The sequence below is a fragment of the Sturnira hondurensis genome, unplaced genomic scaffold, assembly GCF_014824575.4.
Source record: "Sturnira hondurensis isolate 20B ecotype Veracruz unplaced genomic scaffold, ASM1482457v3 Scaffold0022566, whole genome shotgun sequence".
NCBI lineage: Eukaryota > Metazoa > Chordata > Mammalia > Chiroptera > Phyllostomidae > Sturnira > Sturnira hondurensis.
Window position 1 is genome coordinate 16,402,107 of NW_028095197.1, and position 144,179 is coordinate 16,546,285.

The 144,179-nt window shown below is 43.3% G+C and overlaps 1 protein-coding gene, 1 long non-coding RNA gene, 1 other non-coding gene and 1 pseudogene across 3 annotated transcripts; 2 read left to right on the forward strand and 2 right to left on the reverse strand.

Moving 5' to 3' along the window:
- Positions 1-14,327: 14,327 nt before the first annotated feature.
- LOC118979749 (ras-related protein R-Ras2-like) lies at positions 14,328-15,013 on the forward strand (annotated as a pseudogene).
- A 40,717-nt stretch (positions 15,014-55,730) lies between these two features.
- On the reverse strand, positions 55,731-55,911 carry LOC118979920 (small nucleolar RNA SNORA23). Its single transcript, XR_005065014.1, has one exon. It is a non-coding gene; the product is annotated as a small nucleolar RNA SNORA23 (small nucleolar RNA).
- A 3,712-nt stretch (positions 55,912-59,623) lies between these two features.
- RAD23B (RAD23 nucleotide excision repair protein B) lies at positions 59,624-110,521 on the forward strand. Its single transcript, XM_037035682.1, has 10 exons — positions 59,624-60,094; positions 81,410-81,491; positions 84,043-84,122; positions 87,055-87,323; positions 91,018-91,073; positions 98,733-98,860; positions 103,673-103,805; positions 105,730-105,857; positions 106,558-106,728; positions 109,189-110,521. The coding sequence occupies exons 1-10, from the start codon at positions 60,029-60,031 to the stop codon at positions 109,300-109,302; spliced, it is 1,227 nt and encodes a 408-aa protein (XP_036891577.1). The 5' UTR covers positions 59,624-60,028; the 3' UTR covers positions 109,303-110,521.
- Positions 110,522-111,865: 1,344 nt separating this feature from the next.
- Positions 111,866-112,491, reverse strand: LOC118979579 (uncharacterized). The gene is made up of 2 exons (XR_005064947.1): positions 112,151-112,491; positions 111,866-112,089 (listed from the first exon to the last, which is right to left on the reverse strand). It is a non-coding gene; the product is annotated as an uncharacterized LOC118979579 (long non-coding RNA).
- Positions 112,492-144,179: the final 31,688 nt, after the last annotated feature.

A 144,179-nucleotide genomic window follows, 5' to 3' on the forward strand; every position in this document is an offset into this window, starting at 1 on the left:
TACATGTGCATTCTCTCTGGTTAATCCAGTTACATACATATTCATTTTGTTTCACCGACAGACCAGCTTTAAATGCAATCCTCAAAAAGGCAGGCTGAAACTCAGAAGCAATGCCACTGCTGGTGGAAAAGAAATCCCCTTAAAGAGTGGTCTCCTCGTTTTCCCTCCCTCCTCTCTTCCCTCACCCCCCACCAAAGAGCCAGCACAGAGGCTTGTGTGGTGGCCTATAGCATGAGACCCCCCTGGAGGGTTCTTAAAACCCAGATCACTGGGCCCCACTGCCAGAGGTTCTGATTCAGGAGGGCAGGGTGGGGCCTAAGAATCTGCATTTTTAATAATCTCCCAGATGCTCCTGTTCCTAAATAGATACTTTGATAACTACTGCCCTGGTTCTCAAGCTTGGCTGCACTTGGGGAGATTTTAAAAGGGTCAAGACTTGATCTTATTTAATTATAGGAGTGATACTACAACACATTCACAAGGCCCACTTACATTCAGGGCGGAGGGAATTAACATGAGGTATGTCCACCAGGGGGCAGAAATCTTAGGAGGCATCCGCCTGTAACATCAAGGAACCTAACTGGCGACGAGTTTGTTCATGGTGATCTTTGGCCAAAAGGCATCAACACTTCTCAGCTACCATTTTCTACCAAAACGAGCCTAAGACTTGTGCATAATTAGACAACTTCAAGTCGATTCCTAACGCTAGGATGGGAAAGCACAGGGCAGGTTTGCCAGAAGACTGTTGAGCTCCATCCAAACCTTCCGGGCGAATCTGTCCCCTTTTTCAGTGACCAAGATATTTGTAAGCCTCTCCCACCAAAAGGCAAGTGGAGTTTGATACCCGGAAGAATAAAACACCCATTTATTCAACGATCTGTTCTTCAAATTTGAACTACTTGTTAAATGACCTATTCCCAAATTATACCAACTTTACCCATTTATTAAAATTCATGCTAAAGAATATTCTGCTTGAGTATATTAAAACATTAACATATTCTGTTCTATAGAGAAATTACTAGCATTTCCTCCCTTCTATTAGAAGAAAAGACTACTTGCTAAGTGAGCAAATGAAAGGTATTTCCATTACCTATCATTTTGAGCACCTCCTGCCCCAGGAGTCCAATTTAAATTATCCCTTTGGAAGAAAATATCAGAATAGTTAGGGACCTGGAATTCACACCCAATTGAAATATCTCTATGAACTGTAACAGGTTGATATGCACCCTGAGGAGGTGTCTTTACAACCCCAATTATCTTTTAATTTATGTGGATCTTCCCATTATCTTCTGTTTGGCTTTTACTCGGATTAGCAGCATTATTCGTTCATTCATTTGTTGAATAAATATGTTTTGAGCACCAATTATACGCCAGGTGCTCTATATGGAAAGACAAAAGTGGGCCATAGAAATTTCCTCCTTTGTGGAGTTTTCAATATAGCAGAGACCCAGATGGTCAACAAATAAGCCCAAATTAAAACATAATTGCCAATTCTGACGACTAATAGGAAGGAAAAGTGTAACAGAAAAATAAAGCCACATGGTTATGGTAGTTATAAAGTGGAAATTATGAGTTAGCACATTTTCTATTTCTTTCTCCCTCTACAAAGATTGATTAGGAACAGACATCCAAGGAAACGAAATCTCTGTCTTGAAGAGATGTCTCCATCCCATGTTCACTGCAGCATTATCCACCATCGCCAGGATACAGAAATGACCCAAGTGTCCATCAACTGGCAAATGGATAAAGAAAATGTGACACACACACACACATATATTATTCAGCTACAAAAAGAGCAAATCCTGTCATTTGCAAAACAAGGATGGACCTTGTGCTAAGTGAAATAAGTCAGACAAAGACAAGTACTGTGTGATATTCTTACACCTGGGATCTAAAAGAATTGTACCCAGAAAAAGAGAGAGTAAGTGGTGGCTGCTGGGGGCTGGGTGGTAGTTGAAATGGGGAGGTTCTGGTCAGAGTATACAAACTTCAATTTATATGATGAATATCTTCTGGGAATGTAATGTACAGCATAGTGACAATACTTAAAAATACTGCATTATATGATTGAAAGTGGCTAAAAGAGATTTTAAATGTACTCACCACTCATACATGAAAAAAAATGTAATTATGTGAGGTGGTGGATGCGTTAAGTGACCGATTGCAATAATCACTTTGCAAAACGTGTATCCATGCATCACACTGTATACCTTCCGCAATGTTATATGTCAATTATACCTTGATAAAGCTGGAAAAAAAGAGGAAGAGACACCCACCTTCCTGGGACATGCAAAGGACAATGGGAAATGTGCCTGCTTATCTGAGGAATAAGAGGTCTACTTAATAGAGCTTATTTCAAAGATTGAAAAGAAAGTTAGCTGAGTGGCCATGACCTTCCACTCACCCCATTTCAACTAGAAAAGCTAGAGCCCCACCAGCTCAGTCTCTGCCTCCTGATATTTCTTGCCCCATCAATCCCTGCTGTAAACTCAGCTAAACAAAACTGCTGAAACTGTTATGGATAAAAAGTAAAGATACCTACTCTGAATATATTTAATGCCTATTATAACTGTGTATGAAAATCAAGAATCCCTCATGTTTAAATATTTACCACACACAGATAAATCCTAGGTCTTAAATAGAGCAGTATAATTTAGTTCAATTTCATTCATTCTAAAATAAGGATTCTCCACTGCAATTATCCAGGTAAAGTCAGTTGCTCTCTGAAACCTTCCTCGACTCCCCCAGGCATAGTTATTAATAGTTACGTCCTTCTCCATGCTCCCACAAGACTTCCATTACAGCTCTTTTCTGCATCGTACCATAAATACCCTGAGGCCTTTGAAATTACTTTCCTGGCTCTCTTACTCAACTGAGGCCCTTGAGGAGAACAACTTGGTCTTATTCATTTGGGCATCATTGGTACCCAGCAGAGTGCCAAGTTCATCCTAATAAAACTCAATAAAGTTTGAGTAAGTAAATAAGAGGACTAAATCAAATCTTGCATAAATCAAATCTTTTAACAAATGGAGGAAGGTGACATTTGAATTGGACTTGGGCCCTGAAGGAGGAGACAGACATGCAAAGATCTAACATTCAAGAGAGAGCTGCAAGGGCCAAGGCTGTAAAGGAAGGAAAAAGGATACAGAAAGAAGGTTCCTGGGGAGAGTTAAAGAGCACGGAGAAGACAAGGAGAGTAGAGCACGCAGGGCTTGAGTAAGGGCTCGTTCCAAGGGAGAAAACTGTGCTCTAGAAAAAGGGAGGAAATGTTCACAAAGCAGCTGTCAGTGAAACTGGCCGGGGCAGAAAGAAGGCAATGGGAAAGAACAACAGGTAGGGAGCCTTCAAGGCCACGTTCACAACACTCACGTACTTGGCCCTTGTCCAGTGAGCCATGGGGGCTTTTGACATGGAGGCTAGGGCTGAACTTTAGAAAGAGTACTGTGTTCGGGGTAAATTGAAAAGGATGGAGGGAGAACTCAAAGTCAAGGCTATTGAAATGATCTAGTGAGTGGTTATAAGGCTCCCCTAAGGCAGAGGCTGGGCAAGGAGTGGGGGGAGAGGCACACAGTGAGATGAAAGTATACGATATTTTTCAAAAACAGCATTAAAGACAGGCAAAACTAGGGCTCAAGGTAAATAGTTCTCTTTTGGAACAGAGGCAGCAATAGGTCTACAATGTTTTCATTTAAACCTATATTTCTTAGATGGCAAGGACAGCAGCTGGCCAGCAGTAAGCTGCCCCTTATCTCTAGATCCAGGCTATTTCATTCCTCTGCCCAGAGTCTGACTAATAAATGTTCTATTCTTCAAAAGAAAACAATGTCATTGAATGAGGTGAAAACATCAGAAATAGGACGGTGTGATTTTTATGGACAGAGTTTCATACGATAGATTAGAATTCATCTATTTCTTTCCCAATTGACCCATCAACCCAACTACCTGACCTCGAAAAGTCATTTTCTTCCTCTTTCAGTACAATTTTTAAAACCAAAGTGTTTTTAGAATTGGAAAGACTAACCTAGGATTGAGGCTTGCAGCAAAGAAAGGGAAATCGATCCGTTCAGAGAATCGGTGCTCTCCTGATTAGACGGAAGGGGAATAGCTGGAAGCCTGTCCCATGGAGACTACACATTATGCAGTGATGGGAAGGGGACTAATTTATTGGCATCTGTTACTCTTCAAATACTGAACTTGGTCTTGTGGACTTAACAATGAACAACAGTCATGGCAGGTGTGGCTCAGTGGGTTGAGAGCTGACCTGTGAACCCGAAGGTCACTGGTTCAATCCCCAGTCAGGGCACATGCTTGGGTTGGGAAGCCAGGTCCCCATTCGGGGGTGTGAGAGAGGCAACCGATACATGTTTCTCTCCCTCTCTTTCTCCCTCCCTTCTCCTCTCTAAAAAATTAATAAAATCTTTAAAAAAAATAATGAATAAGACAAGACAATCCCTGCCTTCAAGGTGCTCACGGACATATAGGACACATCCCACACAGTGAGATGAGAGCAACAACATGAATAGCAGGAGTGTGGGGAGCCAGAGAAGGTTCCCAGGGACTTAAGTAAATAGACATCACCCAAGGAGGAAGATACCTCAGGGCTCAGAAATCAGTATCTCCCAAACTTCCATATCACACTTCCTGATTTCAAGGTACAAAATGATAGTGATCAAAACAGTATGTACTGGCATAAAAAATAGATACACAGACCAAGGTTCAGAGCCCAGAAATAAACCTTCACATACATGATCAACTAATATTCGATAAGGGAGCCAAGAATACTCAATGTGGAAAGGACAGTCTCTTCAATAAATGGTGGTGGGAAAACTAGATAATCACACAGAGAATGAAATTGGGCCTCCGTTTCACACCATTCAGAATAATTAACTTGAAATGGATTAAAGACTGAAACACGAGACCTGACACAATAAAACTCCTAGAAGAAAAGAGAGGGAAAAAGCTCTTTGGCATTGGTCTTGGCCATATTTTTTTGGATTTGACTCCAAGAGCAAAGGCAACAAAAGCAAAAACAAACAGGTGGAACTACACCAAACTGAAAAGGAAACAATCCTCAAAAGGAAAAGTGCCCTGGCTGGGTAGCTCAGTTGGTTGGAGTGTTGTCCCGATACACTAGGGTTGCGGGTTTGATCCCCACCCACGGCTCCTGCGAGAGTCAACCAATGGATGCGTGGATAAGTGGAACAACAAAATCGATGTCTCTCTCCCTCTTCCTCTCTCTCTCTAGAATCAACAAATAGACAAAACAAGAAGAAAAAAAGGGAGAGTGTTGTTCCAAAATGGGGTAAACTTCTTGAGAAGATGTGTAACCTCTTATTTACACAGATGTTCAAACACAAACAGGGTGAGCACTGGACAGGGGTGTGACAAAGGGTCTCAAAATGAGAGACAGATGGAATGGGCGGCTGAAAAGCTTCCTTCGAGCCTGACATTCTGGGAGTCTACACTGAAGGTTTATGTGAGGTCTGCTCCAATGCTCTCTATCCCTACAGCGCCCCCTGCCCCAGGAGTGTATACTGAGAAATAGTAGGCAGCACCGCAAACAACCAGGACTTGTGGAATATAATCAGATGGTGATTTTATTTGGGTCACCCACGTTCTCTTCAAATTGCATTCAGTGAGATCAAACATGGGCGATCTCATGATTTTTTGACCACTCTCTGATCAAGAGTCTGATGGTTACTTTAAGCTGCAAACAGTATAAATTCAGCAGTTAAAAATCCAGCCTCCTGCAGTAATAATCAGTTTCCAAGGCCTTTGAAGGTAAGACTCCCTTTCTTCCCAAGGAGGGCGGGCCTGGAGGAAGGGGCAAGGAGTGTGGTAGCTTCTTCCACTGGCCAGTGCTTCCCTCCACCCGCTTGTCAACCGCAGTCTTTGAGGCCCTCAGGCTTGGGGTTGGGCAGGATCGCAGGATCAGGTGCATATAGTTGATAGGAAAGATAAGAACAGCAGAAAATGTTTTACCTATCCTAAACAGGTTGGGAAGATGTTAAAGTTGTTTTCTGGGGCAGTTTGCTGATAGCTCTCACAGGCCATGACCTTGACCCAGGAGAAAGCCTGCTGGTCTAGTATTACTTACTCTCTCTTCTGCCATTAGGAATCCAGAAACACAACTTTGGCTTATCTTCTGTTGAGGCCACTTCTTCCACCTTAATAACTCTAGTGGGAGTGAGGCCAATTCTCTTTTGCTGCCCCATCAGCCAGATAGCCCAGCCTCATCCTTGGATATCCTGGGTGGTGGGGCAGTGGTATGGTGTCAGACAACAGGTTCTGTGTTCCCCTAATTGCTTTCTGTTTCCACTGGAACTCCTCTCACTCAACCAGGCAATGGGGGAAGGTCCCCCGAACTCTCCTCCTTAGATAGAGAACGAGGACTCACAGCACAGCCTCTCTCTCTCCAAAGAAATTCTCATAACTTTTCTTAACTTTCCACTCTCTCAAACTTGTTACATCCTTGATATGACTGAGAGTTTGGTGAGCTGTGATTTCAACTTAACTCCTGCATATGGCCTAGAATCTCCTTTACATTGAAGCCTCCAATATAACATCATGTTTAATTTCAAGTGACTCTCTGGGAAAGAAATCAGAGAGTTTAATAGCTATGTAAGTGCTTGACGCTCCAATGCAAGGCCCTTGTAAGAGAATAAAGAACGCCGGTGAAGGCCTGAAGCCTCTTGCTTCCTACTCGTGAATGTCTGCCTCTTCCACTTCCCAAATGCAATGGTGAGATGTGAGCATTGCAGTGAAAAGACCAAGGTGAAGCGGCCCCTACAGTGACCAGAGGAAGCGAAACCAATTAAACCACTAAAAGACCACATTTGATCCCCAATCTGGTGCTGGGTGTTCCAGGGATCTTACTGTGGGATGAGAACAGTAGACAGGGTCAGGTTGCCATCCAGGAGAAAGGAAAGCCGGTTGGAGATGACCGAGTCTCCACTGACACAGCAGAGAAAGACCTCAGTCTTTCAACAAATGTTTGCAACGGAAGTAAAAGAGGAAGGGGTAAGAGATACCACCGGGCAGAGATTCAAGAAGTGAAAGAGAAAGAGGATGGCTTTGTTCCTGCCACTGAGTAATTCAAAGCTTCCCAAGTGGCCCAGTTGCGTGCCATGAATGGGCGACAGGTGTGCCTCAAAACCTTAAACCCCCAAGCCTTTGAGGCTGCTGGAAACCTCGGGCTGGTCACCTCTGGCCGTATTTGGGGCTCAGCAGAGGGTGGCTCAGGATGAGTGAGATCTGTCTGTACGTCACACCGTCCCTGTAGGCAGGAGTGGAATATGTACCACTGAGTACTGAATCAGTCTCAAGGCACTGGGCAGAGCCAAGGAGAACGCTGCTGCCTGAATAGCCATGCTAGCAGCTGACCATGGCACCCAGACTGCCCCGTGTGGACAAGTGGCCCATGGATCTTCTGGAGGAGTTTGTGTTCCCGGCAGCCAAGGAGCACGGTTCGCAGCAAGGTGCCACCTGTCTGTGTTGAGAAGGAGGAGTGGGAAGGTTAAGCTCCTGCTGGTGGCCTCATATAGTTGGGATTTCTGCCTCTTTGGAATTGATGCGCCCTTTCAACGGGGGCTGTTCTAGTGATATGTGACAGTCTGCACATTAGAGTCACATGAATGTTTTGAAATACTAGATATAAAACAGCTCAATTGGATTTGAAACCATTGAAATGGTTCGCATTATCACAAGAAATGTTAACATTAGTCCATAAAAGAAAAGGATGAGCTGCTACAGTCCCTAAATACAACAACAACTACTAGGAATTTCGGAATAGTCGTAAAACACTGGTTTAAATACTGTTTTCTGCTCTCCTCATGCAAAGTTACTCACTGGTGATGAACGTCCAAAATTTGAAGAGATCATGATTACAACTTTTTTATTAGAACTGCACACAGCCATTTCAAGCATCAAGCTCAAGTTTTAAAAAGTTACATTTTCAGAAGCAAACTTGTTGTCTCGTTTAAAAATGGGAGAACTTGTTGACTCTGGGTGTTTTACGCAAACCTAGTATCTTTATCAAATTTTAATTTTCCCTGTATGGACATGATGTAACAAAGGACTTCTCTTCACTCTGTCTTGCACAGATGCCCCAGAACCCCTGCAGTCTACCCACGGTGTGCTGTGAGAATATCACCATTATCGGTATGAGCCATGACACCGTGGTGATCCTCTGCCTTTGAGTACATGGGGCAATAATCAGTAATAAGGGCTCCTTCCAGCACTATCTTGAGTTGGATGAGAAGCTCAGAGGGAAACTTTTCTGGGAGAAAATCACCTCAGGGTCACATTTGTAAGTTTGCACGCTCCATCAAGAATCTCCCCATTGTGCACACCGTGTCAAGGACGTTTCCTAAAAACCTGGATCCTCAACTGTGGATCTCATTCTCCAGATGCTTGCAAGAATCCCATCTTGGGAGGACTGTGCATGGCCATCCCTCCCTCGGGATCTGACCTCCAGTGGGAAGCCATACAAAAGCCTGGGCCATGCACTCTCCCCAGTGTTTGATATGACCAAGCCATGTTTTATTTGGTCATTTGGCCACTTTGAAAGAAAAAAAAAAACAAAACCACACCAATGCAATCCAGGTAAGGCAGATGCTGCTCCCAGACCACACCTGAGCGAAAATGCACACGTGGTCTCGGCCAGGTGCCTCCAGGTCCGCGGGCATCCCGGAGATGGCCTGGAGAGACCGGTCGAGGTTATCATTTATGCTCATTTTGCCTGCTTTCGCTGACTGGCTTTTGATCAGGGTTCCAATAGGTGGCTAGCAAGAGCTAATTACAATCCCAACTAATACACTGTGTCAGTTGTTATTCATTAACAAATTATGTTCCTGACAAACTGCTCTAGTGTGGTACCCTAAGTACTGTAATTAAAATCTTAGAAAGTTGCATGTGGGCCTAATTGATTTCCTTAATGTATTACTCAGACTAAACAGTCCATTATTTGTCTTGATGGTTATGAAGGGGCAAACTGCTGGTGCCACCCAGGCAGCAGAGGGGCAGTCTGGGTTGGCGGGGGAGCCTGCCAGCGCTGGGGGGCCCACCTCCCCAGCGGTGCCACACGTACATTCCCACGACCGTGGTGGTTATTCTCCACCAGAAATGTTCGCACAGAAAGGGGTGGAGGGTAATTTGATCTGTGTTTATAATTCGTGTGTCCTCCTTGGATTTCCAAACGTGGGGAATGTCAGGATGACCCCCCAGTGGACGGATGGAGAAGAGGAGAGATGGATCCTGAGGCTGTCACAGCCCCATGTCCCACTGACTCTCCCCTTCAGCGCTGAGCACCACAGGGCAGAAAGGGACAGGGAAAGTGCTGGGGACAACGCCTGCACTTTATCTAAAGTCATGTGTGGTGCAGACAAGTCCAAGTGTATTTGGCAAATCTGGAATGACGTGGACGGCCAATATCTCCACTGAAAGCCACTGAATTAGACTGTATCTAGTCATTCCTTCACGGGTTCGACAGCCTCGCAATGAGTACCTTGTATCGGTAAGGCCCAGAGCTTGACTTTAAAAAGGAAAAACATGCAAAATAAGCATAATCATAATAGTAGCAAATGCATATTACATGCCAGGTACTATTCTAGGAAACTTAAACATATTAACTTAGTTAACTCTTGTTCAGTTCCTATAACGCAGGCACACTTATCATCCCTGTTTTACAAATGAGAAAACTGCAGCAACAGAGAAGGTAAGGGGTTTGCCTCAGATCACACAGCCAGGATTTAGATCCAAGCAGCCTGGCTTTGACTCCTTACTTGAACCCTTGTGTTATACTGCCTCTCTTAAGTACAATAATAACTAATGAAGACTTCTCCTGTCTACAACACCTTCATGATGTAGGTACTATCATTATCCCCATTTCACAGCTGAGGAAGCTGAGGCACAGAGACGTTGCTTAACTAACTCAAGGGCTTATGGCTTGTAAGTGGCAGAGTCAGGATTTGAGTCCAGGCCCTGAACCTCCATTTTTAATCTTCATGCACTTTAAATAGAACTAGCAGATATCTGAGAAATCAGACAGGGATCTGGGGCCTACACAGGTCAACCAATGTAAATAATTAAACTCCAGGTGAGCCTGTCCTCATTTCTAACAGATGGAAAGTAAGGTCCAGGTAAAAAGTGCAGAGCTGCGATGTTCCAGCAGATGGTCTGACGCCCAAGGCTGCCCTTGACCTCTGCATCCTCGTGCCTCCTGCACACCCAGAGTTCTCAGACACTGCTTCCCTGCCCTCTGCCCTACTCACCCTACTCAGCGTCCAACAGAACAGGGATGGACCACAGCACCTGAGGGTAAGCTTAACAGGTTAGCAACACATTCCATTATTTGCTACCCACTAAAGAAACTAAAATGTGCTTCATTTTGGAATTTCACTTTCATTTTTTAGGAGGACACACATCAAGTAAAATGTAAATTATAAAAGACATTTCTCACATTTTTCTGATTCTGGGGAAAAAAAGTGTCAGTTGTGAGTTCTTTTGGAAGAATTGGACTATTTTGTTTGGTGAAACAGGCAGCTGGACTTTTTCAACAGGTTCTATCATATCTCACGCTGTACTGAATATACTAAATGAGAACTCTTATTGCCCACTGGCTGCCCCACGCATGAAGGGCTTCCCTGGTGCTTTCGAGCTCTCTCCTTGGTTCTGGAACCGCAACCTGACATGACTCATTCCCACTACCCTCTGAGTCACTTCCTGTGTCACTGGTTCACGGGATCCATCATCACGAAATCACGAATTGCATTATTTCTACTTCTCTCAGACCAGTGCCTTTGCACACACCCCAGCACAGGCCTCCAGATCTCACAAATTCCTTTCCCTTCAGTTTCTGTGGATACAAAATAAAAATGCTGTCTGAAGCCAATCACTGCTCTTGGGTAGTGCTACCTTCACATCAGAGAGTTCTTAAAAACGCCGGACTGAACTCGGTTGCCTATGACAGACTTTTCCCTCTACACATCACTGTGTGCAAGCAGACAGGGAGGCAATGCAGTCATCAGAAAAGCTTCAACCATTCTTTCCGACTTATCGGATACATAGGAAAACACCTGGTGTAGGGTGTGCGTTCTTAATAGACTATTTGTGAGGCAGACATGATGCTGGAACCTAACGAAGACAGAATTTCTTCTTCTCCCTCTCCCTCTCCCCCTCCCCCCTCCCTTCCTCTCCCCCTCCCCCTTCTTCTTTTTCTCTCTCTTCTTCCTGGAACTGCCACTGGGTGGTTGCTGGCAGTTTTTAGTTTTGGGAGGTTGAGAGAGCTCTCAGAATCTTTGGAACAAATAGATTCCTTTGGTTTTTGGAAAAGTATCAGGATTGGCCCTGTAGTTATGTTATATAAGGTGGGACAAAAGTAGGTTTACAGTTATTCATATGGAATATAATACGATAATACATAATAATATAAGAATAATCTGTTTTGCATACTCACAGCTATAAATCTACTTTTGCCCCACCCTGTATAAAGTAAGTACCCACCCAGTGTCCTTGGTGACTGCAGGGAAGTCACCAGAAACCTGAATGACGTTGCAGATTAAGATGCCAAATGTCCTGCCCAATGACGTAAGTGGGGTATCTTTAGCCAGAACCACTTCCAGAAGCACATGTCTGAATGGGAACCTAGAGCAGGACCACTGGTATTTAAATGGTATTTAAAGACTGAATAAGCCCAGCTTTTGAAATGTATTTTCAACTATTAGAGTTTATTCACAACTTTCTTAACATACATTTTTTTAAAAAGGTATTTTAGAGAATGTTTTATATTTTACATAGTATTCCAGTAACCACATGCCAGAAATATCCAACACAAGCAAGTTTCATGAAACACTATTTATCCTTAACACATGTAATGCTAATATTTCTATATATTCCATGTCATTGTTTTTAGTGTTGGTCATGTCCCATGGAATTCATATTATGACTTTTTAACTGGTCATAATTTGTAGTCTGAAAAATATCCAACTACTGTGATTGGTTTATCTGGATCCAGGAGCCAATCTGTGGAACCCAGGAGACTTGGGGCCTCCAGCTTTGAAGTTCCAGGATGTACAACGATGACAGTAGTTGACTTTAAAACTTTCAGAATAGACTGTAAGGTATTATAGATGTGCCCGTTAGTTTCAGCTTTAACTCTGGGGGGCACCTGGGGCGGTCAGTGAGCACCGTCACCTGAAGTCCACCTGCCACTGCTTCTGCCATCTGTGTCTCAGTCAATAGTGAAAGCTTGGCTAATGTGCACTCAGAATGTCAAAAAATGGGTTTTTGTGGTGGAAACGGATACCCTGGGGATCGGCAAAAAAATGTCAGAAATGGGCTCTGATTAGTGATCTTAAAAGTATTCTCTGTCAAGTATATTTCAACTTTTAAAAGTGTTTCTTAAAGAACACTCATAATAAAGATGTTTCTAATGATACTTTTTAAAAGTATCTTTAATATGTAGACTGGCGGAGATACCCCTACCCTGTACAATTAGGGTATCAGAATCCAAGAGAGCATGCAGCCAGCAACACTGGGGAGACCTGACTGTCGCCAGAAGGCTCTGTGTGCACCACCAGGGTGTGGCCATTGGTGTGAAACGTCCTTGTCTGGTAGCGACTGAAAGGGTGACACAACCCTGCCCCTCTAGCCTTTGCTGGTCTCCAGTGAAGGGAAGTTCGTTGGACCACCCAAAGGGCCAGACAGAGGCTGTGACTTCATTAAGCTTCCAGAATAGGCTGCATGGACTGTTTTGCTCCTGCTCGCTGGTGAGTGTGTGTCTAGCACACGTCTGCTTGTGTGGCAGAATCTGGCCGAGACTTGCTTTCATTATAACATGGTAGCAAGGTTATGTGGGAGGGTCAAACAATCACCCACCTCAAACTTCTTTGGGGTGACTACTGTTACATCACATAAAAAAATAAGAGCTGTGATTACCAAATTGATTCCATCCAGTCCACAGGCCCCTTCTGCACGTGCAAATCTCCAGGGAGCGCAAGGAGCGATGGAGAAGCAGGGCACTTTGTGAGTGAGTGGCTGACAAACATGACCAGCGGAACAGACATGTAGAACAGGTCACTGTTCTCTTGACCCTCAGGACTCCCTGGTGAGGAAAGCCCAGCAGAGGAAGGGTCTTCAGGGGACGGGGACTTAGAGTCATTGGTCAATTTACTTTAGAGCATAAAAGGAAATATGACCTTATCTGGTACCCAGAGGCTGTTGAGTCCTGGGAATCCACTTCACACTTGGAATCACAGTACATAACAAGAAGGATCTCCCTGATGTTCCATTCTACCTGAAGGCTGGTGTTTTAGTTACACAGTTTACTTTCTCAGGATAAATACGGTGGAAGAAGAAAAGTGGTAGGAACCCATCTAAGTCTAAGGTATATCCACTGCTGAGATTCAGACCTTCCTGATGAGTCAGACAAGGGGACAGGCCATAACTGCACAACCACGGGGAAGGAACTTTCTGAATTATGGGGCTATAATTCTAAAAGGAAGCTGGCAGGTAAAGTCTGAAAAGTGTCTGAGAAACGGGGAGGACGAGTTTTGGGTCTGCCTTGTATCTCACTCCCCAGCCATGAACTGGGTCCAATCACTCTGGACTACGGGCAGAATAAAAGAAAACAAGCAGATATTGTTCCCAGTGAATTGGACCTGGGGAATTAAGTGTAACCCAGACAGGGAGAGGGAGCTCCTCCTTGTTGTATGGGTCCGACACAGAGAACACTCAAGGGAGTGCAGAGAGTCAGGGTTGGCATCTTGGGTATCGCTTGGAGAGCAGAGACATCAGTGTTGTCACCCCAGACCCTGGCATCAGTGACGGGGTGAGGCATGACCACTGAGGAGCTTCCCAGTGTGGACAGTCACTGTGTAAGCCAGAGAGACAGAACTTGAGATCAGTGTTTGTAGACTCACATGGTTTGGGGCAAAAGCTAAAAACTTTTGGTCATTACCTGCATGCACCGAACTCAATTGTACCTATTTATGCAGGTAAAGGTAAAGGAAACTTAGGTTAAATTTGAGGATCTCATTAGAATTGTGGTATTTTTGGATTCTCCTTCAGAAACAGAGCTTGGGAGGCCTGCAAGGACATGTGAGCGGCTGTTGCCCCTGGCCCCTGCAGTCACCCCACTTTGGGCCTCCAGAGGGTCTCAGCCAACCGGGGTGCCTCACTGCTGTACGCACTGGCTTTCCCGGCAGCTCTGGGCTCCCAGGACCCCCTCCCCGATGCTTGAGCACAAGCTGCTGGCTGCGCATGTTCTAGAGCTGGGCCTAGGGTGGGCAGCTGCTCAGCGTGGCAGGGCTGGGCTCCACAGCGAACCCATGGCCATGGCCAGATGACCAGACGGCTCCAGCCAGAAGTACTGGCTACTGGTGGTCAGTGTGGACAAGTCAGCGCTCACCATCCCCTTCATCCCGTCCTATTTTGTGACGGATTATGGTCCAAGACTACACAGAGCAGTATGTAGTAGACAGATGACAGAGCAACCCAGCGAGATATTCTAGATACAGCAGGACAAGAACAGTCTGGAGCTATGAGAGAACAGTACATGAGAACTGGTGACGGTTTTCCTGTTGGTCTTTTTGGTCGCAAAGGCAGTTGGAAGAAATCTGTAAATTTCAAAGACAGATTCTCAGAGTAAAGGATCGTGATGAGATCATGATGAGTTTCCAAAGATTTTAACTGGTAACCAGGCAGGTCTGGACCGTCAAAGACAGGTAACACAGGAAGGACAGCAGTTAGCACACGACCGAAGGTGACTTATATGGAGGCGTCAGCAAAGATCAGGATGAATGTAGATCACGCCCTCCATGTACCTGTCTGGGTTATACGGGAATTTCAAGAGCAGGAATGTCCTCTTTCACCAGAACCAACATGGAAAGAAAAAGACAAGAAAGGCTGCCATTGCATCATTTTTGAAGAATCCCTTGAGTTTTAGCTACTGCCAGGAAAAGCCCTCATCTTCCTCTCTCCTTAGGGTTTACAGCAGGTTGGTACTTTTCTAGCCTCAGACAAATGGTCACCAGGGAACCAAGAAGTGGGCTAATCCTCTTTGTGAAACTAATCTAATCCGATGGTCACTTCAAGACAGATTTAAAGGAAATACTAAGCCTGCTTCAAAGATTTTCTAACTTTTAAAAAATATGTATCTGTGCACACAGACACATTCTTTTTTAAGGGCTTACATTTTAATAGGGATTAATCAAATTTGGAACCCAAGCTGTTTGCCGAGCTGAAGTCACAGGTTTTGAAATAACTTTTAACATCTAGAATCATACTGCCGACTGTTACTCTGAGCAGAAACATAGGGAGTTTTTTCAATGTGAATTGTTGCCTGTCTCTAAAACATTTGCTGTCAGCTTCAGTGACCTTAAACACACTGATCTGAATTCTCAAAAGTGACACATCTCAGACCTTCTGACTGATGCCGCTGCCTTTGTTTCCCATTGGCCCAAATAACACCTATTGTATTCGCATATTAAAAGCTGCTTTAAAAGCCTTTCTTGTCACTGCTACTCTTAAAGGTGACAATATTCTACATGGCTAAATAGTTGCATCATTCTGGACTTAAAAATCTCAATGTTCTTGGTTTCTGAATTTAACTCTTTTTACAACTGTGTGGACAGTAAAATAAAACATTCATGTGTGTCTTCCTTTTTAAGTATTTCTGGATAAGGGGTTCAAAAAAACTAACACTGCTTTTGCTTATAATATAAAATATGGAATTGATCTTTCCAGGGCCAGAGATGATTAATGGTTTTGCTATATACTTTTATACACCACTTTCTTATCAAACCAGTTAACAAGTACTTTTACATGTTTGTAAGCAACTACGCTTTCACAGCACACATTGTATATGTGAAAAGATAAGTACTGAATTCTCACTATTCACTTTTTTAATTTTTTATTGCATTTATTGGGGTGACACTGGTTAATAAAATTACATAGGTTTCAGGCGTACGATTCTCTAACACATCATCTGTATGTTGTATTGTGTGTTCACCACCCAAGGCAAGTCTCCTTCCACTGCCATTTCTCCTCACGTAACCTTTTCTACTTCCCCGTCCTCCTTTCCCTCTCATAATCCCCACACCGTTGTCTGTGTCTACGAGTTCTCGCTCTCACGCGCACTCTCTCTCTCCCCCTCTCCCCATTCCCTCCTTCCCTTTCTCTCTCTCCTTTTTTTGGGGGGCTTAATCCCTTCATCTTTTTTACCCAGCCCCACAACCCCCCTCCACTCTGACAGCTGTCAGTCTGTTGTCTCTCTACCAGTCTGTTTCTATTTGGCTTGTTTGTTCATTTTGTTCCCTTTTTAAAAAAGATTTTATGTATTTATTTCTAGAGAGAGGGAAGGGAAGGAGGAGAGACACATCAATGTGTGGTTGCCTCTCAAGTGCCCCCTCTTGAAGACCTGGCCCACAACCCAAGCATGTGCTCTGACTGGGAATCAAACTGACAAACCTTTGGATCACAGGACTGAACTCAATCTACTGAGCCACACCAGCCAGGGCCATTTTGTTCTTTAGATTCTACATTTAACTGAAATCATATAGTACTTGACTTTCTCTGACTGGCTTATTTCACTCAGCATAATGCCCTCCAGGTCCATCCATGCTGTTGCAAAGGGTGAGATTTCCTTCTTTTTTTATGGCTGAGTAGTATGCCATTATGTAAATGTACCACAACTTTTTTATCTATTCATCTACTGATGGATACTTGGGCTGCTTCCAAATCTTGGCAATTGTAAATAATGCTGCAATGAACATAGGGGTGCATATATTCTTTCAAATTAGTGTTCCAACTTTCTCTGTATATTTCCCAGAGGTGGAATCACTGGATTATAAGGCAGTTCCATGTTTAATATTTTGAGGCAACTCTGTACTGCTTTCCAAAGTGGCTGCACCAGTCTGCATTCTCATCCACAGTACACAAGGGTTCCCTTTTCTCCACATCCTTGCCAACACTTGTTGTTCGCTACTGTTCACCTTTAACTGACAGAAAAAAAGTGAAAACTACAGAAAATGTGATAGAACTTTACTTGCTGTTCTGGCCCTGGTCCTGCTTGTACCCACCTTTGGCCAGTCACATAGATACTCAGGAAACCTTCCCAATAAGAGTAGAACAGGTGAAGATCTGAAATCACCTTCAACATCCCCACGAGATATTGACTGTTACACCAAGTAGTACATGCAAAACTTTAAATCGATAATTAGTATAACTGTGGGTGGCTTCTGATTTTGTTTTTAATTCCGTGGATTGTGTTTGAACAGTTCAAAAGTATGTCCCTGATTTGGAGATATACTATGTGGTATTGCATAGACGTTACTGTATTGAACATGTACAAGAGTCCCATAAGGTTTATAAAGTATAAATTATAAAGTATAACCTTGTATAGCTTCAGGCAGTAGAATTAAAATTGATCTTTCACACACACACACAAATAGAGCCTGAATAGCATAATCAATAAAATATAGTTTTAAAAAATAGAGCCTGAGATATGAGCTTGGATACAAGGAGTTCATTTAGGAAAGAATCCAGGAAATTCAGGAAAGATGGGGCACAAGAAAATGGCAATATAAGAGTATAACATCAGGACTTCTGGTCAAGATAATGGCATAGGTAAAACAGAACTAGCCTCCTTGCACAACCACACCAAAACTGCAACTAAACTATAAAACAACCAGCATTCAGACCCATCAGAAATTGAGCTGAATGAAACTCCTTACAACTACAGATTTAAAGAAGAAACTGGTAAGGGGGAGGAGACATGGGATGGGCAGGTCCCACACCCATGTGTGGCGGATAAAAATCAGGAGGGGTATCTAAGGAGTGAAGGGTTGCAGTCCCACACCAGGCCCCCCAGCCCGGGTTCCAGTGCCAGGAAGATAAGTCCCCCTTACTTACAGCTGTAAAAACCAGCAGAGATTGAGGTTGTGGAAGATAGAAGCAGCTGCAATCCCAGTACTTCCTCTTAAAGGGCCTGCACATGGATTTACTCAGACTCACTACCACTGAGCTCCAGTGCTGGGGCAGCAGGTTGAAAGGCATCAGAAACATACAGGGAGTAACTGAATCGTCAAGCATCAGGGAGAGAACTGAGGGAGCAGCTTTCTTCCAGACAAAAGTGCTGACAGAGGCCATTGTTCCTCTTCTGAGCTCTGGCCCCTCAGAGCCTCAGGGCTAGAGCCAACAGGCAGGCACCATAGCCAAGATTCCACAAACCTGGCTTGATGATGAGCTTCTGGTCAAGACGACAACATAGGCAGACATGGCTTGCCTCTTTGCACATCAAAATTACAACAAAAATATAAAACAACCATCACTCGGGTACGTCAGAAATCGAGTTGTATGGAAGTCTGACAGCTACAAAATCAAGTTGAATGCAAATCTGACAACTATGGAACTGAAGAAACTACACCCATCCAGACTGGTAGAGGAGGTGTACAGACGCAGAACGGGCAGGCCCCACAGTCACATGGACAAAAATTTGGGAGGGATATATCGGGAGCGAGGAGTCCTAGACCTACACCAGGCTCCCCAGCCCGGGATCCCAGTGCCAGGCAGATAAGTCCGCACAAATTCTGGCTACAAAAACCTGTGGGGATTGAGTCAGTGGAGGAGGCTTCTGGAGACCTCCTCTGGGGGAACCCACACAGGGACTGACCTACTCAGACTTGTTCCCTCTGAGCTCTAGCACTGGGGTGGCAGCTTGAAGGGCACCAGTGGTAGACAGGGAGAGACTGAAGTGCCTGGCATCAGGGTGAGCAGAGGCCTTTGTCCCTCTGCTGAGCCCTCCCCACACACAGCTGGTAGGCTCATGCCATATCTGAGACTCCATCAACCTGGCTAACACAGTGTGACCCACCCTGGAGATCCACGGATGCTCTACATCACCCAACTGATGGGCCCCCTCAGGCTCCTTTTCAGTAAGAATGGCTCTCTTGGCTCCAAAATCCTGTCAAAACAAGCAACAGCTGGCTTCAGTGAGCCCTAGAGGCAGCCAGATTATAGTCACAGCTTGGCTTCACCTAGGAATCTCCAAGCCCAGCACAAGTAGCAGCCATCTCAGATTGCTTTACCATTCATGAGGGTATTCTGGGAAAAACTCGGGTGGGGACTGGTGTTGGTCTGCACCACCCAAGAATCCCCATGGCCAACATACCCAGTGGATCCTACAGACCATGTTGGAGAACCATGACCCTGCCTCCACACAGCTGATCCTCTATGGAGGGTGGGGTTGGTGGTCAATGGTCATAGACAGTCCTTGCAGCTGACTGGAATGGGAAAATCCCTCCCATTGATCTGACAACAGCAAACAAAGCTCAACTACAAGAAGGTGTACAAAGCCCACACAAATCCCTCCTTTTAAAAATTATTTTTATTGTTGTTCAATTACAAAGAGTGCATCTTGAGTACCCAGCTTGGGTGATAAGGGAAGCTGTGCCATTGGACCCTACAGGACACCTGCTATAGTAGGCTACACTACCAAGACACAGAGTCAAAGCAGCTCTACCTAATACATAGAAACAAACACAGGAAGGCTGCCAGAAGGAGGAGACAGAGAAACATGGCCCAAATGAAGGAACAGATCAAAACTCCAGAAAAAGAGATAAATGAAATGGAGATAAGCAATCCATCAGATGCAGAGTTCAAAACACTGTTTATAAGGATGACCAAGGAACTTAGTGAGGACCTCAGCATCATAAAATGAATCCTTAGTGAGGACCTATGCAGGAAAAAGAACGAAAAAAATCAAACACCTAGTTAGAAGTGAAGGATACACTAATTAAAATAGAGAACAATTTACAGGGAAACAACAGTAGAATGGATGAAGCTGGGATTCAAATCAATGATTTGGAACATACAGAACCAAAAAACAACCACGTCAAACAAGAGGAAAAAAGAGTCCCCCCAAAATGAGGATAGGATAAACAGCCTTTGGACAACTTCAGGAGATCCAACATTTGCCTCATAGGGGTGCCAGAAGAACAGAAAGAGCAAGAAATTGGAAATGTATCTGAAAAAATAGTGAAAGAAAACATCCCTAAAATGGTGAAGGAAATAAACATGCAGGTCCAGGAAGTACAAAGAGTCCCAATTACGATGGATGTGAACAGGCCCACTCCAAGACACATTATTAAAAGGACAAAGGTTAAAGATAAAGAGAGACTCTTAAAAGCAAGAGAAAAGAAGTTAAGTTACCTGAAAGCTGCCAGATGGGAGAGGGAAGGGGGAGAATGGGGGAAGAAGTGAGGGCACTAAGAAGTACAAATAGGTAGTTACAGAATAGCCATGGAGATGTAAAGTGCAGTATAGGAAACAGAGTAACCAAAAACTTATACACATGACCCATGGACAGGAACAATGGGCAGGGGGGATTGCCTGAGGGAGTTGGGGGTGCTGGGTGGAAGGGGACAAAGGGGGAAAAATAAGGACACTGTAATAGCATAATCAATGAAATATAATTTAAAAAAAGAAAATTGTGAAAAGAACAAAAACCTGGCTGTCACTGTTTGCCCCATCCTGGTGATTCCCTGAGGCCCTGCCAAACATTCAGGCCCACCCAAGCTCTTTCCATTGGCTCTCCCATATGAGTGGCTTGTATTGGGCCATGCTTCAGATTTTCCTGAATTCCCTCAAGCAAACAGTGTCTATCTTCACTGAGCCCCATACCTCTTGCTAAGTTTCCTTAGGCCCAGCACTAGCAGCAGCTGACTTTGGTTCACAGCTTGGTCTTTCCTGGGCACCTCCAAGCCCAGTAAAAGTAGCAGCTGTCTGCAGATGGCTTTGTAGCTATCTGCATGACCCCAGACAGAACACAAGTGGTGGCTGACCTTGGACATTCCAATATCAATCAAGGCCCAGCCCACTAATTGAAATAAAGAACAATTTTCAGAGAATCAACAGTAGAATGGATGAAGCCAAGAATCAAGTCAGCAATTTGGAACATAAGGAAGCAAAAAACAACCAATCAAAACAACAAGAAGAAAAGAGAATTAAAAAAATGAAGATAGCCTCAGGGACAACTTCAAGCATACCAACATTCACATCATAGGGGTGCTGGATGGGGAAGAGAGACCAGGAAATGGAAAACCTGTTTCAAAAAATAATGGAAGAAAACTTCCCTAATTTGGTAAAGAATATAGACATACAAGTCCAAGAAATACAGAGAGTCCCAAACAAGATGGATGCACAGAGGCCCACCTCAAGATACATCATAATTAAAATTCCAAAGGTTAAATACAAAAAGAGAATCCCAGAAGCATCAAGAAAAAAACAGTTAGTTACCTACAAGTGAGCTCTCATAAGACTGTCAGCTGATTTCTCAGAAGAAACTTTGCAGGCTAGATGGGATTGGCAAGAAATGTTCAAAGTGATGAAAAGCAATGACCTAAAACCAAGATTACTCTACCCAGCAAAACCATTATTTAGAATCGAAGGACAAAGAGCTTCCCAACCAAGAAAAAGCTAAAGGAGTTAATCATCACTAAACCAGTATTATATGAAATGTTGAAGGGTCTTCTTTAAGAAGAAGATAAAAATATGAACAAGAAATGGCAATAAACACATATCTATCAACAATTGAACCTAAAAAACAAAATAAACAAACAAGCAGAACAGAAACAGAATCATAGATACAGAGAACGTGTTGATGGTTGCCATATGGGAGGGGGGTTGGGGTGATGGAAGAAAAAGGTGAAGAGATTAAGAAGTACAAATTGGAGTTACATAATAGACATAGGGATATGAAGTACAGAATAGGAAATGGAGTAGCCAAAGAACATACATCAGGACCCATGAACACAGACAATGGTCTCGGTATTGCCTGAAGGAGTGGGGGGAGCTAAGTCAAGGGGAACAAAGGGGGAAAATTTGAGACAACTGAAATAACACAAACAATAAAATATAATTAAAAATAATAAAATAGTCTTGGGGGGAAGGGTACAGTATCAAGCTGGTCACTGCTGTGTCACTGAGGTTTGACCCACTAAGACCTTCCAAGGAGCCACAGAGAATATACCTCATTTAAGCACCAGCTCTCATCTCCCATTAGAAAAGGGATGCCCCACTGGGCATAACTCCCCACCCTTTCAGGTTACATGTGCCTGAGTGGGTTTCCACAGCCACCTTACAGCAGAGCATGAGAGAAGTCCCAGGGCAGGAAGATGAGATGCAGACGAAGTGAGAATACATTTGCACAAAGCTAGCGATCACCACAGTTGCTGGAGGACAATGTAGGCTAAGAAGACAGTAGGATGTGCACCAACACATACGAAGCATCTGATACGAAACTTCTCTTGTGTTGCTCAGATCTATGCTTGCCCTACATTAAGTCCCATTCATCAGACGGCCTGCAGTGTGGTGGCTTTCCACTGTCCCTACAAAAGACTTAATACAAGAGGCTTCCTGGAAACAGCTACAGTCCTCACTGCTCCAACTGGTGCTGCAGAAAGGGGTATGATATAACCAACCTGCTGCCAGGTAGCCGGCTGATACCTTCCCCACACCATCACAAGAAAGGGAAATTATCAATTATGTGAGTTGCAATCCAATTTCAAGTAATGGATAACTGGCCCAAAGTGATTTAAACTAAAAAGGGAATCTACTGGCTCATGTAACTGAGCAGTCCAGGAGTAGATGTGGATGCAGATAAGGTTTGTTGCGAAAATGCATGTTGTTACTATACAGGGACTGAAAAAATATGATGCATGGCAGTAAAAAACCAGATATGTTATGTCAATATTTTAAATTTTTGCTGATATGATAAATGAAGAAAAATAGCCATTTTATTTTCATTTCCCTAACCACTACTGGCTAGTGGTTGAAGTGGCATTTGAACACACGGCAGTTGACACAGAAATTCCTATAGTTTTCCCAACACCCTACACCGTATCCTTCACATCAGCTCCATTGGGAATCCTGAACTAGAAAAAGGCAAGCAATATAAAAGGAAATGCTGTCTATCAGATCTATGAAGATGGAAAAAAGACCTAGAAAGTCTGTCTAGGGAAATTTACTGGAGATAGGAATTGTTTTTCTCATTGCTAAATTTGTAAAGGCCATGAAATATTGTAAACTCTCAGGAATCTTTAGGGGTTTACCTGTTGCCCTTCATTAAGAATTATGAAAAGATTCTGACCAGCTGGCCGAAGAGGAAAAAGAATGAATTGGAGCCGGAGGGAATTGGCTTAGTCATGACAATTACATTTCTCAACAGAAAAGGTACAACACAGGGATGAGTACAGTAGACATATGTTGTCTGTCTGCCCTGCATCCTCCCTGGTTCATGTGGTCCAGATACATCCGTGAATAAGGATGCCCCCTCCTCTCAACGCCAAAGTGGTCACGTGGCCCAGGCTGACCAGTCCATATGCTTCTCTATGGTCATGGTCAATGGTACAAAGATAGGCCTGTGATAGAAGCAGAGCCATGATCAGTGAAATAGAAATAGAAAACATACATTATATTTAAGGAAATTTAAGAATAAATACCCAGACTGCTAAAGAGAGAAAGGAAAAGCAGGAAAAAAACCACAGAAGTAATATCAGCGACTAAGTGATTTTTGTAGTAAATAATAGAATACGAAGTGCAATAGTGCAATTTTCCCTTGACAGCCCAGCAATGCACAGCTTAGCAGAATCTTCCCTAGGATTTTTCTGCCAGACTAATCAAAATACCTCTTTTCCCTCGGGTCTGCTATCCAGTGGCATCCCAGAATTTCCAAGTCACGTGAGCCAATCAACTTCCTATTTTGCCTGAGCTGATGTGTTCAGAGTTCTGTTTCCCAACAAGAAGTGTTTCACCATCATACCAGCTCACTCTCAAGTGTGCTGTAATTCCTTGTTCTGAGTCTATTTATGTGAGATGCTTCGTGTGCAGGAGATGGCCAGGAGGGTACTTGAGATGGGTCCCTTCTCACCAGGGATCCATGGTGACTGTAATAGAAATAAAAAGAAATGCAGGGCAAGTGTGATTCTCACTGCAGATTCTGGGAAGGGCATTCATGGCCTCAACATTCCTTAAATATGACCCCAGAATTCTTAGTTGAGAGGCATTTAAGTGATTTCCAACGTGTAAAAGATAAAGCCACTGTTGCATGAGAAATGACCTTGGTTCCTATTTACAATCCTTCACACAAGCCAGATCCTGGACCACGTACAGTATCAGCTGTCCTCTGATGGGCTCAAACAGTGCTTTGTAAATAGTCCTTTCTAAAACTCGTCCAGTAGAGCCAATTTATCGATTCAGATGTGAGTTGGAAGCAAGGCTGAGATGAATAAACACTAACTACAGCCAAATTAAAGTCTTTCTGAGAGTCTTTGTAATTGTGGGCTTCAGGGGACTAGAAAAAGGGGCTGAGCCGAGTCTCTAACCCACAGGTGGCAAACACAGCCCACTCGGGCCGAATGCTCCCTCCACCTTGTTTTATCCGGTCCACCACCTGGTTTCTACCCAGCAGCAGCACTGAGCTCTCGCTTAGCTGTTAGGAGCAGTTACATTTATACAGTCCTAAAATTACATTTGGCCCTTCAGAGGCAACCGCAAGGCTGATAGGGCCCCCGGTGAAAAGGAGTTTGACATACCTGCTCTAACTCTCGGCTCCGCGCAGAAGGGGAGTAACATCAAGCCACAGCACACGTGGCCCCTCCCTGTGGGGCTGCACGTTTTATCCCACTCTACCCTCACAACTATTTTGTGCAGGGGGTATTTTTAATTCACGGATGTTCACATTGAGAAACTGAGGCTCACAAAAATCAAGGGCTGCCCAAGGTTGTATACAACTGGCCCCTGGGAGAGCTAGGAGTCACGCTCAGTTCTAGCTTGTCCAAGGCCTGTGGTCTTCCCAAAAGCCCATGGTTTATTCCACAGCACTACACGGCCATTAACGGATTTGCATTTAAGGCATCCCTTCAAGAACTAGACTTCTAGGCAAGACTTCTGAAGAAACCAAATCACACTAATTCTGACAGTATTGTTCGGTCTTCTCTTCTAGAAGGTCACTCTTCTAGAAAAACTGTTTCCTGCCTTGAAATACTCTCTTATAAAATCTCAGTTCAATGGTCGCCTATGCCCCAGTAAACAAACATTTTTTATTCTTTGCCACTAGCTTAACAACACATTACTGCCATTCACAAGAAACTGTACCCAATGCTTTGCCCTAATTATACGTATCCTTAACTAAAACGTTTATATAGTGTGACGGAATCAATTTTATTAATATTGCAGTATCCACAGATTTCCCCTCTCCCCCAGTCTGCCAACGAGATGTGTAATTAATTACCTGCCCAGTTTTCCTCCTTAGGAGACACAAAAACATAAAAGCATTCCTCTAATTATTTGGTGCTTATTTGTGCCTCTATAAATCTGACTCTTCTCCAAGACCAAACCACCTGGGACCAGTCTCCATCGCGCTGCCCAAGAGCAGCTGCGAGAGGCGAGCAGCACCCCAGGCGGCATGGTGGGCGGGTGATTCCTGGGGCCAGAGCATCCCCGGTGTGTTTTCCCACAGTGTCATCAGGGGGATTCCATGAAACAACATACGCAAAATTCTTTCTGAACTACAAAACACTGCACAGAGGTGCGCTGTTATAACCAGGTGGTGTGTGCAATGGAGATAACCTTTTGCCAGGGGGTAAGCATTTCAGTCTACATAACACTTTTCATTGCAGGAGCTCCCAAACCTTGGGAATAGTATCCCAAGAAACAACACTTAAAGTACATGTAAATAAACAGAGACTAGTGAATGAGGGCACCAATTATGATGACAACAATGAAGGTCTTAAATGAGCACATCAACATTTTGACATGTCAGCTCTCAAGAATGTTGCCATGTAAGTCACAACAGCCTTCTGAGGGAAAAACAATTCTCAACATGAGTGTTTCCCATCAGCGTTGGCTGTTTGGGTGAGGAGGGAGGAAGAGGGAAAGGGAAGAGGAAAAATATTTTTAAATATGAATTTTATTTCTTATAGCAGGACATCGGAAAACTCAAATATAGCTGCACAACTCTTTTAAGAGTTTCTTTTTGTTTCCTGATGGTAATGGGTGAAAAAAATGAAGCTGTCATTATGAGAATGATTAAACAGAAAGAAAAGAGGCAGAGGTTAGTAAGAGACCCATTACAGTGCTGCTAATCTGTGTGAGCTGGGCTCCTTCCAAAATGCAGTACAAATGGATTTGAGGAGTTGGGAAAGGGGACCGTGGATGTGAGGAAGAGAGAGCTGCCAAAATTCAAGCCAGGGAGGCCCAGGGAAAGTGCCCCCTGGTGCCGTGGCAGCAGCCCAGTGGGGCGCAGCCCTGACCGTTCCCACGCACCAGCCCCACTGTGGCGTGCACTTACAGATCTGGCTTCTGGCTCACTGCCTTCTTTTGGTAGCTGGGCATGAAAAAGAACCATCCGCCACCAGAGCTCAACTTAATTCCCAGTTCCTCTGTGGAAACCATCTGTTGGCATCGCGAAACAGTCTGTGTAAAGGCTGTGCTGTGGCTGCTCGGAAGAGGAATTTCAGACCCTTCGTTGGGGTCTTTGTGCATAAAAGCTGAGCCAGTCCTTGGAAACTGACAGAAGAGCCTTTGCCTCCACAATAATTTGTGTTGCCCGGCATCTCGCTGCTCCTGCCAACGACAAACAGAAACCCCTGGCAATTTGTCCTCTCTCCTGGCAAATGCAATGATGCCACAGCTGCTTTCTCACTCTAAAAAGACAGTCACTCCTCTCTGTCACTCCAGATTACAGCAAAAGGTCAACTTGCACTAGTGAGGGAACTGCCATGTGCTGCGTGAAGAAGTGCAAACTCCCAGGAGAGGCCCAAGATTCCCAATCGTTCTATCCGTGTGCCAGCACTGACATGTCGGGGGGGCGCTCACTCAATTTTGAGTGAACACAGGACAAGGAATTTGGGTAAAGACTGCATTATGTGCTGTTTTCAGAAACCTTCACACAGAACAATTTTAATTCCTGCCCTTTTCCCCTTTGGGTCAGGAAAGCCACTCTATTACATTACTGTTGGGTTGGCCAAAAACTCTGTTATATGTTTCCATAAAATAAAAGACACATTCTTCATTTTCACCAATAACTTTACTGATTTGGATATTTTGAGCATGTCGACTACCTCCCACTATTGGCATCTAGTGGGTCGAGACCACGGGTGCTGCGAACCACCTTCCAGTGTATAAGACAGCCCCACAGCAGAGAATTATTTGCCCAAAATATCAACAGTACCAAGAATATTCGCAAACTACTTTTGACATGTTTGCTCAGTCACAGCACCTTCTCCATATGCTGCACCAATCTAGTTTTTTGCCTTTTAGTTGCATTTTTACCTTTCATGAAATAATAAAGCCTAATATGCCAAAAATGTTGCGTGTTTTCTTCCATCTTCATTATTGAAATGGCTACGTAGAAATTCACCAATGTTGATTTTTAAAAATTTTTTAAAGATTTTTATTTATCTTTAGAGAAGAAGGGAAGGAGAGAAGGAGAGAAACATCAATGTATGGTTGCCTCTCATGAGTCCCCCGCTGGGAACTGGCCCACAATCCAGGCATGTGCCCTGACTGGGAATGGAACCGCGATCGTGTGGTTCACAGGCCCGCACTCAATCCACTGAGCTACACCAGCCAGGGCCCAATGTTGATTTTTTAAATGCAAGCTGATATGGCAGCTGTCACAATACAATCTAACAAAATTGTTTTGAATAAAGTTAAAGACAAATAAGCGCTACTAGAGACACCAAAAGAAAAAAACCGAACGAACTTTTTGGCCAACCCAATGTACAACTGCTTTGATTTGTACTGAGTACTTACTGGGTTAAGACACATTCGGTGGTGCCCTGAGAAACATGGTAAAAACTGGAAGAGAGAATAAGTGGACTTTCGGTAAACATCAAGAACTACACACATCANGTCACAATACAATCTAACAAAATTGTTTTGAATAAAGTTAAAGACAAATAAGCGCTACTAGAGACACCAAAAGAAAAAAACCGAACGAACTTTTTGGCCAACCCAATGTACAACTGCTTTGATTTGTACTGAGTACTTACTGGGTTAAGACACATTCGGTGGTGCCCTAAGAAACATGGTAAAAACTGGAAGGAGAATAAGTGGACTTTCGGTAAACATCAAGAACTACACACATCAATGTGCCTTTCCAACCCCAAACCCTCTAAAATGACAATAAACATTTTTAAAAGATAAAACATGAACCTACAAAAACGGAGAAAAGGAGATGACAGCCACAACAATTAGGAAATGGAAACCCAAGGAGAAGAAAGAAGGGGGTACGGGAGGGGTCAACCAGAAGCGAACTAGTTCACGCCTCGGAATTCCCAGGAAGTCTTGGAATTCATGCCAGGTGCCTCTACAGGCAGAAATGCTGAGTGGGTTTGGAAACAGGGCGAGTGATTACAAGTCTGTTTAAGAGTAAGCAATTTTCCAGGTCCCATCACCAGCTCTCTGTGGTCAGACAGCCACAATCCCTACCCCAGGGGAATGTTAGAAGTGTCCTGGACTTCAGAACACCAGACACAGCCATAAATGAAGTGAGTCACCACAATCAAATGGGAAGACTTGAGTGAAAAATCACATAATAAACAGCAAGTCCAACCCAACTCCACTCCCTCCTTTATGTTAGTTCTCAGAAATACTGCCATTCAAGTTTAAAACTACAGACAGGAGAGAGAAAACTAGTCACAAAGAATTAGGGATAAGAAGGGCATCCTCTTCTCAACAGCAACACTAACAGCTTGATCTCGATTTTACTCTCCAAATGCTCAGCTGGACAACTTGGACTTCAGACAGAGGCTCCCACAAAATATTGGTAAGTGCTTGGTATGGTGTACCCACCCAGCCCCTTCTCACCCAAACAAAACAAAACAAAACAAAACAAAACAAAACAAGCCTGGGTTATCGCCCTGCAGAGACCCCGAAGAACTGCCTTACAGCGGCCAGTGGGGATTGCTCCTTGGACCCTGTGCTCTTGGGGTCGTACTCTCCACTCCCTGTTCTCCTCTTGGGATTATGACCTCAAGCATAAGCACAGCAGCCAGTCCCAAACACGTTTCTGACTCCTGCAATGGAGCCAAAGACTGATTTCATCACACTGTCCTTTCCTGCTGACGGTGGGAGAAATGACTGGATCGTGGGCTTGCGCGGATGAACAAGTAAGTGGCGTGATGACATCTGCAGCGGCAGCCTTCCAGGTCTGCAATCGCCACGAAACTGCAGACACAAGCACTGAAGCTGGGGTGGGAACGCTGGGTTCAAGGACCATAGATCTGACATTACCTCACCCCTCGAACATCAGCCTTAATTCCCCTTTCTTGGCTGCATTTGGGGGCCAAACGCCAGCTCTCATAGTCTGTATGATGGAGACGAGAAGGTGATGCTCAGAAAATCCACCAGTTTACGGAGCCCGCAGCAGCTAGTATGCTTGACACACACTGTAGTCGTCGTTAGAAGTGTTCTTTTAGTGTAAAAAGAAAAAGGAAGAAAAATACAGGAAAAAAAAACACAATAAAGCTCACCTTTTCAGGTGCCGGATGGAGGAGCTGATCACTTTTGCTGTCAGCAAACCAATGGAGGAGAAAGTCAGTCCTCCTGGTCTGAAAAAGGAAAGTGAGAACCTCATTTCTATATTTGGAAGAATTTAAGAGAACAGTTTCCAGGAACTGGTTCCTGGGTTTTGTGTTTGAACTGGGTCTCTCTGCAATTTGAACCTTCTTCTGGTAAGGCTGTGCCCCCCCTTAACTCATGAGGAGGAAATCTGCACATTTCCAAGGTTCACACGCTGAGTGAATCAGGAAAGATAGTGTTATCAGCTGAAATTTGCAACAGAGGGAAAGAAGATGATAAGTGTGGGGGTTGGTGAATTTGAGATACCTGCAGAACTTTCGGGTTGAAGTTCTTATGAACACCAGAAGCGTCATAATGTAACTAGAAAACTGAGACCTGAACTTGGGAGATCAATCACGTTATCTTCAGTTGATTTGGAATTCCTTTGATTAGAACATCGATTTTCAACTGGTATGCCGCAAGAGGCACACTGATGTGTTGCAAGCATTTTTAAAACATGCAATACCTGATTATTTAGTCAGGGGCACCAACCTCTTTTCCTTTAGATTGTCAAAAAAAAAAAAATTGACAACAGCCATCACAACAATAGCCATTCAGTGCAAATGAATCAAAATTACACCTATTTTTTGGTCTGATTGGCAAAAAATATATTTTTTGGTGTGCTGCAGAATTTTAGTAGTTTCCATGTGCCACAAGATGAAAAAGGTTGAGAATTGCTGGATTAAAGGATAAAGTTAAAGCCATAACCTTGGATTAACTCACCAGGGGACAAAGTGAAGCATTTGTTGTTTTTTTTTTTTTTTAAAGAGGGCACAGAACTAACAACCCCCAAGTCTCGGTGACTTAAAACATCAAAGGTTTCTTTCTCATCCAGTTTATGCCTAGAGTTGACTAGGAGTTCTGCTCAGTGTCGTCTCACCCTGGAATTTGGACTATTGGGCAACCGCTCACTTGGAACACTGTGGGTCTCTCCAGCAGGAGAAAAGAAGGGTCTCAGGCTGGCAATTGAATGCGCTGGCCCAGAAGTGACAGATGTTGCTCCTGCTCATAACTCAAAGGCCAGAACTCATCACTTAGCTCTACCCAACACAAGGACAAGGAAAGCAGGACACGTTGCCCAACCATGCATCAGGAAAGAGAGAAGTGCTGCCTAAGGAGCCACTGTAATGACCACCCCCAGACCCAGGATGGAATTTGTATGAACTTGTTACACCCGAGATGCAAGAACTAAGAGGCAACACGGAAAGAACACAGAGAAGTAACACTTAGACATAGGAGGAGGACCAAGAAACCAAGAATCAGGGATGGCTGACCAGGAAGACGGAGAGAGTGAAGAGAGAAGCAAGTTATCCCCGGAGAGGTTTCTAACAGAATGGTGTACCACGCACAGTGAACAGGGGTATTTAACAAGGCAAACTGGCTGTCACACAAGAGGCACTTCCAGATGGCACTCATTTGCTCGACGAATTTCTCAGTCATGGTTTCTGTTCCTCAGCCTAACCCAAACTTCTCATCTCACCTTAATTATAAGAAGGCATACATAAGGCTGCTTTAGCCTGTTGCTACCGAACATTCTTGCTCTGATTTCATTCTTATTAAGCAGACTTCTGCTTCTGCTTCTGATTTGACTTTGCTTGAAGGTCTATCTTCAGTAAGCGAATGTGTTAATCACAGGAGAACATTTCACACCACACAAAAACTCCATTGCTCATTGGGTAAATTTAAAAGCTGGTATTCTGATCATCGTGACAATGAACTTGGTATACAGCGATCTCTCAACCAGATGTTCCACCCTGGACATGCAGGTAAATATGTGCTCTGTAGACAAACATAATGCACACAGCCTTATGTATAATACCTGATTTTTGTCTACAATGAGCATTTAGAAATAAGAAACATTCCAATGAAAACAAACTCCATGTTGAAAAGAGACAGAGGAAGAAGTAAAAAGAATTCAATAGTGAGGAAAAGCTGGATAAGGAGATTAGGAAGTAACAGAAAGGGGGAAGAGAGAGACTCTGAGCAAAGGCTGCAATTTCAGAAACCTACATGCATGCATACATGCCAAAAGCCAAGTATACACTAGATTTTTCAGTTTCTAAAAATAAACATGCTGGTAATTGTTAAATAAATTATAACAAGACCAGATTATATATTTGGATGTTATATACAATACGAATTACAATATAATAAATTATAACATTATAATATGATGAAATACAATTCAGTCACTAAAACTAGATTGTTGGAGAGTGTTAAATAGCACAGGAAAAAAGACAGGCCCAGTACAATGTTCAGTGGGAAAACAGCAGGATTTTAAAATGTGTCTCCATTATTTATTACACCATGTTCGAAAAACAGAAAAGACTGGAAGATCTCAAGGTTGAGTGTGGAAGAAGCGATGAGATTTAGGCTGGGTTTTTTTCTTAATTTTATTCTTTATAGTTTCCTGTGACTTTCAAATTTTCTATAATGAACTAAGAATTCTTTTAGATAATGTAAATTACTTTTGTACAGAAGCATGCTCCCATCGGCAACTCAGTTTTTCAATTATTTTTGTTAGTTATATTGGAATTAAAAACTCATTAGATACATTAAATGTAACATTTTTAAATGCTCAGAGTATATGTCCTCTCGACTGCTTTTAAAATGGAATTGTAATTAGACAAAACAAGAGAAATGAGACTAGAAGAGCTCTCCGAGGGTAATGGCAGAGACATAAAACGCCCTGTTTCAAATATTGCGAACTACTTAGCATACAAATGGCAATCTTGTCGACAGAGTTTGCAGAATGCAATACACATAAATGACAACTTGATTTTGGATCCTCTCATCGATTTTGATATAAACAGAAAAGTTTTCCAAATTTCAAATAGAGTGAAAAGTTTAATTTCACATTATTTGAAAATCAGGTAAACCAATACTGAAAATAAGATCATGGAGGAACTAGTCCAACTGTCTAAGAGCATATACTACTGTCGAATAGTGGAACCACCCTCTACACACTAACAATATTAGCAACACTAATAATGCAAGTGTTGCATTAGTTAATTAGCAACACTTTTAGTTCTAAGGTACATTCTGGTGGTGCAGAAGACATGAAGACAGTTTCCTCCCATCGGATGGATTCTGCAAAGACTGAGGCAAAATCAGCTGAGAGTAAGGGAGCGTGGTGAAGTCCAAGGATCAAAGAAAGCAGAGAGGCTTAAGATAACTTTGCACAGAATAGGAGACTGCATCCACCAGGAAAGTGAGACACTGCCATGGCTTGAAGGCGGAGACCTAGTTGCGGATCGCGAGTATTTCAGTGACAGTAATTAAATGATCTCCTTGAGCAAGATGGACTCCTAAGGTACAAAGAGAAAACAATTTCATTTTTCATTCTCAACTGCCCATCTTTATGCTTTTGTCCAGACCACCAGGGACGATTCTCTCTGATTTCTTCCTTTGCTACCAGGTGGAGAAAACTCACTGCTCTTGAAGGACTCACCTGAGAAGAGCAGGCCCATGCGTGAAAATCTCCCTTTAGTCATATAATGTACCATAATCAATAAACTGATCTCTCATCATATTTGTATGCTCCACGAACACTCAAAGGGGGAGGGATTATACAAAGGCAAGGATCAGTGGAGGATCAGTGGAGGTGATCTTACAGTTCTACACACCACACTGTCTTAACAGACAGCATGTATGTCTCCTGCACTGCACAAAGTACAGTGGCTACGAAGATTAGATGCCTTTGAGTTGCTCATCCTCTGGTCTCCTACTGTCCAATACAGAGGCCCCTGGTCACACATGGCTATTGAGCGTCCAGAATGTGGCTAATCCAAGTTGTGTTATAAGAGTAAACCGCATACTGGATTTCAAAGAATTAGTTAGTATCCCCCACAAAAAAAAAAACAGTAAAACCTCTCATTAATGTTCATACATGGTTTACATATCAAAATGATATATACTGGTTTCAATAAAATATATTGTTAAAATTAATCCCACCTGTTCCTTTTTCCTTTTTGAAAGTGTCTATTTAGGGAAGCTTAACACCACAAATGTAGCTCACATACTGAGCCGTGCTGGTCTACACCAAGAAAAAGACAAGTGCTTCCAAGTGCACCATGTGTCATTAGAGGAGAAGCGGATTGCGTTTTGGGCACACACACAGGGGGTGAGTGGTCAGCTTAGCTGGGGAAGACAATGTGAACAGGAAAGGCTTCAACTGACTGGTTTCCCATTCACAGCAGAGAAGGCAGAGTGCACTTGCCCACACAACAGCCCTTTTCCAACAGATAGGAATCCTTTATATAAAACTGCCAAGCAATTAGCACTGACGTTTTATTTTATTTTATATTTTATTTATTTATCTTTAGAGGGGAAGGGAAGGAGAGAGGAAGAGAAACATCGATGTATGGTTGCTTCTTGTGCATCCCCTGCTGGGAACTGGCCCCTGCTGGGACCTGGTCTGCAACCCACTGACGTTTTATTTTAGAAGATGCAATTCAGAGTAAGATTTTTTTTTTAAGATTTTATTTATTTATCTTTAGAGGGGAAGGGAAGGAGAGAGGGAGAGAAATATCAATGTATGGTTGCCTTTGGTGTGTCCCCTCCTGGTATCTGGCCTGCAACCCAGGCCTGTGCCCTGACTGGGAATCGAACAGCGATCGTGTGGTTCACAGGCCTGCGCTCAATCCACTGAGCTACACCAGCCAGAGCTTCAGAGTAAGATTTTAAAACAGGGGCTCACTCTAGAGCATCCCCATGCCTTTTCTCCTCAGGCATGCCACCTTTTCTCTCAAGTTCTACGGAGGCTCCACAAGACTTGCAGCCAGGGGAGCAACAGGCAGCGGCAGCTCATCCGAGGCTTACCCCCGAACCCGTCTACAAGGTCCCCTTTTCTCTGACTTTCCAGGGAGCTAAAGCAGCTCTGCTGGGGCTCACTTCTCTCCTGTACCATTTTGGGAGAGCCAAAGCTGAGCACCGCCTAGGCTCTCTCCTGTTGCTTCTCCCACCCCAAACCCTTCGTTCCACTGTCCTCAGCTTTAATAAACATACTCTCAACACTAAAAAATAACAAAACAAATACAAATGCCAAATTCAAGCGAACCCTTCTCTGAAAAACCGTTAACTGTTACCCACCCACCTAGAGCTTTCCCTTCTCTCCTGGACCCTGACAGACTGCCAGCTCTCTCTCTCCAAGCTACGTCATAGGGTCAAAAACTTCAAAGCTGTTATCATTGCGAGCAGCCTGGCTTCAAAAGTCCTTGCAGGCAGTGTTTCTCTGGCTTTTGATCTCTCCTATAGAGGGCAGCCATTACCAGCTTAATTAGAGACTACCTAATTACCTTCTTGGCCCTCCCAATTAGTTCAAAGAACTCTCTTTGGCTTCCTCGACTTACGACAAATCAAAAAAAAGAATGTTGAAATGTGGTCTATAAAATTTTTTTTATAATGGCTTTTTTTTCTCATGGGGACATTCCCTGTCAGTTATCTTTTTAAGACTATATCTCACTTCCCATAATGACCCATGTGAATAATGTTTACTCTTTAGACAAATACTTTTATATGCAAATACTTAATACTTGTTAAGCAAATGCTATGTATTGCTACACTATGTCACACAGCATACACTATGTCATGCTAAGTATCTACTCATATCAGCTCATTTAATTTTTATAATAAAACAGGTAATAATGATGAGGGACTCAAAAGTGGGAAAATTTTAGTTTAAGGAATAGCCAATAAGCTTAGTAATCACTGCATGTAAAAGCTATTGTTCCAGGAACTGAAGGTATGACCCACCCTGACTCCAGGAGACCATACACAGTTCCACCTTTGTGCCCCAGGAGGACGGCAAGCAATTCAAGATGGTATGTGAGCCGCTGTGCTCCAGAGTGAGATGACCACCACCCAGGGCCAGAATGCTGCAGTTTTTCATTCCAATTAACTTCTCCCTGAATTTCAGACCCCTCACCTATACTTTGTTCTCCTTATGAAAAGGACCATTTAAAAATGGTGTTTAAGACAGTCTATCAGGGTACAAACCTGCCATCCTCTCAGACTGCCAGGCATCTGAATAAAGCCCATAAAGATTCAATCCCCGTCTCTGCTTATTGGGTCTGGTAGGTGACAGATGGCCCAAACACCGGCTTCTCCAGTTTCAATAATAATAGAATGCTAACAATTATTCAGTGCTTGCTATGTGCCCGGTACTTTTCTCATCTCTTTTTATTTGAGATAAAGTTAAGGATTAAATGAGAAAAATCATGAGTAGTGCTACGAATAGTGACTAGCTCTGGGAAAAATGTTCAATAAATGTTAACCTACATTTTCAATCCTCACAAAGATCCTGTGTTGTGCCCTGGCTGATGTGGCTCAGTTGGCAGGAGCAGCATCCTGTGTGAACTGTAAAGGATGCAGGTTCGATTCCTGGTCAGAGCACATGCCTAGGTTGTAGGTTCTCTCCCCACAGAGGCTGGAGGGAGGGATGCCCAAGGGAGGGATGCAGGGGGCAACCAATACATGTTTTCCACTCCTGTTTCTCTCTCACATCGATGCTCCCCTCCCTCTCTCTCTCTCTCCCTTCCCCTCTCCTAAGATCAATGAACATGTCCTTGGGTGAGGATTAAAAATTTTAAAAGATCGTTTGTTGTAAATAAGATTATCATTTCTATTTTACAGAGAAGCAAACTGAGGCTTAGAGGGCTTAAATCCCTTGCCCTAGATCAGCTGTTCTCAAACCTGGAGGGCTTGTTAAAATAGCTTGTTGGGCCCTGGCTGCTGTGGCTCAGTGGACTGAGAGCTGGCCTTTGAACCACAGGGTCTCCAGTTCGATCCCCAGTCTTCGGCACATGCCTGGGTTGTAGGCCAGGTCCCCAATAAGGGACGTACATGAGGCAACCACATACTGAGGTTTCTTTCCCTCTCTTTCTCCCTCCCTTCCCTTCTCTAAAAAAAAATTAAATAAATAAAATCTTTTAAAAAAATAGCTTGCTGGGCCCCACCCTTGATTCACCCCCAGCAGGCCACCTCCGGGCCTGCTCTTCACCACGGCTCAGTAGCCCCTCCTGGTCCTGCTAACGCAGCTTACAAGTGTCTAAATATCAAGCTGATGTTAGGACTTAGACAACTTTGAAAAGAGTACAAAATATTTGTAAAAGACAGTATGAAATGACCAATTACACTACATATTGGGAAATCCTGAATGAAACAGGGCATCAATTCTTTTTCTAAGGAGCATGCTGTTCATAAATTCTCACTGGTTAAGGGTCTTTTGCTGATTTTCAGCCGACAAGTAATGCTGGTGAAGACGAGTAACATCTTTTCTAAATATGCACGTGGATGGACTTCCCCAGGCAAACCAGGGCTCGTCCTTATAGAGGAGGGTACACACCACCTTCATGACGGTGATCTGCTCCGAAAGGAAGGGAAAGGAAGGCTGTGGGGCTGGGAGGAATTCACAAAGGTTTTAATTTGAATACCAATCTTTTTGTTTTTTGAAAAAATGTGAACCAATTCTGGCAAAACACTGAGATTCGTTAAAGCTGATTGATAAATACAAAGGTATTCATTATATTATTGCCTCCATTTTTTTAAATCTTTGAACTATTTTGTAAATACATTTTTTAAAGATTTTATTTATTTATCTTTAGAGGGGAAGGGAAGGAGAGAGGGAGAGAAACATCAATGTGTGGTTGCCTCTCATGCGTCCCCTACTGGGAACTGGCCTGCAACCCAGACATGTGCCCTGACTGGGAATCGAACTGCAATCCTTTAGTTCGCAGGCCCACGCTCAATTCATGAAATACTTATTTTTAAAAGGCCCTATGCCTACTAGTTAATAGGAAAAGAACCTGGAGGAACAACAAACACAGTTCCACCTTCCGCAGGTGGTGTAGAAGAGGCGGCCATGAATCAAAGCAACCACAGGCTGGTACAGGGTTACAAACTGCCAACCTTTTCACACAGCTAAGGTTTCGAGTGCAAGGAAATCTTTTAACCCTGGCACCTGACCCAGGCTTGGGAGTTAGGGACTGCTCCCCTGTGGGAGCGGAAATTCAGCTACGAGCTGAAGAACAAGTAAATGTTAACCAGGAGCAGGTGGGTTCGGGCACAGAAAAAAAAAACTGTAAAAAGGCTAATAACTGTAGGGAAGAAGCAAGGGTTTTTAAAGGAATGAAAGCATGTTTGCGGGTCTGAGGAACAGTGAGCCAGTAAAGGGCTGATACATGGCAACACTTAAGAGACGGGCAAAGTTTACCTCCCATAGAATTGTCGGTATCTGGCTGATTTCTTTGAACATGCTGTGACCAGGGTTATGGTTACTTGTGGAGTTGTTAATATGCACCCCCCCGCCCCGTGCCCCAGACTGTAAGCACATAGAGGAGAGTAACCAGTAGGCAAGGGCCAAAACAGGCAGAATCATATTGAGAACACAGACTTGATTAATGCCTTGGCAGAATGTAATGCACCTTCCCGGTTACTTGCAAATAGGTTGAAGCTGTAAGTACTAAACCCTTGACTACGAAGCATCTACAGTATAACAAGCGGTACACAGGCAAACCGGCTCTTCAAATTAAAAAAAAAAACACAAAAACCCTCATGGTTGGAGTGTTTGCCAAATTCTATGGTGTAAACAGTCCCGACGCGTCTGATTTCAGCCACCCAGATGATGTTACAGAGCATGGAGGCGGAAACACAGGTGTGGACAGGCTTACCTTCTGCTCACCGTTGTGTTACAGCTCTATTCTAGACAAACGCGAAATGGATGTGATACCGTGTACTTTGGTGCAAATAAGAAACAAGCAGTTGCTGATGGCAGACAGAATAGAACGCATGTTTTCACTGAGAGTATATGATGCTCTCTTACTTTATGGATGTCACCGGGATGAATTTGAGGTTTTGCCACTATGTCCTCAAATCAGAACAAACCGTGATATCAATCTGACCTTGAGCTTAGAAGCCTCGTTCATCCCCACTCCCCCTATGTGTAAAATGAGGAATCCCTTGAAGGGACAAAATCTGTATCATTTTATGAAACAAGGTCTTTATCATCAAGATCTAATTTATGCCCATTAAGGATTGTAGCTTTCTGGCTTCATTATCAGGGTGTGGGGACCCCCCAAAAGTCAGCCATCTGCTTGCCAGTACTTGCTGACTCTTAAACATCTCCTCTTCTCTCTATATCAGAAGATGACCAGTGGAGCTGGTTAAGAAATTTGACTTTGCATTTTCAACAGGTAGTCCTTAGCCTACTACAAGGAGGCATCTAATAGGCCAAATATCTATATAAGTATGTAAGTATTCTTTATATCCTAAGCTAATTCCACCAGGACTTAAGATTAATTCTACAATTAAAATTTTAGACACCTGCCCTGGCTGGTGCAGCTCAGTGGATTGAGCGCAGGCCTGAGAACCAAACAACCGCGGTTCGATTCCCAGTCAGGGCACATGCCTGGGTTGCAGGCCAGTTCCCAGCAGGGGACGCACCAGAGGCAACCATACATTGATATTTCTCTCCTTCTCTCCTTCCCTTCCCCTCTAAAGATAATTTAAAAATAGAAAAAAATTTTAGACACCTGATTTCCTAGAGCCACACTAGGCGATGGCCTACTGTGTAGTAGGTCCTCAGGCATCTCTGACTTTCTAAAGAAGTTTAAGACAACAACAAAATAAATCACTGTTAGCTCATGAAACCCAATTCAATACAGCAGAGGTGTTTTCAGTATCTGTTATAAACCAGACCACACAGAATGTAGAATTTCTTGATTGCTAATTTTTTTCTTAAAGACTGCTGTGTTTTAAAAGAATGGTCTCCTTGGTAAAGGGTATAAGGCAGAATCCTCCAGTGTCATTGACAAGGGGTTACAATAATTTCCCTTGTAAGATATTCCTATATGATTCATTTACTGCACGAAATAAAAGTGAATGGTGGCACACACTTGCATGGAATATCATTTGAAATCTCTCCAAGGACTTGTTATTACTTTAAAAACATCCCATTACAATAATTTATCATGAAATCTTTATTCATTCATGCTTGCTTCCAGGGCTGTAGTTGGAGCCCCAAAGAGCCACCCAGGGGCATGTGGCCATGAATTAGCCATATTGCTCTGAGAGACATTCTAAATTTTTATTATGGACATGAATTTTCACACATACCCAAATTAGGGAGGATAGTAAAATGAATTACCATGTACCCACCACCTAGCTTCAATAATTATCAATTCACGGCTGATCTTGTTTTATCTTTACTCCTTTCCCCTTCCCATTCATTCATTCCCACGTTGAATTCCTGAGAGCTTTCAGAGGAAGTTATGGAATCTTACCCTGTGGCGATAACAACTACTCACATTTTCTCAAGGAGACTAAACTTTCTTGTAACATTATGGTCTGAGCAGAGCTATCAAAGAAAGAATTAGCATATTTTTCAAGGCATTCTACTTACATGCCCAGGGTTTCTCATCAATCATAGAAAAGACGGTGGCATTTTCGGTTCAAACTAAAGTGACTCACCAAGCCAGAGGGGTGAGTCACTGAGTACATATGGCACCTTCCAGTTTAACCTGCTCTTTGACTGTGAGCACCTGTCACAGCTGGCCATACATCTCTCCCTGGTCTTCTGTAGTGGGAGGCACTGTTTCCGGAATCCTGCACCCTGTACCCTGCTGACATGGTAAGAAATGGTTTCAATAGTTCTGCAGGATCATCACACTCTGGAGAGCTTAAATGTAAATCACATTCAAAAGCAAATTCATGCCTTTACTTTAGAAACAAAGCAAAACACTGGACAAAGCATTGGGGAAGAGAGAGAGATTCTTTCAACCAGCAATTCTGCATCTATCGATTTTTCTTAAAGAAATAATCAAGAAAGTCTGCATATATATATATAGATGTTTGGGTATTTACTGCAATAGATTAAATATTAGTAAAATATTGGAGACAATTACCCGACAATAAAGGATTGTGGGAATGAACTGTGGACCATCTACCCAATGGAATATTACGAAGCCTTAAGAAATGATAAAGACATGTTCGTAATATATTAACTAAAGCAAAGTAATCTTTAATAGAATGTAAAAAAATAGCGAAAGAGCCTATAGCTTGAGACTTAAGAGACATATTAATTAATTACAGTGTATTCACTGTCCCACATCGTCTCAAACTAAATACATCAGTTACAAAGTGACTTTTACCCAGCTGGCCGGGGAGTAACTCATGTCTGAAGCAAGCAAACAGTGAAGCTTTGAAATCCGGGGCTTTCAAGTTTCAACACAAAGGCAGACCATCATCAACAAAACAAGGAAGCAAACTGAACCTCCAGACAGGTGAGTGCAGAGAAGCAAACAAATGCTTACTTTATATAAATGATTCGGACAGTTTATACGATTTCAGGGGTAGTTTTGACTAAATTAGTAAGAAAATGTGACTTGGCCAGGTACCAATTATGCTTTTATTTTATTCAGGTAGCTGGATTTACCTGAGATAGGGAAAAAGGAAGTCAACAAGACATTACACTTTCAAACTCCTAAACAGGCATTTTAGCCTTAAAAGGGCCTTCCAGGAAGTGGCTGTAAGTATATGAAATGAAATTAGGGGGAATTAAAGGACTTAAACTACCAGAATCTCTGTTAATGGGTGTGTTATACTATGTAACTTGTTCCTGCTTAAAAACCCAACCGCACCTCACACATGCAGGAAAGACAAAAATCAGGAAACTGGATTTTTTAAATTCTGCTTGGTGTCCTCCAAGCTCCAACTGTTTGGGTATTTATTGCAATAGATTAAATATTAGTAAAATATTGGAAACAATTACCCAACAATAAAGGATTGTGGGAATGAACTGTGGACCATCTACCCAATGGAATATTACAAAACCTTAAAAAATGATAAAGAAATGCTTTGCCTCTAGCCTTGGCTCCCCCTCCCTGGCCCTCTACAGGCCTAAACCCCATTCCAAGTAAGGTTCTGTCCCACGCTAGCTCCTGAGCCCAAGTTCATCCTCTGTGTAGAATGACTCTTCACCCCACCAGAGACTGGGGCCCAAAATGACTTCTCCTGTAGCCAGATGAGTGTGAGGAGCAGGAGGCTTCTTCCCCGACCAATGGTACCTCAAGAATTCATTTTCATTTCCTGATTGCTCCCTGATCAACGCCCCGGAGAGAAGCCCTGAGTCTAGCCATTTGCCCCCAAGAGTGGCCCTTAATCATCTGGGACCACACTGCCCCCTGGTGGATGCTGTTCTTCCTGCCGGGAGATCCTTGCCGCCTCACTCCACAAGTGGCACCAAAATATCTCTGTAGGTGGGGACGGAACTGTAATTTGCCAATCCTGCGAAAAACACACTTAGGACTGTGGGCTATCCCTCAGTGGTGTGCCAACTGATACATTTTCAGGGTGTTTACAAGTTGGACTGTTAAACACAGCCATCATTGAAATTTAAATGACATAAACTTACAATTGATTTATATTAAAAGCAAAGGTCATAAATACTCAGAACTCATCACTTCTTAATAATCTTATGACATTTCACTATTGTGGATGCCTGTAAGTTATTTTCGCCTATTGTTATCTGGATGGTGGAAATCACTCCACCTGTCAAATCATGGCTGAACTGCAACCAAAGGTTGGCTACGGCTGTAAGTTCAGCAAAACTCAGTGAAAGCATTCAGTCAGAATCAGTGGGCTATAGGGAATTTAAAAGAAAGAATATCTTATATTTTATCAGCACTTATAAACTGGGTGCTACACACCCTTATACACTGAAATGTATAAAGGGGTAGAATTTTTCTGGAGAGCTGTTAAAAATCTTGCAGCACACTCCGGTACCCCTTTCTTCCACGCCAGCCCGTTAAATCCTCCTAATTCTGGTCATCCCCCACTACTGCCTTTGGGCCAGATGGACGTTGGAAGCTCATTCCCGGCTCCCTCTAGATTTATCTGGTCCAGGTGGAAGAATACCCACCCATTAGCATAACGCACCTGGCTTCTTCTGCTCCCTCACATATTCCTCCCCCAGAAAGGTGAACTGACTTACTTGGCTACTAAGTTTAGAAGGAGAAAAAAGTCAGGTATGGCTTAGTTCCTGCCCTGTTCCTTTTCTTAGGAGCTACCCACAAGGAACATCTTTCTCCACATGAGGAACCCTGCCCTGCCCTGGTATTGCCCAAAGGTGGTAAGTGGTCAAATTCTGGAGCCTGTGTTAACAACTCCGCTTGCTCCAAGTCAGAAGCTACACTCTGTAAAGTAGCATTGATGACCTGCTAACTTCTTTGTCTTACTTCTCAATGGCTTAAAAACTGAATGGGGAAAAGGGAGACTACTTATTGGGGCTCTTAGAAATTCCCAAAGCATCCTCCGTCACCAGCCTTTGCTCCTGAGGTCCCAGAATGCCTTGTGGCAGTGCCTATGTACACTGATAAGCTTTAAGCTAAGAAAAACTAGAGAATTTATTTGATTAGAATTCCTATTACCAATATATGTATGTGATAATTATAATGCTTACACAATCGAGCATCTTTCATGTGCCAGATATCGTACAAAGAGAGACCTTGAAAGACAAGTATCATCACTGACCCAGAGTGTTTTAGTGACTTCCCAAGGCCACAGGTAACCAAGCCAGCAGTCGGACTCCAAGGCCCTTGCTCTTTGCATCACACTTCAACTCCTTCCCCTTTTCTTTCTCTTTCCTCCCACCCCATCTCTCTAGTCTTCCCTCCTCTCTCTCTTTCTCCTTTCTTGCACCAGTCCTGCCACTAGCCACCCCCCTCGTTTCCATGTTTTTTAGCCCTCTGACACGTCAGAAAATGAAGACAACATTTGTGACCTCAGTGATTGCAGTACATATATTTTTAAAATTCTACAAATCTTACCCCAACAGCTGGGCCCTCAAGAAACTTGGCAGTAAGCAGTAGGAAAACCATGGCTGTCTTTCAAATATCCTCCTCAGGTTTCTCAGGAGGAATGTTCAGCATCCATTCAAGGTCCTGGGGGAGGAGGTCACAAAGGAACTAGTGTGCATCAACAGAGACCACAGGACTTCACCAGACAGGGGCCTGTCCAGGTTGGACCCGGGGGCTGGGCTCTGAGCAGAAAACGTAGCCTTTCCTCAAACGGAGTGTCTGCTGTTGCCGCTGAATCAAGGTCTCTTTTACTGGTGTCAATGGCTGTATCATAGGTTCAGCAACTGAGCAAACAGTTTAGAAGTTACCTGGGGAATGATTGAGGAGGGAAAGGAAAATGTATATAATTAATATATTATTATTTATATATCATGATTCATATATTTTCATATGATTAATGTCTATAGTAATACATTTGTGTATCATATATAATGCATTCTCGGTGGGGTAATATTGCCTTCAAGGGCATGAAAATTGGTTCTTGGGAAAGAGGGTGCAAACATACCATTTTTTATATAAATATAAGTATTTATACAATATCTACATACATAGAGTACCTAAACAAACACCCGGTACGTCTGTGGTATCAAAATTCCATGGAGGGACTATTAAGAAAAACATGCCTGCAAAGTATTTTTACAGGAGCAATAATTTTTTTTAAATGACTGAAAAATACGGGTGTACATCAAGAGCTTCACAGAATACGTGACACATGGTAGGTATTCAATGCATAAGAGCTGTAGTGGCTACTGTCACGGCTGGTGGTCACCACGGTCCTACAAACTAATGAGAGGACCAGGCCACCCCACCCTTGTTAGGGCAGAGAGAAAGGGGTGTCCTGCGGCAAGTTCCCAGATGCAGGTGCTTAAGGTGGGCCCTGCAGGAACCAGAAGTCAGAACTGCCCGAGGTTCTAGAAAATAACCAGATTCTCGCCCTGGCTGGTGTGGCTCAGGGGACTGAGTGCCGGCCTGTGAGCAGAAGGATCAATGGTTGATTCCCGGCGCGGGTTGCGGGTCATGTTCCCAGTTAGGGGCGTGCGAAAGGCAACTGATGGATGTCTCTCACATTGCTGTTTCTCTCCCTCTCTTTCTCCCTCCCTTCCCCTCTGTAGAAAACAAATAAAATCTGTTTTTTAAAAAAAGAAAGAAAAGCCGCAGATTCTTGCACACGACTGGGATGACCTCTGGGATGCTCAGAAACACTTGTGCACGACGGTATTAAAATCCAAAGAACGAAGCCATGCAGAGATGTTTGCGGGCAGGGCACAGGCTGCCACAACGCCCACGGCAGTCCTCTGGGGAAAGAACAGGCCCCCAGATTCACTCTCCTCCTGGCTGAGAAGTCCTCCATCAAGTCTTGTGCACACGCCTTTGTTTCTCCTTACAGAGCGTCTGGCTTCTGGAAAGCACTCAGTAAGTGCGCTGATACGGGGTTGAGGCAAAGGTTGAGCAACCTGTCATGCGTTGTCTTTTGCATACAATGTGGTTTCGGATGTAATCCCTTATTGAATCATCCTAATAACCCTGTAAGGTCAGTGTGACATCCCCACTGAAAGGATAAAGGAGCTGAGTTTGGCCAGTTCACTTAGTCCCTTGTCCTCTTCGGCCACCCAGTAACACACAACAGAACAAGCCCCCGTTCAACTGCATTGCGGCACCTGTGATATTCTTCTCCCACAGAGGAGGAAGACACGTGAAATGGTAAAGCTGTGGAGAAAAAGTCACACGCTGGGCCTTGGGGGCTCCTTGGGAAGGATACAGTAATGTCTGTAAAGTGACACAATGAAGACAAGCAAGGAGGGATGCTATCTTCATGGGCACGGAGCTGACATGTGGCAGAGGCCGCTGAGGCTGGTCAAAGCTACCAACTGCCAAGTTACAGGGAAATGAAAACCCATTAAAGTGGAGAAGCATCTCAACGTGCTGTGAAATTTGGGACTGAGGGGAAGAAGTGCTGAGAACAAAATATGATATGAATTATTGGACACACATTGGTGTCATTTTTTATTTCAGGGCCAGAGCTTCAAAGGTAGGAATGACAGACATTTGACTAAGACTGGAGAGTGTTTTTACAAAGACTGAAAAGAATGTGTTTAGTCAGAGACCGATGCATCTGGCCAAAAGGGCTGTCAATGGAAAACAGATGGGAAGAGAGAAAAAAACACCTAGATAAAACTGAAAGGGGGAATGTCATTAAGGGAGGCGGGGAAGAATTCAACCGGGAGGGAGGTGCCGATAAGTCAATGAGAAAACAATCGGAAAGGACATCAGAAACGAAATGTACGCAGCAAATATCCAGGTACCGTGAACATGACCAACGCAGTAACCTGGAAATTATAGCTCAGGGTGGCAAACAAGACCTCATAGAAACCACTGCAAGTCGGCGGGATGGAAAGGATCCATGGGAACAAAATGATGGGAGGGTGTGCTGTGCACCAAAGACCTGTTGGGAGGAGGAGGAGCAGCCCTGTAGGCTGCGATAACAATAGATCAGAGGAATCCCAGAACACTTGGACAAAGATGAAAGACAGGAGCAGAAGTGATGCTATTGTGGAAGCAGAGCCGAATCACTTGGAGCAAAGCCACAAAACTGGCAGCGCACAAACAATGGAGATAATGTCCTGGACACTTCATTCAGATAAAAGCACATTCTTTCACTTGCCTTCCCAACAGTTCCATGACCTGGAAAGTAGAGGAAAAAAATAAAAACAACTGCTCTGACTGATTCCAAACACTGGGGAAAAGTCAATTTGTGGGTGTGGACGGGATGAGCTCCTTTCACAAGGAAGAGCAAGGCTAAGCTGGATAAAATGTGTCCAGAGGACTTTAGGAAGCTAGATTTCAAAATATTTGAAGAAAAGACAGGCATAATCCCACAAGTTTCCAAAAGAAGACAGTACCAGGAGGTGCTCAGAAGCATGACTGTGGCAACTCCACTGAAAAGAGGTGAGGAGGTTCTTACAGAAACGGGAGCCATGGCCCACAGCACTTGAAGCTGGGACGTAGGACGGACATTCAAAAGGATGGAGGCGATGACGACTCGATGACGACTCTATGACAGTGACAAGGAACCAGATAGAGAGTATCAGCCCTGTGAAAATCCTCGAAGGATCAAAGCGTGCAAAGACAGTAGGAACCAGAGAAAGTGTCATGGGACTAAAGGAATTGTCATAATAAATGGTAGGAAGGATATATTACTATCTCAAATGACACCATATTCCTTTAGGCTCTGACAAGGACTGTGACTGTAGAGCTGGACAGACAAAAGTAGGCAAGAGTGTGTTGAAATCTAAGGTTGGAAAAGATGTAACTGATGCCTTTTGAAATCTAGCCTGGGGTCAAAGTAGGTGGTCCACGGTCTGTGAATCAAACGGCATACATCTGCCTATCTTCAAACTTTCTTATTGCTAACACTTTGGGTCCTGGGCTCTTCTTCACTAAAATCTAGTATCACAGCTCTGCAAAACACAAGCAGGCCTGCACTGCAAAACCTCAAATAATAAACATGGGTCTATGAAAGAGGAACACACACTTTCAAGTTCAAAAAATATTTTGATATATCTTTTCTTGCATATACATTGTTGAGTGAAATTGGTTTCAGTTTCAGGTTCCCCTTGGTGTTACCAGTTTGTCTCATTTTTTCTTGGGTTTCCTCACTGGCAGTTCCAAATGATTATAAAGCAAAGGTAGCACAATTTCTCCAAGGCCATTGATGTTGTAGCGTGTATCAAAATTTCCTTCCTTTTTAAGGCTTGATTATTATTCATGTGCATACATCCTATGGTATGTATATAACCATACTTTGTTTACCCATTCTCCTGCCTATGGATATTTGGGTTTTCCCACCTTTTGACTAAGGTGAATTACGCTGCTATGAACATGGGTGTACACACATCTGTTTGAACCTCTGCTCTGAATCCTTGTGGGTATATAACCATGAGTGGAATTGCTGGATCGAATGGTCATTTCATGCTTAATTTTTTGTGAAGAACAGCCACAGTGGCTGCAGCATTTACATTCCCACCAGAAATACACCAGGATTTCAGTTTCTCCACATCCTAGTAATCTCCTGTGGGCGGGTTTCAGAGACCCACCCAACACAGGTAGGACCTGGGATATCATCACTTCCCAATGAATATGCAGAAGTAATGATAATAAATGAATTAACAAACATGATGTCAACAAAAAGCCAGCTATGATTTTTATTTTTTAAAGAGTTTATTTATTTATTTTTAGAGAGAAGGGAAAGGAAGAAGAAAGAGAAGGAGAGAAACATTAATGTGCAGTTGCTTTTCTCATGCCCCCCACAGGGGACCTGGCCCACAATCTAGGCACGTACGCTGATTGGGAATTGAACCAGCGACCCTTTGGTTCATAGGCCAGCACTCAATCCACCAAGCCACACCAGCCAGGGCATCAGCTACGATTCTTACTTCAACAAGCCTGGGATACTTGAAATACACATATAAAATCAGCTTTAGCTAGAAATGAAAAATCTGCTGAATGAGAAAAAAAATGTTGAGTTAGGAGAAAAGAAAAAAAAAGAATCCAAACTGTTTAAACACACTGAACTTTAGCAAAAGATGTGTTTCACAATATATTACTAACAATTTTTCTGCTCTGTCTTGCAAAACTAATGAGAAAATCAGGTCAAATGAGAAAAAAGAATATTGGATTTGTAGAAAGGACACTGTTTAAACATAAAACATGTGAATGCCAGGACTTTGCCCCAGTGGATGGCTGACTGCACCATAAAATCAACTTTTTAAATCATAACTAGATAACTATGTGGAGAAAAATACTATTAGGGGTACAAGGGTTGAAATTCTAGAAGTTAAGAGCCACCTATGTGGCTAACTGGCTTTCCAAAAGGTTGGGGGAAAAATTCCAAACTCGCCAGCAAACTATGAAAATGTCTTTCCCATACACTTTTTATAATAATCTTGGGAGTCTTAACTGTCAATTTTAACACATAACAATATCATCTTGTTTCAAAATCCTTGTTTTGGTGGCTAAGTTAATTGAGCTCACCCTCTGTGCCAGGCACTCTTCTTGGTTCTTAAAGAATGTGAATCTTCTAGCAGGAGAGACCAACATGGATTCAGGAACACAAATAAATGATGCAGTGTGTTGGGAGACAGTCAGTTTAGTGGAGGAAGAATGTAAAGCATCAGAAATGTTGGACTGGGAAGTAGGGGGCTTTTGTTGTATTAAATAAGGTGACCAGGGGTCAAGGTAAGTCTTTAAACCTCACTGAGAAAGGGAGATTTGAACAAAGATTGGAGGAAGAGAGGAGGGCAGACATCTAGAGGACATCTCAGGGAGAGAGACAAAAGACCCAAGTGGGGCAAACATGGCCAGTTCAAGGGACACCAAGGAGCTCAGTGTGGGTGAAGCAGAGTCAACTTGGGGAAAGGTGCAGCCGATGAAATCAGAGAAGTAATGGGGAGGCGGGATCAGGGAAGCCACTGTAAGGACGGGATTTTTACCAAGTGAAGTGCGGGGCCGTTCGGGAGTGTGAGCATGAGAGGACTGATCTGTGTTTTAGAAGGATCTGGCCACTGTATTTAGAATAGACAAGAAGGCAAGAGTGAGAACATGACAGGCACATGAATGCAGTGACCATGGTGGCAGAGATGGAGACTGCGCATTGTCCCCTGGCGTGGGGTCTCCCTAAAGCTGATCCAGCTACCATAACCTCTCAATGCCCAGTCTGCCAGAGAGAGAGACCAGTGCTGACATGCAAAAATGGCACTCCTCTCTGAGGGATCAACTGGCCAGTCAATTGCAATGGCCCTTTACGTGCTGGAAGGGCAAATAATTTGTTCTCGCAGGAATCGACATTTAGTCTGAGTATGCGTTCATATTTTCTGACCAGCAGAGCTTTAGCCTGTACCACTCACTGTACAGGAGTTCACACAGTGTCTGACCCACAGACATGGAACTCCACCCACTGTAACATCCAACCAGGAGACCCACTTCACAGTGAAGGAGGTTTGGGAGTTATCTCATGATCAAGGGATGCATTGGTGTTATCACATACCACCATATCTAGAAAAGCCAGTTTAGAGAGCAAGGGATTGGCCCACTGATGGTGCAGCTGAAGCACCATGTTGGAGGCAACAGTGTGCAAGAAAAGGGTCTCGTTCTCCAGGATGCAATGTACACACTGACTGAGAGAATCCTCTAGTGCACTGTGTCCCAGCAGGAAGACCAGTTGGGTCCAGGAACCAAGGCAGGGAAGCAGGAGTGGTCCCACCCACCAATCCCAGTGATACACTGAGGAATATTCTGTCCATACAACCTTGGACCCTGCAGTTAAAACGTTCCGGTCCTCAAAGGGGGAGCCCTTTGTCAGGGGACACAGCAACGGTCTCACTACACTACAAGTTACTGCTGCCACTGTTTATATTGAGGAATCAATAAGCAACAAGACTCATCAACTTGGTAGGGACAACGGATCCTTATTAGCAACAGGAGGTAGGACCACTGTTACACATCAGGGACAGGAAGGAAGCATATGTGCAATTGATCTCAGTGCCTCTTGCTACTCACTCGGCCATCTATGACTGTGAATGAACAGGTGCAGAAACCCTGGCCTGAAAAGAATGTAATCACCAAAGGCTCACTCTGCTCAGGAATAAAGGTCCGGGTCACACCACTAGGTAAACCAAGAGCAGGAGAGCAAGGGAGCTTAGTATGCATAGTGGAGGAGGGAAATGATTACTAGTTGCCCTCAAACCAGCTGCTGGTATGGGCTGTGTAGCTTGTTCCACCATCCTACCTCTTCTAAGTTCCCTTTAGTAAGAGATGCTCAAGGGGTCCCTGGGGCAGCAGCTTCCTGAGTGTGTGTGGATAAGTGGGTTTGCAGGGGGCAAGCAGAGGCCTGCAGCCACCAAAGACACACACCGCTCAGATCACCTTTCAAGAAAAAAACTGACCTGTGAGAAATTCAGTTAGCTGACAGCTCTTCCTAGGCAGTCCCTGGCCACTAAACATGACAGGGACACCACAGTCTGGAAGTTTTGTATGAAAACTGATGGCTGTAATAAGTAATCTTTACTCCAGAGCTGCCTAAGACTGTCGGCTCTGCTCCACAGTCTGAGTTTTTCTCTACCCAATTCTGCTTCCTTCCCTCTTTCCTTTGACAGCAAACACATCAGCATTATGGTCTGAAGGCTTTCCTTGCCAAATCTTGCTTCCTCCCCTGTATTTTTCAGTTGATACCCACCAAAAAAGTTCTTATACTCCTATCTCTATTTCACTGTTTGCTTGTTCCAAGAGACCTAAATCGACAGAGTGACTGAACAGGGATGAGATTCACAGCACCAAGAAACTTGGGGTGGGGGAAGATGATGTTTGAGGAAGACAGAAATTTGAGCAAGAGGCCCAAAGATATTTTTTTAAAGATTTTTACCTATTTTTAGACAGAGGGAAAAGGAAAGAGAAAGAGAGGGAGAGAAACATCAATGTGTGGTTGTGCCTCACAAGCCCCTCACCAGGGACCTGGCCTGCAACCCAGGCATGTGCCCTAGATCGGGAATCAAACTGGCAACCCCTTGGTTCATACATAGGCCTGCGCTCAATCCACTGCGCTACACCAGCCAGGGCCCAAAGCCATTCTTAAAGCTCAATTGTCACGGGCTGAAGTTGTTTTTAAAAGTAAATATATTTAATTGACTGCAGAATGTATTTAGTTGTATGCAGAAATACTCTTAGTAATGAGTCGCACCACTTTACAAATGTCGAGAGCTGTCCTGGCTGGGTGGCTCAGTCGGTGGGAGTGTTGTCCTGTACACCAAAAGGTTGTGGGTTCAATTCCAGATCAGGGCACACACCTAGCTAGCAGGCCCCATCCCTGGTCACAGCAGGTATGGGAGGTAACCAGTCAACGTTTTTCTCTCACATCAATGCTTTTTCTTTCTGTCTCTCTCTCCCATCCTCTCTCTCTAGGATAAATAAACATCCTTGGGTGAGGATAAAAAAAAAGTTTAGAACTTGGAAAGAGGTTCTATCAACACAAAATTTATGTCATAAACTAATAGATTTTTAGAAACAATGGAGATGGAAGGGCTTATGACAAACACTGTGACTTTTATGAATAGAATTCAAAATCAGACATTGTCCGTCACTGTAATTCCAACACAATGCCTGTGCAGAGTAGGTGCCCACAGCACATTTGCTGGATTAGCTTGGTAGCCTGCAGAATGCTATCAGAGAGGGCAGCCACTCTTGAACAAGGAGGACCATTCCAAGAAGTTTCCTAACATGAACATATGTGTGGAGAGCCTTTCTCTTACACCCCCCACCGACTCCTATCAACAAAGCCTGTAAATTCTACAATAAATCTAGAACCCAACAATTTACCACTTGTATGGCCTCCACCCTGATACAAGTCACCGCTCTCTTCTGGATTACTGCAATAACCTCCTAACTTGCGTCTCTACACCTTCTTTGCCCATCCCACCCAGGAAGTTCTCCACACAGCAATCAGAGAAATCCTTTCAAAACACTAAGTCGGATTCTGTCACTTCTCCACCTTAAACCCTCCAGTGATTTTCCATGTTTCTCTGAATAAAAGCCAAAATCCTTGGCTCTGGCTGGTGTAGCTCAGTGGATTGAGCACATGCCTGTGAACTAAAGAGTTGCTAGTTCGGTTCCCAGTCAGGGCACATGCCTGGATTTCAGGCCAGGTCCTCAGTGGGGGGGTGCTTGAGAGGCAACCACACATTGCTGTTTCTCTTTCTTCTTCCCTTCCCCTCTCTCTAAAAATAAACAAACAAAATCTTTTTTAAAAAGTCAAAGTCTGTACAATGGTTTTCTGCCCACTACCCCACTTCTTGACATCTCTACTATCATCAGCTACTCTCTCTCCACCGCTTCCTCATTTCCTTCATCTGATCTCCTGGGTTTTCCTCCAAGGTGCCTAGGAAGCTTCTCCTTCATGGCCTTGCATCTACACGTAAGTGTTATATGAGTACAAACATTTATGGCTTTTAGTACTGTTCCCTCTTTTTCTCCCGGGTGTCTGCTGGCTGGCTGCCTGGCTTGTCTCTACTCTGTCACCTTATCAGGGAGACTTTCCTTGATTAACCCGTATGTCAGAGTCCCAGCAGAAAAACATGCCACATTCCAATTAGTTATTATAATGGGCTGAAGTCCATATAATGGACATATTATATATGTCCACCCCTGCACCCCCCCCAACCCCTCGCAAAAGATATGTTGAGAACCTAACCCTCAGTACTCAGAATGCTGCCTTATGGGTCATGCAGAGGTAATTAGTTAAATTTATACTGGAGTAGGGTGAGTCCTTAATCCAACAAGCTGGTGTGAAGTAAGGTATCAGTCTTATATATAATTAGAATGATATCCATTGGTCTGTGCCCCTGGTTGTTGATAATGTGTGATCTTTTATCCTGGTTTTTGACACAGAATTCCTACATAGCTTGGAATTCCATGGGTGATAAGAGTGCCTTGTTCTGAGGCAGTTCTTGTGGGCTCCTAGGTAGAAGCTGGTCACCAGGAAAACTAAGCCATGATTAGAAGGTTGGAACTTTCAGCCCCCCCCTCATTCTCCAGACAGGGAAGAGAGGCTGGAAATTAAGTTAATAGGTGATCGTGCCTACGTACGGAAACCTCCATTAAAATCCCAAAAGTATGGAGTTCAGAGAGCCTGTGGGTTGGTAAACACACCCACGTGCTGGGAGGGGACGGCACCCAGCCTACACGGGGACTGCGGTTCCTGCACCCGGGACACTTGCCTACGTATCTTCTCATCTGACTGTTTCGCTGTGCCTTTTATCCTGCCTTTATTATGTAATAAACTAGTAAATGTGTTTCCCCAAGTTCTAGGAATAGTTCTAGCAAATGATCAAACCCAAGGAGGGGGCTGTGGGAACTGCAGTTTATAGCCAGCTGGCCTGAAGTACAGGTGACAGGCTGAGACTTGTAACTGACATCTGCAGCGGGGGCAGTCTTGTGGCACTGAGCCCTTTGCTTGTGGGATCTGCTGCTTTCTCAATGGTAGATAGTGTCAGAATTTAGTTGACTCGTAGGACATTCGGCTGGTGTCTGCAGAAAATGGAAGAGTTGCTTGGTGTGGGGGAAAAAACCCACACATCTGGTGACCGGAAGAACTGAGAGTAATAACTGACTGGTGATATAATAAGAGAAACAACCAAGTTTTTCCTACCCCACTGGTACCCTTGTTGGAAGAGACACAGAGTGATGGGCATACAAAGGGAGCCTGTCACATGACGATGGAACCAGAGACGGAGGGGCAGCAGCTGCAGGCCAACGAAGCGGCGACTGCCGGCAAAGCAAGAGAAGCTAGAACAAGGCAAGGATTTTCCTCGACGGGTTTCAAAGGGAGCGTAGCCCTGCCAATGCCTTAATTTTGGACTTCCAGCCTCCAGAACTGCGAGGCAATAAATTCTGATTGTTTTAAGGCACCCAGTTTGTGGTGCTTTGCTATGGCAGCCCTAGGAAACGAACACAGGTGTATTCCAGGAAGGTTCAATAGAGACTCTTTACAATGAAGTACGGGAGAGTACAACACGGGGGAAACCACAGGGAGAATGCAGTACCCTGGAGTGAAAAATAAGGGCTCACTAGGCCTGAAAGGGCAAAGCAGGGAGAAGTTATTGCAACTTAGAAGGAGAATATCAACTGTAAGAAGAGTCACCCAGAGGGCCACCCTACAGAGGCAATCACCTTGTGTCAAGAGCACTGCCAAACACAAAGAGAAGTAAGTTCCCTAACTTCACTCTCCTCCCTCACTCCCATCCCCTGCTAGGACTCCCCCGGAAGCCAACAGCGGCAACCCACACAGATCAGCCTTCCTGGGGTCCATTACTAGGTGAAGAAGAGGGAAGACAGAAGGACGGAGGAAAAAGAATGAAGGGCATCTGGTGTATTGTCTGTACCAATATATTTTTTTCAGAGAATTATTAATTCTCTGTAGGTGCTTTTTAAAAAATAGTACTTATTGCCCTGGCTGATGTGGCTCAGTGGATTAAGTGCTGGCCTGCAAACCAAAGGGTCACCAGTTTGATTCCCAGTCAGGGCACATGCCTGGGTTACAGGCCGGGTCCCCAGTGGCGGGCACGCCAGAAGCAACCACACATTGATGTTTCTCTTCCTCTCTTTCTCCCTCCCTTCCCCTCTCTAAAAATAAATAAAAATAAAACAAAAAAATTTGGCACTTATTAACACCTGATACAGTATAAATATCTGATTTTAATTTACTATTTATCTATTATCCCACTAGAACAGGATTTTCAACCTTTTTCATCTCAGGGCACACAGAGTACTAAAATCCTGCAACACACCAAAACATACATTTTTTGTCGAAAAGTAGATGACCAAAAAGTAGATGTAGTTTTGATGCATTCACACCAGAGGGCTACTGTTGTACTGGCTATTGTCATTTTTTTATTTGATAGTCCACAGGGATATACAACCATTTACCATCTCTGGGCCACACTGGAAAAAGAAGAGTTATCTTGGCCCACACATAAAATACACAAACACCAACAAAAACTGATGAGCGAAAAAAACCAGGTTTAAGTATATTTATGATTTGGGGTTGGGCCTCATGCAGGCTGGACACCCCGACACGGAAGAGAGGTTAGTAGCCCTGACTAAATAGTCAGGTATTACGTTTTAAAAATTCTTGCAACACACCAGCACACCTGCTGTGGTACACCAGCTGGAAAATTGCTGCACTGGAATAAAAACTCCTTGAGGGCAGAGACTTTGCTGTGTTCTCTATTGTATCCCCAGCACCCAGAAACAGCTGCTGGCGAGGAGACAGTCTCGGGAACTATTTGCTGAACGAATGGTTTTAAGTCTAGTATTTTTACCCTGCTATTTTCTAAGTCAGCAGATGCTGCATTCCCTGAAATCATTTTGACTGATTTCCAAAATACACAAGCAAAATTCCCTGGCTTATTACCAAATACTTAGCATGATGACTCCATTTGCTTTTTTTATCTTGGTTTAATAGCTCTTGAAGAAGCCCAAGCTTATCCTACAAGGCCTTGCTCATGGAGTACCCTACCTTTGATGGCCTTTGAATTGGGGGTCGTGGTCCTGTCACCTATCACGTGCACTGTGGGTCTCTGGGCAAAGGCAACTACACCTTATAGGGACACATACAGACTGTCCAAACTGTGCCACTGGGTCAAGAGTAGGTATGTCTGGCAGTTTTTCCAGAAGTTAAAAGAATAGAAAAGCATTTTCTTTTTTTTCCCCTGTGTGGGAATTTGGAGGCTAGCCAATGGTAAATTATGCTCCAAGAGAACACTAGACCAGTACTATGACCCCAACTCACTCTTTGGCTACATGATGTTTGTGTGGATAGCAAGATCTCAGTGCAAAATGGTAACTTCTTATCTTAGCACTGTACTTTCGGAAATGTTCTTGGGTGAATCTGTCAATTAATTGACATTTAAAATCTACTGTTGCCACAACTATTTGGGACAATATATTGTATACATCTAGAAAAATTTTAGAGATACTCAAAACAATGCTTATTTCTAGGAAGGGGGGAAGAGGACTTTTACTTTCAATCACTCCCTTTAAAAAAAAGATACTGTTTATTTGCTTTTAGAGAGGGGAAGAGAGAGAAACACCAGTGCATGGTCCTCTACTGGGGACCTGGCCCACAACCCAGGCATGTGCCCTTCCTGGGAATTGAACCAGCGACCCTTTGATTCTCAGGCTGGCACTCAATCCACTGAGCCAACACCAGCCAGGACACAATCATTCCTTTTCTATGCTGCTGAATATATATACATATATATAGCCATGAGCCGAAGATTAGTTTAAAAAATACTAACTAATACTGCCCTGGATAGTATCTCTCCTTCCCTTCCCCTCTCTCTAAAAATAAATAAATAAAGTTTTTAAAAATTAAAAAATGCATACTAATACACGGAAGGCCATCTCTCACCTCCTCTCTTTTTTCCCCCTGCAGACAATCATAGTTGTGCCAGGAAACTTTTGGGGGGAAACATTTTAATATCCTAATAACTCAATACAGTGAGTATATTCTATCTTTAGAATGTCTCCACATGTTTTCTTACAACTGGTGTCAATTTTAACTAAAATGACTTCACCATTTTTCAATCAATGTATCTGAATATCTACATTGTGCTAGACTCTGACAGTACCATTATGAAGAAGAATGACACACATCTAGCCTCACAGAGCTTACTGCATTGGGAGTCAGTCAACATATGTTTGACTGTGTTTTAGGCACCGTTCTATGTGCTGGGTAAAGAGCCCGAATAAGACAGTGAGCTTCTCTACACAAGGAGCAGACATGGCAAGTGGGGTAGTCATGTGAGACAGACAATATGCAAGTTAAAAAATAATAATTTTAGGCAGATCCATGAAAAAATTTAAATCAGGGCAATGTTACACCTACTTCATGAAGTTCCGTGGGGCTTAAAGGACAGCATCCATGTAAAGTGCCTAGAACAGTGACATAAGGAAGTAAAGTTTAAGTCGGAACCTGAATGATGAAAAGGAGTTAGCTCTTTAAAAGATACCGGAACACCAAGTTTCAAACTGAAGTCATCCCAACTGCAAAGGCCCGGAGACTAGCACCAGCTTAGCACGTTTGAAGGATGCAAGAAACGTAGTGCAGAGCGATGACAGTAAACGGCCAAAGGAATGAGACGAGGCCCGAGAATCTGGCAGCAGTCAGATCTTGCGAGCTGTCCAAGGACAGGTAAAGCGTTTGAATTTTATTCTAAAGCGTAATTAGGTATTACCAGTAGAAATGACATGATTTGATTTATTGATGAAAAAGACCACTCTCGCTGCTGGTGTGGCTGTTGGGAAAAAATGAGTGGAAGTGATCAGTTGGGAGGCGGATAAAGGGTAATAATGATGGATTAGCCTAGGGTGGCAGAAGTAGAAATCATGAGGAATGGCTGAATATTGGGATATAGCATGGAGAATAAAGTTCGCAGAACTTGATAATGGATTAGATGTGGTAGCTGAGGGGGAGGAAGACAGGAAGGAGATCCATCAGGGATGATGGCTAGATTTTTTGGTCTGACCATCCGGGTAAGATGGTGGTATTATGAACTATGATGGGAAATGAATGGTTCCATCTGGCTGAGGTAAATTTCAGAGGCTTGTTATATTTCAAGGGAAGATATTGCATAGGCAATTGGCTAATCCTATCTATAACTAAGGGGAAAGGCCCAGGCTGGAGGCATTTCAAAACAAGGACAAGATTAGATCACATGGGGACTCATAACAGAGATACCAAAAAATGGAAGGCAGAGGGTTAGATATTGAATTACAATGAGTAGATACTTGTTGTGAAGGGGAAATACCTGGTTAGAGAAGAGAGGTTGATCAGGGAAAGTCCCACAGAAGAATATCTGAACTTCTAATATGCATGGAACACCAAGCAATGACATTGTATCCACAAGGACACTGTCCCACCCAAATACTTTGCAACTGATCTCATAGCCAGTGGTCTAACGGTAACTTTGCTTTTTACCAGAACCACAGAAAGTCAGAAGTGCCACAACCCTGGCTGCTGTGGCACAATGGATTGAGTGCTGGCCTGTGAACCAAAGGGTCACTGGTTGGATTCCCAGTCTAGGGCACATGCCTGGGTTGTAGGCCAGGTCCCCAGAAGGGGGCACATGAGAGGCAACCACACACTGATGTTTCTCTCCGTCTCTAAAAATAATACATAAAACCCTTCAAAAAAACGTGCCACAGGGAGTACCTAAATGTTAATGTGCCCTACTAAGAAACAGAATAGCCAGGCACCCAGCAGCAAAGGCCCTGGAGCCATTTTGTTTGGGTTCAAATTCTGGATAAACCACTTTCCAGGAGGGTGTCTCCAGGGGCATTACTCAATATACCCATTGAGTTTTCTTACCTATAAATGGACGTATTATTAATAGCTAACTACTTATGGACTGCTTATTATGTTCCCTGTACTAAGATTTTGAGATTTAACATATTATTCAACACCCCGCCCCCTTTAATCAATAGAGTTGATGCTATTAATATCCTCATCTTACTAATGAGGAACCAAAAGCCCATTCACCCATTCCACAAACATCTGTATGTCTGCTCTGTGCCAGGCATGTGTCTTCGTGCTGTGAGTACATTGGTTAACAATACAAGAGCCTTGCCTTCGTACAGTTTCACTCTGGAGTTTAGAGAAGGGAGAAATACGAAAAACATTATAAAGAAGTGTACTGTAAGGTAACTACAAGATGATAAATGCTATAAAAAAAGACTGAGCAGGATAACGGAGCTATGGAAGTTGCGGTTTTAAGTCGGGTATCCAGGGTAGATCTCACCGAGAAGGTGAGTTTTGAGCAAAGATTCCCAAGATTCCAAGGCGGCGAGACAGCGAGCCACCCAGGTGTCCGGGGACAGAGCACTCAGGAGCGGGAACAGCGAGTGCAAAACCAGGAAGGATCATATGCTTAGCATCCACCACCAACACCAACCAGAGGAAGCAGGTAAGACATGATGAGGCAAGGGCTATGCACCCAGTATAATAATTCTGGCTTTTACTCTGGCTAAGATGAAAAACTAATGGACAGTTCTCTCCAAAGGAACGATATAACTTGATCTCCTGTTATCGACCCTTCTATTTAGGCTCAAGGTCCACACAGGCAATCCGGGCTCCCAAGGTTAAAGAACCAGTCGCCACCACAAAGGCTCAGCTACGCAACAAGCGCCCTGTAAGCGCCCACTCATTACTGTGGTGACCAAGAACCTTTCACTTAAGCCCGGCCCGGACCTACCGCCCTCTAGCTCCCCAGCTCCGGAGCTCAGCATCCACTGAATCCCGTCTCCACGTAGCGCTTTCCTCGCTACCGATTGCGCAATTCGAGCCAGGGCAGACGGGCGGAGTCTCGGTGTGGGCGGAGTCTCGGCGTAGGCGGAGCAACAGCAGGGCGGGGAGAACACCCGGGGCTGCAGACGCAACTAGGTACCGGCTAGAGCCCCGTAGACTTAGGGATTGCGCCTGCGCACACCGGATCCAGGCCGCGGACATTCCAGCGCCGCCTTTACCCCGTCCCAATTCCGGGGCCGAGTTCTTAGTTGCGCCTGCGCACAGGCTCGCCACATTTTACGCCTGCGCGCTTTGCCCGCCCGGCCCCATCCCCCAGGTTTTTCGGAAGGGGGAGGGGGCGCGTCTCGGCGAGTCACGGTGATGGCGGCCACCGGCCTGTGATGAGCTAGCGGATTCTCTACTTGTTTCCAAGAGCTCCTGGAGCTTCCTGCAGACTCAGTGGCTGGCGCCAGAAACTTGACAAAGCACGGCGGCCCGAAGTAGCGGGAAAGGCCGCAGTCGCGGAGGTAGCGACGCGGTCCGAGGCCACGGCTGGGGAAGAGGCCGATCCGCGGGGCGAATGTGACAAACCCCCACCCCCACCGCCTTCCTCCCGAGAGCACGAGGAGCGCGGGCGACCCCGGGGCCCCGCCAGGCCACAGACCCCGCCCAGCGGCCAGCACCCGGAGCAGGCCCGGCAGCGGAGCGGCGCGGCGGCACCATGCAGGTCACCCTGAAGACTCTGCAGCAGCAGACCTTTAAGATCGACATCGACCCCGAGGAGACGGTGCGAGCGACGGGGAGCAGGGGAAGGGGCGGACGGGCACGGGCCGCCGGGCCTAGGCGGAGGAGCGGCGCGACAGTGCGCAGGGTCCCCGCCTCAGCTCTGAGCAGGGCCTGGCGGCGCCTTGAGCGGCGAGAGCCCGGGTGCACCTGGGAGAGCGTGGCGTGGGGCTCCGGCTCCTGGCTTTTGATGAGGCCTGCGGGCTCCGGGCGAGGGCAGGGTCGGGTGTCCTTGGCCCAGTGGTGTGCGGCCGTCTGGACCCTTCGGAGTTGGCCACGGGCTTTGTGGCAGGAGTAAGGGAAGCGGTGGCAAGACGCCGACGGCCTGGTGGCAGATGGCGTGGAGCTAGCGCACGCACGCGGGGTACTTGAGGCCTTGTACTGGGAGCTCTGCTTCGCCGGGCCAGGGGGGGGGTGGTCAAGCCTTCTTTGCGGTGTTGCTGGGCACTGTGCAGTGGGTGCTGGGGTGGGGGGAGATGTAGGCGTCGTCACTACTCCTGCGTGGACCTGGTTGGGTGCTAAGCTCGAAGATAAAGAGCCTTTTAAAAAGGGGTGTCAGGTTCCGCCCGCCTCAGGGTGAGAGGTGAGGCGTGGGGAAAGTGAATTCTGTGCCCTCCACCCCCCAGAACTGGTATATCTTGGCTGCAGTTCTCCCGCCACGGAACCCACCACCTATATGTAGATTGGTCTTTGTGACCTCTTTGGTGGTGAAGATTTTTGCTTTTAGACCCCTTTCCGGTCCTCGGTGTTAAAAGTCTTGAAATTGTAGGAGTTGGAACCCTGCATCCTCCCCTTCCTGCCCCCAGTAATAACACTTTGAGGGAGAAAAACGAAAATGAAAACTTGACTCTTAATGCAGTTAAGCCTTTGAAAACTTAGTAAGTCCACATGGTAAATTCTCAGACCATCTTCTGTATGTTTGACTGCCAAAAGAGCCACTATGTTGAAGTCAGTACAGTTTTATGCCAAGAATCTAAAAATGCCATGGGTATAAATTCACGGCTTATGTTGTGGAATTGTCACATTCTACACCGTTGAAATTGTCATAATGCTAAATTTAAACGAGCAACTTTTTGCCCATCTGTATTTTACAAAAACAGTCGATTCTATTCTTGGCGTTAATTAAATAGATCTGAGTTTCATTGTGGCTTTGTACTTAGTTGCTATGTACCTGACTTGCAGAGATGAGATGATTAGATGTTATTTGATTGGTGATCGCTAAATGGAAGTGATTATTAATCACTGGATAGATAGCTTTGAGTGAGGACGTATGTTTATCTCATTTAATCTAAAGTTTTCTACATCTTTAGTCATTTAAGAAACAGTTCTCAACCTTTTTGGAATTGTGGCACAATGATTTTATTTCAAGATATGTGTAGAAGTATGCTGTGTGATTAAATTCTTAAAGTTGCAGAAAATACCGACTACAGATGAGAAACGTCAGTGTGCTCAGAAGTAATTGACAACACCCTGTGGATTGATGTTACTAATAGAAGTCAGATTAATGAACATTTCTACTGTTTAGTGTGTACTAGTAACTTAGAGGATGAAAGTTAAAATACAGCTGTCTCTAATGTTTTCAGATAAAACTTTTCATAATTGTCTATTTGATTTTGGTTCTTTGTAATATTAAATGTTGGTGCCACAGGAACTTTACCAGCTGATAATATTCAGAATTAATTCCAGAATTATTGAAACATGATTTTTAAAAATATCTGTGTTTATTGAAGCTATTCAGTGACTTTTTTCAGCTCCACTGAAGTACTTATATACTGTAAGATTTTTATAGCTTTTTGGGTACTTTATATTACCGTAGAGCCAATATTACGTTTGTATAGATTTTTAACTATTTGCTATTTTCCATTTTATTTCTGAGGCAATGTATTAGTTATATGAGTTATAAAATATATATAGTTTCAGAAAGCTCATTGTTGCAGGGTGACTTTTTAGCCTTATTTTACTCTTTGTATAAATGTATAAACCCACAGTGTTAGTCTGGGGCAAGAAATGAGAACATTTCATCTGTGATATATAAAACAGTTACATTAAAATGAATCATAGGGTTTCATTTTAGTGAATTTAAATTTCAGAAATGTTTTTCGAGATGGAACTATATTTACTCAACAGTGGTTTTTTAAAATTAATTTTTTTGATACAGAATTTAAGTGAAGAATTCTGGTAAGAAAAATAAAGATTATGTTTATTTATAGAGAGACTAAGTATCTTGCTTCTAATCTTGTGAAAACTAGATAACCAAGGATATTAGAGATAGATCTAAAATAAAGGGGGACGTGGACTTCAGTGAGATTTATGTAAGGAGATCCACATAGAGTGAAAAGATTTTGTTTTCTGAGACCTCTATTTTGGCTGCTCGAAAGTTTGTCCTTGTCTGATATTTGCTTACAATTAAGGAAGTGAAGTAACTTCAAGTTTTCAGTAGAGAAATTTCTTGTGGAGCATGAGCAGGAGCAAAAATGAGTGAAAGAAAGAACTGAGATGAGAATCATAGGAGTGATTCATTTGCTGAATAAGTAAATGTTAAGTGAGCTTTGGCAAGACTGGAGGGTGTGGGGACTTGTGGCACCTGGTGTGGGTCTTCTGGAAGCCTAAGGGACATAGTGGTAACTTTCGGGGCTGTACAGTTGAAGTCGTCTGAAGGGGAAAAAAAACAGGAGGATTTAGGTGGGTGTGTTTGCTTTAGTTTCTGACTGATGAAAATCCTCTCTCCTAGTTTTTAACTAACAAAATTTTCTTGATACTTACTAGCCATTTTGAACCATTGCAAGTCTTTTCTTATTTATAATAGTAATGCCTGTCCTCTTATAAAATATTCAAACTGATATAAACAAAATGGGAAGATGCGATGGGGAAAAACCATCGCTTGAAAGAATATTCTTCATTATGTGGAGAAATTTCATCTGAAAAAGCATTCTGAGATGTCTGATAGACTGATAATCATACACAATTCCTTAAAACTTAAAAATTTAAGATTGGTGGTATGATGGAGATTTAGAGGGAAATTGAGTACAAAAAGATTTTAAGCTCATATCTAAAGTCACTTATTTTTTGTTATTGTTTTGTTTTGCCATTACTTAAACCCTTTAATTGAGAACAGGTGGATTAAAAAACAAAAAATAATATTATTGTAATACTGTGAACATCTTATTGTATCACTGAAAATGAGAAGGAAAAGTATGTGTATGCAGATTGAATCTTTCAATCCGTTAATTCTTGTGACTTTTGTGTACTTTCAATAATTGGACCAAAAACAATGCCCAGCTGGAATGACACTTTAAATGCACATGCCGCAATGTATTTATATTACTGTACTCATATAACTGACGTCAAAGCTGTGTATGTACATTGAAAGTTTTTGCTAAGAGAAGTGTAAAGATACAGTAGTTTTGATTACTATAAATAGCGTAGTGTGCTGTAATCTGCAAATAATTGTTTCACTGTGCTGTTTATCTGTGATGTTGATTATGATATAAAATATTGCTTTAGTACTTCGTATATGGTGTCTGCTAGCCATTTTTATGAGTGAATTTTTCCTACTGTTCTTTATTGCATTTTAATTTAGTTGTGCTGGAGTTGTGCCTTAAGATGTTCCTGGATTATTAAAACATCCGGGAGTAAAGTATTAAAGATCTACATTGCAGAGAAGAAACTACGGTTTCTTTGGCTTATTGGTATGGTTTCTGCTAGACTTTTGCTCTTGCTGACCTGGCATAGCATCTGCATTTAATAAAGATCTTTTGAATGAATTGAATATGTTCTTTTGGTGAACTGTCAAGTCATTGACCCCTTATGTTTGCCTGCTGATTCATTTATTTAATATTTGTTGAGTACTTATTAAATCTCAGGTCCTGCTGTCATAGCGCATACATTAGAGTGGAACTAATTAGTCAAAAAGCACATTTTTAAAACCTGATAATTATGAGAGCTATGAAATAGAGTGGGATAATCTGATAGTGCATGGCTGGGTGGCTACTTTGAAATTGGTCACAAAAAGCCTTTCTGAGCAAGGTGACATTTAAACCGAGATCTGAATAATACTAATAATAAGTATTCAGATGAGGAGAGTATTTTCTATAGGTAAAGTCCTTTAAAAGAGTGTTTTGGGAACCAGAAAGTCTTGTGTTGCTGGGGGAGGGGAGTGCAGATTAGAGATTGGAGTGTTAGGTAGGCACCAGAGCTGTGGGCCTCTGTAATCACCTGGGGGGAGGGGTTCAAGGTAGACTAGGAAGCCTTGGGGGGTTTTAAGCAGAGGAGGAAAATGGTTTTTTGTATGATTTTAAAGAGTTGGGCCACTATATGGAGAATGGTGTAGAAAGAGCAGGAGCAAAAGCAGGGAGACCAGTGAGGAGGCTTGCCGGGTAGTCTTCCACTGGGCAGGCGGTCTCAAGCAGTGGAGGCTTCTACCGGGGAAGTACAGTAGAAGTAGGGATATGAAGAGAAGCGGGTGGATTTGAGATAGTTTGAGAGAGTAGAGTTGAGAGAATTTTTTGGTGGATTAGAGTGGGGAAAACAGAAATGAAAAATTAAACCTAAATTTTGGTTTTATAAATTGTGTGCTTACTTTTTTCCCTGAGATGTAGAGGGCTGGGAAAAGAGTAGGTTTGGGGGTCAGCGTGGGGACTCAAGACCTAAATTTAAAATGCCTGTTAAATAGTCGGGTGGGGAATACAAGGAGATTGGTTAGGAATCACAATTCCAGGGAGAAGTCTCCTAGAGACGGAGACTCACAGTAGGCAGCAGACAGAAGTGTGGTTGGCTTCAGATGAGATCATCCAGTAGTCTTTTTGTAATGCCTAATCCCCTTTGAGCCCTAATGCCTAATGTATTCATTGTTTGTGTTTACTTAGCATCTATGTTACTAGAATTGAGGAACCTTGATGGGAATGTTTCTGGGTATTAGGATGTGGCCTGGGGCTGAATCCTTGGGATGCCCTAGCACGTGAAGACCGAACAGTGATGAGGTCAGTCAAGAGCAACCTTTCAGGTAGAAGAATTTAAAAAAAAAAATGTTTCAAGGGGGAGGAAAAGGTCAGATGTGTCTAATAATTGAGAAATCAAAAGTAAGATTTAAAGCAAGACATGACTTTTGGTTTTGGTAACTTGGAGGCCATATTTTACCCTGATGAATAGTGCGCATGGGCTGGTGAGGCCAGAAGTTGGATTTGAGTGGACTGTGGAATGCTTGAGTGATGACGAAGTGGAGGTAGTACCTACAGACATAGATAATTATTGAGAATTGGTCATTCTCATCCAGTCATCTTTCCTTCTACTATACCTCAGTCCCATTGGTACGTAACTAGCACTTATTACTATTAGCTGTAGCTCTTTCCCTATCCCCACTAACCTGTTTTTGGTATGCCGCTTGACCTTCCCTCTGATTCCAGTTGTAATGAGACCTGTAGTCCATTTTATCCATACTCCTTTTCACTGCCCCCCCCCCTTTTTTACCACTTCCATCCTTGCCCAGCTATGAACAGGGCAGATAATTATAATCACCCCCATGGACAAAGGGTTGGCATAGTCTCTCTCTTGAGCCAAGTTGCCAGAATTTTGATTCTGGCTCTAGCATTTGCTGTGTTATCTTGGTCAAGGTGCCCAGTTATGGGCCTGTTTCCTCATCTGTAAAATGAGAGCATTGGCACTGGAAGTCCTAACCGCATAGGGTTGTTTTGAATGTTATGTGAGTTTGAAATAACATACATAGAGTGCTTAGAGCTTTGTGCCATGGTCCCACTCACACTCTATAGTTCTTGCTTGGAAAACCCCAAATGTGATTAAGTTGAACCTTCTGTGCCTGCACCTGTGCAGCTAGATGATGTGCACACAGCAACATTGACTTGTCTCATTTAAATTCATGAACATTAACCTTCATTATTAGGCCCTTCCTCTGCCTCCTAATCATACATTTCCCCGATCCATTCACAGATTTCATGTCATCTCTACTTATTTTCTGATGACCCTAGATTTCATATTTTATTGAAAAGTTGTATTTTACCGAGAATGCAGAGACTATTGGGACTTTTACAAGGGCCTACCAGAGCTACCTGCCTGCTCACCTTGACTTGTGGATGGCTGTCTATTGAGGATGGTGCTGAGGCCAGTCCCTTCACTTTTCTGCTGTATCCTGTACTGCCGTGTCATCTGTGAAGGGCATGACTCCCATCAGTTCTTCTTTTCTCTTCTGTATCATAGCTTTTTCCATTTGTAGAGTATACATACATTTCCTCGACCTTAAAGAACTCCCCCCGCCTTCCAAGATCCACATCCTCCTTTGGGTACTGCCTCCTTTCCCTCCTTTTCCTTACAGCAAAACTTGGAATCAGCTCTTGAGTCTGTTTACATTTTTCTCTGTCTTACTCTCTTTCACATGTATCATACCATTTCTCAGCTTGAAGAGCTTTCTCCCACTTTGTAGTTGTCCTGTGTCCTTGAGCACAGTACTTAAGTCTCTCTTCTCATTGGTAAAATAGAGTAATAATAATAATGCTTTATCTGTCTTCATTACTATTATACAATAATAATAATTTACCTGTCTTGGTAGACCAGATGTGACAATCAGATGAGATCATGGATCTGAACATTTTTAACGAATTGTGAAATTAGAAATAAATGTATGCAATTTAAAAAATGAATTCTGCTTTCATCAGTTTTCCATTATTGGTGGATGCTTTCACTATGCTTTCTAGAGACATTTGTGTAAATGAGATGGCCTTCTCATTCTCTCAACTTGCTGTAATCAGCAGTGGCAAACAGTTTTGGAAAGAAGTGTTCTTCTTTTGGCTTGAAAGTTATGAGATTATTTGATGGGTAATGTATAAAATTCTTGTCACTTTTGGAAAGAAATGTGCTAAATTTAAGCCTGCTGTAGCACAGTGAATCCTGCCGAAGGACACTACACCATCTGTTCACTATAAGTTTGGATAAATAAATTTCTTGTGTAGTGTGTGTAAGAGCTAATTTTATGACTGAGTGAACTTTATAAACCCTTTAAAGTATTATATAGACCTTTTCTAGCAGAGGGGTAGACTGGCTATGCATGACTCATAATAACATAGGAACAGGTCCTAGGTGCTTCAACAGGTAGAGAAAAATGTATTTGTCACTCCCTCTCCCCTGCCATCCACACTTTTCTGCTTGGATTAGGTAGTTGGCTTTTTTGGTAGTGCATTAGGTCATTCTCTGCCTATATAAAAACTTAAAAGTCACAGGTATCTTGGGAGTTACTGCTTTTCTATTTCCTCGGTCTTCAAACTCTGTGCCTCTTATGATCTTGTTGAAATCATACTTTTAGGAATATGTTTTATAATGAAATAGATTAAATTGGCTGTAATAGGTTGGCTTAGGAACCTAAAATACCATAGTTTCTATGGGAGATATGGATTCTGAATAGTATATATAAAGTGGTAGATTTGGGAATCATAACTCTAAGAATTAATTGCCTTTGTTTACTGTCTGTTTATACATTATTAATATTGTACTCTCAGTTATTGTTTCAGTAAACAATATCACTTCTCTTGTGCTTTCACTCTTTGGCCTGATGGGAACATTTTTCCTGTTGCACTGAAGTCGACTAACATTTTTATAATCAATTTTATTTTAAGAATTAACAAGAACCTACTTTGGGGGAGAAATTCAGGTAATGCTGTGTGGTGCCTGTGCCAGTTTCTCAAATGGAAGGATACCACCCACGGAAACAAAAAGGAAGGAAAAGGCTTTGCCCTTAAGTGTAAATCTGTGAAATACTTTTGTAAACATACTAGGCTTAGGACTCTCTTTCCTATTGCTAATGATTAATTGTCAAAATTTAGTTGCTTTTATTTATTTTTTGTAATTTGCTAGGCTATATATTATTAGAACTACTGCTTCAGACTTTCCCCCCTAGTACAATCTCATGTTGCAATACATTCTTGTGTAATATAGGTAAGAATGACTCGGGGAGTGCAGTGAGGTTTTTTTATTTTTTATTTTTGGTTTTTTATTTATATTTTATTGACTGCTATTATAGTTGTTCTCATTTTCCCCCTTTGCCCCCCTCCAAACAGCACCCCCCCATTCCCTCTGGCATTTCACTCACCATTCTTCATGTCCATGTGTCATGTGTTTAAGTATTTGGCTACTCCATTTCCTATACTGTACTTTACATCCCCATGGCTATTTTGTAACTACCTATTTGTACTTCTTAATCCTGTTACCTCTAACCCATTCCCCCACAACCCCTTCCCATCCAGCAACCATCAAAACATTCTCTATAACCATGATTCTGTCTCTGGGGTTTTTTGGGGAGTAGAGGACAGGTTTGTTTGTTTGTTTGTTTGTTTGTTTTTAGAGAGGGGGGAGGAGAAAGAGGGGGAGAGAAACATCAGTGTGTGGTGGCTTCTCACGTGGTCCTCACTAGGGACCTGGCCCGCAACCCAGGCATATGCCCTGACTGGGAATGGAACCAGTGATCCTTTAGTTATTACTCAGCCCACGCTTAATCCACTGAGCTACAGCAGCCAGGACTCTGTCTCTGTTCTTCTTTGCTTAGTTTGTTTTTAGATTCAGGTGTTGATAAGTATTTTTGTTATTTCATTCGTTTTAGTCATTTCATTATTTTTGTCATTAGTTCATAGTTTTTATCTTTTTCTTAAATAAGTCCCTTTAACATTTCCTATAATAATGGTTTGGTGATGATAAAGTCCTTTATTTTTTTCCTGGCTAGGAAGTTCTTTATCTTCCCAACGATTCTAAATGATAGCTTTACTGGGTAGAGCAGTCTTGGCCTTAGGTCTCTGCTTTTCATGACTTTGAATATTTCTTGCCAGTCTCTTCTTGCCTGCAAAGTTTCTTTTGAGAAATCGGATGACAGTTTATGGGAACTCCCCTGTAGGTAACTCTCTGTTTTTCTCTTGCTGCTTTTAAGAGTCTTTCTTTATCTTTAACCTTTGACATTTTAATTATGATGTGTATTGAAGTGGGCCTCTTTGCATCCCTCTTGTTTGGGACTCTCTTTGGTTCCTGGACTTGGATGTCTATTTTCTTCACCAAGTTAAGGAAGTTTTCTTTCATTTTTTAAAATAAATTTGCAGTTGTTTGCTCTTTATATTCTCACACCCATCTGAAGAAAATGGTGGAATGCTTAATGTTGTCACAGGCTGCTTATACTATCCTCATTTGTTTGTTTTTATTCTTTTTTCTTGTTTTTCTAATTGGTTCTTTTTTGCTTTTTATCTTTCAAATTATTGATTTGATTTGATTTGATTTGATTCTCAGCTTCATCCACTCTACTGTTGTTTCCCTGTAACTTCTTTACTTCAATAAGTGTATCCTTAATTTTTTTTTTAAGATCTTATTCACTTTTAGTGAGAGGGGAGGGCAAAGAGAGAGGGAGAGAAACATCAGTGTGTGGTTGCTTCTCATGCGCCCCTTACTAGGGACCTGGCCCGAAACCCAGGCTGGTAATTGCCCTGACTGGTAATTGAACCGATGACCCTTTGGTTCACAGGTCAGCTCTCTACCCACTGCACCACACTAGCCAGGGCTATCCTTCGTTTCTGACTGGGTCTTTTTTATGCCTTTGAGGTCCTCACTCAGTTTCTTGAGCATCCTTATAACCAGTTTTTTGAGCCCTGCATCTGATAGATTGCTCATCTCCCATCCGTTTAGCTCTTTTTCTGGAGCTTTGATCTGTTCTTTCATTTAGGTTATGGCTCTTTGTCTCCTCGTTTTGGCAGCTTCCCTATGTGTGTTTCTGTGTCTGCAGTAGAGCTACTTTTACTCCGTCTTCATAGGGTGGCCTTGTAGTAGGTGTCCTGTAGTGGCACAGCCTCCCCAATCGCCCATGCTGGGTACTTGAGGTGCACCCTTCGTGTGGGCTGAGTACACCCTCCTCTTGTAGATGAGCCTTGGTTGCTGTTGGCAGATCAATGGGAGGGATTTGCCCAGGCCGGTCAGCTGCACGGACTACCTGTGACCACTGACCACCAACCTCCGCCCTCCATGGAGGATCAGCTGTGCAGGGGCAGGGTGGTGGTGCTCTGATGTGGACTGTAGCTTTCCACTGTGTGCGCCTGCCCTGGGGTTTTGGGGTGATGCAGGTCACGTTCCTCCCCAACCTGTGTTTTGCCTGGGGCCACCCTGCCCTGCTTGTGCTATGAAGCAATCAATCTGAGATGGCTGCTACTTGTGCTGAACTTGGAGATTCCCAGGTGAAGCCAAGTGGATGGGCCTGTGGCTCTCTGAGGCCAACTGCTGCTTGTTTGAGAGGATTTAGGAAGTTGTGAAGCATAAGCCAAGACTAGTCATTTGTATGGAAAAGCAGCCTGGGTGGGGCAGAGTCACTGGGGACCTCCAAGGCGGGTCAAACAGTGTTAGCCGGGTTGATGGAGGCTCCGATATGGCAGCAGCCTGCTGGCTCCATGGCTCTGCAGGGAGAGAGCTCAGAAAAGGGACAATGGCCTCTGCTTACCACAATGCCAGATACTTCATCCTCTGTCCCACTCATGCCCTTCAAGCCGCCATCCTGGTGCTGGAGCTAGCTCAGAGGGAGTGAGTCTGAACAGGTGAGTCTGTGTGCAGGTTCTTCAAGAGGAACTGCTTGGACTCTAGAAGTTTCTTCCANTGAGGCCAACTGCTGCTTGTTTGAGAGGATTTAGGAAGTTGTGAAGCATAAGCCAAGACTAGTCATTTGTATGGAAAAGCAGCCTGGGTGGGGCAGAGTCACTGGGGACCTCCAAGGCGGGTCAAACAGTGTTAGCCGGGTTGATGGAGGCTCCGATATGGCAGCAGCCTGCTGGCTCCATGGCTCTGCAGGGAGAGAGCTCAGAAAAGGGACAATGGCCTCTGCTTACCACAATGCCAGATACTTCATCCTCTGTCCCACTCGTGCCCTTCAAGCCGCCATCCTGGTGCTGGAGCTAGCTCAGAGGGAGTGAGTCTGAACAGGTGAGTCTGTGCAGGTTCTTCAAGAGGAACTGCTTGGACTCTAGAAGTTTCTTCCACGGATTCAATCTCTACTGGTTTTTTGCAGCCAGAAGTTATGGGGACTTATCTTCCTGACACCGGAACCATTGGCTGGGGGACCTGGTGTCTGGCAGGGACTCCTTGCTCCTGAGATACGCCTTCCAGTGTTTACCCACCACACGTAGGTTGGCACCAGCCTACTCCACATTTGTGCCCTTCCTAGCAGTTGAGATGGATGTGGTTTCTTTAATTCCATAGTTGTCAGACTTCCGTTCAACTCAATTTCTGACAGTTCTGAGTGATGGTGCTATATTTTAGTTGTAATTTTGATGTGGTCATGCAAAGAGATGAGCCTTGTCTGGCCTATGCTGCCATCCTGACCGGAGGCCGGCCTGCCGTCCTTCCTTCCTTCCTTTTAAGTTCTAAGTTTTCTCTTAATTTTTAAATATTAAAATAAGGCTTGTTATAGTAAAGAAGGTAAAAAATTGATAGGCTTTGGGCCACTGGTATAAGTAACTACTGGACTTTATGCTACTAGTCACATTTTTATACCTACACTATACCTATTTTTGAAAAAAGAAATTGCTTAGCAACTAGATTTTTTCTTTTAAAGATGATTGCAAATATTCATATATGCATACATATTGCCTTCCTTATATGCCTTTCTTATATCATCATCCTTGTACTGCATAGTATTCAAATGAATGTATGTGCAATAAATGTATTTCATAATTTCACCATTGATGTATTTTACTGTTGTTTTCGGTATTACCTGCAAAAGTGTAGTGCACATATTTTGTTCATGTATCTTGAAGTACTTGTGAGCAGCTCTTCAGGATTGATGTCTAGATAGAGAATTTGTTGGATTGAAGACTGGCAAGTTGCTTCAAAAGTGCCTGCATCGGTGCCCACAGATATTAACAGTATTTGTTTACCAACACCAACTTCCATATGAGTAAGTAGCAGGGATTCAAATAGAGATATAGCACAGATTGAACGAGTCAAATATTGTGAAGTTCTTGGCATGCTGCTTGGCATCTGGTAAGTTCATAGACCTATGAGCTGTCACTCATTTAGCCATGATGTTTCTGGGCAGTTTGCACAGTTCTTTTTCCTGTGTGCAGCTGTGACAGTAATAAGGAACAACATAGTGACACAGTAATATGGACAATACACTGTAACATTGAGGAAGCAGGATTATCAGAAATACTCAGTTGCTGACCTAATCAATAAACCTTGGTCTCAGAAATCTTGTGCAAAAGTTTTATGTAAGAAGACTGACATGCAGAACATCTATGAAGGGGATATAATTTATAAGGTACTATTTTGATACCTGAAACATACTACTTAAATTTCTTAAACAGAAATTACTGTTTTTAAAATGGCTGTTGGCCTGATCTAGGGTAGTGCCATGGGATGCAATGTAGTGTTCAAATTGGGAAGTAGGTGGTGCATTGGCACCGCAGGGAGATGATTTGATGGGAGGCAGATGAGAGAAGCCAGAGAAAAGCACTGCACAGGGGAGCGGGTTAAAAGGGGTGGCCCATCAGCTTTTGCATTCGCATTTGAAAGTAGGCTACAGGCATACCTCAGAGATACTGCTGGTTCAGTTCCAGACCACCACAACAAAGCGAGTATCAGAATAAAGTGGGTTGTATAATATTTGTGCTGGGGTGGGGGGAGTGTGCCTTCAGTTCATTTTTTTTAAAAAGCAGTATCTGTGAAGCACAGTAAAATGAAGCACATTAAAACAAGATATGCCTGGATTATTACGGTTGTCTCCCTTTGGGGGCAAAAAATTAAAGCCATGCCAACTGTTTAGTATGAAATATCGAGTATGCTTTTTTTCAAAGTGCACAATTTCATAAGAGAAGTGTACGTGTCTTGGCTAGAAAAAGTTTGGTTTCTTGAGTGTTTACCATGCTTTGTCTATAGTAGAATTAGTTATAAACTCTATTCTAAATTGCAGCTAAATGACAGTTTAGTCCCTGCTTGTGTGTTAGCCTTGGGTAAAGTAGCCCTGATTATTTCCTGGGACTGGTGAGCTCAGTTTTGGATCCATCCTGTTGAGATGACTTACTGGAACAGGAGCTTTGACACAGGGCTCGGCACAGTTACAGAGCCATAACTGCAGGCATCCCTGGCCATAACCTTCTCAAGAGAAACCGTGCACACTGTTGCTACCTGTTCCTCCTTTGCAACATCTGGAAAGAAGGCCTTTCTATACATAAGCTCTTTCAAAGTACACTCGATTTCATTGGGTTAGGGAAGGTTTAGGCAAAGTACTGTAGAAGCCATCCTTCAACAAATACATTACTGTTGAATTGCCCACGAGACACCCATTAAAGGTATCCAGTAGAGAGTTTGGGTATGCATTACCGAAGAATGTTGGGAGAGAACTGGGATAGAAATACAGATGACATCTGGTTGGTTATTAAGAAACTAAGAGTAGTTTTCCTGTCCTGGAAGAGGAGAAAGGAAGTCTAAAAGGGTTGGCTGAGGAAGATATTACAAAGGAGCGAACAGGGAGATAGATAGGAGGAAAAACCGAAGAGTGTGGCGTTATGGGAGTCAGAGTAAGGCGGTGTGAAAAGGAGACAGATCAGTACTGTCGAATGGGACGGGTCGAGTAAAGTAGCGAAGGACCAAGAAATGTCTGATTATGATGTTGCTGAAATAAGTAATACTGGTGAAAGTCTAAATGGAATTGTGGGAGTAGGCTCTCCTGGAGAAAATGAGCAGCAAAGTGCAAGCGTCTGTTTATCAGCATTGTATTGCACACTTGAGTAACAGGTGTTGGGTTACCAGTGAGTGAGGACAATGTTTAGTTTTTGAAAACCACTTGAGACTGAGAGGAGAGAGGAGCTAGCAGGAGACAAGGAGTTGTGAGTTTTGTTTTGCTTTTTAAAGAAGATGGAGGATTGGATCTGTTTAAATGTGAAGGAAAATGAACTGGCTTTGAGGGAGAAGTTGAAAATAAAGCTGAGGAGGGTAGGAAGTGTAATGACTTGGGCAAGGTACAGGAGAACACTGGAGGGAGCCCCTGGAGGCGGGAGAGAATTAAGTTTAAATGAAAGCGCTACTGTCTTTAATCTTGTAGGTGGGAAGGGGATTAGGTTGATCTGGATGCAAAAAAAAAGTGTCATTTTGGTGGCAGAAAATTGAGGGTGAGTTCCTCTGATGTCTTCTTTGTTTTGAGTGAGATAGAAAATGGACACAGCGGGGGGGGGGGGTAGTGTTGGGAATCAGATTTAGAGGGGAGAGTGCAGGTTTGGAGTGTACCCTCTTGGAGAATGGAGGAGAGGACTAACCAGGAGAATGGAAGGATACAGGATATCATTCATTATCTCCAGTAGCATTTAGAAGACTGGATATAAATGTGGATAGGCAGTCGGTTAGGTAGTTAATGGTGCCATTTGTTAGCTAAATGAGACAAATGAGTGTGGCACCATGGAGTGGTTGGAAGAATTTTATGTTCAGTACTGACGATTTAAGTGTGTCAATCCAAGCCTGAAATTTTGCCTGACAGGAGTGGCAGAAAGACTAGAAGGTTTGTGATACTGGGAAAAAATTGGTAGAAGTAGTGACTCTGCTGTCTAAGCTGAATAGAGCTGACAGTAATGAAATGAAAGTAGAGGATCTATAGGAGCGGAACCGTAGAAATGAACGTCACATGGAGGGTTAGCAACAGGGGAGTGGGAGGAGGAGAAGTGGGGAGAAGGTACAGAGAATGAGTAGCATGACGGTAGGTAGAAAATAGATGGGGGGGGAGGGCAAGAATAGTATGGGAAATACAGAATCCAAAGAACTTAGACACATAGACATAAACTAAAGGGGGGGTGGGGGAGGGGTGTGCAGGATGAAGGGGGGGGAATAGGACAACTGTAATGGCATAATCAATAAAATACATTTAAAAAAATAAAAATAAATAAACTCCCCCCAAAAAGACTTTTGACATACTGCCCTCAAAACGGTTACCCTTTTTACCTTTTTTAAAAATAATTTATTCATTATGCCATTACAGTTTTCCCATCCACCCCTTCATTCCCCTCCACCTGGCACACCCCCTCCCACCCACATTCCCCCCCTTTAGTTCATGTCCATGTGTCATAAGTTCTTTAGCTTCTACATGTCCTACACTACTCTTGCCCTCCCCGTGTCTATTTTCTCCCCATCATCTATGCTGCTTATTCTCTGTACCTTCTCCCCACCCTCCTCCTCCCACTCCCCTGTTGCTAACCCTCCATGTTATCTCCATTTCTGTGGTTCTACTCCTGTTCTAGCTGTCCACTTAGTTTGCTTTTGTTTTAGGTGTGGTTGTTAATAACTGAGTTTGCTGTCCTTTCACTGTTCATATTTTTTATCTTCTTTTTCTTAGATAAGTACCTTTAACATTTCATATAATAAGGGTTTGGTGATGATGAACTCCTTGAATGTGACCTTATCTGAGAAGCACTTTATCTGCCCTTCCATTCTAAATGAAAGCTTTGCCGCATAGAGCAATCTTGGATGTAGGTCCTTGCCTTTCATGACTTGGAATACTCCTTTCCAGCTCCTTCTTGCCTGTAAGGTCTCTTTTGAGAAATCAGCTGACAGTCTGATGGGAACTCCTTTGTAGGTGAGGACTCTTTGGGTCCCCCTTCTTTGGGACTCTCTGAGCTTCCTGGACTTCCTGGAAGTCTATTTCCTTTGTCAGATTGGGGAAGTTCTCCTTTATTATTTGTTCAAGTAAGTTTTTCACTTGTTGCTCTTCCTCTTCCCCTTCTTCTACCCCTATAATTTGGATGTTGGAATGTTTAAAGATGTCCTGGAGGTTCCTACGCCTCTCATTGTTTTGAAATTTTTAGAAGATTTTATTTAGTTTTAGAGGGGAAGGGGGGGGAGAAAGAGAGAAACATCAATGTGTGGTTGCCTCTCACGTGGCCCCCATTGGAGACCTGGCCCACAACCCAGGCATGTGCCTTGACTGGGAATCGAACTGGTGACCCTTTGGTTTGCAGCCCGTGCTCAATCCACTCAGCTACACCAGCTAGGGCCTTTTTTTTTTTTTAAATTCTTGTTTCTTCATTCTTTTCTGTTTGGTTGTTTCTTCCTTCTGGTCTACTCCATTGATTTGAGTCTCAGTATTTTTTCCATCACTATTGGTTCCTTGTGCATTTTCCTTCATTTCACTTAGTGTAGCCTTCATTTGTTCATCTAATTTGCGACCAAAATTAACTAGTTCTGTGAGCATCCTAATCACTAGAGTTTTGAACTGTGCATCTGATAGGTTGGCCATCTCTTGGTTGCTTAAAAGTATTGGCTCTGGCTGGGGCTTTGATCTGTTCTTCCATTTGAGCCATTTTTGTTGGGGGGGGGGGTCTGGTTGTGCCTTTTACATATGAGGGGCAGAGCCTTAGGTGTTCACCAGGATGAGGTAAGACACATTGCTAGGTGGTGATGCTGTATGTGTGGTCAGGGTCAGAGAGGGAACAAATGGAGCTTGCTCCACTCTCTCTTTAATTTCAGTCTCTTCTGCTGCTTCTCACAAGCAAATTAGGCCCCTCTGGTACTGGTTCCTGGGTGGGTGGGCTTGTGTGCATTCTAGGAACATGTAGGTCTCTCCAACGAACTTACCTGTGAGTCTGGGAGTCTCTCCCTGCACCTTTTCAATCAGTGCTTTTAAGCTTTTTTTTCCAGTGTCGGGATTTCGAGGTCTGTCTTGCTGCCCATTTTGCCTGGTTCATCTGTGTGCGAATGTGTGACCGAGGTCAGCCAGCTGCCTTGTGCACCCGGGTCCATCAGCCACTGCTTTTTCCTGCCCCGACCCCTCTCTGCAGGCTGCCAGCTCTGCCCCTCTTACTTACTGGTCTGGATGAATGGTTGTCAGACTTCCATACAGTTCAATTTTCTGTCAGTTCTGGTTGTTTTTTTGTTTCTGAGTCTTTGTTGTCCTTAATATTGGTTGTGTGAGGAGACACAGTGTTTCCACCTACACCTCTATCTTGGCTGGAAGTCCAAAACAATTACCAATTGATATTCTCGATTTGAGAATGTATCTCTTCACCCTACTACCAAGAATTGTATACAGGACAGTCTTTCCCTGTATAACAGTCTGTTGGACTAAGGCTGCCTGACATTAAAATCTGTGCTTCTGGTTACTGAAGACTATTGAACTTTTCTTTTTGACTCAGCTATTGCGAATGCCTGCCCCTGTCATCTTCCATTTTTCTGTTGCCATAAAAACCATATTCTACCAGTTTACTTTCCTTAATTTATTTGAATTTTTCCTTTTGATATTTATTTTGTTATTTCTATTTAAGTTGTGTGCTTAGTTTGTTAATTTTTCCTCTTTGTTTAATAATAAACACTTTTAGTGTTAGTCTGATTCCTTTCGTAGCGAAACCACATAAGTATTGATGTGCATAGTTTTCATTATGTTCTTAATATTCTTTAATTACATTTGTAATTTCTTTGGAGCAAATGTTATGTAGTAGTAAGTGATTGGGGGGCATTTTGGTGTTCTCTTTCGTCCTACTTTATAAGGGTGAGTACCCCCACCCCATTCTTTTTTTATATACAAAGGTAGAAAACAGTTAGTACTTATTTAGACTTTTAAAAATAGTGTAATAGTCATTGTGGCCTAAACTGTTAAAATACATTCTACACAGGTGCTGGAAATAAAAATACAGTTTCTATTGCATAGAAACTGTGTATAGGAATTAAATCTGACTTAGTTGCCTACTCATCCTGACCTGTCAAGGAAAGATTCCTGCTTATTTCTTTGTGTGTGTGTGTGCATGTGTGTGTGTGTGTCATATTTTTTTTTATGTTTTTTTCAGCAGTTGAAAACTGAGCACCACCTATGTACTAAACCACCACATACTGTTCTGAGAACAGGATTTATTCATAGTGACACGTGTAGTCTGTAATTTGTGATTTTCACCAAGCAGTCACAGTTACAAATACTGCATCACTTCCTCTCAAAAAACATGTGGAAAGAAATTTATCATTCACCACAAGAGTGCTATAACCAGGCTCTGCCACCACACAGTTGACTTTGGGCAAGTCAATTAGAATGTAAGATAGCACTTCATCTGTTTTTAATATTCCTTTAAACTTATAAATTATTGAGGACTCAAATAGCTTGTCTATGTGCTTATTTATTGGTATTTGCCATATTAAAAATTAAAACATTTTTAAATTTTTAATTGATTTTGCTATTATGGTTGTCCCAATTTTTCCCCCTTTGACCCCCTGCACCCAGCACCCCCACTCCCTCAGACAGTCCCCACGCCATTGTCCATGTTCATGGGTCATGTGTGTAAGTCCTTTGGCTACTCCATGTCCTATACTGCACTTGATATCCCCATGGCTACTCTAAAACAAATTTTTAGCATGTTTATTTAAAAGTGATAAACCCACTACATGTTGTAATGTATCTATTTTTACATGAATTATGTTCTAAACAACAAAAGGCAGTAGTGAGAAAACTGCCATTGTTTTCCTCTTTTGCAAATTTCTTTAATGTTTGCTTAGTAGAAGATAGATTCTTGTTTGTTTTTGTATTTAGTTTTTGTGATATCACATGCTTTGTAGCCTCTGGAAAACTTAACTGTATACATGGGAGAAAATGAGAGTGAAAAGAGGCAAATAATTTTTCTTCACCTTGCAGACTACCTGATAGGGTCCTATGAACCTTCAGGGCTCCCTGGACCAGGCCTTGAGAATCTCTGCTGTAGGCCTTAGCATCCCATGGCAATATAGGGGTTTAACTAGATTGTCTTGAAAGGTCACTTTATCTCAGATATTTAGATAGTGTTGGGTTAGCCAAGAAGTCCGTTAAGGGTTGTTTTTTTTTTTTCTGTACGATGGCTCTAGGAGTGCTTGGTTGTCTTTAACTTCATTTGAAACAATGTTAAATTATATTGTGACAGCTGTCATATCAGCATGCATTAAAAAAAACTTACCAAAATTGGTGAATTTTGTGCAGCCATTTTAGTATTGAAGATGAAAGAAAATATGCAACATTTCTGGCGTATAATGCCTTATTATTTCAAAAAAGGTAAATGTGTACCTGAAACGCAGAAAAGAATTTGTCAAAAGTGGTTTACAGAGTTTCTTGATACTGTTGACATTTTGGCCAAATAGTTCTTTACTGTGGAGCTGTCTTACGCATTGGAAGGTGGTTAGCAGCACCCTGGCCTTTCTACCCACAAGAAGCCGACATACTCAGAATATCCAGATCAATAAAGTTTTTGGTAAAAATAAAAAAGCAGGAGATAGCCGACATACTCAGAATATCCAGATCAATAAAGTTGTTGGTAAAAATTAAAAAATGTGTCTTTTATTTTATTGAAAAAATGTAATGGACTTTTTGGCCAACCAAATGTCTCTTATTTTTCACTGTTACATAAAATGCTGACTGAATGAATGTATAGCTAGGCAGAAGGCGCAACATCAGTGTTACTTAAAGCAGGGCAGACCATAGAGTTGTTAAACAGGTTGTGGGCTCTCGTACTTTTATTCTGAACCACTCGTAGCATACAGTTTACCATTTAATAAAACTGTCCTGTATTAAATTGTTTATTACTGTGGAATATATATTCACAGTTTACTGATGTTGAGATCAGATTTTCTGAGTGCTTTTTTATAAAGTTTCTTGTGTTAGTTTTACCTTTGAAATTTAGAACAGAAGAAAACAGCTGAGGGTTTGGTTTTTTTAAAGACTTTATTTATGTATTTATTTATAGAGAGAGGGGAAGAGAGGGAGAGAAACACACCTGTTGCTTCCTACAGGGAACCTGCCCCACATCCACGCATGTGCCTTCATTGGGGGATCAAACCCCTCCAATCTGCAGGCTGACATTCAGTCCATTGAGCCTCAACAGCCAGGACAAGACACTTCTGATGAATTTCTACTCTGGGGAACGTTAGAATAGCCTGTGATGCTGCTGACTCATTTCAGGAAGATCAGTGTAGCAAGAGTGATTTATATAATTTGCAAAATACTCTGCTTCAAAGCTTGGAGCCACAAGAGCTGGTTTGGGGTTTCAGCTGCTGTGTCATAGTAGCAATGTGATTTGGCAAGGATATTTAATTTCTATTTGTTTCCTTATAAAATTGAGTGGATGTATTCCCATTTGTCAGAGTTTTGAGGATTGTGAATTTGTGTTAATGTACTTGAAGTCATATAAACATTAGTATAATTTTATTTTGAAAGATTATACCATCACTTTTTAATTGTACAAAAGAACCCTCTCTGTATCCCTATCAGAAATTTTCACCTAAAGCTCAGAACTGTCAACTTAGACACTTTTAAAAAGTGTTCTGGGAATTTGAAGGAAATGGAATTTCCCCCATTGTTTCTTAGTCCTTTAATGAAACTAGTTTCATTATGTTTCCTTGCCTCTTAACTCCTATGCCACTTTACCTTACAGTTTCAGAAATGAATCACTTCATCAGAGGCATGTTGTCGTGTAACTTTAGAACCCCAAGAGACCTTGAGGATCATCTACTGTATTCCATCCAGTCCCTCTTTGTAGATGCTGAGAGAAACCAAGCTACCTGTTTAAGATCATTTAAGGAGTGCAGTGATTCTCAGCCTTGAACTTTGGAACTGTTTGTAGTAAAGATTTTTAAAGATATGATGTCAAGGCCCCTCCCTCAGAAGTTATGTTTTTAATTGGTCTTTATAAAGCCCCCTTTGGTAATTATAATGAAACATGACCCACTTTTCCAGTGAATTGTTTGCCTTATAACATTTCACATTTAACTTTTTTAAAAGATTTTATTTATTTATATTTAGAGGGGAAGAGAAAAAGAGAAGGAGAGAAGTATCAATGTATGGTTGCCTCTCGTGAGTCCCCTGCTGGGAACTGGCCTGCAACCCAGGCATGTGCCCTGACTGGGAATGGAACTGCGATCGTGTGGTTCGCAGGCCGGTGCTCAATCCACTGAGCTACGCCAGCCAGGGCTCACACTTAACTTTTATTGTAGATGGAGCCATTTTATTTCTTAGACCTTTACTTTCTTACTCTGGGAAATAAGCCCATAACCTTTATGAGAGCCAGACTTTTTGATGTTGAACCTTTATTTTAAATAAATTTATCAATTCAGCTGGTAAAGTATTTAAAATATCTATGTATGTGTAACAAATGGTGGTAAAACAAAGTCTGTACTTGTCATACCTAATAATATAGGTTAACTTAACAGTGAGTCTTTTGGTACAATGTTGTGAGGACACAGTCATTAAGATTTTGGCAGCATTAATTAATGTGTATAAAATTTTTTTTCTTGCATCATTTATCAGATTCTGGATATCTGGATTGTCATTGTCATTTAACTTTTTCCCCCCCAAAAATCTCTATTTTTCCTATAGGTGAAAGCACTGAAAGAGAAGATCGAATCTGAAAAGGGGAAAGATGCCTTTCCTGTAGCGGGTCAGAAATTAATTTATGCAGGTATGGACTGAATATTGAAAATGTGCCGTTTTCTTTACTGTAGTGATATCTTTTAGTTTTGGAAGTCATTTTATGAATGGTAGTGTATACAGATTGATTCTGTCAGAAACATGATTGTACACACAGAAGCAGTGAACAAGCAGTCATTTGAGTGTATTAATATTCAGTCCCCCTTTATTCACATTTGCTACACACACATCTCTAATAAGGTTAGTTTTGTTTAATCTTTTGTAAATTTTTATATTTTTAAGTTAACTTTTTATTGAATAAATTTGATGTGTAACATAGTAAGTTTTAGTTGTATGGTGTGTTAGATACCTTCATTATAGTGATTTGTTTATAACGTACCCACATTTATCTCATGGTGTCATTGTAGTACAATATTATTGTCTGTATTCATCATGATGTGCATTGTGTCTCTGTGGTTTACGTACTGCTAGTTACAAGTGTGTGCCGTTACATACCATGAGTCTCAGCCCCTGCCCACACTGGTAACCAGTCCCCTGGTAACTTCCTTTGAACTCTGTTTTTTACTGGTCTTACTTTTTTAGATTCCACCCATAAGTGATATCATACAGTACTTGTCTTTCTCTGTCTGACATAATCTCACTTAGCATGATATTCTCAAAGTCCATCCATGTTGTGTGTCATAAAAGGGGGGATATCTTCCTTTCTCGTGGCCAAATACTATTTTGTGTGCGTGTCGTTTTTTTATCCATTCATCTTTGTTGGGCACTCAGGTGGTTTCTTTTATTTCGGCTACTATAAATAGTGCTGTAATAAACATAAGAGTACATATATCTTGTTGAAATCCTGTTTTCATTGGGTATATACCCGTAGGAGGAATTTCTGTATAATTTTTCATAATGGTTAGACCAATTTACATTCCCACCAACAATGTATAAGGGTTCCCTTTCCATCATTTTGTTCGTTTTTTTGTTGTGCAGAAACTTTGAGTTTGGTGTAGTTCCATTTGTTTATTTTTTCCTTTTGTTTGTGATTTGGCTTCATGTCTAAAATGTTATTGCTAAGGACAATATTGATGAGCTTCTCTTCCCTTTTTCCTTTTTCTTAAATTTATTGGGGTTTCATGCATTTAATTCTAGGAATTTTACAGTATCAGGTTTGATTTTAAGTCTTTGCTTTATTTTCAGTTAATTTTTGTGAGTGGTGTGGGAGAGCGGTCTAGTTTTACAGTTCTGCTTCTCCACTTTCCCCAGCATCATTTGTTGAGGAGACTACCACTTCCCCAGCTTTTGTATTTTTAGTCAATCTGAGCCTTTTTTTAATCTGTCAAAATGAAACTATATATACTGATTATGTTTTTTTATGTACTTGGGATCATTCTATGAAATTAAATTTCATTTTTTAACTTTTTAAATAAAATACCTAGAGAATGACTAAAGGATATAGAAAACCTATGTCAAAAGACAATAAATAAATGACAAGCATAGAAAAGGTTAATATTCAGATTATATAAAGAGCTCTTAGAAAATAATAAGGAAAGGATAACCCATTTAAAGAAGGGACAAAGGATATGAATAGGAAGTTGCATTACTGACCTTACTACTAACCAGGAAAATGCATTTTGAAAATAGACTTTTAATATTGTACTTCTGTGGAGAAAATGCTTTTCATTGTTCTTCACAATCAACATAACATCATCATTGTAGATGTCAGTAAGGTGGGTCTTGGATGGTTCGTGGATTCTTATCTTTTCCTAGATGGAGATTTTTTAATATCTTCTTAACAGTTAAAGAAAACACTAACCCAAAATTAACAACTGGAAGTCTAAAGAAGCAGGTAGTTGATGGCAGACACAAAACTAGAATTTCTGGTTGCCAGTTCACTGTTTCTTGGTCCCATGTAGAGGAACTCTTCCTGTCCATCTTCATGCCTATAGCTTATTATTCAGTAACTTTTAAAGATGGAAAACTAAGTTCAAGGAAAAAGAAATTTGAAGGAATCCTGCCCTAACATTAGACCTTCAGTATTACCAAAGTCTTTTGTACTTCATTATGTTTTACCCAGCTCTGTATCACCTTGTCATTTCTATATACTATTAAAGTACAGTTTATTATGAGTATCTTACTTTTATAGCATTGGAACATTTTTGTTTTGCCAGATACCTGGTTATTGGTGGAAGCAGGAAATTTGTTCTTTTCTCTTTCCTTTCAAGAAAAGGGGTTATAGGTTATTCCCCTTGGGCAATCTCAATACCCAATTTTATTTGTTTTCATAATTTCCTTTCTTAGGATCTAGTTAATATTTCCTTAACCAGCAAGTCTATTATTTTAAGTAAGAATTTTTTAAAATTTCAAAGAATTGCTTGGGGTTTGTGTATACTACATGCATTTATCTTTTAGTCAAATGCTTATGCCTTTTTAACTAGTCACGTCCATTTATATTTTATTTTATCTTGGCTTACTGGTTAATGTTTTTCTTTTGGGGAAAGTATTGATAGAATTGATGTTGGTGATTTAACTTCTGTTATGGTAAGGCAGAGGTTACTGTACCTTAAATAACTTTTTTTTTCCACTTTGCATACTAGGCAAAATCCTCAATGATGATACTGCTCTAAAAGAATATAAAATTGATGAGAAAAACTTTGTGGTGGTTATGGTGACAAAAGTAAGTTTTAGCATTATTTTGTATATCTTCGTGCACGTGAGCTTTTAAGTAACAATGATTTCAAGTCCATCCCTTACATTTTTGAGTGAATATAGTTTATGCGCATCCATAGCAGCGTGTAATTACTATTTCTAAAGGTTTTAATAATTTACCTTGGATCAACCAAAAGTTGATTTAAAATTTTATAAACTTGTAGTTTGAACATAATTTTAAGTAAATTAAAACAATTGATATATAGAATGGCATGTTAAATATTGTTAGGCTTCAGCCCTGGCTGGTGTGGCTCAGTAGATTGACTGCTGGCCTACAGACGAAAAACCAGTTCAATTCCCAGTCACAACACGTGCCTCAGTTGCAGGTCAGATACCCAGTAGGGGGCACACAAGAGGCAGCCACACATTGATGTTTCCGTCTCTTTCTTCTGCCTTTCCTTTCTCTTTAAAATTAGTAAATAAAATCTTTTAAAAATCATTAATTTTTTCAGAGTAAATCCAATGATTATGTAATTATTAGAAAATGTGGTTCTTGGAAATTGAATCAATGTTTCTTATTGTAGTTTTCATAAGGTTATCTTAAATGGACTTGCTAAATTATGTACTATACCTCATATTCTTCTCAAGGTTTTATAGCAAAGACAAGGCGCAAGTAGACTTATAATTTCATTGATATTTATTAGTTAATGGGATAGGTTTTGAGAAACCAGAAAGGAAAAGGCAGCTGAAAAAATGATGGAATGATTATTATGAGTAAGTTTTTAACAGGAACATTTCTGTGATTCATTAGACTAAAATATATTTGGGATAAGTTACAAAAGCCAAAGGTTTTCTGTAAAGCAAAAATAAATATAGGTTCTTTCAGATATTTTATTTATATACTTATTTAATAATACATAAGCATGCATGAAAGAGTTAAGACAGCTGTGGAAGTTCTCATGACATTGATTTTTAGGATTGAATTGTCATAATCTGAGAATAGTTTTACTTGTAGCACTGAAAATAATTTTAAATTAGAAACCAGTTTATCAAAGACTAAAAATAGAATAAATGTGGGTTTTAAAGTCCTAAATAATTGATATATGCAGTAAGAAATAGAGTTTATAACATTTTAACTACTACAAACTTTATACTGAGACACAAAAGCAACACTTTACATGAATTGGACTTGAAAACAAATTTTTGAGAGTGTGGTCCAGTGTCGTTAAGTGCATTCACAGTGCTATGCAGCCATCACTACTATCAGTGTTCCAGGACTTTTTCATCTTCCCAAACTGAAACTGTGCCCATTAAACAGTACCTTGCCATCCACATCCCTCCACCTCGACATTCTTCACGTAAGTGGAATCACACATTATTTATCCTTTTATGACTGACTTATTTCAAGGTTCATCCATGTTGTAGCATTACTATCCTTTTTAGGGCTGAATAATATTCCATTGTCTCATCTAGTTTTATCATACATGGTACATAATGGAAAATTCGGTGGCCACACATCTGGATATGTATTTGTTTCTGGTGTTATTTTCTTTAGTATTATAGTAACCTTGAATATTAGAACATAACTAAGAATTAGCAGGGTAGGTCTCAGAATAGATGCATGCGTTTGGAGAATAACTATTTGGAACCAAGCCCCCCTCCCTTTTTTAATGTTTATTGATCTTAGAGAGAGAGAGAGAAACATTGATTGGTTGCCTCCTGTGCCACAATGGATTCGAACCCCTAGTCCTTTAATATATGGGATGATGTTCCAACCAACTGAGCCACACTGGCCAGGGCCAAGCCTTTTTTTATTTTACATAGGATTCCAATGATATTGGTGGTTGATTTATTTTCAAGGTAATAGTAGGGGGCAGATATTAGATGGGAAAGAAGACTGCTCTAATTAGGCATTATAGAAGCAACGAGAAATTGCCTTATTACAAAGAAGAGACAGGAAAAGCAATAAGATCAAAAGTTTAGCAGAATTTCAAAAAGTGAGGTGGGTTTAGTACTGTCTGGAACAAGGCTTAAGTCACTCTAGCAACGGAGACCTTAAGGTTAGTTACAATATTATATTGATTACAAATGGTCTTAAGGAAAATATTAAATGGACATAATGCATTGAAATTACATTTTTATATGGATTGGCATTTTAAAATATTAATAATTTGCAGAGTATTAAATTGGCAGTTTAAAAAGTTACAGAGCTAAATGCAGGACTCCTAGAATAGGGGAAGGAGGAAGTAAATGCTATTACTATTTTTGAAAGTTCCTTCCCCCTACCTTGCACTAGCCACTTTTTCCCTAATGCACTCTATTGGCTCGAATGGACCCACACATGCCAGTGCATTGCTTTTTTTGTTTTATCTTAGAGCAGGCTGTTGAATTTTAATTCCCATCTTCCATCAGAACAGTTACTTTTTGTCATTAGGAAAAGTTATAAACTAAGTAGGTAGTGAGCATTGATGGGCCTTAGAGAAAGGAAGAGAGTCGTAAATAACAGTATGATTTTTACCCATATATAATTGCTTTTTGTTCTGTGGGAATCTTTATGGTTCTGCTTCTAGTTCAGAAAGTTCAGAGTGTGTGATTATAACTTAGCCTTTAGTTTTCTTTCTAACTACGTGCATAGGTCAGAAGTTCCGTTAACATCTTTGTACTTAATATCTTTCAGTTTAAATAATTTTTATTTCATATTAGCTTGCTATGAAGGCTGAAACTGTTGGCTAAAGCTAATTGAGGTTGGTAGTTAATATATGTTACTCTCATTAGCTTTGAAAGAGGAACACCAGTGGTGATTCACAGTGCTGATATTGACTGTTATGTCATTTTACAAAGTTTTTTTCAAGTTACAAGTTTGTATTATTCGTGTTGTGTTTGTAGCTTCTTGTACTTAGAGATCAGGTAATAATGTAGTATTTTATCTCATTCATTATGCTGCTTTTTACTATGTTTAGCCCAAAGTAGTGACAACACCAGCACCGACAACAACTCAGCAATCAAATCCTGCCACCACGGCCACAATTAGTTCCTCCACGGCACCAGCTGTGGCTCAGGTCCCAACCCCCACCCCCGCTCTGGCTCCCACTCCCACACCTGCGTCTGTCACTCCAGCGTCAACGACAGCATCTTCTGAGCCTGCACCTGCTAGTGCAACGAAACAGGAGAGCCCTGCGGAGAAGCCGGCAGAAACACCAGTGGCTCTTAGCCCAACATCAACTGACAGGTGAGAACTGGATTCTAGAAAATGGTATCTCAGAGTATGCCCGTAATTAGAATTTCATGGATGTATGTATTTTGATTATTGTTTTTGATCAGATTAACTTTCCATATCCTATGTTAAACCTTTTCTAAACTTTGAACTCTGGAGAAAACAATATACTTTTGTCTAAGTTTCTATACTCCAGATTTGTGTACTCTGCATTTCTTGTTCTAGAGGGAAAGGGAAAGAGGATCGGAGTCATTATTCATTTCATGTAAAAATCAAATGACCAAGAAGATCAATGATAAAATTACGATATATATGGTAGCTGACATATTAGTGTTCTGCCTTTAAGTGTGGTTTCTATGTCTGACCTAATCATCCATGTTAGGAGGTGTTTGAATCACCTGGTTCATTGCTCACTTGGGGCCTCTTCTCAAGGAGTTGATTCCCTAAAGGATAGCATGGGCTCAGGTAATAAAATAGTTTCCCTATGCCTGCCTCCTATACTTTCCGTTAGGCGTTCTCAGACACCATTGCCTAACTTGATATTTCTCCTTTGTACAGTTAAAAATGCATTCAACACTTTTACCTGGTGGAAGACGATCCAAAATCAGGCTAAGCTATTACATCAAAAGCTTGTTGGTCAGTTCTGTATAATGCGAGAGAACTTAAAATTTTAACAAATTGGTTTTCCAAACCATTTAAACATTGTAAATATAATTAAGAATGTCTGGAGTTGGTACACTATATCTTACTTCCTTAAATGCTTTAAGCTCCTATTTTAGAATTGACCAATACATTTTAATGTGCTGATTCTAATACCATTCATTCAGATGTCTTTATCATCGCCATCCATTTTGTTTCTTCCTAGGACTTCCTATAGTTTTACTCCCCTATCCTAAGAGTCAGGATTACCTTTTCAGACCTCTATGGGTTGCATAAATGAGTTGATGGTCAGTGACCCAGAAGAGCAGACCCGGAAGTTGTTCCCTTAGTTAGGCTTTGTGCACCAAATATTTACTCTTATTTCCAAAATTATACACCACAAAGAAGGCTAACACAGGTAGGGAAAGATGAGAGAAACTCAGAAAATACACTACCTAACTGTGCCTCAGTCCCGTTATCTGTGCCATAAAACATTTAGTGCCCTATAAACCACAAAAGTTAGTGAGATAATTATCAGGAGATATTCTGATAGAATTTGAGGGGTGAAAGAAAGTTTGTCATTACCACTGGCTTGGCATTTTATTATCAGGGATTTGTTTCTTAGGTCAGTTTTGTTCTTTAAAAACTATTGGAGTGCAAATTCCACTCAATTCATTCTCTAAGATTGATAGCTAACTTAGAGGAATTGCATTTGTGCACAAGAATTGTATTGTTTGTAATTGAGGACAAATTGTAACCAACCTAAATATTCATTAGTAAGGTGAGGGAATAACTTACCGTGTAACTTCCTCCTATTGGAGAACAGTGCTATTCCAAGTGTGGCAGTGAGTAGACAGTGTCAGCATCACTGGCAGTTTGTTTGAAATTCTTAGGCTTCACCTCAGACCTTTAAATCAAAATTACCTGGAGGTGGGTCCCAGAAGTCTGTATTTTTAACAAGCTGTCCTGGTGAATTCTCAGGCTTCCTAAAGTTTGGGCAGCCCTAATATCTAGTACCAGAGCCAGTTAAAGTATGCAGTATATATGCGTATTAAGTGAATGTGGTTTCAAGGCTATGTTATCAAGTGTGAAAAAGCAAATTTCAAAACAGTATAGGTAATAACCATAAACCAAACAAAAACCACAAACAGCATTGTACATTTTCAATGGGTATGCATATTAATGTGTAGAAAAAACAGTAGCAAAGGAACAATGCACTGATAAGCAGTTTCCTCTCCTGGTGGGGAGGGGAAAAGTGGTGAGTGAAATCAAGAATGAAAATGATGGTTAAATGATACCTCAGTCTTGGCTGTACTGTTTAAAAAAATGTTAAAATGTGCAGAAATAGCACAAATTATTCTTGAGAGTAGCTCTTACTAAAAAGACTTCTCAGTGAGAGACAGTAGTCTGGAAGCAGACCAAATACATATCGGGACTTTATGTGAGATAAAGATAGAATTTGAGACCACTGAAATCATCTTAACCAAAAAGTCAAGGAAAGGGGACCAATTAATAGATTTGACTACAGAAAGCATCTAAATCTTGGCAACCAAACTGAAAATTCCTTAGTAAGAGCCTAATTTCGTCAATTAAATGGAATACCATGCATGTCTTGGGAAAACTTGAGGTGGTTGTGTTTGTACTGACGTGCAACATTTGTTAAATAAAACACACAAAAGAGGGCACAAGTGGCTGTTGTGTAGAAACTGGTGGCAGTGGTTGTCTCTGGGCAGGGGTCTCGTGCAGGAGAATTAGTTCCCAATATACATTTCTTTTTGAAGTGTTGCCTTCCACCCATGTTAGTTGTACTGTCTACAGGGTCCGGCAGAAGTAACGCCTCCTTGAGCGTGGTTGGTAGGGTAATAATATGTGTGTAATAATTTATAGTTTTATTTTGAACATTTTACCTAAAATGTCATATGGTGTGCTTGAGTATGATATTATGTTACAGAATTACATGCTTATGATTTTGTAATAGGAGATTTTGTAATAGAAAGGGGGCATTATTTGTCCAGGCCCTATAGTTAATTAAGATACTTTAAAAATTATACCAAAGGATTATAGTAATCATATTGGATATTATGAGGCCAGGCACTTTGCTAAGCACTCTACCATCAGTAACCCTACATACAACATCTTGGGATACGTGGATACTATTATTGACCTCATTGTGTTGATGAAAAAACTGAGCTTAGAAAGTAATACATGAATTCAAATTTAAGTATTTTCCCATGCTTTCACTGTGCCACCCACAGTTTTCTCACAACAAAAGTGTACTATGTTAGTCCCTTTAAACTGGTTACCTTTCAGTTACAACTTGGATTTGCCCAAGTTTTTATGGTCATTCTTACCTATAAAATGTAACTGAAATTCTGCTGTGTAGAGACTTCCCAGGCCTTTTTAGCCTTATGCAGTTTCCACGTGTGCTACTTATCATGTACTCCTATTGGCATTTTTCCTGTGGCTTGACACAGATTATTTGACTTCTTGTGTAAACTTTTTCAAGGAAATAGTTGTGCATCTTTTTTTTTTTTGTTCCTTAGATAGTAAGTTATCTGTGAGATGTTATTTTATATTTTTGAACATTTTAAGCAATGGATTTGCAGAACAGAATGAGTACTAACATTCTCAAGCCATAAATGTTATGAATAAAGGATTGAAGGTTTAATTTAAAAGACTGCTTAAATACTGTAGCCCCATGTTTATTTTTAATTAAAATCAAAGAATCTCTTTAGAAATTAGACAGCTACGAAACTATGAAACAAGGAAGGACTTAGGACAGGAGAAGCAGCAGGAGTGAGCCAAGGCAGGGCTGTTGGCTCACTGGAAAGTCGGAGAAAAGGGGACCCTGAGAACAGGCTCAGGGAGTTAACCCAGGACGAGCTGCTGCACCCATTGCTCCCCCGGCTGCAAGTGTTGTGGGGGTCCCTTCAAATTTGGGCAGTAAAAGGAGAAGAGGAGGAAGAAGGTAAAGGCACAGGTGTGCTCCCAGAAGGGGGAGCACCAGTTACTCAACTTCACTGTAAATTTTACATGTTTTCTGATACGATGTTCTGAATAACTTTCACAGTACATCAGGAGATTCTTCTCGATCAAACCTATTTGAAGATGCAACAAGTGCACTTGGTAAGTATCTACATTGTAAATAACCTTATAAGAGATAGGGAAGAGGTGTAAGTTTTATTTTTCTAGATCATGATAATGTAGTTTTTTTTTAAGATTTTATTTTATCTATTTTTAGAGAGAGGGGAAGGGAGGAAGAAGCAGAGGGAGAGAAATATCGATGTGAGAGAAACATCGACCTGGGACCGAACCCACAGCCCAGGCATATGCCCTCACCAGGAATCAAACCAGCAACTTTTCGCTTTGTGGGATGACTCCCAGTCAACTGGGCCACGCCAGTCAGCGCATAAAGTGTTAGTTTTCATGGTTGCTTACAGTAAAGCTGCTCAATGATTGATTCACACAATTAATGTACTAAAGACTTTGTAAGTTAATGTTTTATACTTTGAATCCTTTTTTTAATTTTCAATTACAGTTGGCATTCAATATTATATAGTTTCGGGTATTCTATGTATTGGTTAGAAATTTATATAGTTTATGAAGTAATACCCCCAATAAGTCTTGTAACTACCTGGCACCACATACATTTATTCCAATATTATTGACTGACTATGTTCCCTAAGCTGTACTTCCCCTCCCTGCAACTATTTCATAATTGCCAATTCTTAATTCTTCACTTTTCTGGCCGAGCCCTCCAGTCGCTATCCCATCTGGCAGCCATCATTTTGTTCTCTGTATCTGTCAGTTGTTTCTGTCTTGTCTGTTCGCTTACTTTGCTTTCTGGAGTTCACATATAAGCAAAATCCTATGGTATTTGTCTTTCTCTGTTCAACCTATTTTATCAGTACTTAGCACAGTGCATTGTAGATCCTTTGATATGGTTGGAAATAGACATTGAATCCTTTAAATTACACTGTTAGAGTTGAGCATACTCCTTTCCTTAAAGCAAATAGTTATATTTTCCAAATGTGAATTTTAAGGAGATCTTAACAAAGTTTGTTTAGTGTACAAGTTTATTACAGAGTGTCTTTGAAATGAGTATAAAATGTTACTAAAACCATCTCAAACTTCATCTTTATTCACCTCCAGCCTTTATTCAGTTTATGGCCTTGTAAGGTTTTCATCTATACCTTGTTGCTTCTATTATACTTGCCATGAAAATACCTTTTTACTCCAACTTTTTAAAAGTATATTTTATTGATTATGCTATTACGGTTGTCCCATTTTTTTCTCCCCTTTGTCCTCCTCTGCCCTTCACCCCCTCTCCCTCCAGCATTCCCCCCACACACACCCTACCCTCTTTCATGTCCATAGGTCTTACATATAAGTTCTCTGGCTTTTCCATTTCTCGTACCAGTCTGAACCTCCCCCTGTCCATTTTGTACCTACCATTTATGCTTTTTAATCCCTGTACCTTTTCCCCCAATTCTCCTCCCTCCCCACTGATAACCCTCCATGTGATCTCCAGTGTGCTTCTCTTCTTGTTCTGGTTGTTTGCCTAGTTTTTGTTTTTGTTTTTTAGGTTCAGTTGTTGATAATTGTGAGTTTGTTCTCATTTTACTGTTTGTAGTTTTAATCTTCTTTTTCTTAGATAAGTCCCTTTAACATTTCATATAATAAGGGCTTCGAGATAATGAGCTCCCTTAACTTGAGCTTATCTGGGTCAAGAAGCACTTTATCTGCCCTTCATGTTAAATGATAGCTTTGCTGGATAAAGTAATCTTGGATGTAGGTCCTGGCCTTTCATGACTTTGAGTACTTTTTAGCTCCTTCTTGCCTTCAAGGTTCCTTTTGAGAAATCAGGTGATAGTCTTATGGGAACTTCTTTGCAGGTAACTTTCTCCTTTTGCTGCCTTTAAGATTCTCTCCTTATCTTTAATCGTGAGTAATTTAATTATGATGTGTCTTGGAGTGTATCTCCGTGGGTCCAATTTCTTTGGGACTCTGAGCTTCCTGGATTTGCCTGTCTGTTTCCTTTGTCAGATTGGGGAAGTTCTCCTTCATTGTTTATTCAAGTGAGTTTTCACTTTCTTTCTCTTCCCCTTGTCCTCCTGGCACCCCTGTGATTCAGGTGTTGGGACATTTAAAGTTGTCCCATAAGTTCCTATATCTGTCTTCATTGTTTTGAATTCTTGTTTCTTTGTTCTGTTCTAGTCGAATGTTTATTTCTTCCTTCTGTCCCAAATTGTTGATTTGAGTCCCAGTTTCCTTCCCTTCACTCTTGATTCCCTGTGTATTTTTCTTTATTTCACTTTGCATAACCTTCACATTTTCCTATATTTTGCGACCATACTCAATCATTTCTGTGAGCATCCTAATTAATAATGTCTTTCCACCTTTCCTCTACACCTAGTCTGTCAAAATCAGTTTTTTCCTCCGCCCTCTTCATTTTTCCATTGTAACTTTTTTGGTACAGTCCTGCTATTTCTGCTAATTTCTGGTCTACTGGCTGACACCCCCATTTGTGCCATTTGGTACTCTGTATTACTGGAAATGGTGGAGAGGTAGAAGACCAAGAGCAGTAGAAGGGAACAGCAGCTTCGGGGACATACAGGCTTCTGCATTCCTTGCTTAGCTGCTGCACCAGCAGAATTACAACAGCAGTAGCACCTTGTAAGATCTTGGCTGGCCCTCTGACCTGATTGGACTTGAACTCCATGATACCCTGTTACCATTGAAAATGACACACTGGGTTGCCCACAGCATACAGGAGCAGAATAGTTGTTTAAATAATCAACCTAAAATCACCTGGATGTACCAAACCCACTTTCACATCTTTGAAAAACTGTTTTCTAGGATTACCCTGCTATCAACTGAGTATTAGCTCATCTCCAATCAGGAAAACAGAAATCACTGTATTTCAAACAGAGAAAGGCTTAATCTTAGGAAATCGTTGCAGACATAGTAGAAGGGCCAAAGGAGATTGATTACCGAGGTGTCAGTAAAGTGCTTTGTAGCCTCAGAGCTAGAACCAGCTGGCACTCGCCCCGATCCTGCTGAAGGCTCTGGTTATTGCCACTGCTGCATCAGTAGAAATGTAGTGATGCTACCGAGCACCAGCCCAGGCGTACACTCCTGTAGCTGCTGATGGTGATGCCTTACCTTGGCATCCTTTATCTGCTATAACGGCCATTCTCAACTTTATGGTTTGAGGATCCAGTTACTCTTTAATCTTTCACTTACCAGTCTTTACATTGATACTCTGCTTCTTTCCGCTTTCTTCCTCTGTGATACCACTCTTCTTGATTCATAACTCTGTTTCTTCTCAGGCTTTCTCTAGTTAATTATTTTAATTTTACCCAAACTTTAAACGTGTGCTTTTTTTTTACATTTCTGCTCTACACTTAGTTCAAATTTCAAACTATGGGAATGACAGGCAGACCATATGCTATATATTGGCTTAGCCAAAAAGTCTATTACATTTTTTCTGTAGTATGGCTCTAGTAGTGGTTAGTTGTCTTTAACTTCATATGAAACAATGTTGTGACAGCTGTCGTACTGGTGTGCATTTAAAAAAAAAACTCACCAAAATTGGTGAATTTTTGTGTAGCCATCTTAATATTGAAGATGGAAGAAAATACACAACATTTTCAGCATAGTATGCTTTATTATTCAAGAAAGGTAAAATGGAACTGAAATGCAAAAAAAAAAAGACTTGTGCAGTGTATGCAAAAGGTGCTTTGACTGATGGAACATGGCAAATTGGTTTGCAAAGTTTCTTGGTATTATTGACATTTTGGCCAAATAATTCTTTGCTGCAGGGCTGTCTTATGCTTTGGAAGATGTTTAGCAGCACCCCTGGCCTCCACCCACTAGAAGCCAATAGCGGGAGAGAGCCCACATATTCAAAATATCCAAATCAGTAGTTATTGGTGAAAATGAAAAATGTATCTTTTATTTTATGGTAAAAACATAATGGACTTTCGACCAACCCAGCAGAATTCCCATATACTATTCTATAAGGATTCTCAAAATTTTAACTCACATCACATCTCCTTGTGAGCTCCAAAACTCTCTCTTTTTTAAAAAATGCTTTCTTTGAGAAGGCTTTTTTTCTCTGTTTATTTTCAGAGAGAGGTGAAGGGGGAGAGAAACATCAGTGTGCCACAGGTACATCATTTTGTTTCTTCTCACACACCCCCTACTGGAGACCTGGCCCCAAACCAAGGCATGTGCCCTAACTGGGAACCTGCATGGTGACCCTTAGGTTCTCAGGTCGGAACTCAATCCACTGAGCTACACAAGCTAGGGCCCAGATTCATTCGTAAACTGCCAACTAGAAAACCTATAACCTCTACAAATTCCTTAGGCTTCAGGTGACTCTTCTATTAATCCCCATTCGATTATTCTTTTTTATTCCCTTCCTTGCATGTATCATCGTCCACCCTCTACCAAAATGCTGGCATCATTGTTTGACCCTCTGCCTCTCATGGCCTAGTGAGCCTGGGAGTTAGTTCTGTTGCTCCTTCTACCCAAAGTCTGTGGAATATTTGTTTTTACTGCTATGTCATCACCTTAGTTTATGTTCTTACCTCACTGATATTCTTTAATTACCTGGTTCTAACTAGTCTATTCTCTGGCATAGTAGACTTTCTAATGAGGTCATTGTTAGTTCATTTCATAGCTCCTTAGGTGGTGTAAAAGATAAATTCAAAATTCACTCTTATGACATACGTGAGGTACTTCATCACTACTTCTGTAACCTCTTTAGCTCTGTCTTGTGTTGTCTATTGACCCTAATTTTCTTTGTACTTTTAAGATCTAAAAAGTGCCCCGGCTGTTGTGGTTCAGTGGATTGAGCCCTGGCCTGCAAACCAAAAAATTGCCGGTTCAATTCCCAGTCAGGGTATATGCCTGAGTTGTGGTCCAGGTTCTCGGTTGGGGCCATGCAAGGGCTAACCAATCAATGTATTTCACACGTCAGTTTTCTCTCCCTTCTCGTCTCTCTAAAAATAAATAAAACAAATTAGAAAGTATCAAGACTGCTGAGTCATTTCTTTGTGATTTTTTAATAACTTGATTAAATATGAAGCATAATTTCGGAAGCTCTAGCATAATGACTAGGCGTGGGGGCTCTGGGTCTGACAGCCCGTGACCGTGTCTCTGCACCATGACTTTGTAGCCATCGGTACCAGGGTCCCGCTCTCTCTGCACCTCAGCCTCACCTTTAAAGGAGAGGAAAGTGGGCTTTCTCACAGAGCTACAGCCTGTTAAAGCAGTGTCGTTCTGATACTTTACCGGTCTTAATTTTGTTCTTATGGATGCTGAATTTTGTGTCTGGGACGAGATTACTGAAAGAATATTTGCTCTTTAGTGGCTTTGTGCCAGCATTGTATCAGGGGTAATTTAAAAAGTAGACATATATTTTAAAGTTTTTTTATGGAACGGGGAAGGAAAAGTCATGATCCTAAACAAACTTTCAAATACCACATTTGCTTAGTGATAATTAGTTTTTTAAGCTGTACTTTCATAACTCACATGCCTTTATTTAAAATTCCACAGAAGGAAAAAAGCCATTCAACTGATGAATGTCATCTAGGTGTCAAGGAAACAGTTAATGCAAAATAATATAGTCCCTTGTACCGGCATTCAGATGAGGGCAGAGGGAAGTGTGAAATGTATTGCAAATCATGATAAATGATACGTTAAAAACTAACGGCTTTCATTAAAAAAAAAAGAAAAGAAGGCACTTGATAGTTAACAATACCTCACCGAGACTGTACCATTTAAATTGAGAACTGTAGCCTGTAAAGTAACTGGCCAGCACAGAGGCTTGGTGTGTGTGAGGGTCCTGGGGCAGGAGAACAGTGAGTTGTGAAGTAAACTGGAGAAGATCATTGTGGTTGGGATGTCGTGTACGGAGGATTGTTGAGGGTTGGGAGCCCGAAATGAGATGAGATACTCTTTTTAAAGCTTACTACTTTGGCAACAGCCTGAAGAATGAGTTGTAGGCTTGTGGGTAGGAGAGGAGGAAACAAGTTTTAATCTAGACTAGTGATTGCTCTGGACTGGTCTTAAGTGAAGGCAGTGGAAAAAGAGAGAACTGAATGGGTTTGGGATGTAATTTAGAGGTAGGACCTACCAGATTTGCTAATAGATTAGATGTGGAGGCAAGGGGGAAAGGGAATTGAAATCACCAAGGTTTTCTGGTTCGAGTACTTGGGTTGGATATTGGTGTCGTTTGTTCAAATAGCAGCTCCCTGGCTGGGTAGCTCAGTGAGGTTGGAGCATCATCACGTACACCAAGAGTTACAGGTTCAATTCCTGGTTGGCACATATGTAGATCATAGGTTTGATCCCCAGTCAGAATGCAAATGGGAGATAACCAATCGGTGTTGTCCTTTCTCCCCATCCCTCCCCTCTTCTCTCTCTCTGTCTAAAATCATTAATTAAAAAAATTTCTTGTGAGATTAAAAAAGAAGGAGAAGAAGTGGAGCTGGCAGGTAATGGTGGGACACATTTGAGGGGAGAATCTTTAGAAATCCAAAGTCATATATGGTGCTGGTTTAGGAGCGAGTGGAAGTGAGGACGTGGACACAGCATGCAGACATCTAGGGCTGTTAAAGGAAGAATGCAGACAAATGGACCAGTTCTTGCAGGAGAACTGGGATGTGTTCAAGGGAGGCAGGTTTCCGTTTTTAGGATGACATTCAAGGACACAGTTAACTGCTGACCAGGGTGATTAAGTGGGGAGGGAAGGGTGGAAAATGGACAAAATAGGCAATAACTAAAAGGCCCAGTTCTTTGGGGAGACAAGAAAGGGAATGGTACCCAGAACACAAGTGGAAGAACAGAGAGTTTACGTGAGGGAAACGTGATTTACTGTGTCTGGGTCATTGTACCAACTTTGTATGGGATGTGAAATTTTAACTTTAACCTCCTTTCTCCTTCTGCTTGGATGATAAAAGGAAAAACAACTTGTTATGGCAGAGTTGATTGCTTGAAATGCTTCTCTTATCAAAAGTCATTTCATCTGTCTCTTCTTCCAGATTGCCATCCCCAACCTGCTAAATAAATCTTTATTTGTGCTACATTTGTACCTGATATTTTTACTGTAGTCCTTAAACATACTATATTAGTTTTCTGTTGCTACTGTAATAAGTTACCACACACTTAGCAGTGTAAAACAACACAGATTATTACTACCCTACAGTCTGCATGTTAGAAGTCTGACCCCAGGCTTATTGGGCAAAAGTTAAGGGATTAAATCACTGGGCTAAAATCAGGGCTGTGTTCCTTCTCTTCTGGAGACTCGAGGGGAGGATTTGTTCCAGGTTCTTTCCAACTTTTAGAGGATGCCCACACTCTTTGGCTCATGGCCCCCTGCCCCATCATGATCAAAGGAGCATCGCACCCCCAACCATGCTTCTGTCCTCACTTCTCACCTCTGTTTCTCTGACCCTCTTAATTCTCTCCCCTCCTGCTTTAGAGGGCCCTTGTGGTTACATTGGGCTCACTCAGATAATCAGGATAATTTCCCTACTTAGCTGATTAGCAACCTTAATTCCTTTTTGCCAGCTAACCTAACATACTTGTGGGTTCCAGGGATGGGCAGGAGGGCCATTATTCTGCCTACCGCGTATATGTTGTGGTTTATAGTGTTAATTCATCTCCATATTCCTAGCACTCTAGTGCTTGAAACATTGTATACATTCAGTAAGGATGTGGAGAATGTTGAGTCACTAAATGTTCCCTTTCTTTTCCCTCCCCGCACTCCTGTAGTGACTGGTCAGTCTTATGAAAATATGGTAACCGAGATCATGTCAATGGGCTATGAAAGAGAACAAGTGATTGCCGCCCTGAGAGCCAGTTTCAACAACCCTGACAGAGCAGTGGAGTATCTGTTAATGGTGAGAAACACTTTACTTTATTCATTGTGCTTTAAGACCAGTATCCCAAAGAAACAGTGATTTTAAAGGAACAGTAACGATTCACAGTAGAATAATAATATATGCTAGATAATTGTCATAATGCTTTCATTTTCTTAGTATGTTAACATTTTGTGCTGATAAAATTACCTGTCCTGAAAGATTTTGATACTATTTTTAGTTACTGAACAGCGTGGCTGGTGGAGGTGTACAGTTGGCTCTTTTGGAGCAGGTCCCTCTGCCGCACTCATGTCCTCGGGGTTTGGACTGAGAGCTTTTGTCGGGGGCCTGGGCACGTACGGGTTTGTTTTTCCATGTAATCTAACATTTTAGTAGCTTTATTGGCTGCCGGCATAATTTTGAATATACTATTTAGAGCAAAAGTTTTAAGTTAGAAGCCCAACCCACATTTTATTTGACTTACACTCTAAATTTTTATAATTAATCGATGATTTTTTTTAACTGGGAGATTTCACTTAAAAAATTAAGATAATCTGGTTTATCTGGACAGATTGATCCCATATTTTCACAAGGGATTAGGAAAACTTTTAGATCATAGATTCTTTAATTCACCATTTTCTGATCCACTCACTGTTACCTGACAGTATTACACATTTAATTAACGTACAAAGTTATTTGCCTAGTTTCATTGATATTTGAATTATTAGCTTGTTTATAGTTGGTAGCAGCTGAGGGGATTTCTATTAAATTACTGTTTTTACTGGCATAAGGCTTTTGAGAAATAGGTTGTTTTGGGCATGGGTTAAAACCTTTGATGTTTTATGACAGTAAATGTCTTGGTTTTCCAGATGTGGCGTGGGCTAAAATAATAGGGTAGAATTTTCGAATAATCTTAGATTAATATTTTTTAGTTTAGTTTTTTGGGGTTTTTTTACTATTATCTTTAGAGAGGAAGAGAAGGAGAGAAGTATCAGTGTATAGTTACCTCTCATGCATCCCCTGCTGGGAACTGGTCTGCAACCCAGGCATGTGCCCTGACTGGGAATCGAACCACGATCAGGTGGTTCACAGGCCTGAGCTCAATCCACTGAGCTACACCAGCCAGGGCTAATATTTTTTAGTTTTAACATTTCATTCTATACTTGTCTAGTGTTTTGAAGTATTATCGAAGTCTAAATTGCCCTGAATATCATCCATGATCCTGTCTGTTTGGGAGATATACCGTCCACAGTTAACCCATTCCTTTGTTTCCAGGTTGTGCTTCGTTAGAAACGCCCTTTCAGATAGTAGTTTCAGGAGAGTCGTAGTCGTGAGTCTCTGCCTCCACTTCATTTGTGAACTCATTTGCATGTGAGAGTCATAGACCTGTTATTAGCATATTAGTTTTAATGTTTAAAATAATTTTTATCCTCACTCCAGGACAGTTTTCATGTTTTTAGAGGCGCGGTGGGGGAGGGGATCGTGGCTCTGTTGCCTTCTTATGTGTGCCCCCAGCTGACCTGGGGCTGATCCTGTGGCATTTTCAGTCTGCAGGACAACACTCCAGCCCACGGAGCCATACCAGCCAGAGCTTGAATGTCCTTTTTCATTGTCCTCTTGAGAAGCGTCTTTAAAATGCTGGCGGTTCATTTTATCAGTTTGTTTGGAATTGAGGAATCATTGGATTTATAACCACTATGGATCTGTTTGTGGTTACTCCTCCCTCCTACCCCTTCAAAACCCCACATGGTCTATTAAAGTACTGCCTTTCCTTATATAGAATGACTTTCATTTAGTCCTGGTTTGGAATTCTCCATCAGTTTAATAGAGTCATGTTTTTATCTAGTAGATTTGAAACTTCAAGGCATAAAAAAATTAGCTCCCTCAAAAGCATTTGCTGTTTTCAGTGCCTGAAGGGTCATCTGATGCAGGCAGCTGTTCCCTGCTGTTCAGTACCCTCAGCTCATTGTATTTATTCTTTTTCCAATTACAGTCAACATGTAATATTATTATATTAGTTTCAGGTGTATAGCATACTGATTAGACATTTTTATACCTTACAAAAGCCTTGATTATATGTTTACAATTTTGGCTTCAGATTTATTGGGAAATGAAAACATTTCCCATTATAGTCTTTTATTCAAATGTAACGTTTCCTTCTTTGTTCTCCTTCCAAATTCTGTGAAGATGTCTTAAAGACATTTTTTATAAGTTGTATATGAGAAGTTCTATAAGTCATTTTCATCAAAATAGTGTGTTTCGAGTCTTCCAGTGCCGTTTTAAGATATTGTAACTTCAGGAGATAAATGCTGCTACCTTAGAAAAAGCATCACCTGAATAATTATTTAAGTTTCTTCTATACCTGTTTTTGTAAGTTTTGAATAATCAGTTTTAATTTTTAATGTGTGATGCTTTCTGGATGATGCTTCTCAGAACCGTGGATCAGCACAGGTGATCTTCTTGCTTGGTCGCTGTCATCACTTGCTGTCTCTGTTAGACCTGTCCCTCCCGCCCCACCGCCGGGGGTCGCTTCAGAAGTGCCACCTGTGCGTCAAAACCTTTCTTTGTAAGATCTTAATGCTAGACTTACAAATCCAGTTCTTTCTGAATTACAAAATTTGTTTACTGTATTTTGCTGTGTATAATGCACACTGATGTGTTTGGCCCAAACTTTCAGGGGGAAAAAATCTTTTGATTTCTTAATTCAATTTTTTATTTGTTTATATTTAGATACTTGTTTTTTATATTATAAAGGAATTTTTGCATTGATTTTCATACATACAATGGTCTAAGAAATTTTAGGTAACAAGTATTTACAAAACACAAGAGCCAGATACAGAGGTAAGTCAGGTACTACCTGTATGTATATAATGTGCATCCTTATTTTTTCCCTTCAAAAATTTGGGCAAGAAAGTGCACATTATACGTGGTGAAATACGGTATACCTTAGATCTGTACTATCTGATAAGGTAGCTATTAAGTACAAGTGGCTATTTTAATAAAATGAAAAGTAAGTTAAAATTTTAGTTTCTGAGTAACATTAACCACATTTCAAGTTATCAGTAGCTACATGTGGCTAAATGGCTATTTTATTGGACAGCATAGCTATAGAATATTTTCATCATCCTGGGAAGTTTTGTTAGACAGTATTACATTGTATTGGGTTGGCCGAAGATTCATCAGGTTTTTTCCATATGGCGCCTCTACTTGTCACAATGTTGTTAGATTGTATTGTGACTGTTGGCATATCGGCATGTGTTTTAAAAAATACTTATCAAATTTGGTGAATTTTTGTGTAGCCATTTTAACATTAAAGATGGAAGATAATAAGCAACATTTTCAGCATAGCATGCTTTATTATTTCAAGAAAGGTAAAAATGCAACTGAAACTCAAAAAAAGATTTGTGCTGTGTATGGAGAAGGTGCTGTGACTGATCGCAGGTATTAAAAGTGGTTTGTGAAGTTTTGTGCTGGAGATTTTTCACTGGACAATGCTCCATTGCTAGGTGGACTAGTTCAAGTTGACATCGATCAGATTGAGACAATAATCAATGTTAATACCATGTGGGAGATAGCCAGTATACTCACACTCTCCAAATCAAGTGTTGAAAAATCACTTGCACCAGCTCTGTTATGTTAATCATTTTGATGTTTGGGTTCCACATAAGTTGAGGGGGGGGGGACCTGGACCGTATTTGTGCATACAATTATCTACTAAAACGAAATGAAAATGTTCCTTTTTATATATATTTTATTTCTTTATTTTTAGAGAGAGGGGAAGGGAATGAGAAAGAGAGGGAGAGAAACCTCAATGTGTGGTTGCCTCTCACATGGCCCCCACTGGGGACCTGGCCTGCAAACCAGGCATATGCCCTGACTGGGAATCGAACAAGTGACCCTTTGGTTCACAGCCCACGCTCAATCCACTGAGCTACACCAGCCAGAGCCAAATATTCTATTTTTTAAAACAAATTATGCCAGGTGATGAAAAGTAGACACTTGACAATACTGTGGAATGGAAGAGGTCATGAGGCAAAGGAAGATAACCACCACCAACCACACCAAAGACCAGTCTTCATCCAAAGAAGGCAGTGTTGTGCATATGGTCGGATTGGAAGGGAGTCCTCTATTATGAACTCCTTTGGAAAACCAGACAATTAATTCCAACAAGTACTGCTCCCACTTAGACCACTGAAAGCAGCACTGGATGAAAAGCGTCTGAAATTAGTCAACAGAAAATGCATACTCTTCCATCAGGATATTGTAAGACCATGTGTTTCTTTGATGCCCAGGCAAAAACTTAAAGCCTGGCCAGGAGGTTCTGATTCATTGCCATATTCATCAGACATTGCACCTTTGCATTTTCATTTCTTTTGGTCTTTACAAAATTCTCTTAATGGAAAAATTTTAATTCCCTGGAAGACTACAAAAGGCGCCTGGAACAATTATTTGCTCAAAAAGATAAAAAGTCTTGGGGAGATGGAATTATAAAATTGCCTGAAAGATGGCAGGTGCTGGTGGAACAAAACAGTGAATATGTTATTCAATAAAGTTACTGGCGAGAATAAAAAACTTCTTTTATTTTTACTTAAAAATAGAGCAAACTTTTTGGCCACCCCAATATTGTAGCCATATGGGTTCTTCTGTACTACACTCAGGCCATTTCTAACCAAATTTAAATGTATGCATCTTTCAGGTAAGACTTGATTCTTCAGTTCTAATTGAAACAGACATCTGTGTGATGCTTTTGGAAATTAGACAAGGCTATTAAATATATTAATAAATATTTTACTCTGAATAATTTAACTAACTTTAAATGACAGGATATTTTAAAGCTTGGGCATTGTGTTACAGGGAATTCCCGGAGACAGAGAAAGTCAGGCTGTGGTTGACCCCCCTCCAGCAGCTACTACGGGGGCTCCTCAGTCTTCGGTGGCTGCAGCTGCAGCAACTACGACAGCAACAACTACCACAACAAGTTCTGGAGGTAAAGTGGAATCTTTTGGATGGGGAGGAAATGGCTCTGAAAGATATTTTTGCTTGTATTAAACCTCATTGCTCCAGTTTTGGTAAAGAGCATAGTATTCTGAAGCTATTTCCGATGGGTTGCTCACCTTGTCTCTTTCTCTCCTTTTAAATGTCATAAAATATGTATAATTTCAAAGCCAGTACTATCATAGCGGTTATCCAGGGAAATAAAACCTCATGAGGTTTAAATTCTTGTATCAAGAGGTAGAAACAAATTAAATTCAAGTGTCCACTGGCCAATACTCAGATTTCTATTGCCAAAAGTTTGACTACAAAGCGAAGTCTTAGATAGGCCCAGGAATTACTTGTATTCTCCATCATTCTTCTGAATATTCATAAAGTATTCAAACTTAATTTTGAAGAGGCCAGTCTTTGATACATTTTCTAGTTCTAATTATGGCAGTCAATTCTGGTTGACAGAAATTTCTAAGCTCTTTTTTTTAAAGATTGTATTTATTTTTAGAAAGGGGGAGGGAAGGAGAAGGAGACGGGGAGAAACATCAATGTGTGCTTGTCTCTCAGGCATCCCTTAGAGGGGACCTGGCCCGCAACCGAGGCATGTGCCCTGACTGGGAATTGAACCTGCCGCCCCTTATTTCGAAGGCTGGTACTTAATCCACTGGGCTACACCAGCCACGGCTCTAAGCACTCTGTATACGTTCTCCCAGGGGACTAGCTTTTCATTTCTTGAGATTCAGCATGGGGGTGGAAAGAAGAAGCCACAACATTGGTTCAGATGGAGGGGCTGCTCTTTCTAGCAACACTTACTAACAAGAGTTTCCGACTCTTGTTTTCTTCATCTGTAAAGCTGGTGTTACACGTAGAAAAATAAATATCCGTCTTATGTTGTCATTTCAATTTGAATGATTGTCTTGAATTAAAATTTAGGAAATAACATCTAAAAAATTCTCATTATCCATTAGAAACCTCAAAAACAATTCTTTTATATACAAATGTTGATTTTTATATAGTATAACCAGACAAGCACCACCACCCCCAAAAGTCACAAGTTCTAGATCTTATACTTTATTTCACATTATTAATTAGTATTTATTATTATAAAGGGATCTTATCCCAAGTGTTTGTACATTATAAATTTGAAATTTGAGGGTCATAATAAAAAATTCTAACTGTAATTGAGTTTGCATTAATAAAATCCATCTGATCTGCAAACCTGAACTCTTAACTTTTAATTATTAAATACAGGAGTGGGCAAAAAAGTAGATTTACAGTTGTGACTATGTAAAAACAGGTGTTATTTTTTAATTTATTGTTTTTTGTGGGGTCTTTTTTTTTAAGAAAGAAACATTGATTGTTCTTCCACTTATGTTGTTCATCGGTTGCCTTTTGTCTGTGCCTTCACCAGGGACTGAACCCTCAACCTTGGTTTGGTGGGATGATCTTCTAATTAACTGGGTTACCCGTCCAGGGTGAATTTCTCCTTTTTTTTTTTTTTAAGATTTTTAAAATTTACTTTAGAGAGATGGGGAAGGGAGGAAGAAAGAGAGTGAAACATCAATGTATGGTTGCCTCTAGCACACCCCATACTGGGGATATGGCTTGCAACTCAGGCACGTGCCCTGACTGGGAATCAAACCAGCAATGCTTTGGTTCACAGGCCTGCAATCCACTGAACTACACTAGCCAGGGCTGAATTTATTCTTGTATTACTATTTATTAATTTGTATTTTTCCATGCAAACAGCTGTAAACCTACTTTTGTCCACTCATTTTGAATTTCCCAGGAATTTAAGCTCAAGATTGATTGAGAACTCAAATTACGTAATTTTTACTTTTCAGTGTCTTCTATCTAAATTATGATTGAGCCAGTTCTTTATGTATGTAATTGCTACTTTTGTTTAAAAATATTTATGTGTATTCTAGGACATCCCCTTGAATTTTTACGGAATCAGCCTCAGTTTCAACAGATGAGACAAATTATTCAGCAGAACCCCTCTCTGCTTCCTGCACTGCTGCAGCAGATAGGTCGGGAAAATCCTCAGCTACTACAGGTGACTACCCAGGGCTCACTTCAGAACGGGGTTCAGAGTGTGTGTCACAGTTTGAAAAAGTCAGTGAGTACTCCTTCCCCTCCACCAGTGTTAAACCAGTCCTCTGAGCTGCTGCCTCAGTAGAATACGGTATAAAGATAGATGTCCAGAAAACAGAGTTGGGCGTGGAGGTTCGGTTGATTTTAGTTGGTCAGATGGTGAATTTGGGAACTACTTTATTGAGGAATCTGAGAAATTCTTCAGCAAAGAAACTGTCTTTTTTCCCAACCTTGTTATTAGTGTAGCACCCACCAGGTCTTAGAAAATACACTTGTAGGCTTAATTCGTACTTAGGTCACAAAATATTTCAGTTTATACATCACTGTACTGCTTGCTCGTGTGGAAGACATACATGGGTTTTGTCTCTTCCTATAGTCATCAAGTAGTTTTTTAACATTGATTATTTTTTTTGGCAGGGTACATGTATGAATGATAATTTGAATTCTCTTAATTTTTCATTGTTTATCTAACTCAAGAACTGAGCTTCTTTAATAATACACAAGGAATCATATCCTTCCAAAGACTAAATAATCTAGAACCATTCCAGAATATTACAGTTGCAAAGTTACAGCTTCTCTCTTATTTGTATGTAGAATTCTTATTTTCCTGGAGATGTTTTATATCAATGTATTGTTTTTCTCTGCCCTTCAAACCACCGCAGCAAATTAGCCAACACCAGGAGCATTTTATTCAGATGTTAAACGAACCAGTTCAAGAAGCTGGTGGTCAAGGAGGGGGCAGTGGAGGTGGCAGTGGAGGGGTTGCGGAAGCTGGAAGCGGCCACATGAACTACATCCAAGTAACGCCTCAGGAGAAAGAAGCTATAGAAAGGGTGAGTTTCAGTAAAACCTGCAGTTCAGTTTTTAGTCACAACAGCCACATGAAGGTGCTCAGTGTTTACGTGGGGCTAGTGGCTCCTGCATTGGGTAGCAGTGATCCAGAGATTTCCATCGTAGGAAGTAGTTCTTTTAGAGTCAAACAGAGCATTTCCCTTAGGAATTACAGTCAAGACAAGCTCTTCTTAGCCCTGCTCTCTCGTCTTGTCTTTGTGAGCCCAAGGACCAGTAGCGACTACCATTCTAGCATGAAATAGTTATAAATATACTAAGAAACTAAAAAATTCGTTGATGTTTTAATATTCAGGGGGAACACTGGTCTTCAGTTGTCTGCCTAATTAAGATTGATGGAATCAGCTGAGAAGAGCTTATAAAAAATTGGTATTAATTTTTCTCTAAACAGTTGGTAAAATTCAGCAGTGGAGTTATCAGAGCCTGGTTTTTCTTTGGAAAATTCTCTAATTACTCATTCAGTCTCTGTACTCATCATAGGCCTATTCAGATTACCTGTTTGTTCTTGAGTCAGTTTTGGTGTTTTTTGTTTTTCTAGAAATGTGTCTATTTCATGTAAGATATATAATTTGTTCATAATTTTCCTTTTAACAGTTTTTATTTCTATGAAAAATAGTAATGTGTTCACATTCATTCCTGACTTTAGTCATTTTAATCATTGATCTAAGGGGGAAAAAAGCACTAAGTTGGTTTGGTTGATTGTTACTTTCCTAGTTTTATTTGTTTTCTCTCTGATTTTTATTCTTTTCCTCCTCTGCCTGTTTTGGAATTTGTTTCTTCTCTCTATTTTTTAGTTTCTTAAGATGGAGGCTTAGGTATTGGAGGTCTTTCTTTTTCATGCAGACACTTAGGTCCCTAACCTTGCCCGTGAGCACAGCCCCAGCAGTGAGCACAGCCCCAGCAGCGTCCCCTGAGTTCCGGTGCTTCGTGGTTTGGTTTGGTTTGCATTGCGCTTTTGTTCTAATGCCCACCTGTTTATGAATTTCTCAGGTTTCCTTTTATTACTGGTTTCTAAGCTCATTCCATTGTGGTCAGAGGACACATTTTCTATCATTTTAGTTCTGTTTAATTCATCGAGGTTTACTTTATGGCCTAAAATGGTCTTTATGGAGAATGTTCTATGTATACGTGAGAAGGACACATAATCTGTAAATGTCTCTTAAGTCTAGTTGGTTCTTTATGTTGTTGAATTTCCTGTTTCCTTTCTACCTTCTGCCTAGTCGGTATACCCGTTATTGAACAAGGGGGCTATTGAAGTCTCCACCTATTGTTGAATTGCCTCTTTCTCCCTTCAGTTCTGTCCATTTTTGTTTCATGAATTTTGGAACTCCTATATATATATATATATTTATAATGAAGTCTTTCTGATGCTTTATGATCATAAAATGTCCTTTGTTATTAGTAACAATTTTTTTATGTTAAAATCTATTTTGGCTGATACTGATAGTCACTCCAGCTCTCTTTGTAACCATTTGCATAGTGTATATCTTTTTCTGTCCTTTTACTTTCAGCATATTTGTGTCTTTGAATCTAAAGTATGTGTCTTGTAGAAGCATATAGTTGGATTGTACCCTGTCTACCTTTTACCTCAGCTAGCCCAGCTTTAATCTGGATGAGACCTAGGTAACAAAATCATTTTTCAGTTTCCTCTCCTCTCATGGATGAATAATCATGCTGAATTGGGTCATGTGCCCAGTTTTTTAGGTCATTTCTTGATACAGTCTAATACAAGGGTATTGAGACAGTTGAGGAGGGGGTTCATGAATAGCATTTGGCGGACAAATATAGGTTCTAATGAATTAGATCATTGAACTTAGTGTTTCAAGACTTTTAAAGCAGTGATTATTGAGTTACAAGTGATTTTTTAGTAGACTAGGAAAGCGAAAGTGACTATAAAAATTAGGCACATAAAAATAGAACACCATAAATCTTGATCTCAGAAATATCATGTAGCATCACTAATAACTGATTGCCCATTTTTCTTGTATGGAGTGTTCCGTAGAGCAAGGAGATTGAGAATGATATTTGATCCTAATGAAAGATAAGACTTTCTTTACAAACCTGAGGTCGTTAATCTCATCACCAGTTGCTCCCATCCTTATCTTCACCTTTCATACACGAAAAGCCATTTAATTTACACATTTCTGTAGGGTCATTTATTTCTAAACCCCACAGTAAGCGCCTACTAGTGTCAGTGCCAGTTGGTGTCAGCACAGTGTCTGTTGGTTGAGCAGCTCTGGCCAGGAACAGAGGGCTTTGGAGGTGGGTGTTGGAGGGAAGGGCCTGGTTGCAGCTGGCTCCTGGGGTGGACCACAGACCTCTATTCAGGTAGGGTGGGTTCCTGTAACATTCTCAGGAGCTTCTTTGTCTTCCATAGTAAGTTTTTAAGTGATGATCGGTCAGTATGCTGTGTTGGGTAGTAATGTTTTCTTTCTTTTTTCCAGTTAAAGGCATTAGGATTTCCTGAAGGACTTGTGATACAAGCATATTTTGCTTGTGAGAAGAATGAGAACTTGGCTGCCAATTTTCTTCTACAGCAGAACTTTGATGAAGATTGAAAGGGACTTTTTTTTTTAATCTCACACTTCACACCAGTGCATTACACTAACTTTGTTCACTGGATTGTCTGGGATGACTTGGGTTCATATCCACAATACTTGGTATAAGGTAGTAGATGGCTGGGGGTGGGGAGGGAGGGGTCTAGGACACAGGGCAGGGATAAATACAGTGCATGTCTGCTTCAGTTAGCAGATGCTGCAGGTCCACACAGTGTGTAAAATAGACAACCAAAAACCAGCTTTTGCAGGTCTTTATATCTTGTATAAAACAGTAGGTAATTTCCTAGGTTTCACTCTTTTTAGTATACTAGATCCAGAAATTTAGTGTAATGCCCTGCTTAATATTTCTTTGACTTAACATTGGTTTCAGAAAGAATCTCTGCTACCTAGAATCTACAGTCTGTGTTTCATGGCAACACTGGATAATGGCTTCACGAAATTGAAAAAAGAATTGGAACATCTGTGAACAGAAATGCCAAATTATTGATGGTTATTGTTGCTGCTTCAAATAAGTATAAAATTAATGCTGAGAAAGCCCATTCTTTCATGTTAAATACTTGGGGTAAGGGAGGGAAGAAGGGGAACCTTTTCTTAAAATGAAAATAATTACTGCTATTTTCCAATCTCTTGATCATTGAATGTGAGACCCTTCTAACATGATTTGAGAAGCTCTATAAGTATAGGCAGAGTTATTTTCCTGTTTACATTTTTTGGTTTATTTTGGGGGGAAATTGGTAGGTGTCTAATTACTGTTTACTTCCTTGTTACATTGCAGTAAAAGTTTTAAAACCACCATTGCATGTTTGCTTTTGATGTATCCCTTTGTGAAATTAGCGCTTTGGGGCCAGTGGGGCAACAGCCTTCACGCTCCTCCCCTACCCCCAGCAGATTGTGTTTGTCAGCAAGTTGTGAGTTCCAACTGCTGCCTTTTTTAAACCCCACAAAACGCCGATTCAGTTTAGAATTAATGCAAATGTTTCAAAACTGGGTTTCTGATATTTGTAAATGTTTTTCCTTATTAGATAAGAATATATGACCATTAAAGTCATTAGGATTCTATTGCCTTCAAAAAGAGGTGGACAGAACTATAATCCTGCATCTTTCATTGCTTTGGAAAGACTGATGAAATCTTTTGGAAGGGTTGGGAGATGTGGCCGGAAAGAACTTTGGAATATATACAATCAAGATATCTTGTGGCATATTAAAAGAAAAATCTTAATAGCAGTGTTGGCTTTTATTTGGGGTGTTGTTTTTTTTTTCATCTCAGTTTTTTCTTTGTAACCTCCCTCGTTGGCATTATTTGACCATAAAGAGGGGGCCGATGTCTATTTGTTCAGTTTTTCCAATATAAACAAGACTATTTAAAGAAGGTTTTTTCCTACCATCTGATACTGAATTAAGATGGTGAATTTGCACAGATTTCTCCCTGCATAATCTCTTGCAGTAACCCTTAGTACACCGGTTGGTGGCGACTTTCAAGTTTTTCCATCGTGCACTCAGAACGTATCTGTTTAGAAATCATGATTCCCCCCCCCAAAATGTTAATCATTTAGTTAACTTCATGTGTTTATTATTCCTTAAACCAGCAGGCCTTTGGACTTTGTATTGCCTGTATGTTTTATGATGAACCATGCAAAATATCTCAGGAGAATAAAACGAGGATTTGTAAATATGTTCGTCTTTCAAGGCAGAGGAGTTGGGAAGAGGGGGGCACTTCTGGTCGGATTGTGGAATGCTTTCATTTGACAACATTCTGTGTACTACTCGGTCGTTCGGAGATAGAGGAAACTGGAACGGGGCGGCAGGGCGACGGCAGCCTCTCCCTTACTCGGGAATGTGACAGCAGAAGCTGGTGTCACGGAGCTCCTGTCCTTGGACAACGAAACTACACATACGCGGTGGGGTTGGTTCATAGCAGACGGCAGTTGAGGCCACGGCCGGCCACTCTCCATAGTGCCTTGTTTATCTGTTCGAAGGGCCAGGCCAGACCCTAAGAAAGCAGTAGGCTTTTTTGTTTTAATTTACAAACAGTTTTGGTATATCTCTTAACGTAAGTGACTATTTGACCTTGGAATTTCGCGTTTGACATACTATGTCATCTGTTCCTAGAAATGTTTTTTATTGTTTAGTTCTGTGGAAACACGGGAGGAAGCTTAAGTTTACATTTGTTAAAATCTTATTGCCATCCTCAATTCGCTATGTCTTCACATTGTATTAAAACACTGAAGTATTCCATCAGGTCATTTTTTCCTGTACAAGATGCCTAGGATTCTAAAGAACTAATTATAAAATCTTTTCAGTGCATCCAACATCGCATCTCTCATCTTTTAAGTGATTTTTACCATACGGAGTCGTAGAGAGTAAGGTGACGGTGCCTGTGTCACCAGTGCCTCTGTTGGTGAAGCTAGCAAGTAGAAGGCCAAGCACTGGGTCAGTTTTATTGGGTCTCTTGTTTCCTTTCTCAGTAAAGTATCAGAACAGAAATGGGGTGCCTGGTTGGATGTAAGTCAAGTTTCGTGAGGGCTTTTGGACATGTCAGGATCCTGTTTTTCTTACACATTACGTCTTACAGCAGCTAGCTGAAGATTGCTACAAAATGTCCAGCAAAACGGCAGCAGTTTCAGGGAGTGAGGACTTCCTGACCCAGTCGGTATTGGGAGGGCTCCCCGCCGGGAGATCCGCTTGTCCCTTCGGTTCACCTCTGCTGTCCATTTTTTTCACTTCATCCTTCCAAGCCAGGGGGAAGGATGAAGTAAAAAAAGCCCATGAGCCAAACCTGGCTCACTGCTAAGAATGGTCTTCACATTTATATTTTATGTTTTTAAAAATGATGATGGGTGAAAACTACTCCAATATCTGTGTTCATAAATAAATAGTCTTACTGAAACACAGCCAGGATCATTTGTTTGCGTATCATCTATAGCTACTACTTTGCTGTGGAGGTTTGATGTTGAATGGTTTCCACAGAGACCAAAGCCTGCAAAGCCCGAGTAAATCATCGCCTGGCCCTTTACGGAAAAGTGTGCCACCCCTGTTCTAAATTGCGACTAGCCCAACCTATGTTGAGTTGTACGGTGCTTTTTATTCCTTGTCGGCATTCTGGGCCTCCTGACTCCGGGTCTCAGTTTCAGTGTGGTTGGTTGGTTCCTGGCGCGGGTTCCTTCCATAGGAGTGGTATCACTCCCACCTCTGCACGGACAAAGGAAGCATTGTTTGTCTGCTGTGTTGGCCTGGCGTGTGTGTCGTGCCCTGAAATGATTCTTTGCAGTTGCTACACTATTTCTTGCTCTTAGAGGAAGATCATGAAATTCAGCACTAAGCGTATTGTCAAAGGCACCTGGCATAGTGATGAATCAGTCAGAACAAAAAAGGTAGTGAATCTTTGGTATCAGAGTTGGGGCAGTTGAACATCTGGGAAAAAGAGTGGGTGGGACCCTAGAGGGAGAAATGGAGCAGTCGGGCCTGTTTGAGTGTGTGTGGGTGGTGGGGAGGGGCAGTGACGGGCAGAGAGCGAAGGCTTGGGCTTGCGAAGGAAAAGATACAACACTGCGATAAGTTTCAGGAACCGCAAGGACAGTGACAGTGACAAAGAGGTTGGAAAGGCCTTCCTTAGCACGTTGAGGTTAGGTGTGGAAAGCTGGCTCCCCAAGTAGGTTTTTCACTGTGGAGAGGACTTGGGGGCTTTGCTTCGTAGGTGTGGTGCTGCAGATGGCAAAGTGAGGGGGAGCTTGGTCTCTGCCATTGAGCTACAAGTACTACTGAATGGCAAATGGAGCCATTACTGTTGGTTTTTTTTTAAGTATAACTCATCATCCAAGAACACAGATGAGAAAACAGTGACCCAGACTTTGCCCCATGTCTTACTCAGTTTTCTGTTGTTGATGTAGGCCCCCCTCATCCTCCTTTCCACCTGGCTCAGAGTGAGTTACAGATGGGTAGACGTCACAATCCTCTAGTGCATGAGATGGTCTTGAGGGCACCTGGCCTCAGCCTTAGCCCCAAGCAGCCTTGTCTTTCCACCCAGTGTTCTGTACAAAGATTGTCTTTGCGGTGATGAAAGTTACTGGGAAGCTCTCTGCCGCACCTGTACGAGCTCTCTAGGTGGGTCTCCTACCTGTCAGTGGCCTCCATGCTAAGCATGTGTCTACAGTGGCTAGTTACTGCCTGTGGAATAGCCACCTTAAAAGCTCAAAGGATGTTTGGTCATTGATAGCTTCTTTCTCTTGAACAAAGTCTAAAATTGTTTCAAAACGTGCCTGGTGTTTGGCTGTAAATTACGGGGGCCACTCTGGGTGTTATTTGCCTGCAGTAGCAGGTGAGAACATTTAATAAATCAGTTCAAAACTGACTTGTTAAAAATTGAATAAGAACGAATGGGGCTGGTGGGGCTATGCCTTAGAACAGGATTTAAATACACAAATTTCCTTTTTGGTCAATTAGGCCTGCTTCTGCTTGTTTGATAGCATTTTTCTTATTAAGTTATTGGGGTTATATTGTTCAGTGGGACCAGCTGGATAGCATTTTGACTTAATTTCTATATTGTCCTCAGTCCTAAGGAAATTGTCCAAAGAATAAATATCTTGATATTTTTTGGAAAGTTAAATGTTTTAACCAATTTATTACTACTTAGATTGTAAGAGAGGTGTCTTACAGACTGTCCCTCACCTCTGCGTGTTTGTTTTGGGAAGGAAGTGCCGCAGAAGTTGCTGCTGTGCTCTCACCGCCTCCCGTGCCGATTTGTGCCCTTGCTCATTCCCTTGGGTCGTTTAAGGAGGGTGGGGTCTGCCAGGCCTTTCTGCTGGACAGTTGCTGTGTCTCTTCCTATTTAATAAACATGTCATGGGGAGATGTTTTCAGAGTGTTAAGTATCTTATTTCTCATCAAAATTCCGCCCCTTAGTTTTACGAACCACGAATATTCTTGCCTGAATTGTTACTAAGATGGTTGCCTACTGGGGATTTTCAGGTGGCGTGATTTCTTTGGCGTTTATCAGCTCACGTTTTCCTGCGTTCTTGCATTCTCTCTCGCCCACTTTTGCTTCTCTATGGATTCAGATTCCTTTTTTATTCAGTGATATATGTAATCCAATACCACCACTATTTTGATGCTCCCGATGACATCGTGTGTGTTCTTAAAGCTGGCTCCTGTGTTTCTCGGGCCCTTACCATCCTCGAGAACTTTACTTTCGGGCACAACAGCGTATTCCGGGCTCTCGTACTTTCTGTGCCCCGTCCTTGGAATTCACCATGTCGTCAGGGAGCTCTGGTTCCCTTTCATGGAAGTGACGTTGAGGAACCAGGCGTGGTGCTAGGAGTGCTCGTTTGCTGCCAGTCTCCCTGCTCCCGAGCCATCTCTTGGCTCTCAGAAAATGACACACGTGCACACCACTCACAGCTGCGCTTCTGTGTCTATACAGATCACTGAAAACTTGGATTCGGGTACCTTGAATTCGAATCCAACACCACACCGGACCTAGCTTCTCCCTTTCCATGTTTCATCTCCTTGGTGAGAAACTCGGCTCCCATTGTGCCAAGTGTGTTTTCTTATTTGTCACCTTCCATGTATGTAACCAGTCTCAGGCACTCAGCTGCCTTTCTTGTTTGAGTGCTGACCACCGTCCTGCTCAGCCACTTTCTTTGCACAGCTGGAGCATTAATATTTTAAACGTTATTTTTCACTGCATTAAATGGAGGTGGAAACGTGTTTAGAGCACGTCTTCTCGGTTTAGCACTCTAATAACCGTACCTGTCTGCACAAGAGAAAAGGGTCTTATTGCTCCAGTTGCTGTGCCACCAGGTCAGTCTCTGGATGCCCTGGAATCACGGCACGTGGAGGTAAAATGCTGGGTGAGTTTCCCCGGTTTCCTTCTGTTACGGCTTGGGACCAATGTGCCGGTGCTGGCGAAGGAGACCTACCGCAGGAGGAGTGGGCTGGAGCGGATGCACTCCTTGGGCTGGGCTGCATCTGTAGTCGGTCCCTCCCCCAGAATCCTCCAGTGCTGCTGCCTCTCTGGTTCATACTGTATGTCCGGCAAGTAATGATCAGTCTCCTAGGGCTGGGAGTGTGGTTTGACACTGTTGCCTTTATCTTGCTAATTCCTCTGTGTCCAAAACCATAGGAAACCTCCCAGTGACCCCCTTTTCCCTCTGATTTGGGCCTGAGGCTTCTGTTTTCTCAGCCACTTGTAAATAACTGTAAAAGTGAAAACCCATAAAATGAGGTAGGGAATCAGAACATTTAGCAAGCCTTTTCCCCCTAATTTAAAGTTTTATTTTTAGACAGAGGGGAAAGGAGAAAGGGAGAGAAACATCAGTGTGTAGTGGCCTCTCAAGCGCCCCGTATGGGGGACTTGGTCCACAACCCAGGCATGTGCCCTGACAGTCAAACCAGTGACCCTTTGGGTCTCAGGCCCAGTGAGCCACACCAGCCAGAGTACCTGGCAAGTTTTTTCAAGTCAGCCACAGTGCCTTTGATCTCTGTATCCCCAGAACCTAGTAACTGGCTAGGCCAGAGGAGATGCCCAGTCAGTACCGCAAAGATAAATGGGCAAAGAACAAGTAGTTGGGGTTTTCAGCATGTTGTCTGGGGCTCTGCAGGCTTTATACCCTTTTCTGCCACACCTTCCATTTTAAGAAGCTGAGTGACATCAGTATCCCAAAAGCTGCTCTGGTTTTCTTCCCTCAGCCCAGGGACCTTGGCGCCAGATTCTGAGAGATTCGACATGTAATACAGTGAGCTGGCTGGTCAGAGGGAGAGTGGAATTCTGTTCACTGTTTTGAGACGGGTCCATGTCTGCGACTCGGGGAGCAGGCCAACAGCGCATTCTGGGTGCCTGCGCTGAGGCCAGCTCAGAGGGCCTCGGGCTCAGTAGTCCGGGATTCCGTTTTCATACCGCACGCTACACTGGCCTGAGCTGTGTCGTTCCACCTGTGTCCTGGTTTTCTCTGTAAAACAGAACCTGCCTCAGGGGCTGCTGGTGGGAGTCAGGTGACGGTGGGTTGCGGAGCATCTGTACAAGGCCAGCTTTGTTGTGGCTGCTGGCTGCTGAACTTGAAGTCTGGAAGACGTCCTCTGTGCTCCAAGGATGAGAAGGTGACCACTTCAGGACTGAGTGGGGCTGAGGACACCGGTGCGACCTCTGGGCGCCTTTGTCCTTCCCGCTTTGCCGTTTTCGCCTCCGCACTCCCCAGAGTCCTGTGGGGCTGCCCATTCGGCTGGGCAGCACGGCTCAAAGGCTCCAACATTGGACATCGTCTGCACAGAAAGTTACAATTTCCATGAACCGTTTCCGAGCAAGGCTGAATGTTCTGTCAGTTTCTAGGCCAAGGAATTGGCAGCTACGTCTCAGGTCCAGATCAAGTTTGGCAGAGAACCCAGCAGACCTGGCTGACAAAATGCCCACTGTTCTTTCACCCGTCCCACGGGGCTCTCGTCCCGATGTTTTCTTTTGATTTTTTCTGACAGTCTTTCTGATGTGCCAGAGGCACAGGAACTCAGGTTTGGCAGGGGCTCGTGGGTACCATACAGTGCCTCTTTCACACCTGATCCGCTCGCCTCCCCTTGAACATGGCATTCATGCTGCTGGCTCAGACTTCTCCTTCAGACCTTCCAGTGATTGCCCAATCCCCCTCGCCCCACTGCCTCTCCACTGGCCACCCTCAGCCCCTAATTCATGTGTGGGGGTCACTAAGCCAATGCCTCAACCTTTCAGGTCTGTAAGAAAGTGATTGTTTCGCTCCCTGACCACCTCCCATCCTCTGGCCAAGCCTTAATGCTGAAGAAAATCCCTCCTTCGGAATGAGTTTTGTCAAGGCCCTTCCCATTGTGATAAACACCCCTTCAGGGAGGGTCTGAGTGTCAGGACCTCTCTCCCCCTTGTTCTGTGCATGGCCTCCATTGCAGACTAAATTTGGGCTTGCTGGTTTGACAGGCCGCTTACCCTGGGGCCTCTGAGCCGCCTGTGCCAATACACCAGTGTTTCTGATGTGTCCACGTGGAGTCCACATCTGATCCATGTTACAGGAGCAAAAACAGCCAACCAACCCCAGACTTACTGTATCTCCCAGCTGTGAACTCAGGGCTATTCTTACAAAGTTCTGTTCTGGCCTGAGAGAAGGGAGCTAACCTTACCTTAACACGTCCGAGCAGCTCACCGTCTTAAATGCTAGCACTATTGCCATCTTACGACGCATTAACTGAGGCTGACCAGGCCAAAGTTACACAGCAACTGATTGCCAGCCAGGCCCCAAAGACACCTTGGTGATACTCTTGCTGTCATCCTTGGTGACATCCTCTTGCTGCCTCTTCACTTCCTCTGAGTGAAGTCTTTTTCCTTCCTGTGATTTTTTTAAACCCTCCTTGCTGTTTTGACAGGTTGTTTGTTCCCCGGTGATGTGCCTGGCTGTTGCTAGACCAGCAGTTCTTAAAAAGTGGCCAGGGCACCCGGGAGCTGGAGGGCTCTGTAAGGTCAGAACTGTTTTCCTAACACGGAGGCCGCGCACAGGTGCGGGGGAGTTTCTGGAGACTACAGGGCATGTGCTGTCGTAGCAGATGGAACGAAGGAGCAGATGCGAGAATCCAACTGTCTTCTAGTAAGCCAGACGACAAAGATTTGTAAAAGTCAAACACTAATTTTTTTAGAAATTATTTTTCATAAAGATTTTTTTAAAACATGGAGTTATTTTAAATAAAGTATTAATGATAACGTTTTAGATTTCTCCATCTTAATTTCTAATCAAGTAACTAACCCACATGAACAAAAACTCTGGTTTCTCGATTTTTAAGAGAGAGGAGAGGTCCTAAGACCAGACAGTTTGGGAATTGCTGTTAGGTGATGGTTTTGCCACCTCAGGCCCACGCAGTCAGAACATCAGGTGCCTGGAACTTGCTTGATTCCCTGCTGCGTTACCGCACCCCCATTCCCACTTTCAGGATTAAAAAAAAATGCTAACCTCTGCTTGGCTTTCAGCACCCTTTATAGACTTGCTCCAGCCTATGCCTTCAGCCTACCTCCCTGCCCGCCCAGCCCGGTTTGGGGCACTTCATGGCCTGGCCTTCCCCCCACCTCCACATGTTTGCCGGTGCTGGGCGCTCCGCCCAGAAGTTCTCTCTCTTTCCTCTCTGCGCATCTGAACTACTGCTCCACCTTTAACACCCACCTTTAACACTCAGTGTTGCGTGCTCCGAAGGTTTGCCTGCCCAGGCCAGAAGACTGCTCCCTTGCTCTACCCTCTGAAGATGAGATGCAGGAATTGCGTATCTGACCATAATTGTTCATTTGCGCGTCTGTATCCTTAGAATGTCAAAAGCAAAACTTGCTATATAATCACCGGCGGTGGGAGCTCGGCACTCACGGCTAACGGGAACTAGAAGGAATTGTGCTTGGGCGTGCTGGCCACAGGGCTGGGGTGAAAGGAAGGAGGCTTAGTCTGACATGGCCAAGGGAAAGTAAAATGAAAAGCCCTAGTGAATAACTGGAAAATGCCGGGACCTGACATAACAGGCTGGAGAGGTGTAGGGAGAATGCTCTCTGCCGTGACCTGGCGCGCCCCCTTGTGGTAAGGGAGAGCCACGTTTCAGGTGGGAGCTCGAAAGCGGGGTAGAGCCAGGCTGCTGAGGAAGAACCAGCACCTTTGGTAGAGGGAAGAGTTGAAGCCACCTGTGGGGAATCGGGCCAGGAGAGGAACGGAGATGCTGGTGTAAAAAAACCCAGCTCACAATGGTCCTCTATCGCCCAAGCTGTGCTGGGAAAAGTATATTCATTGGGCCCTAAGGCAAAGCTTAGCACTAGGCATCCCCTTGGGCCTACAGAGAAAATGATTAAGGAGGCAGGCTCCAGATGGCCAAAAGGCTCACCATTTGGGAAGGGGGCTTGGTCGAGTTCTCAGGGACACAAAGGGCTGTTGTTACCTGCACAGCCAACTGCAGAATTCCAAAGGAAGTTAGAGTGTGGGAGGGTTTTCCCCAGGGCTATCCAGAGGAGGCCTGGGTCTGGGGGGGAGCAGCGAGGGAGATGTGCGTGCTGGAGGAGTCCTTGGGTGGGAATAGGACCCCCCCTCACCCCTGCAAAGAGCTGACTTTAAGCTTTTATTTTTAGAGAGAGGGGGAGGGAGGTAGAAAGAGAGAGAGAAACTTCGATGGGTTGCCTCTCCTACACGCTCCAACTGGGAATCGAACTGGCAAACTTTCACTTTGCTGGGCAATGCCCAACCAACCAAGCCACACTGGTCAGGGCAAGAGCAGACTCTTGACTGGCCTTGCTTCTCGGCTAGAGATGGCAGCAGCCCTTCCCGGACTTTGATGCAGAGAGCCACTTTCTTCGGGCCCAACATACATGGCCAGGTGTCTGCCATTGCTACTCGGTCTGGACGTTTTTCCTGAGCCGACTCCTCCAATGACAGACCTCCAGGGGGTTGACTGCTATCTTCATGTGCATGTGTTGAGATGGGGCTATTGAGTCACTCATTCATCTATTTGTTCATTCGAGTAGTGTTTGTTGAGCACTGAGAACCAGACTGCTTACTAGACTGAGGACAGGGATTAGGGCCCAAGCCCTGCCCTGGGGGGTTCTGTGACAGAGCCTTGCCGCACCACAACAAGCACAACATCAGGTGCAGAATCAGCACAGAGACGGGGCTTCGTGGAAGCTGGGCTGTGAGGTTTGGTGGCAGCACACACGGCAGGAGAAATGGGAGGACAGGTGTTCCAGGCTGAAGAAGCAGCTTTTGCGATGGCAAAGACGCAAGAAAGGACCAGGCAAGTGTGGGAGTGAAGAAACCTAGTGTGGCTTGGGCACTGGTCTAGGAAGTGGGAGGTTATGTTAGGACAGAGCCAAATTGATAAGGCGCTCAAATGCCATTTGTGGACACTCACACTTGAGGGTAAGGTCAGTGAGTGGCCACGTGGATTCTGTGGACAGACCCCAAGGCCTACTTCATCAAGTCATAAATATTTAGTGAGTACCTGCTGTGTGCCAAGCATGAGGAGGAGGCTGAACGGGCCACCAGCCTTTAAAGCTACAGTTTAATGTTTTACATTTGAGGCTTCTGCCTATGATTCTATAATAGGGAAAAAGAAGGTTATTGGCAAAAAATAAATAAGTCTGCCACCTATCGCTTCATTGGGAGTCACTGCAGGTTTTGTTTTAATTGATGAGTGGGGGGGGCTGGTAGTATTATTTATTTTATTTTTAGCAGGGGAGAGAGATGTGGTCAGATCTGTTTTCAAAAAGATAAAGATAATTATGTGGCTTCTCAGCCCTTCCTTGCAGCCACAACACAGGAAGCCGGAAGTGCACTAAAGGGGGTTGGGGGTGTTCCCTGGGCCCTGCCGGATGCTCCCACAAGGCAGTAGTGGCAGACGATGTGGCTCCTCCCTCCCGTTCCAGGAGCCAAAAGGAGATGTCTGTTCCTTCCGGGAAGGAACTTGACCTCCTTTGCGGCTGAGAGCACAAAGCCAATGCAATCAGAATACCACCTGGGAAAGGGACCACATGGAGGACTGCCTGGCGGAGTGGGAAGAGCCCAGTCTTTGAAATGATGCACATGTGGGTTCAAGCCCTAGTGTGTCAGTCATGTGGTTTTGCACGACTCACTCATATTTTCCTGACCTGAGTGTCCTCATCTGTAATGATGATAATTATTATTTATACCTACCTCACTTACCAGTTATGACACATTACAAAGCCAGAGCCAAAGCAGCAGCACAGGATGAAGCAGACAAATGGAAGAAAACAGAAGACCCTGAAACAGAACCAAGAACAGCGGAGAGCTTGCTATGCGAGAGATGTGGCATCATGAATCAGTGGACAAGGGATGGACTATTGAGCAAATGGTGTTGGGGACACTGGCTTCTGTCTGGACAAAAATAAAGTCATGTTGTGTGTTCGTGTGTGTGTCTTCGGTTATCTTAGGTTGGCAAAAGGCCTAAAGATGGAAGGCAAAACTATAAAAACTAGAAGAACTTTATAGACCTGGCTGAGTAGGAGACGCCACCACGGACCAAAAGGTTCACACAAGGAGTCCACGAGCCAGGACATCGGCTGCAGGTCGGCGGTCAAGCTGTGCCGGGTTCTGGCCAAAGCAACTCCACCTTCGGCCAGTTTGTGCTGCAGAGGTTGTGCGTGAGTCCCTTTCCCAGGCTGATCCATAAGATGAAGCTGCCTGTCCAGGGAGACAAGTGAGACACAACGGCTGTGTCATGGGGATGACAGGTGTGTCCAGGAGGTGCCCAAACTGAAGATGTACACGGGGGGGGGGGGGGGCNGGGGGCGGGGGGGGGGGGGCAGGAGCAGCTACATCTGTGCAGCTGCCTCCTCAAGGCTGGGACACGATCCTCACCTTCAACCAGCCATCGCTGGACTCCTCCCAGCGCTCGGCGGGCTCCAGCCTGCTCTCTGGGCCTCCAGAGGGCCAAAGGCTCTACGGGCATTTGACAAAGCCCCAGCTGCCCTGCACAGCCACGCCAGATGTCAGATGCCCACCAAAGGCCCCAAGTTCCGGCACCCCAGAGGCTGACAGGCCAGCCTCAGCCACCAAAACTAACCCAGATCCTGCCTTGTTATGAAAAAGATTTTGGACTCTTGTGGGGGGGGGGGGATAAATAAAAGNAAACTAACCCAGATCCTGCCTTGTTATGAAAAAGATTTTGGACTCTTGGGTTGGGGGGCGGGATAAATAAAAGGAATATGAGGATGATTTCACCTCGGGGAAGGGAAGGATTTTTTTCAGCAGATCCCAAACGGACAGAAGGAGGTGGAGGTGGTCCTGGAAGGGCACGTGCTGCCTCTCAGGAAGAGGCCTCTGTGTTGTTGTGGGGGTGGGGAGGGCTGGGCCAAGCCACTGCCTAGAATGTCCGGAGGAGCCAGGGGAAGGACGCAGAGGTAGGGATCCCTGGGGACTTTACCCCAGCCTAAGGGAGTTGGCCTCGTTGGGCAGTTAATTGAAGTTTAGCCACTCTGGGCTATTTTATCTCGGGCTTGTCCTGTCCTGGGGTCACTCCCCCTCCCTCTGTGGAAGATTCCACGTGTGCAATTAAAAAGGCCCCGTGGTTTCCATCCCTGGTTGTCTGTTATCTGCAACTAGCCTTTAGCTGGCTGTTCATCAGCTTCCTGTAGGGGTGTCGAATGTGCTTACCCCCGGCCATCTAGTTCTGTGACCTTTAGAGACACCTCGGTCTCCAGTGCCTATGACACACATTCATTGCCTGCTAGCACACTCCATCCCAAGGTGCGCCATTCAGTTCACCACAGTGCAAGGTTTCACAGTTGGAAGCTCCCAGTGCTGGGGCCTGCCTGTGCTCCACCTACCTCCGTGATGAGGGCCCTTTTGGCAGCGAAGAGGGGGGTAATGCAGCTCCGCGCCCCACATGACCATCCCCTTTCTCGGACCATCCCAGTATCAGCTGCCACAAGTGAGGTTCCCAGGGAGCGAACACTGAAATGGGGTTCAGGGGTTACGATGTTTGTCAGGGATCAACACCTGTGAGGAACCGGGTGGAGGAAGGTGCAGGCCTGACAGAGCCTCGGCCTGTCCACAGGGTGACCTGGAGCGAGCCTTGCTGGGTCAAGCTGCCCCACATCTGGCTGAAGTGGCTGGGCCTTTATGCCCCCTCGACGGACCCCTATCACTTGGTGGCCAGCTGTGGCTGTCCCAGGAAGGGCACGACTTTGGACAAGGCTGCTCCCTGCAGCTGGGCAGCAAGTCCTTCCACAAAAAGGGATCTGGGAGCAGTCCCCGTGGTTACCACAGTCCGTGAAAGCAGACTGTGGGGACAATAGTAACAGCCGGTTTATTGTTTATGTGCCAGATGATGCTAAGGGCCATTCCCACTCTAAGGCAGGGACCACTGTTATTATTACCCCCAAGTTCACACGCCCAAGTGACGAAGCCTGGACAGCTTCAGTGACTTAGTCAAGGTTGCAGAGTATGTGATGGAGCTGGGATTCCACCCAGAGGCTTTTTAATTTTTTTTAAATAATATCTTCTTGGAGTAATTTTAAACTTTTGGAAAAAGATAGCACGGACAGCTCCTGTCCACCCTTCCCCCCATGTCCCCTGATGTGGACCTCTTAAATAATCATACATTGGTCACAACTGAGAAATTAATGCTGGTGCTTTACTACTAGGCCAACTGCAGACTTCGTGTGGATTCCCACCAATGCCCTTTCACTGTTCCGAGATCAAATCCGAGATACTGCCTTGCATTTAGCTTCACATCACAGGGATCTGGCCTCTCAAGTGTAAACATCTGAGCTGTCTGCCTCACCACCTGCTGTTCTCACAAAGGTTTTGCAGCCAGAAACCACTCAGGTGCCGCTTGCCGCCCCAGGTGTGTGGGGGCAGCCCTGGGACGTGGCACCTGACTGCTCACTGTTTTCTCCGTGTGCGTCTCCTCGCGCTGGCATGTGGGAAAAACTCCCACAGAACATCAGCCATTTCCTCGTGCTCCCCTGTGTGTGTGTGGGGGGGGAGGGGGGCGGGTGCTGAGTCAGGACACCCAGCGCTGCTTCAGGCTTTCTCCCTGTTCTCTGAGGCTGCCAGCTAGCTGGTCCCTGTGTCTGAGCCACCATCCCCTGGGCTCACTGGCCCTGCAGGTGTGGCCTGAAGCAAAGAGGAGTGAAGTAGGGGACCCCTGCTCTCACTCCCCACATCACTTGGTAACGCCCAACACCTCAGAGATGCCCGTGTGCGTCTGCCGGGGACCTGAGCCCCACGGGCAGCTGCTGAGCACACTGCCTGCACGCCGCGCAACGAAGGGGCTTTGCTGGCTGGGATGTGGGAAAGGTACCGATGAGTGCACTCCACTTCCAGCTTGCCGTCTACCACCTGCAAGCCCTGTGCGTGATTCCAGGTCCAGGTTTCTCGTGGAACCAATGAGAACAGCACCCTGTTAAAGAGGGTAGGCTGAAGCCAGATGATTCGGGCCTCTGCCATTTATCAGCTGTGTGACCACTGTCCTGTTACTTAACTTCTCTGTGCATCCGTTTCCTTTTGTGTACCCTGGGGGCACAACCTCCAGTTTTTAGGGCTCTTGTGAAGACGAAGGGAACGAACAGGTGCAAAGCACTGAGAACCATGCCTGGCACGGATAAACTCTCTACAAAGATGAGTTATCACCTAATTCACATGGATGTTTAGAGAGGACCAAATGAGATTATTGCAAATGGCAAAGCATGCTAAAAATTATTTGTCATTTTTTTAAACTACTTTCCTGTATTGGGGGGCACAGTGGGCCATAGGAAATCATTCTGTGTAAACAGTGCCTTGAAAAAGTCTGAACTGAATCATTCCTTCCCAGGGCTGCTGTGAGGGTTGAATGAGAGATCTCACGGAGAGAACTTAGCCTGGCGCCTGCACCTACGCACCCAGCAGAAGTCAGCTGTTGTGATTAGCATAATGAAAAGTAACCATCCTTGTCCCCGGTGCCATTGTTGTTGTTGGCTGTGTCTCTGTGTAGCCTGGCTTGCAGATGTGGCCCAGGCGGAGCTCCAGCTGCAGGGACCTGGGGTAGACCAAGGCAGGGGAGGGCGGAGAAGGGGGCTCCCCTAAGGCTGCTTTTGTTTGGCAGCTGCCTCCCAGTGTGCGCTCGCAGTGGCTTCCCTGTGTGCATGTAATGCCGTAATTGCAGCCTTCCCAGCTGTTGGCCAGGGAGACAGCCCAGAAAATGAGGTTGGCTCTGTAAATATTGAACCAAATTATGCAAATAACTCACAAGAGACACAGGTGCAGAGGCAGGGTCTGATTGGTGGGCTCTGGCCCAGCTTGCAGGAGACTCTGCCCCTTCTCCTCCTTAATTGCTCTGCCAACCAAGAGCAGCCCCATAGGGCCCCCACTGGAGCTGGGAGGAGGCGGGGCCACTCCTGCGTGCTCCTCATGGCCATCAGAAATAGGCATCTTTGTCAGTGAAATTAAGGGGAGTGATAATGTTGAGGGGCAATGGCATGTAGTTCTGGTCGTATCCTCATCTCACGCCAAAGGGGCTGCCTTGGCAAGTAACTCTTTGAGGACACAGACCTGGGCAAGGGGCTGACTTTCCCCTGCTCAGTGTGCCCAGCTGCAGGTGAGACGGTGGGGTGGGAGGATTTCCCCCCAACCCCAGAGGAAAGCGTTTTGGTGGCTCTTCCCTCCTAGCAGGCCAAGGCCCTGAAAACTCCCGTGGTGGCCGAGTTCACTGTGGAGAAACTCAAGATTCTAGAAACATGGGCTAGGGAACAGGGTTGGGCAAATAAAACTGAAGCTCTTTCATAGGTAGTCATGGAAGGGGGTCCCTGTGGCCTTCACACGGATGAAACCACATCTGGCCCGTCTGGTGAGAGTGCGCACGTGTGTGGAAATGCATAGAGTGAAGATTTGGGTTGAAGGAGCAAGGACGGGTTGCAGCAAGAGCCTCGGGGAGAGCCGGGGTGGGACAGTGGGCCAGGGTGGGGGTGCAGGCTGAAGGTGGGCAGGGACACAAACAATACTCTATTTAGCCCAGATGCCCAAGTGAAACACCAATTCGAGATAGAAGCCTTCTCTCAGCTCCTTCATGAACAGTGGCAGGGTCTGAAGTGACAGGGACAGCAAGGCCAGAGTGCCACTTTGGAAACCCAGCATTTCATGCTCTGTGTGTCCTGAAAGACGATCCTCTGGGGTGAGCCTGGGTGCACTCAGGAGACACGGTGGCAAAGCACGGCCCCAAGGCAACATCAGTATCACACGTCACTGAAGGAGCAGGAGTGGACGAGCGTGGGGAAGTGTTTGTGAGTTTTCATGAATCTGCCTAGATGTCTGTCCAGGGACTTTGGGGTGGTGGGTGTGTGGGAGGGCTTAGCTCTTGGGTCAGCAGGTAAGGGCATTATGCTAGTCTCCCATTTCTACAGCGACAAATCCCTGCAAAATTAGCAGCTTACGATTACACAGGTTTATTACCTTATAGTTCTGGATGTCAGAGGGTCTCACAGGATAAACTCAAGGCGTCAGCAGGGCTGTGTTTCTTTCTGGAGATTCCAGGGGAGAAAGAATCCATTTCTTTGCCTTTTCCATCTTTTAGAGTCTGCCTGCATTCCTTGCCTCATGGCCACGTCACTCAGGCCTCTGCTGACTTCACCTCTGACAATCCTTTGTCCCTCTTCTCAGGACCATTGGGGTATAGCTGGCCCACCTACATTATCTCCTTTTCAGGTCAGCTGATTAGCAAGCAGCCTTAACTCCCCTTTGCCATGTGACCTACCATAGTCTCAGGTTCCAGGAATTAGGATGTGGACATCTTGGGTGGGGGCATTATTATTCTGCTCCTCACAGGCAGAAACGGAAACAAATGGGTTATTACTCTTCAGGGTAACCCCAAGACTATCCAGTTTGGGGCGCAAGGTCTGGGGAAACTAGGTTATACTTAGAAATTTTTACGTCCGCGAAAATAAAACAAGATGGCATATTAAACAAAGCCAGTGTTGGTGATGGGTTTGTTCTACGTGTAAAATTAGGAACTGGCACGGTGCTGTCATTTTCTATGGAACATCACTCGTTCAGTGTAAACATTAAGAGAATGTTTTCCCTCCACGGTTTTAGGAAGAAACGTACCAGTTGATTTTGTTGTGTTGCAGATGGGCCCAGCGAAGAGGCAGCTTTCTGGCTTTTCTCTCGCTTTAGTCCTTCTTCCCAATAATGAAAACCTTTCTGATTTTACAAGTGAATGTTCCTAATTGTATCTACTCCCAAATTCATAAGAGATCATCTTTCTCTGAAATGATCCTCTCAAGGGAAAGGGTAGACTGGTGAATCTAGTGAAAACAATTAACCTTGAAGAAAACTGGCATTTGGGGGGAAACCAATAAAACAGACGAGTTTATCCAACAACAAAAACGCTGTTCTTGCTGCCAATCAGCTGGGGGGCAGCTGAAGGCACCCAGGAAGTTCTGTTTCTTGTCCATCCTGCCCAAAATAGCCCCGGATCCTCATCACGGGGATCAAAAGCCAATTTCATATCCAGTTTACCTCTTGTACATGGTCCCTCTCTACCTCTCTAGGCTTCTCTCTCCCCACACCTCCGGGGGCTGACCGCGAGGTCTGGGCCGGGCGAAGAGCCGTTGTTCTGGGAGAACCCCAGCACTTCCACACCTGCTGGCTTTGGCAGCCTCTCCCTCGTTTGTCTGACAAGACGTCTTCTGAGCCCCAACTCAAAGGGTCAACTGTTCTGTGCAAAACACTGCCCTCAACTCAAAGACTGGTGCGCCCAGGCCGCTGTCTGCCCAGAGCAAGAGAACTGGATCTAGTAAGTAAGTTAAAATCGTCATAGATGGCCTTGACTGCGCCCATCCCACCGAGCCCTCTTCTGTGTGCAGGGCCTTGTTTTCTCAGGATGCGCTGAGACTCTGCAAGGACACTATGACTCAACTCTTACCCTCTCCACTGTTCGGCTTGGCAAAGTTTAGAGAGATTGGAAATGTGCCCTAAATGATAGAGCTGGTAAGTGCCAAGTCAGGCCTCAGCGCCCCTCTGCTGAGCCCCGAGCCCATGACCTTAACCTCCCTGTAGACTGCTGGAGTGCTGGAGGCAGAAGCTGTAACAGTCCGTAGCTGTGGCCTGCTGCAGTAGACCAAGCAGGAGAACTGCCATGAGAAAGCCTTGGCTTACGTCCCATTGGGGCCACTTGCCAGCTGTGTCTTATTGGGCAGGTCATTTGCCCTGTCTGAGCCTCACTCAGTTTCCTCGTGCCTGTCTCATGCCCTTATTGTGAGGATCAGGTGAATGAGCTCATGGACACCCAGGTGATCTTTCTCAGCTGGCAACAGGGGGGTTTTATCAAGGGGTATCAGGGAAGGCTCCCTGGCCAAGGGAGCAAAACAGATAGAAGGAACAGACAGCCTCTGTGCTGAGGCCCTGGGGGCAGACACTGGGCAGATAGGGAAAAGACTACAAGAAGAAGCCCAGCTGCACAAGCAACGGCCTCCAGAAGTTTTCCCAGATGCAATAAGAATGTAGGTGGGACAGTCCTTGGCTTGATCATATTTCACTGCTCAGGGAATCAGCTCTGCTGTACTGGGAAGGGAAGGTAGGGGAAGGGAAGAGGAGGGGAGGGGAGGGAAGGAGAGAAAAAAGGGGGAAAAAAAAGAAAGGAGAAAAAAGGCCTCTGGGGAGAAAACTCCAGCCTTGCTGAAGTGCTGAGTCAGTGCCACAGGTGAGTGCTGGCTCTGGGGAGGGGTCCACAGTGCGCTCCCCCTCACTGAGCCACAGGAGGGCTCATTCGGTGAACAGAATGCCCGGTGGAAGGGGAGCCCAGCCCAAGCTCAGTGTCGGAATCTTGGTGTCTCAGCTTCCTCATCTGTAACACAGGGCAAAGGAAATCAAAACTATTCATAACATATAAAGTACCAATACACACAAAAAACAATAATCGTGGTCTTCTTTGGCCTGGGGAACTGGGTGGCAAGGGGACTCCGCACTGTGTACCCTTTATATGTTTTGATACTTCGAACCATGGGCAGGCATTAATTACTGAACAAGTAAACTTAGAAAAAAACCAATAAAGTCCGTAAGAAGGTCAAAACCAATAAAATCAAATAATAGTCATTATCGTGGCCAGCAGCCACAGCATCATTATTTAAAAGAGCGGGCACTTACCAGCTCTCTGCCCATCGTCTTCCTAGGGCAGATGGGGAGCTCTGTCCCTGCAAGGATCCGAAGCCTTGGAGAAAGTAGGTGGGGAAATTCCGACTTCACATTAATGACCATATAGAATCATTGGCAGCCATTGAGGAGGAGTTGGAGCCGTTCCAGGTGACCTGGAGGGATTCCCAGAAGTGCTGCTGACAGAAAAGCAAGATGCAAGGGAACAAGTGATCTCATTTTCTAAAACAAAGACCGACAGTATAAAGCTACAGACAACAAACTATAGGTTTGTGCAGGGGGGGAAGGGGGCGGGGGGGGGAGGGGGCCAAGGGGTGGAGAAAAGGAAGGACACACAACCAGACTGGGAACAACGATTGCCTGCGGGGTGTGGACTGGGTGGGGGATGGGACTGGTAGGTGTCCATGACTTTAAAAGATCGATGCCTTCTCATTTATGGGAATGTACACATACGCACGCATGCATGAGTTCATAAAGACGTACAAGAAAAGCTGATAACCAGCATTAATGGTGGTTTGTTCAGAGTGGTGAGATTTTAGGTGGCATTTGTTGTCTAGATATTTATAAGAATAGTTCCGATTACTAAAAATCACCATGTACTATTTATATGATCAGAAAAAACATCTAATTTCAATGGGATGTGCGCTGCGTTAACAGCTGCAGTTTAAATAAGGTCAGGTTGCTCTTAAATTTCAAACGCAGTGATTCCAAACTGCCTGCAAAGACCTCTCTGTCCCCCCTTTTTAGTTCCCCCTCCTCTGATGAACTCAAAACCCCAGAGGCAGGGCTTTGACCCCAGAGGCAGCCTGGGGCGGTCTTGCCCCCTTCTGCGGGAAGACACCCTCCGAGGCAGTGCTGCCTGAGCTTCTCTGTGAAAGGCCAGGCACTCAACTGCCAACGGTGACGCTCATGCTTATCCCCCAGGCCATTCCTCAGGAAGTGGGGCCGTTTTCCTCCAGTGTCACCCTCGGGGACTGCAGAAACCAGCTTCCAGGGCTTAGTGGCACGGCTCTTTCAGGCTACACACACGTGTGCACACACACAGCTACTTTCCACCTGGCAAACCCACGGTGCCACGGGTCTCAAGGCTCCTAGTCCAGCCTGTCCTGCCCCCTGGGAGGGTGAGTGATGGCTCTTACTTACCAGCTTCACTCCCAGCTGTCCCTGTTGCCCAGTGGTGGACCTGGGATCCACCTTCAGACCTGTGCCCCTAGAGGGTGGGGCCCCACAGGGGCAAAGCCTCAGGAATTCGGGAGGAGAGGCTGCCGACAGCCCCTCTCCTGACATGGAGGACAGGGACTTGAAGGATGGACAACGCCCGGAGGAACGTCCTTTCTCTCTCCTCTGTCTTCACTTTTGCCCACAGAAGGCAGTTGCTCAGGCAAGAATGCAGTCAGCCGTGCGTGCGTGTGTGTGTGTGTGGCAAAGGTGGGTTTACAGTTATCTGTACGGAAAATATTACAATAGTTCATAAATAATAATACAAGAATAAACTCTGTTTTGTGTACTCACAACTGTAAACCTACTTTTGTCCCACCTGTGTGTGTGTACTAGAATACTATGCAGCCACGAAAAAGGACGTCCTGCCATATTTTTTTTTAAACAATATAAATAGATCTTGAGGGCATTATGCTAAGTCAGAGATAAGCCAAACAGAGAAAGAGAAACCCCACACAACATTACGTTTTGCAGATGTGGGAAGACTAGTAGCGTGTTTGTATGCTGATGGGAACGACCTGGTGGACAGAAGAAACTGACCGCGTGGGAGAGAGATGGGGGAAGAACTGCTAGGGCCGTGTCCTCGCGATGCGTGAAGGGGCAGGCTACGCATTAGTTATTCCTCGCCCGCGATCCTCAGAGCTATAAGCTGTGTGGTTTGATTTATTTGATGTCACAGAGCCAGATGGCATTTGAGTGTGGGGGACACGTGTCTATGTCATGGACATCTCTACGCTGGTAGGAAGGATTCTGGAAACTTGGAAGTCAGTTTGAAGGGCTGAAAGATAATGCCAAATTTTCCATGGCCCTTGCTCGGGGACCTGGACACAGATGTCTTCAGCTCCTTAGATACTTCTGCATCGTGCTTGCCAAGCTCATGGTTAACAGTTACTGGGATTCTAATTCCCCGTAAGAAACACCACTGGGACCCCAAATTTCACATACCCTCTAATTACCGGTGGTGTCTCTGTTGTCATTACAACTGAGAGTGGTATTGCTGTGAAAAGAAGCAAGACGTCAAGGAGGTAGGAGGTGGACCTTGGGAGAAAGGTGTGGAGACCCAGGGGAGTGAGTTTCATGAAGAATGGGGTGATTGACATGAGACACTCACCGAGAGCTCAAGTGACATAAGGACCGAAAAGTCCCCCAGCTGGATTTGGCCAAAGGAGGCTATTGACCTTTGTCAAACCAGTTTCAGTGGAGAGGTCAGAAGGAAACCTGATTGCTGTGGGCAGAGGATACGTGGGAGGCGGAGCAGGGCAAACAAAGTGTGGGGGATATTTGTTCAGTTCACTGGCCCCAGCGTGAAGGAAAGAGAGTCCAGGATGTTGTAAGGGCAAGTTGGGGTGAAGGGAAAGTTGTTTCAAGGTGGGAGATTTTGGAGGGATTATGAGCAGAAAGGAAGGACCAGAGGGGGAAGGAGTGGAGATCAAAGACAGAAAGATAGGGAAGTCAGTGGAATAGAGTTTTGAAGGAAACGGAAAGGATTTGAGCAGGGTAAAGGAAAAGGAAGACAATGAGCAAAAACACAGAGATATTCTGAGATGGAGAAAAGCTGGGCGCTCACTTGGAGACAAAGTTCTGTAGGACGAAGGGCGGTGGGCAATGTTTGGGTGTGAGAAGGGCAAAAACATTTTTGAAAGGCTGGAGAAGCAAAGCGGCAAGGGCTGGACACAAGGATCTGGGAACAACTGCATGGGCCCGCTGACTCCGTCCCGGTGAAACCCGGAGAGGTCAGGGCCCGGTGCTGGGCCCCTCCGGAAAGGAGGATGGTAACATAGGGTCCCCAGATCAGGATTAACCAAAACTACAAACTAGGCATCTGTCAAGTACTGTGAGTGCCTCTGTGCCCACTCAGAGGTAGCCTCTCAGAATCGGGCTTGCTTGCCACCCTTGCTGGCTCTGACGGGTCGAGAAGTGGTGGGCTACAGAAACTCAGTTTTTCTCTTTGTCAGAGAAGAAACTGGGGAATCAGAGAGCAACTAGCTCCAGGCGTCTCAGTCATTAGAAAATGCAGCTAATGTGGGGCTCTGAATCATAAAGACAAGCCAGAGAAGTTTCTTTGAGCACAATAATGCCAGGGCCATGCAGTTAGAAAGAAAAATTTCAGTATTTTAACTGTCCCATTTGAAGGACAGTTACTGGTTTCTGTGGTGAGGGAAGGTGCCCTCAGGCAATCCAGAAGCAGCGAGTGAGTGAGCTCTGCTGGGAAGATCAACCTGCCCACCCCCTCCTCCTCTCAGACCACAGACTGACTCAGAAACAGGTAGGGGAGTGTTTCCAGACACCACCGGTGAAACTCGGGGTTCCAGGGTTTCCAAGGTCCAAGAACTGAGGATTAGGTCTTGGCCACATGGGGACAACAGAGTCACCCGAGCTGGGGATATGTGGACACTGGAGGGAGGGGTGGATTAAAGAGTGTGTGGAACCCTGGCTGGTGTGGCTCAGTGCGTTAAGTGCCAGCCTGCGAACCGAAAGGTTGCTGGTTCGATTCCCAGTCTGGGTACATGCCTGGGTTGTAGACCAGGTCCCCTGTAGGGGACCCAGAAGAGGCAACCACACAGTGATGTTTTTCTCCCACTCTTTCTCCCTTCCTTTCCTTCTCTCTAAAAATAAATAAAATCTTTAAAATATATATATTTTTAAAAAGTGTGTGGGAAACATTGGACAATGAGAGATGGGGGAGTCAGAGGAAGATGAGGACTGAGTGTGTTGTGGTTATGTGGACGGCGAAGCCCGAGAGTCAGGCAGTCGTGTAGGACCTTGTGCTTAGAAGGAACCTGTGCTTGTTTTAATCCTCTCACATTACCTTCTTGAAATGCTTAATTTTGAACAAGGGACCTTACATTTCCATTTTGCACTAGGACCTGCAAATGAGGTAGCTGATCCTGTGGGTAGGGCTCTAAGAATCCACACAAGTTGTTTGAGGTCATCACGGCTGCCTTGGGTGGCTGTCTGACACCCAAAAAGCTAACTGCACACCACTAGGCAGAAGGCACCAGACAGCCAACATTTCCGCCAAGACAAGGAACCCTCAGCCTGACTTTCTTGATATCCGCCCCCTCCTACCAGGATAAGAAAGAACAATGCTTTCCCCTTACCTGACACCCCATCATGACAGAATAAAATGGCCCAGTTACACCCTGGTAACCAAGGTAATGTCCTATCCTTCATCCCCATGGAGAGGGCATTATGTGGTTGCCATGGTCAGAGATCCTTTGAAGTAATTGCTTCGGTTTCTCTGCTCTCTGCCCTTCACTCAGCGCCCATTTATTGTTCATCATTATGTAACAGGCATTTCATTTCCGCTCCATCCATCAAGCGCTGAGCATGTCCCAGCTACCTGCAAACAATGGAGCCCGACAGAGAGACCTGGAAGGAGAAGGAAGGAAAGCCAAGTCCTGCAGAGTGGTTCGAACCAAAGCACTCCCCACCCCCTTTTCAACCCAAATGCAAAAACTCCTCTCTCACGTTATAAGTTCACTGCTTAAAAAGTAGCAATTTATCTTGCAGCAGGAATTTAAATCTTTATCATAAACTTTCCACCTTGGCCCCTATGGTGAACTATGCTCTCTCCTAGATGCTGGTGGAGGACAGAGGTACAAAATAATGCAGTTGAGCCAATCACCGGCCATAGTCCAAGGCAGAAGAAATCCTCCCATGAACATCCACTTCCAATGCGTTCTCTGGGTAAAGGATCAGAATGGTATGAAATAGATAAGATGAAATTTCCCCTTCACATCACATCGCCACGCCTTCCTCTCTCCTCAAACCTGTCAACAGTTTTGCACACATCCCCATTTTCTTTCTTTACAGATAAAGTTATAGGTATGTACAGATATCTCCCATGTACCTTTTTACACATATAACAAATTTTTTATTTTAGCCATGTTAAAATATACAGTTCAGTGACACTAAGTATATTCACATTGTTGTGCAAATATCACATCTATCTATCACCTTCTTCATCATCAATCCTTCCCTTGGGTTTATCAGTTGTAACATTTTTGTCACATTTTTTTAATTAAAAAAAAAACATTCCTGGAAATCCCTGCATATAGCACTCTGATCCCATTCCTATTTACCCTTCTCCAACCATTTCCCAGAACTTAGCGTTGATCTTCCCACATAAGTTTTTACCACACTGCTCTATTTTCTGTCTCTCTGACTTTGACTACTCTGAATACTTCCCATGTCTCAGTCTATGTGAGCTACTATAACAAAATACCATAGACTGGGAAGCTTACAAACAACAGAAATTTCTTCCTCAAAGTTATGGAGGCTGGGAAGTTCAAGATCAAGAAGGCAGCAGAGCAGGTGTCTGGTGAGAGCTGGCTTCCTGGTTCATAGATGGTTCTTTCTGTTGCGTCCTCACGTAGCAGAGGTGCCAAGGAGCTTTCTGGGGTCTCTTTAATAATGGCACTAATGCCACTCACAAGGGCTCCCTCCTCATGACACAGTCACCTTTCAGAGGCTCCATCTCCAAACACTATCACACCGGAGATTAGGTTTCAACATAGGAACTTAGCGAGGACACAGACACTGTCATAGCATCATAAAAGTAGGATCATGCAGTATACATATTTTGTGTAAAGGTTATGTCCCTTTGCACAATGTCCTCAAGGTTTATCCATGTTGTAGCAAATGTCAGAATTCTTTCCTTTTTAAGACTGAACAATGTTCTATTATACAGGGTGGGAGAAAAGTAGATAATAATTGCGAGTATGCAAAATACTGAGTTTATTCTTGCATTATTATTTATTAATCATTGCTTTATTTTTCATATGAACAACGATAAACCTACTTTTGTACATATATACCCTATATGTATATATCACACTTTGCTTATCCATTCATATATAACTCTAAAAAATTTTTGGAAATCCTCACCTGAGGATATGCTTATTGATTTTAGAGAGAGAGGAAGGGAAAGAGAGAGAATCACTGATGGGAGAGAAAAACATCAATTGGCTGCCTCTCATACGTGCCCCCAAGTGGGAACTGAACCTGCGACCCTTTGGTGTACGGGATGATGTGCCAGGCAACTGAGCCATCAGGCCAGGGCATCACATATAATTTTTTAGATACAAAGTTGAATGATTTCATAATGGACATAATAATCTGAATGTTACTATTTTACTTAACAACACCTATTTTTGTTATAGCTTATATATATAGATAGATCTATGTAGTTCTCTTTTTTTTTGAAAGATTTTATTTATTTATTTTTAGAGAGAAGGGAAGGGAGAAAGAGAGGGAGAGAAACATCAAGGCGAGAGACAAACATCAATCAGTTGCCGCCTCTTGTATGCACACTGACCAGGGACTGAACCCACAATCCAGGTATGTGCCCCAACCAGGAATCGAACCGGCGAACTTTCACTTTGCAGGACAACACCCAACCAACTGAGCCACACCAGTCCGGGCTGTACTTCTCTTTAGGTAGTAGTCTATTCTACTGTGCAGATGTACCACAGTCATTTAGCCATTCTACTTTTGCTAGGTATTTAGGGGATATACAGCAAATATTATCAACAGTCCCACTATGAGTGTTCTTGCTCATACTTATCATGCTCATGGGTAGGTGTTTTGTCAGGAGAGATGCTTAGAAGAGGAATTTCCAGATCCTGGATCATACTTATTCTTGCAACTGCCAAGTTGCAATTCAAAAAAATATTCACCGATTTCTTCTCCTTCCAACAATACGTGAATGTGCTCCCTTCCCCAAACCTTTGCCAATATTTGATGTTCATCTTTCACAGCTGTTTCAATATTCATTTTGCTGGTTACTAGTAAAGTGGAGCTCCTTTTCATTCTTTTGTTGGCTGCTTGAGTTCTATGAATTGTCCGTTCATATACTTGACACCTTTTTCTCACTGTATTCTAAAAACCACCCTATGAGGGAAGCACTCTTATTATCCCCATTTTACAGATAAAGAACTGAATATCCAATATCAGAGACTGTAACTTTCCACTTGACGGAGGGAAACGAGGGCAGGTTTCTATCCTTCGGTGTCATGCTGAGCCCTTAGCCTCTTGACATGGCCTCAGGCATCCCTGCTAGTGAAATCCTGGGTCACAAGGTTTCATACCAGCCAGTCAACATCCTCACTCTTACTAAGTTCTGGGCTGAGCAGGACGGACTGAGACTAAAGGTAACTGTGTCTAAAACCTTGAACCATGTGTTCTGAACAGAGTGGTATTTAGGGTAATGCTCCTGTGACTTAGACAAGTTTGCAGGACTTGTGAGAAGCCCCAGACCCTGTAGTAGGAAGACCATGGTTCCCCAGTCCCCAGGAGACCAGTGGATCAAACATAGAAGGGGAACTCATTTCAGGGCCATACCTGTGTCCTCTTCTTGTAGAAATGTAGCTGTGACAACAAGTCTTGGAGCTGAAAAAGGCCAAAACAAGGGGTCATTGTCTACAGGGCAGTAAGCTGATGTTGGATTTAATCCTTGTCCCAAATGGTCAGGTCTGGAGTCTTCCAGTCCTTAGTACCCCAAAAGTGACTAGGCCATGCCACGGGCTGCACAGGGAAATGCCAGGAGATGTGAGTGAGCATGAGTGCCTGGGAGGCAGAGAGCACCTCGGGCAGGGAGGGCAGGTATGCGGCGCACACGTGGCCACCGCATCCCCACAGGGTCCATGGCAGACACTGCTAATCCATCACAACCTGTTCCCGATAAACCCACACAGCCTCTAACCCAAACCCAACCCGGTCTCAGCACAGAGCACCATGGGCCACTATCATAATTTGGCCTGGGCTCTCAAGACAGACTTAGGAAATATTCCTGAACTACGACACTTTTATTAATCTCTCTAACTGGGGCTCAGATAACTGTTTTTTAAATTTAATTTTAAATTATAGTTTACACTCAGTATTATTTTGTATTAGATTTCAGGTACACAACATAGTGGCTAAACAATCATACATTTTACAAAGCGTTCCTATCTGATATTTTTAGTACCCACCTGCCAGTACCCATATACATCGTTATTACCATGATATTGACCATGTTCCCTATTTTGTAACAACCGATCTGTAGTTATCAATCCCGTCACCTGGTTCCCCCAGGCTGTCAGTCTGTTCTCTGCATCCGTGAGTCTGTTTGGAATGACGTTTTCTAACCTGAGCACAGGAGTGCTCTGTAGCGTTTTAATGAGATCTTCTGGCACTTGACCATCATCTTCAATCCTTCATTCTATTCAACTTATTTTAGGAGATGATGGGGTCTTGGAATTGAACTTTCACGGACATTTAGAGCAGTTCCTTTCATGCATTATGATCTGTGGAAATGCAAGATGTGACTCAGGAAGTCTGGGTGGGTCCTGACGTTGTGCTTGGCTAACAAGCTCCCAGTGGCATCAATGCAACTGAACTGTGGTCCACACTCCGAGCAGCAAGGAAAGAGACTACATTAGGCATTGGCTCACTGGACAGGACAGGAGAATTTCAGACAAACAGGAACCCAATAGGGCTCACGGTGTTCTGGAGAAAACTTGGCAAGTGCCTGCAGGCACCTGGACAGGCAATTCGGGATGAGGTAACTCTACCATGCAGACTCATGTTTGGAAACATGCGAAGAGCTTGAAGAGAATACACACTCCAAACCTCCACTGCCTTGTATGCAAGTTGGCATGCATGAGCAGGGAAGGGTGAGGGCTACTGGGCCACTTCTTTGCCACTTGGAAAGAGAGGCAGTGAGTGGAGTGAGTCCAGCAGACTTCTTGCAGTTAGCTGGAAGCAGATAGAATAAGGGGGAAACCACAGCATCCCAGGACTGGACACAGAGCCGGGGGCTTTGCCCCTTCCACCATTGGGAGCCCCAGCCTTCTCAGGCCCAGGCTGGAACCACAAGCAGCCCACCAGAGACCACCCCTGCCCCTCACTTCCTGCCTTCTCTCTCACATTCTGTACAGCATCTATGCCAGGCAGCAGCCTCCCTGCTAGAGGGAAGAAGGTCGGTTAATGCTGGTTCCTTTACTGGCTTTTTCCATGCGTATATTTCATATCAGGCACAACTCAGGCTAGATAAGGGCCTGATCGCTAAAGCTGTTGTTGCTTACTAATGGGGGCAGAGGAGAACGCTAGGAGATAGCCACCACCACCACCAGACCTGGGCCTTCTTGACAACCTCATCCTGGGCGTGGGGGCCCCAGGGTGTGGTAGAAAAGGTTCGAGTTTAGATTTGAATCTCAGCTCCTCACTTAAAGTCCTCTGTGACTTTACACAAGTCACTTGGTTTCTCTGAGCCTTGCTTTTCTTATTGGCCAAATCTTATCTCCTTGCAGGGCTAAGGCCAGAGCTAAACAAGGCTACGGACGTGTGAGTGCTGCAGGCAAGAGACACGTCACCCCCAGCAGTCACGTCCAAGCACTCCCTTCCTGGCCCCACCATCCACCTTTCCTCTAACAGTGAAGCCCCCACTGTCCGTGAAAAGCCGGGCAAGAGAGGCACTGACCCTGCCCCGTCTCTTCTGGACCAGCCTCCCCTTCTGTCCCTCTGACCGCACACCGCCCAGTGCAGCCAGCTAACAGGAAGGAAACACACGCTGAGAAATGGAAACAGTAAGAGCCTCCTCACACTCTGTCACTTGGAAGTATCTAGGGTGACCAGCCCAGTTTACATCTGATGTCCCAGAGGTCAGCAACATAACACTCTCAAGGATCCCAGTTGAGATGCTAAAGTATAAACTCTAAGGGGCTGTACAAATACCAGGCAGTGTATGTTGCATTTGTGGTAAGAAGTGTAAATTAAGACTGAAAACACAGGAGTTGAAATGGTTTTCTCTTCACCTTCAGTATTTGACAAGGTCTGTTTTCCTACCCCTGCCTTCGGGGGCACAAGAGGAAACTCAGGGAGTTTTGATGGTTGGAGGGGGCCTCATGAATGGGCAAATCTCCCTGACCAAAAGAGGAGTACCCCTCCACTCAGAACCGTCTTTCCCCATGCCCACCATCAGCCATCAGCTCCCTTCCATCCCTGCCTGAGGCCACTGACTCACTCCCTTTCAGGCCTAGACCTGTGCTCAAACGGTACACAGAGAACCTCCACGCCCCTCTGCCAGTGAGGTGGCAAATATTTTCCTCGGAGGCCAGATGGCCAGATCCTGCTGGGCCTCCCGGATTGCTCAAGCATCTCTCTTCTTCCTCCGCCTCTCCTCCTCCTCTTTTTTCCCCCCTCTTATGGAATCTATACAGAGGTTGAGCAATGCTCTGGAATAATTGGGTCAAGTCAGCCATGTGTAGGGAGGAGGAGACAATTGGCCTGTGTAGGTGACTGTGTATCAGGCAGCAGCCAACACACCATTAACCAAACAGGAAAATCTGGACCATCCACACGCTGACTACTCAACTACCCATCGCTTACTGAAGCAAGACCAGCTCCATTCAGAAAGCTGTGTAGCCTTGACCACCTCAGTTGCTGTTAACCCCTCAGCCTCATCTCTCTCCACGGTCCACTATGTACTCTAATCTTCAGCCACACAGGACTTTTCAATGTCCCCTGTACATGTCAACTATTCATGCCTCTGTGCCTTTACCTATGCTGTTCCTTTTCCTTTCAGGGCTCTGCCCTCTTTCTTGCTCTGAAGACTCCGGTCCCAACATCTGCTTCTCTGAGAAGATTTCCTTCCCTCCTAAAGCACAGTACTTACATGCCATTAACGCTTTACAAATCTGTCTCCCAACTCATTAGACTGTGAGCTACTCAAGGGATTGTGTCCTACTCATCTTTGTATTTTCAGAAGCTGTCACAGTACTTGGCTCATGTGACGTGCTTAGTAAATGTATGTCAGACGGATGGGTGGATGGATGAATAATCATAAGAGGGTAGGCTATGGGCTCAAGATGCCTTCACTGGTACCCTAGCTCTGCCAGTGACCGCCATGATCTTGGGTAAGTCACTTAACCTTTTCTAATCTAAGATGCCTCACCAGTAAAACGGTAATAACGCCCACACTCCTAGACTGGGTAATGACCCAGTGACATAATTTATGGGGAAGTTCCTTATAAGCCACAGAGGAAATACATGTACCCCCAAACCTTGGAGTCTACAGACTGATTGGGCTTCAAAACCCTCACTGCTGAGCTAGGTGAGTGCTGGAAAAAGAGGCCTCCTGCTCTCTGAACGCTCCCAGAAACTGTCAGCACAAGTATCTTTCAGCAGAAGCACAGAGACAGATGTATGTGCTTATATGGAAATGTGTTTTTTAACCAATATAACATGAGGATGGAATTCTTTTCACCCCACATCAAGCCCTGGGAGCTAATTAGTTCCACCTGGAGGAGAGAATCAAGCATTGGGTGAGGAAGAGCCCTCATTCCATGTTTGGGAAAGAATTTACGGTAGCTACCTCATGGGGATCTGGGGAAAGGCAATGGAGACACCAAGTCATTGGTTCTGAAGCGTCTCAAAGATTTAGTCTGACCTCCTCATTTTATAAGAAACACACAGGTTGGTGCATGATTAGCTCAAGAAACTAGGCAATGGCAGAACTGGCCATGACCTTCGGACTCTAGTTCTTTCTCCTACGCAGCCAATTCTCCTGACTCTGGATTATGATGACATTTCTTAGTCAGAGTCTGTTGAGGGTTGTTAGGGCAACCTGTGGTCAAAGTTGATTATCCAGGGAAGTACCCTTTACCGCAGACTCTGTTCTCCTTTAGCAAATAGTGTGCCTGAATGAGTGCTTTCTAGTTATGACCCCTGGCACCCTCTTGCCTCCCTCCACATAGGAGGAATTCGCACGTTGTCAGATCTCAGATATTTTTGAGATTTATCCCTTAGATGTTTATAAATTGCTTGTGATACACTGAGCACCTGGGTAGATGCTGAGCGCTGTGCTGGGCTTTGAGGCAGTGAGACACAATGTCTAAAACTGCAATGAAGGGCACCGTAGATTGTCCTCAGGGGACCTGGAGTCCAACTCCCTGAACCTACCACCAACTTGCTGTGGCACCTCAACAAGGTATTTCTATCATCTGAATCTCAGTTTTCACATCTGTGAAATAAGGCTGAACTTCCCGATTTCAGGTCTGTGACATGAACTGGGATTCTTGTATCCACCTGACACGAGCAGGGTGCTGCATTCAGATTTATCTGCTTGACTCAGATGTCATCCCTAACTCAGGCTAGGGGCCTGTGGTAGGGCGGGGCCAGGAACTGTGTGCTGCAAACGACTGGAGCACGATGGTAGGCAACACGCAGCTTCGGCTGGGAGCCAGTGCTAGTTAGCTGTTCTGCTCTCCTCTCTTCTCTATCGAACCCTCTAGGATGCCGAGGGATAAGAATCCTTGGCCTTATCCTTAGTCACAATCTGTTCATTTAATGGTACTCCATTACCAATCACTCTTCCTTTGAACTGGTGTTCTTCTTGACTTTGTTCCCACCTTCTCTCCTGACCAGGCATCAACGCCCGCATTTTTAACTACCACCTAGGTGGTCCAGGGCAGAACCATACACTCTTTCCCTTGGGTGTCGTCTCTGAGCTTCAGCATATATTCATCATCTCCCCCTGTCCTATCGGTCCTATGCACGTGCCCCGCAGTCCTGTCACAGTCAGCATCTCCTCCCCACCCACTCTTCCTCATCTTGGTAATGATGCCATAGCCAACCAGTTGACTAAGCACAACCCGGAAACCATCTTTGATGTCTCACTTGTCCTGTCTACCCCAGCCATCTGCGTCCTTAACCCAGCTTATAGCTTTTCTTTCCTATTTCAACCACTTTTCTCCCCCGCCCCCCCCCGATTCCTGCCTTATCTTCTTTTACCTAAATTACTATGTCGGTCTGTTCATTTATATTCCTGCTTCTTCTTTAGTGTGTCTTCTACTGATCCATCCTCTGCGATGGAGCTATGAGCAGTGGTTCTCATCCTTGATGCAACTGGGTTCTGCAGGGAAATTTTAACCCACTGATACCTGGGTTCAACCCCCAGAGATGCTAACGTAATTGGTCTGGAGTGTGGCCCAATATAGAGTCTTAAATGTTCGTCAGCTGATTCTAATGTAAAGTCGAAGTGGAGGGCTACTACATTAAAATAATCTTTCTGAAACCTCTCACAGGATAAAGTCTAAATCCGGCAACTCGTACTACCTAACCTTTTCCAATCAGGCCACAGCCTCTCTCACCTCGGACCTTCACTTCCATGGCAATTCCAGTGTGTGGGCAAGGATAAGATGACTTCTTTTAACTATAGCATGGACGGTGAGGGTGGATGGGGTGGAGAGGCAGAGAAGCCAATTAGAAGGCTGATTCCATGTTGCAGTTGAGAGGCAATGAGCAAAAACGAGGGCAGACAATGGAAATGGTGAGTTCCTCTGAGCTTTTTGTCCTGCTCAAGACCAGGTGCATCGTTAGTGAAAATGTTCTTGAATACAACATCTGCTATATACCTTCCCCCAATTTCACTTTGATGCACACCCTCCCCGGAAGGCAGGGAGTTTGGCTAAGCAAGCGTAGCACCTTAACTATTCTCCTAGTAAAGGGAGGGTGGGAAGAGAGAGCCTGATAACCAGAGAGGCCCCTCACAAACTATTATGCATATACATTCAGTCCCAAAGATTTTGTAAAACATTTCTTTAATTTCTCTGCTCTCCTAAAGCCGCCAAAGCAGATATCAAGGTTCTTTCCCTCTCTCCTTTGACCTCTTTTCTTTATATCAAACAGTCCTCCCAGTTTCTTTTTATGTCTTTCTCAGCCCTTCCTACCTCACCCCACTTCTGCTCCTCCTCTTGGCTCTGCTTTATGCTCAGCCAAATGGGTGCATCTGGTTTTCCCTTGACTGAGCTGGTAGGGTGAGGCTTGGAGACTCTTAGAATACAGGTCTGTGTGACTCCATAGTCCCTGTTCTTCCCATTGTACCAAGCATCCTTTGGTATCTTTTGCTTTCCTGACACATCAAGGCTCTTCCAAGAGCAATCTAATCCGAACAGTCTGAGGTCAGAAAGCAGATGGGACTTCAGGACTGAGCATTTCCAAATCAGCATGTTGCAATGAGGGATCATGGTCCTCGTGGGATTTCTTAGAGGGGCATTTTCTTGGAGGAGCCTTCTTTACACGTGGCATGGGAAGGGAGGGAGCAGGTAATGCAGGGGTAGGAAGAGTCCTGAATCACAGGTCAGCTTGAGAAAGTCCCTTTCCCTCTTCGAGCCTCCTTTTTCTTGTCAACAACTGAAGATAATATATTTGCTTTTGTTCAGTTTCCTGTGAGGATCCTGTGAAAGAATGTCTTGGAAAGTGCTTTTTAACGTGTGCAGAACTATTCACAGAAAGCATTGTTATTCTATGTGCAAAAGTAAACAGTTGATTCCTACAAGAGAATGGTGAGATACGGGCATTAATTTGAAATGCCAAAACTGACCAGGCACTGGATTCATCAAGCGATTACTATGGCTTTCCGACAAGGGATCATAATTTGTCTCGGGTCACTCAAAAACTCCGGTAAAACCATACTATGTAGCATGTAACATATTGAAGATTAAGATGTATGGGCAGGATACCTAGATTTGAAGCATACCCGCTGTTTTACAATTTGAAAATCTGAAACCGGATTTTGGAAGGAAGTGTTTCTCTCCTAGCCAAGCAGCACAGCCAAAGACAGAATCCAAGGGAGAAAGTCCAATAGGCTGGCAAGCCTGAATGTCCATAAAGCAAGGCAGTAGGAGTAAGACCACAGTGGGAATAATGTGGACTGGGCTTCTGAAAGACCATGACAGGGGACAGTAACTACTCAATACTCACCCATTGTGACCCCATAGGTTTTGGGCTGAGAGGACTAGATTTTCCGATTTATCAGGAAAGCCTGGAAATGTAGGTGTTTGTTTGTATATGAATATGAAATTCCCAATGTTAAATGTTGGCAGTGAAAGGAATTTAAAACTCTGATTGGGCCAAACCAAACAGTCGTGCTGATTGGATGTGGCCCCGTGGCCACCCACTTGTAACTTCTGTGCTGGGCCAACTGGCCACCCATTGGAACTACCTAGGGGAGGTTTTAGAATCTCAATGCTCAAGCCTTGACCTGACAATTAAATCAGAATTTCTGAG

Excerpts from the sequence above, each read along its gene's own strand:
- RAD23B (XM_037035682.1), top strand. The coding sequence starts at position 60,029 with ATGCAGGTCACCCTGAAGACTCTGCAGCAGCAGACCTTTAAGATCGAC. Across the intron at positions 60,095-81,409 it reads ACATCGACCCCGAGGAGACG|GTGAAAGCACTGAAAGAGAA; the intron begins GTGCGAGCGACG and ends TTTTTCCTATAG. Across the intron at positions 81,492-84,042 it reads TCAGAAATTAATTTATGCAG|GCAAAATCCTCAATGATGAT; the intron begins GTATGGACTGAA and ends TTTGCATACTAG.